The sequence below is a fragment of the Empidonax traillii genome, unplaced genomic scaffold (assembly GCF_003031625.1).
Source record: "Empidonax traillii isolate 1590-97213 ecotype Southwest subspecies unplaced genomic scaffold, ASM303162v1 scaffold496:size689020, whole genome shotgun sequence".
NCBI lineage: Eukaryota > Metazoa > Chordata > Aves > Passeriformes > Tyrannidae > Empidonax > Empidonax traillii.
The window spans coordinates 46,455-171,817 of NW_020955689.1; the positions used below are offsets into that span (position 1 = coordinate 46,455).

Genomic DNA, 125,363 nt, shown 5'->3' on the forward strand with positions numbered 1-125,363 from the left:
TCAAAGAGAAAAAAATTAAACTGGTGCTATACCTCACGAAGTAATCCCTCATGACTGAAGTCCTAAGATGCTATATTTAGGACCGAAGTCTTAAAGTCTTATTTTCTAGCTCATCTGGTCTAGCGCTGGCTATCACAAGCACTAGATCCCGTAGTTTATATCACAACCCTAGCTGGATCCATAACTCTTTCTCCTTTGGACTATTTATAGATTACTTGGCCTTCCCCTTCCTGTTCTGTGCGTCCCTCCTCTTGTTTATTTTTTTTACTGATTTACACTCAGATGTTTGTATTTCCTTCATCTTTTCCACTCTGACTTCCTGAAAGGGATGCCTAGAAATCCCCCCCTTCTTCCCACTGCTTACCCTTCTTTTCTGTCCGTAGTCCTTACTGGCTGCACCAGGGCAGCTCCATTTCAGGAAAAGCCCTGCATAATGGTTACCAATTCTGTGCATTTGAGGAACATCAGAGTTGCTTAAAAATGCCGCAGCAAACTGAAACCCTGGAAATCCCCAGCTACATAATTAATTCTTAAATGTGTATTTGTACTTGACAAATTATAAAATATCAGAAGAGTCGAACAGGTATACTACAAACATCTTCAACTCTTTCTGGTCTATTATACTTTTTGTTGCGTATTTTGAATGGTTATACAATGTGTGGTAACAAGTTGGCTGTTTCAGGCCATGGTGTAATTACATAATCGTGGTCTTGAAGCATCTCATTGACTTGCTAGGCCTGACCTGCAGTTCTCAAGAGCTGACTGTGAGCTGACTGTAAAACTCTATTTGTCATTAAATTTATTAAACTGTAGAATGAATTACTCCATGAGAGCATCACGCAATCTGACAAAATCATAGCTTTCCAAGTTTCAAACCAGACTAGCATTTGTAATTTTTTTTTTTAAATGATAAATGCTATTCCTCTTGGTTTCTCCCCCAGTAAAAAATACTGTGTGTGTGATTTGCCCAGGTGTGATAAACCTGCCAGGAAACGGGTCTAACAGTCCAAAAGCACTTGAAATTATTAGTATATAAAATGAAATTGTCAATACTAAAAATACTTCTCTTCATAAATGAAGATATTATTGTGTGCTATCCAAAAATCTTAAATAAGTTTGCACTTATAAAACAGGTGTAGATATTAGCACAAAACAGACAGTAAACCCCCAAAGAGTTTGGATGAAATGAAGCTTCATATTCTTACAATATCAAAATTCCTACAAAGTATCAAGGACGACAAATATTCTATATTGGACACAGTATGCTTGTCATTTTCCAAGGTTTGACATTTCAGCTGGTTGATCTTCAAAAACTGAGGCACTTGGAAACAATCCATAAAATTATTAGGATTATTCTATTTACAAAACACTATGGTTTTATTGAAGCAAGGCAGATACCAATAGTGTGTTAAATTTTGAAAGATGCTGAACTGAATGGCTGCACCTATTATTGTTTTCCAGTAATAGAGATGTGCACAGTCCTTTCCAGAGTTTGTCTTGGTATCTCTGACTAACAAATATACTGCTTTTTTTTTTTTTTTTTTAAATAAAAAAAAGTTCTGTAATTAGAAATAAGCTGCCCCTTTTAATACAAGATATGTATGCTTACAGAAAATGTTATTGACCTTAAGGATAGAAAACATGTATTATTTTTGGTTATTCCCAGTGATAACATTTCAGTCTAATCCATTTTAGATCTCTGGCTAATCTCAGACATTATTTCCTAAATTAGGACACTAGCAGCTTATGAGGTATGATCACATCTCACTGAGGCATGCAGTGCTAAATGAATATAATGTCTGACTGTGATTCCATGAGACCATAAACTTGAATTTAACACTTAAGCCAGCACTGGACAAAAACCACAATGGCCACTGTAATTTGAAACACTAACCCAATATAAACTCTCCCACATGTTTCAAATGCGTTTATGGCCTCAGGTGGAGAACTTTGCAGTGGCAGGCTGTAGGCCAGAGCAAGTAGTCTCTCTTTCTCTGAACTACTCTGACCTTGAGATGCCTTATGGAGCCTTCATTTTACCATGGCTGGTGCAAAGTCTGCATAGAAAACACACCCTCTGAATGAGTACACGTTCTCAGTAAGTCAACAGCAATATGAGCAGGGAAAACTATCCTGTAAAGACTTTTTCCTGCAGGCCTACAGTATCTTTATACAGCATGTCTAACTAATGTGGTAGATCGGTCATAAAGAAGTCACAACGGGGCCCTCTATAACTTTTCAATTACACCTAACTAACTACTTCTACACTCATATTTGATATTATATATATTATTCATTTTGTAGGGTACTGGGACTGAGTATTTTTCAAACCTAGTACCAAAGCAACCTCTACTGATGATGAGATCACTGTCCAAATTTTGGGTATTCAACAACTGGGACTAAATCCTCTTCTGATCCCTCCTTCTCCTACTCTACAGACAGCATGTGCATAGGCTCTGGGTTTCCTTTCTTTCCTTTCAGTAAATGTGAATTCTAGATGTTCTTCCTCAGGGAAGACAAGATTAAAAAAGGGTCAGATTTCTGAAATGGAGCAGAAGAAAATTAATTGTAGTTGGTAAACTGGTGTGCTCCATAGTCTACGTACATTATAAAAAAGAACTGACTCTTTTACACACACATCACGTTTTGAAACATATATATAAACATTTAGGAACTATGGTATGATACATAAATGAAAAATAAAGTGCTCTTGTACCAATTCTTACATTGCTAATCACATGGGAAATAGTCAGGGTTCGTAAAAACGTTTTTACTGCCATTGGTTATGGACAATGAATACTAAATTGCCAAATAACAGCTACTCAAGGTCTCCACTTGCTTCTACAAGCTGCATTTATTTTACTCAGCAGCCACTGCAGACTTACACAAAAAGCTGAGGAGTAGCTGTTAATTTGAAACATTCACATTTTCAAGGTGGGCTTATTTGCAAGTTAGGTTGCAAATCCAGCTCTAAACATATAAGTCTGTTTCTTCTAAACAGATCAAAATTATGTGTTTCTTGGCAGACTTGACTTCAGCTAGAAGACATGACTTTAAGTAGGTTTTGGGGGTAGCAGTGCAGTGTTTATCCTAATATAATTGGGGATTTTTTTGCACATGCTATTTTTACTGGTCCTTTCAGTCAAATGAAGTGCCTTCTATTAAATTCAAAATATAGTAAAAGTTCAGATGTTTCCTCCATTAAAAAAATTAAACAAAGCCCCTCCCCCCACCCCCTCCCCCTGCCAAAACAAACAAACAAACAAACAACCTTTTTATAAATATACACTGGACCACTTGAAGTCAAAAAGATTGCTAACCATTTAACTTAGGTCCCAAAAATTATTTATGTATTATTGAGTGTGAAAAATTGTTTAGATAATAAATTGCTAAATGTCACAAATTATTTAATGAAGAACGTGTCAATTAATACACATCTTTCAGCAGTTCTTTAAAGGATATATATTTTGAGGCTGCTTCAGCAGAGAGCTGCTGGCATTCCTCTCTGTTAGTAACTGTCTGGACGTTGTTCACTTTGGGTTAATGAGTAGAAGATAATTAAAAACCTCTAGGCTTACAGCATAGAACTGTTCTCTAACTCACTAATGCAGGATGTTAATGCAAATATCAAGCTTCTACAACAACATTAATGTGGTCACAATGTACATCTGGTTTATCTGACAGTACACTTTATACAGAAGAATTACTGCAATCAAAGTATTTGGTTATTTTCACTGGAGTTCTGTTTTGTTATTAAACAAAGGTCTAATTCTATTTTTCCAAACAACTGTGGGCAGTTTAGTTGGTTTGATCCAGATGTTAGTATCTGATTCTCAAAAATTGTCAGGTTTCTGCAGTTTGAGAGGGGTCACCATCCTGAAAAAAATGTAACTAAGAAAACAGTATAAGAAAGACTGTCTCCATTCAGTGTGGATTGCTGACATGAGAAAATTAATTTTGCATTTCCTGACTTCTGCCATTTTAACTGGGTATGAATGCAGGGCTTCATTTATTTATTTTTGCATCTAATTTCCTAAGTTTTTTTAAAAAGGAGGAGAGCAAATGAAAGCACAAAGCCTTCTGTTTATGCAGTCTAATGAAGCTGATTTGGTGCTTTTGATGTCGTATTCTCTGTGTGCTGGATAAGGCACACAGGGGTAAGTGTTTCTTAGCTGTGCAGTTTAGGAAAGTCCTCTGAACTGCCAGTGTCCTTTGGATACAGCTTGAATCCCGGGATTAATAAAGTTTCTCTTTACCTGCCTTCATACAGTTTCTCAGGAAAACACTGTACATACTATAAATAATTGAGCTACAGCTCTGGGAACATGCAAAATTTACTCAAAGCATGAATCTGAAGCTGTTCATGGTGGACATTCCTGCAACATTGCACAAACTGGTTTTAATGATGCAGCTTCTGCAGCAGTTCTTTAGTCCCTTGAGTCTATATGCAGAGAACGGCAGCAAAAGCCGGTGAAATAAATTTGGATACTCATAATGTGTGTCAATGAGCAGCTGTCAAATGACAGCAGTTCTTCATTACTGATCCTCTCTATCCTCACAGTAGTGTGAACTTCTCGACCTGAGAGAGGAACTTTGTGAAGGAGGCACTACGAAAGAGCACGTCATGCGCAAAGCCTATGCGTTTGACTTCCGCGCTCTGAGGGAGCACAGGGAGAATTCTGAATGGGTTACATGAGGTATGGGCTAAGAAGGCGGCAAAGTGCAGCACTTCCAGATGGGAGTCCATTATCTGTAATGACCCCGTGCAAAAAAAAGCATTCATGAGGTTCTGCTTTTGTGCACGCATCACTATAAGGCAGGCGACCAAATATGAAATTAATCACCCAGATTTTGATTTATTTTTGTCTATTAGCCTGGTTTAAGAAACGGAGTGCAATCTCATAGCTTGTCACCAGAAGAGGAAGTAACACGTACTGAAGAGGCACCACTTTATAATAAATTATCAGAAAGTGAGAAGCGAAATGCCCTGTTTACTGATGGATCCTGTCATATTGTAGGAAAGCATTGGAGATGGGAAGCGGCTGTATGGAGACCCCTATGACAAGTCACAGAAACTGCTGAAGGAGGTGGTGACTCTGGTCAGTTTGCAGAGGTGAAAGCCATACAGTTGGCCTTAGACATTGCTGAATGAGAGAAATGGCCAAGACTTTACCTCCATACTGACTCATGGATATTGGCAAATGCCCTGTGGGAGTGGTTGCAGTGATGGAAGCAGAATAACTGGCAGCACTGGCACTGTGGCATCAATACTGCTGTGGTGAGATGCTGCTGTCTGGGTGGATAACCTGATTTTGAAAGTGCATCACGTAGATGCTTATGTATCCAAGAGTCAGGCCACTGAAGGACATCAGAATAGTCAGCAGATAGAAGAGGCTGCTAAGGTTAAAGTGTCCCAGATAGATCTGGATCAGAAACATAACTGTGAATTATTTCTAGTTCAGTGGTCCCATGACACCTTGGGCCATCAAGGAAGAGATGCAAGTGATAGATGGGCTCATGACCGAGGGGTGGACTTGACCACGGACACTATCACAAAGGTTTTCCATGAATGTGAAACATGCTCTGCAATTAAGCAGGCCAAGTGGTTAAAGCGTCTCTGATACGGAGGATGATGTTTGCAATCTAAATATGGGGAAGCCTGGCAGATTGATTATAGCTAGCACACTCCTAAAAACCCGTCAAGGCCCATGCCATGTGCTTACAGCAGTGGAAGCAGGCACTGGGTGGCTGGACACATATCCTGCCACTGCCTGAAACTATTCTGGGCCTTGAGAAGCAAGGCTTATGGTGACATGATACTCCAGAAATAACTGAGTAAGACAACAGGACTCATTCCTAAAACAATTTCATAGATACCTGGGCTAAAGAACTTGGCATGGAGTGGGTGTATCACATCCCCTATCATGCACTAGTCTTCAGAAAAATCTAATGACACAATGGACTGTTAAAATGATGCGTGGTGGTGGGACTTTCAAATATTGGGATACACATTTAGCAAAAATTGGGTGCACTTGGTGGGTAATGGGGGTCAATGGGGAAGTCTGGTGTGTGCCTCAAGGGAATTTGATTTTGCATGAGAACAGCCAGTGAATTACATTGTATGATGTCAATTGCTACACAACACTGTATACCATCACTTCTGTGGTGAATATATGCCATATCATGAGTAATACAGTTAATGAAGGATAAAACTTTGATGAAACTGGACAAGCACACTGGTGACGGAACCAGAGCTGGCTTTAACCTGCAACAATCCAACACCACACACTATTTTTTCCTGCCCTGAAAGACTGTAACAACAGATCAAGTCTAAAGATTAGACTAAATTAACTAAGACTAAATTAACTCAATGGACTTTTATAGGGATGGTCCATAGACTAAGGGAATGATATTTCTGTCTGTCTGTCTATCTATCTATCTCTCTATATCTCAAAGGAAGGATGATGATGCTTTACTGGGACCTGGCATGACATAAATAGTATGGAGTAAGGCGTGGATACTGTTGTGGTTTTGGCTGGGATAAAGTTAATTTTCTTCCTAGTAGCTGCTACAGTGATGTGTTTTGGATTCAGTATGAGAATAATGTTGACAATACACTGATGTTTTATTGTTGCTGAGCAGTGCTTACCCTAAGTCAAACACTTTCCAGTGCCCCATGCTCTGCCAGAACTGAACTGGCCAAAGGGATATTCCATACCACAGAATGCCACCTTCAGTACATAAACTGGGGGAGTTGGTTGGGAGCCACTAATCGCTGCTCAGAGACAGGCTGGACATTAGTCAGCAGGGAGAGAGCAATTGTACAGTGCATCACTCGTTTCTCTTGGTCTTTATTACTCTCTCTCTCTCTCCTTTCCATCATTATTATTACTGTTACCATTAAATTTATTCCAATTAATTAACTGTTATTAACTCACAGGTTTTATCTTTTTTTTTCTGATTCTCTTCCCCATCCCCCTGGAAAGATGGGGGGACTAAGTGAGTGGCTTTGTGGTACTTAGGCTGAGGTTAAACCATGCCATAGCTTCACGAAGCAAATGCTCTTCAGTTAACCTCCATGATCCATGGTATGCGTCAGGCCACTGCCCGACTGTGACCTTCTGAAAATCTGCAAGAATTACATGCAGACAAGTATTTGCTTGCTCTATGGTGTAACACTGCCCTTTGTTATCTGAAAAGTTGATCCAGCCGTGGGCAAGGTTTCTCTCTCCTCATATTTGGCCACCTAAAACAAATATGACATGATTTAACTCCTACTTATCTTCCAATACTGATTTCAATATTGCATTCAAATCGTCCAATACAGAATGTTCTTTGAAAAGAACTTAAATATTTCACAAGTAAGTTTCCACTCTAACAATTACATCTCAAGACACTAAAGCTTCCTTTTCTCTTGGCATCAAAAGCACTTTACAAACATTCATTAATCCCATCCTCATTTTGAAAATGTGAGAATTAGCCTATGGAAGTGCAGTAGCAAAAACACATGAAGTAAATTAAAGAAAGAGTAAATCACATCTGTTCCCTTATCCTGGACCATCTAGTCCTCACACCTCAAGTTCTCAGCAACTAATCCTAAACTGAAGAACTAGAATGAAATAACTTGCAAACCCTATTCTTCAAAACACAGTCCATTTCATAGAAATGTTGTTCAGCCTTCTCTCCAGTCAGTAATAATGTTTGGAATTGGTAGTAGGAAACTCAGTAGAATATAGGTCAATTTTCAGTTCTTAATAGATAGCTGCTAACAGTAGCCTCAGATAGAAACATGTGTTTTGATTGAAGAGATTGGTTAGAAGATTTTTGCCCTTTACCAATCAGTTTAAAACATAAACTGATAATGCATAGTTTTCTGTAAAATAGTTTTGCCATTTAAAACTTTTTCAGTAATTTTAACCTTTATTTATTCCTGGGTTTTATCATTTTTGTCATGAATGAAATACCACCCTAGTTTTAGCACTGCCTGGATGACTAGAACATACCTATGTGACTTATATCAGAGCATAAGTCACAAATTTTTAATTTTGGTATTGGGCTTCAACATACATAGTGACTAACTTAGCTCATAAAGTCAGATAGCTCTTTTGGCTAGGTAAACCCACAGAAATCCTAAATGCTACTCCCTGTACAGCTAGCCACATAGTTTAAGACATCCAAATCAAGACTAAATACTCTTGGAAAACACGGCAACTTATACAGAACACCAGCACTTTGCTAAATCATTCTGTTTGCCAAATCATGTCCTTCTCTGGAGGACTGCCATCCCGTACCTGAAGGCTGCAAAAAGCAAAGGATTCCTGATTTTTAAAGAATGGCAAAATATTGCCAGATCACAAGATATATGAAAAAAATACTGCCAGCTGCTCAGTGTACTGAAACATTCTGAGAGAGCGCAGTGCAGATGAGAGGGCAGAAATTGGCTTAGAATCAGGAAATATCTTGGACTGGAACAATCAACCAACATGCAAGAAAAAGCCTGAAAAAACTGTAGGATTAATTATGTAACATACATATGTTTCCCATAAACTCAATTTTCGAATTCAGAATAAATTACAGTAATTAAAAGCATTCTCCAGCTCAGGTCAAGACATCAGAGTTGTTGAAATTCTGGTAACTACTAATGGGTGATATATTTTCTCTGACCTTTTCTACTACTGGAAGTTCAAACTTTTTTTTAAATCTTTTTAAAATTTTTTTTTCATAATTTTTGTTCATTTGTTTGAGAAAAAGGGCAAGGTAAGCAAGTCTTCAGGAAGAAAAAAAAATAAACATAGGGAGAAAACACCTCTATGGTTTTTAAAATTCTAGACTATTTCTTTATATCCCCTCACCACACCTATGATTTGATTGAATTTTAGCAGCATAGTGTTGACTCTTCTTACTTGCATGCAGCTTTTGAATGAAAAGTGACAACAGAATATGATTTATATATGACATAATAGAACAAGGTTTTGTTCTGCTTCTGTTTGTGCTATTTGAAGGAATAAGCTTTTAGGGTGCCAAAATTATTGCTAGCCTTGTTAACTACTTTGGAAGCAAAATAGTTGACATAAGGATAGCCAAATCTGTTCCTTTATGGAAGTGTAATAAGACAGAAAATCATTTCATTGTCAGATAATGCTTCAGTTTATATGACACAATTAGATTTGCAATAAACTACAAACAGATTTGATAATGTCACTTATAACAATAATCCTGGAAGAAGTAATAGTGTACCATTCAGCTCCCTGATGCCAATGAGCTGAAAGCAACCTGCCAGGGAGCAGCTGATTACCCAATCCAGAGTTACACATATGAAACCGAAAACAGACTTTGGCACGGTATAGTTCATATTTTTTTAATTTGTCTCCCAACTAGATAACAAGTTTATCTCCTGTCTACATGTATTAATATTCCAAACACTGGCCTCATTAGTCTAATCAAGCGATGGGAAGACCACACAAATGTATGGATTGTTCAGCAACCCTGACCCCACTCATTCACACACATGTAACAGCCCTGCCATTCACTCATGCATAGAAATGATCACAAAAGCAAACAATGCCATGCTCACTCATTCACTTAATTAGTTAGTCACTGTTTCACTCACTTGGTTGACTCAGTCCTTCGTACTTACAGCCTTAGAATCTCATCTCACTTTCCCAGTGAGTAATGCCAATTAAAATTCACTTAAGACCCACACAGTTCGAGAAAATCAGAATTACACCCTCAGTCTGACAGATACTAAACTTCGTGAAGCAATCCCTCAATGTGACTTGGAGTATTTTAAAATCTTAGGTAGAAATTTAGTTCTGCATAGGCCTTACCTAGCCTTCTCTTCTCCTATTTACCTCTCTTGTTTTGAAAGCAAAAGATGGGTTTCTGCCCTTGGTGTTATTTATTTAAGTAAGTATTATTAAAAGCAAAATGTGTTTTTGCACATAAATTATACACAAGGTTTCTACACATATGTAGTTTTCAGCAATCTATCTTTCATAAAACACTTCTCAGCATCAGTGTGCACACTCAGTTATTTCATAATTTTCTTGGCTAAAGTCCAGTTCTCTTAATTTCTCTTAATTTTATGTTTCATACCCAGAGTGAAGGCTTCAGAGAGGAAAGTGGTATGTAACATTTTAAAATTGTTAATCCAGTGACCTTTTTTATTCTATGATACAAGTTTGATACAAATTCAAATTGGTCATTCTTTCCATTACATATCTGACAGCATATTCAGCTGACACTTAAAATGTAATGTTGTCTGTCTCTCTCTTGATCAAGACTTGCATAATTGCATGATAGGCTTTAATGTACAGGCCTGTCTGTGTTTGTACACACACGTAAATCGCTGCAACGGTGATTCTTTCTGTCATAAAGCATAAACAGCTTATCATCCTCTGATTTTAGAAATAGAATATTGTTTTTCCAGTAACAGCTTTCTCAAAACAGCAGTTGAGTGATTTCTTTTTTTACCATTTTGATCTTCAGAGATGTTTATATAATAAAGAACTGCACATATGGTAAAAAAACCCCTGCCAAATAGCTAGGAAGTAAACTCACCGATACAATGTCTGAGTAGTGAAGGGATTCGTGTGATCCTTTTTTAAAATTTGTATTTATTTGTGAATGTTTTCATTGAGGGCTAAGACTGGAAAACAAAAAGCCCAGGGTGCAAATATGATACATATTATGTACTTTGTACATCTTCATAAACTTTGGTCAGCATCCTATTTTTATGACTTGTATTAGTTTGTTTAACAGGTGGATGAGTATAATTATCTTTTTACTTTCACTATAAAATCTCTACCATACATCTTCTTAAACATATAATTTACCAGTCATGGCAAGATTTAAGAGTTTATCAAATCCACTTTCAGAGTCCAGCTCCCATAGAGATGAGAAGACTGGGTACTTTCCATTTGGTTTAATCACATTTATATTGTTAAACAATATTTTCATTTTTACATTTATGAATTAACTAAGCTTGAGTATGTCTGATCACCCACAGATATATATATATAATATAATACGTATTATTACCTTTTAAAAAGTGTAGGTAGGACCAGCACAACTGCAAATACCTCTTAACTATTTTAGATGTAAGGATTAGGTAATTCTAGGACAGAACAGGACAAGACTGCACCTTTACAAAGGAAGAGGTGAAAGTAGACACAACATTAATATCACGGAGAGAATGAGGAGGGGTAAATGACGTTAAAAATGGAGGCTTTCACATAGCATGGGAGGGTGGCTACATTTGGAGGTAATATTTCTTTTGGAGGTGAAATGATGAACAGAGGAAGGAGATTTCACAAATGCATTTGCTTTTGCAAACAGTTTGACTTATCACTATGTGTGTATTGCGCTTTGCTGTCTGAAGAAGTACCATCTGCAGCCAAACATGAAGATTTGATTCTAGTCAGTGAACCCTGTCTGCTAGGGTAATATAGCCACTGCCACTGAAGAATCTTGATGCTTCAGGAACGCAATATTCAAATAGAGCTCAGGTTTTTAATCTTGGATTTGTCCCAATGGGAGAGTATCATCCATCAACACTCATTGAATACTCACTTGAACCTTTAAAATTGCAGCAAAATTCTCCCCTCTGAGTGGCACACAGCAGTATCATACAGCTACACTGCCAAAACCACCTGGAAATGGAGCCAGGGCACTGCAATTTAAGTTCTCAGGCATATGCTTTCATTGCAATTTTGCTACAAAATACCATTTAGACCTTTAAGTGGTTTGAATATAACAGCAAAAGCAGGTCAGATAAGGAATAATAAAAAAAAAGGAAAATACAAGCAGGCAAGGATAAGAGAGTACTTTTCTCACACAACTTAAGCAGCTACTGTGACCACAACATAATCAGAGGTAGACTACTTGAAGTGAAACCATTACCTATCGATAGCTTTTAAAATCAAATTTATTTCTAACTGAAGGCAGGGGAAGTCAATCAATCCCTTTCACAAATTGAGATGGATGATCACGTGCAATAAACTTTATCTCTGTATATTCAAAAAAGTTAACAGAAAATCACTTACATTGCTTCTGTTGTTGTATAAAAACAACATTGGAGCTTTCCTTTCAGCAACATTTCTCCCTAGTCAAGGGAATACAGTCCTGTATTTAATACAGAGCCATAGTTCGACTTAATTGTTTGCATCGCTCTTGCTTCCACCTTTGCTTGTCTTGCACCCCCAACAAAATCTCCTTGAACACAGTATGACAGAACTGAGGTGGCTCAGCATGTTGAAAACACTTATACTCAGCATAAAATACATTATGTACCTGTATCACAATACATGAGGCCAGCATTCGGTGAAAGGTCAGGTAGCTTTCCCTTACTTGGATGTGTGTGGGGCGTGCGTGTTTGTGCGTGTGATGATGCATTTACAGAGCTAAGAGCCAGCTTCGTGTGTTACCATTCACAGCATCAGGTTCAGGCAGCCCATAAATGGCACAGAAATACGTGCATTTTCCCGTAACAGCACTTCATCAAATCCTGGTCAGCGTAATTACTGTTACACCTCCTTTCCATGCATGCAAGTCTATTTGTTTTTCGTGGTGCTCCGGTGTTGGACAACATTCCTCCACTTGCCGCTGTACATGGTTTGCCCCATGGCTGCTTGCACCTCCTCTGGTTAGGTGAGTCCCCAGGTACTGGGTCTTGTGACAAATGCATCAAATCAAACGGCAACCACAGGTCTGCTTGCACAACAGGCACAGAGTCTATAGCAGGAAATAACTTCTGCTGGCTGATCATCTGATTATTAAATTCAGTTCTACAGAGGAGCATATAGTAAATAGGGAAAAAAGAGGTCAGAAGGGGTTTGTGAAACAGGTCAGAAAGCTGCATTTCTTTCAGAGAATTTGGTCCATAAGCACCATGAAGATATTAGTGGAAAAAACATTTTAAAACATAGTTTATCTTAAAATGGCTAGTTACAAAACAGAGTCATTAACTGTTTGTTAAAAGCTAAGTCAAACCCCTTGTTTTTTTACAATAATGTGACAAGAGACCAGCTCTTAAAGAAGTGTAGGGTTTGTGCTGATTTCTGTGTAATCATTGCTGTGCATAACAGTTGAATATTATTACAGATTTACTGTTTTAGGCTGTACTGAAATTTCCATGTATGTAAACACTTTGTAAAATCTTACAAATTCACATGAATCGAAATGCAGAATTTTAGGCACACAGCAAGCTGAGGTATCAGGAAAAGTACAGATCAGCATGAGGAATTGAATGAGCAAAGTATGGAAGGCGCTTTACAAATAAATAAAATACACTAAAAGAAAAAAAAATACAAAGAAACAAAGACCATGCTCCTAAACGTTCTGCTGGATGAAATATTATTTGCAGTGTTGCAGGCTTTGATTGTAGGGGTAGGGATAACCAGGACATCCTCCTTCCCTCCCCACCACGGAACAACGGAGCTCAAACACAAGCAGACTGAACCTCTCGAGGCTGTGTGACTAACACGTGGAGTCCACCAGTCCGCACCACAGAGGGGACCCACCCAAAAGCTGCACACAGCTTTGTTACACTGCGATTCCGAAGCACAAAGGAAAGCGACGCTGCGATCAGCAAGTCACCAGCTTATCTACAAGAATTCCAGATGCAGCTGCCGGCATTCCTACTCAGGGCTGCTGATGGTGGGGGAGGCCTAGCTGTGCTTCTCCTTAACAAAACCAGGCGGACAAGGGGAAAACTGGCCAGCATCTGTGGTTATTTCAGGCTAAGGTACTTCCCCGACTGGTCTTGCTTGGTTCCCCCAGCCAGACGGAAGAAAAATGATATGATTGTGACCATGAGGAAATCATTAAAATAATGCATAAAGAATAACCCGTGCTTTGGAAATACCACCTTATTCGAGATGTCAAAAATCTCTAAAAGAAACCACTCAATTTTAATTTTGCTTTGTAACCAAATTTTATTTGTACCTTTTTTGTTGTTGTTGTTTTGCTGGATTCAAATGCTTTTCTTTTAAAAGGTGAAAACAGGCACACAAGTACACCCCCACAGAAACAATCATGGTTAGGAACATCCTGTGATGCCATCAAACAATTATTTTTATGTCTGATTGATGTTGGTGATCTAGCACTGACAAATCCTTATTCTACTACTCTAGTCATACATACAGTATGAACATACATGTTACATTAACCTGCTGGGAACATGGAAAAGGCTCTTCTACGGAGTATTAACTACAACAAAAAAAGAAGGCAAAAGCTTTTAACAGTTCCAGAAGGGTCTAAAACTGATACATTTTCCTGAGCCTCACTTTATTTCATTGTCATTGTAACACGTACATATTTCTTCAACATTGGTTACTTTTCTCAAAAGCACGGTTACATGCTGCCATCAGAATTCACTCCTTTCAGAATGACTCCTCAAAATACCAGATTTGGTAATTCTTTCAAGAATTGTTGCACTATTTTTGCCTAAAGCACCGATCTGAATGTCTCTGCATGACACAGATCCTTCTTTTGTCTTACAAAGTAGTAGTTCTTTAATCAGAAAAATATAGCAGAAACAGAAAACCATTTGAGTGGTTTATTCCGTGAAAACAGAAAGTCTTGTACAGAGTTTATTGCAGAGTTAAACCACTGTGTAGAGAATCGAACCGCTGCGTGTTTGAGACAGCCTGAACTATGGATCAGAAAATCAGCGCCTAATGGAGTTCCTTGCCAAGAAGTTCATCACTCTGAGAGCCTCAAACAGAGCCTTGGTGGAAAGGTTGTTTTGCTACAGTGCAAAGCAGGAAGAGTAACTCCATTCAAAATGTGTTGTTTTCCAGTAAGCATCAGTTTCAGGTGTAACCAGTGAATAATCTTCTGCGCAAGAGAGAAAAACAACGTGATGTGTGCTGAGGTCTAGTTCACAGGGTAGGTTCTACAGCACAGGTTTTTCCACCTTGTGTCTGTACCTGTTACAGAAAGTTACTCCATGCTTATTTAGCAATGGTAATTTTTACTTGCTGACTAAGACCAGGTCCCATGAAGTGCAAACTGAAGGATCAAAATAAATCACAAAATTTAAGCTGTGAAGGGGCTGGGTAGCCATTTTGGTGGTGGCAGACATCTTGGGGCAGAATAGATTCAAAATAGCTGAATTTTCAGAAATTACTAATATTTTGCAAAAGTGATATTTTTAAGATAATCTTTCCAACTGTCAACCACTCCACTAGAATATAAGGAAGGGCACAGCTATCTACTACACTACAACATGTAACCATAACAGGAAACCATTTCTGCTGCACATTTTACTCATAGCTCACAAAACCCCAGAGATTTAAAAAATAAAATGAGCTATTAGTAGAACCCCCCTTTTCAAAGCTATGATGTAAATCAAGAACATACAGTGTAGGAATGCCCACTCTTGAGATCTCACTGAAAGTTTAATATCTGATGAAGTCTGAAAATTATAAGTACTTACATACAGAGAGACAGAGACTATAAAAGCACACAAGCACATCACCTTTAAGTAAAAGAATACTGAGCCTTATTTGACATGTAAACCAACTACTTGATTTGGGAATGTTGTGTTTGTGATTTATTTTCCACACAAGTGACTTTTACCACTCAGGACCTCATTGCACTGGCCACTGCTCATTTTTGGAGCTTTGACCCTGAAGACGTACTAAAGTATTTGCAAGGAAGGGGGGAGCTGATAACTTGGTAAGGAAGGATGACGGAAGTGGACCGTAGAAGGAAGGCTTCTAGTGCACCTCGGAAGCAGCACTCCATGTGGGATGCACAGGAAAGGGACCTGTTCGCAAAAGAAGGGTAAAGTACCCATTGGGAAACTTATTTTGGCAGTTTTACTTTCCACTGCTGGAGGTGAAGAAAGGCTGGAGCCACCAGAAAGTGGGATGACAGCAGAGCAAACGTGCACGAATCCTCAAGGTTTAAGCACAACCTCGAAACAAGATTGATGAGCACGGCTCACAGATTAGAAACGGGGGTAAACGATAGCAACCTTAGAGACTGGAGACAGCACGCAGCAAGCGACAGGATCCGAGTCTGATGCTGAGCGGGCACCTCGCTGCTGCTGCTGCTGCTGCTGGCACCGCGATTTATGACCACCCCCTACGACAGGGGGAAATCGCGCTGGGTGCGGAGCGGCGAGGGAGAGGAAGCGGCGGGGACAGGCTCCGCGATGCACCAGCGTGGGGCTGGTGCCGGTAAAGTTTGGGCAAGCAAAGGTCACAGACACGACACGAGGAAAGTGACTCAGCCGGCCGAGACATCCGCCGGGGCTTCCCGGCGGGGCGGTGTGAGGGGGCGCGGGCTGTCCCCAGCCTCGGAGGCTGCGGTCCTCTCCCCTCGTTCCTGATCCCTGAGCCGCACTCACGGGTTCGGCGCGTCAGCCAGCGGCATCCTTTGGGAATGCGGGTGCGCCTGTGATTTATTCCCACCAAGTAGAGACTTTTACCACTCGGGACCTCATCACCGCGGAGCTTTGCCCCTGAAGATGTAGTGAGGCACCCATAAGGAAGAGGGGAGCTGATACTCGGTAAGGAAGGGTGACGGGAATTGTGGAAGCAAGGATGCGGCGACTGCTCCAGTGCACCCCGGAAGCATCACTCTGTGTGGGACACGCAGGAAAGGGATCTGATCACAAGGGGAGGGCGAAGCACCCATGAGGAAAACTTATGTTGGCCATTTCATTTTTCTCCGCTGAAGACGGAGAGAGGCGGGAGTGACCTCCAGCGGCTGAGCTCCCGCGTCGGAGGGGAGCAACAGGCGGAGCGGCGGGGACGGACCGACGGCCGGCCCGGAGGCTCGGGGCGTTCCCGCCCCCCGGGACCGTTACGGCCGTTGCGCCTCTCCCGCTCTCGGGCCGATTCAAACTCGGCAGCGGCGCCGAGCGGGAGCGGGAGCGCGGCCCCTCCCGGTGCCCGCCAATCCTCTCGCCTCCCTCCTTGCCTTCTCCCCTCCCTCTCCCCCCTTCTCCACGTGAGGCGGACGGAGAGTTTCAAGCCTCCCCGGCGCGGCGCGGCCCCGGGCCCGGCCCCGCCGTGCGGAGCTGGGCGGTGGGGGGGAAGGGGGGGGGGGGAGCCGGGGCGTGAGGGGCGGGGAGGGGGGTTGGGGCGGGAGCGCGGGGGAGCGCGAGCCCCCCGTCCCCCCGCGCGGGCAGCGCGAGAACAAAGAGTTCTCCCCACCCCTCCCTGCCCCCCCCGCACGTGGGGAGCCGGGCCCCGCCCCTCGCCCCGCCTCCCGCCGCGCCCGATTGGCCCGCCGGGGTCCCGGCCGCGTCCTCCCGTCCAATGGGGGCGGCGCTCGGCGCTCGCCAATGAGCGCGATGGCGATTGGGCCGGCGCGTTTGGCGCTCGGTCCGGGAGGGTGAATCCGGCGGGCGGCGGGAGGGGAGGGCGCGGGAGAGCGGGAGCGCCGGGCGGAGCTGGCGGCGCCACCGGCACCGGCGGCAGCGGCACCGGCGGCGCGGAGCCCGGGCGGCGGGGGGGCGGGTGAGTGAGAGAGCGACACCTCGCGGGCTCGAGGCGGCGGCGGCGCCGGGAGCGGCTATTTATACCCGGGTCCTTTGTCATGGGGGAGGGGAGCAGGGGAGGGGGCGGCAGCGAAGGAGAAGAGGAGGGAGGGATGGGGGCGACGGCGGCTCCTGAGGAGCAGCCTCCCCCCGTCCCCTTCCCTCGGGGCGCCGGCGGGAAGACACGCGCGCTCCCGGCCGGTGACAGCTGGAGGGGGGGAGACATGGAGTCTGGAGTGCCCTTTGTCTAAGTTGGCTCCGTCCAGCCCGGCCGGCGGCTCCCATCCCCGCCCGGCGGGGCGCAGCCCCGGGCCGGGGGCGAGGTCGCCGCCGCTCCTCCGAAGGACGGGGGTCGGCTGGCGGGAGGGAGAGCGGGGAGAGGGGGTAGACCCGTCGCTTCCCTTCCCCTCCTCCCCGCTCCTGCCGGCGGCACGCGGCGGCTCCGGCGGCGGCTCCGGCGGCGGCTCGGCGCGGGCAGGCGGGAGGCGTGTGTGTGAGCGGGGGAAACCCGTGTTCCTGCGGCGGGGAGCGCGGCGCCGAGCTTGCCCCGCTCCTCCCGAGAGGCTGGGACAGGTCCGCCCGGGTCCCGGAAGCCGGGGCGATCCGGGAGGGCAGGCTGGGAGCGCCCCGGGCCGCCCGCCCGCACCTCGGGACACGGGGGCTGGGCTGGGGGCTCCCGGCCCTGGCTTTGGAGAGCTCCGGGTTCAGGGAACGACTTCAGGAGGGGCGAGGGGATAAGACAGTCTGGCGGCGGCTCCGGCCAACTTCCCAGTCGGGAAGGGCGCCGTGCGATCCCGATCTTCTAGACCGCCGCAAAAAAGTTCATAAGGAGCTGGAAAGTCTGGTGTTTCGGATCTAATGCGGTGCGGAGCACCCTCTAAAAGTGGAGTGTCTGGGGAGGTGCGAAGGAGGGCACTGACTCGGCAAAGCCGTGCCTGAGCAGCAAATGTGAGGTTGGATAAAGAAATAGGTGTGTTGTGGCATCACGCACGTGTATTTGACATCAGGTATTCATGGTGATTCGCGAATTGTTAGTTACACAAAAGAAAAGGAGTGCGTGTGTACATGTGGCAGGAAGGGGATAATAAACTTGTACATTATTCAAGATACTTATTTCTAACTTACAAAAGCATTACACTGATTTTATTGGAACAAGAGAAAAGTTTGTGGTTTTTTTTTTTTTTTTAAAAGCTAGAAGTAAAGAGTCTCTGACAAGAAACATTTAACAATTTGAAGAACGTAATTTAATTATTGCAGGATAAGAGTGTCTTTGCTGAAGTCTAGCAACTGTAGTTTCAGCTATTGTGAGTTTGGTTATTACTAATATAGATTTCAGTGAAGAGTTTTTACCAGCAGATTTAGTGTAATCTTCACTTCTAAATTGGGATTTTTCTCATAGATGTATTAATCTTTTTGTAGGGATTGGCACATTCAGATTCTTTATGCGACTTATAAAAATTTAAAGTCGTTCTTTGTTTGTCCCCAGTGTCTATATCAAATTGAGAGTCCGGGGAATGTTTATTTGTGGTAACAATAAAGCATCTTCAGAAGGGTGAGTATTACTTGTACATAGTGTACTATAAGTAGTCTCACTATAGACTATTAACATGTGAATATTTAAGAGCTACAAAGTCTTTCAGAAAATGTGTTTCCACTGCTTTAGGACTCAAAAGTTTTGTGTGACGTGTGAGTGTTTTTGAGAGCTAGTACTTTATCAAGTACTGGCTATTACATAAAAAACATTACATTTCATGTTGTGTAGTTTCCTTTACAAAAGACAAAAAAAAAATAGCAAAAATATTTTTTCCTTCCTCTGTCTCCATGAGAAATGAAAGTAACAATTAAAGTTAAACAACCTGTGGAGAAATCTGTGTCAGTAAAATGTTCCGTGAGATGCCAACTGCTATTTTTGTCTGGAACTTTGGAAAGATTCAAGATTTTAACTTCAGAGGAAATATGTAAAAATTAATATGTAATAATTTAATATGTAATAATTTAATATGTAATAATTTAATATGTAATAATTTAATATGTAATAATTTAATATGTAATTTCACCTTGAAAAGTGTCAGACACTGAAAATCCACACCATCAAAAAGTCATGAAGTGTTTCTGCTCACCTTAAAATGAGCTAAAGCAGTGGTGTGTAAACTCAGGCCAGAGACTTGAAATTCAAGCTCAATTTCCTCCCTCCCCCCCCGCTGTGTTTTTTTCCTTTCTTGCTAGAATTGCCAACAGGCTGAAATACGGTGATTTCTTTGAATATATGCATTTAAATTGTTTTTTTGTTAGTTCCACAGCACTGCAACATTCAGAGGTGAAATGTACGTATTCCCACACTACTTCTTACCTACAAAGAAACTTTGGCTTAGGGAGAAGGGAGTTTTTGTAGTGCATTATTGAATGCATGAGCTGCATTTTATATAGAGGGAGTGCAAGCTAATGGCCACTTTCTGTAAAGCAGCTTATGTCAGAATAAGCCACGTCTAGAATCTAGTGCAGTCCAACAGTGTTCCCAGGAAAGTTTGGTGCACTTTAAAATTCCTCTCACAATTAGTCAAAAAGTGTTCTGTCACCATTCACAAGATAATTCAGCTTCTTTAGCTGTATAGATCCTGCATGCATTTTAATAAATTCACGGCTGTAATGTTAAAACTGCAAACTAATTTTAGATAACAGTACTATATTCATGTGATTGAAGAGTGAGAGTTATTTCTAAAAATGGCTGCAATACTGATAGAAGGCACACTTAATAAATGTCCGATTTACATTGTGTTCGAGCAAAAGTGCTGTGGAAAACTTTAGTGTTGGCTGTAATCTGAAAGTTCTGTAATTCTACAGTTAGTGCTCCATAGATGCATCTTTACTGACTCGTAGAGAAGTATCTTTGAAGCTTAAGAGGGAATAACATTTTTCCCAGCAGGGATGCTGAAAATCTCATGAACAGAATCTGGCTTTTGCTAAGCAAGGAAGTTCACTGAGTTGAGTTGGTAATTTTTGCAGTATTACTTATCCACTCAAAATTCAACTTACCAGATTTTTTAAAAAGTGGAGGAAATGGACTGCATACTGTAAATACAACTCTTAATGATTTGATGTTTGAATAATACATACATTAGGAAACAAGACCACTGATAACAGAAACTGTAGGACGGTAACAGGAGATTTATTTTAATGTTAAAGCTGCTACCAACCTTCTGTTCATGCTGTCAGCGAGGTCCATGGAGAGCAATGCTGGGCTCATTGAAATGGTATCTGATTTAAGAGAGCATCTGTAAATGTATCTATCTATAAATGTGTCTATACATTTAACATCTCAGTATGACCTGTACAACTTTTCTGGAGTGGATAAGTCAGTCTTTAAATGGACGAGTTGCTCTAGCACTGGCATAATTTAAGTAGTAATTTCAGAAAAGCAGCTACATCTGCGAGGAGGAAGGGTGAGGCAGACTAAAATCTTGTATAAAGTGTATCCAAACCGGTAAAATCTTGTATAAAATGTATGCAAAACATAGAGGGGGTGCTTCACAGGGGAGTGATGAAAACACCGATTACAAGTTGTTAGAGTGCCTGGATTTTCTTTTTAACTCAAAGTAAATGTGCAAGAGTTTTGTTGAGCTAAAGATTAAAAGAAAAACAATGAACAGAATTATTAAGTAGGTATTGTATCCATTTTCACAGAGATCAGTTAAAGACTTTGGAATGATGCTATGCAAGTCTAATTGTGGATGAGGCGAAACTAAGAAAGAAATCTGTTGGAGGATGGAATAGGTTCTGTGGAGCTCCAAGCAAGAAACAATGAAATTTTCTAAAACATAAATTTCTGTAACTGATAATAGTAGGCAGTTTAATTGTCAGTCTTTTTCTAGTTGTATGCCTTGATATCCACTAAGATGGGTTAGACTGTGGACTTGAGGTCTGGAACCTCAGTGAAAGTGATAAAACTACATCCAGTGTAATTGTCAGAATACGTATTCTGAATTAAAAAGATAAAATAATACTAGTAAACTTGGGTAGAGGCAACTCTTAAGGAGAAGAGTCAAAAGTATAATTTGCATTTAATATTGGAAAATTAATCTTCTTTTAAAAAATAGTAAAAAAAGAAATGAATTCTTAAATATTTAACGAATTAATTTATTTAATGAATTCTTGAGTATTTAGCTACAGGCTTGTAAATTGATTGTAATTTAAAAAACACTGAGAGAGAAGAGAATGTGTGTTAGTGTTTCTGCTGTGTCCAGAAAAAATTGTAAACAAACAACACCCACCCCCAAATTAATATGGGTCACACTTATTTTAGGAATCTTTTGGCTACCTGGCTGAAGTCTGGATTATGGGATTTTTCATTTATTTTGCCTCTACTCTGTTTGTGAAAATATACTGTTGTCTTGGAATGATTTAAAATGCATACTCTGCTTCCTATCTAGTGATAAAATCAGTAGTACTTTTAAGGTGAGAAGGCCATTTGGAAATTTAGATTGATACTGCACGTGATCTGAATGCTGTGGATAAAAATAACAGTGTAACGATGTGAGTGGATCAGCACTGTTGTCATTTGCTTGAAAATGTGATGTACTTCCAAAGCTTCTAATTGGGATATATACGATTTCATTAAAAAATGAGGTAAAACTGACGCCTCACTGTGTGCAAATAAAGAATTCCTTGATACACAATTACAGAATACTCCAGAATTTGCTATTAGTTTTCTTTTTTTGTATGTGCATATGGTGCCTGCTTAAATAACGTTGTGTGTGTAATTATGCAAGCAAAGTAGTACAAATTGCAATTCCACATCCTAGGCTTTCTAAGATATGAGGTGAAAATAAATCTTTACAGGAGGGTATGATTTCTTTATACTTTGAAATTGTCTCTTAATCTAGAACCAGGCCTATTTCCCTTGTCAGTTTTTTATTGTATCTGGCTCCTTTCCATTCTGCCTTTTACATGGTTAGTTCAGTTTTTCCTGCCGTGCATTCTCCTTTCACAGCCTGCATGTTCAGTTTAAATCCCAAAGCCATCAGATGTAATTTAAAGAAACAAAGTATTTGAAAGGAAGGAAACTCAAACCTTACGGTTCACTTATAATTTTAATTTTTTTTTTAATGTGAGCTGGTTTCCTTTGCATGCTTCTTGGTGTGAGTGGATCTGGCAAGCTTTATGTTTTTGGTGTGTAGTTGTCTGATTTCGTTTCTTACTAATAAGATAAAAAATTCTAGAGTTGGAACTCGTTTTGCTGCTTCAGTCAGATATCGTGGGGATATGTGTTATAGATTCTTAATTTACCCATGACATTGTACCATGGCAAATGGATTAAAGTCATTATTCTAATATCTTTTTCAATGATACAGTTAATAATCAGGACATCATAAATTTTGTCCTTTGTGATAACTTCTTCCTGTTGTGTGTCCACTATTTGTGCCATGCTTCTAGTGAGTATTTATTGCTAATGTGTTTAGTGCAAGTTAAATCGACTAATTATTGGGAGAAGAGACTGACAGATGTTGTTTCATTCTTAAAGCGGTTTTATCCATTACTGGTGTTCAGTACCTGTTTGCTTTGAAACTGGGAGATGTAATCAATCCCAAGACCTAACTATTTGCAGTTCTCTTCCACAGCCAAGGGAAATGTTTTCTTTTTCACTGGAAGGTGGTAGTTTTTTGTTTGTATGTTGGGTGCTTTGTTTTGTTTTGTCTTTTTTGTTTGTTTGTTTTTAAGATAAACTGTTAATTGTTAGTTTTCTCCATTGAATCAAGCTTCTGGAGAAGTAGTATCTATGTTTTTTCCCTTTATAAGCAACATTAATGTACTGGTGGATTAATCCCCATATACCTTAAAGAATAGGGATGCTGTACATTAAAGCCCAGTTTAATGTAAAAATCTTTAAAATGAGAGTTTTGTAAATAACTCTTACGGTTGCTTTCATCATTTTAAGCTCAGTTTGGAGTTATTTTGAGGCAACTGGCAGTTCAGCTTCAAAGTTTGCCAAACTGTTCTACAGTAAATTCTGCATACGTGGAAGGGTAATGTCTGAATTTCAAAGTTTAACCTATTTGCCTCTGCAGGGGAAGAGTATGGAATAACTATTTAACTGCTGACATGTTGTGTGTCAAGGTTTTTTCTGTATGGAGTGTGTGTTGCTTTTACATGCATGGTTTGAACTGAAGAACCTATGGCTATTTTAGTTTTTAGAGCATAAAAGGTGTGTCCACAAAACAAGTTCAAGAGGAATAGTCAGTGCACTTCAAATTCACATCCTAAATTATTTTGCCTGTGGAGACATGTCTTAAGTGTTCCCAGCAAGTGTTACTTTTTCTGCCAGATTTATCCAGGATATCAAAAAGCTAAATTTTTAAGAGATGGAGGTGTTAGGCAACAGAGGTTGATTGGAATTTGCGTGGGAGTCATCTAACTTCTCTGGGTGTCTGTGAATGAGTGTGAAGAGAGAGATTTGGAGGTACACATTCGAGCAATTCAAAGATGAAGTTCAAGTTTTGTGCATAAAACTTTACTTTCTCTAGACAAATAGCCAGGCTTGGTCTGATGTGAGAAATGTGGAATGGTTTTAATGGTGAATTGTAAAAACTATAGTAAAAATTGGACTTGAAACTTCTTGTTGTTGTTCTGCTGTTTAGGGTTTTAAAGTGTATTATTTGTTTTTTGAGCCGAATAGTCTTACTCATGCATGCAAATATAGTTTAAAGTATTTATACATGCAGATGTCCAAGTGAAAAGTAAATAGTTGCGTTACCTGCTGCACGTTGATCTGCTGATGTTGCCCAAACTGAAGTGAAATGACAAGTCGATTTCAGTTACTGCCAGTTTTGGTGTAGTCTTAATAACAAAATACTTGGTTATGATCTCCCTGTTCTCTATTCCCCCTCCCCCACCCAAGTGGACGAGTACTTAAACTTCTTATTTTTATTTCCAAACCGGTATTTTTCTAAAAGTATCAAATGTTGAAACGCGCTGGAAGAAAGTGGTAATATTGGCAATTTAGTAACTTTTTTCTGTGAAGTGGATCACTCTTACTCCTTACATGGTATTCAGTAATGATTTCATGTCTGTTTTTGTTTCTCTAAATCCTGAAGTAGGGTTACAGAGAAAGATTTTTTTTTTTTTTTTTTTTGAAGGAAAGAGTAGCTTTGAAAGTTGCAGGCTTGCATATACAGACCAATGGAACACTCCAGTAAGGATTTATCTCTTTGTTTTCAAGACTGAAAACAAATGATACTGTGTTACTTTTTTTATTCTACTGTTGTATTTGTTTAAGGAAATATATTAGAAATCTAATTATTAGTATTGAAATCTTATTTTCTTAATAACAGGCATAACTTTTTTATTTTTCTGTACTGAAGAGAATGAAACTGAGAAGCACCCATAGCACTATTTCTTGATAAGTATATGTTCTAAATGAAGGACTCCCACAGAATGAGATAATGTGAAAATAAATCCAAGGGCAGTGTACAATTAGTAGAAAAGAAGTCATCAAACTGATGACTTCCTTTTTTATGTCTCATAGAAAATCAGAAATAAGATTGATTGCTGGAACAGTTCTGTTGTTGGATCTTGCTCAGGTACTTCATGTTTAATCAACTTATAGTTACTGCCAAAAACTTTTAAAATGATGAGGGGGAGTTGTCAGGACCAATTTTTTTATTATTTAAATTTCCTGACGCAGGTTGATTGAAATTATTTTAGATATTAAGAAACACATACAATTTTGACTGTATTGTTTGAAGTACTTCTGGAAGATCAAGAGTTACTTATAAACTCTGAGTTGCAAAGTTTTTAATATGCTGGCAGATAGGGCAAGGGATATGGAATACTGGCAGTTGCTTTGCTTTTTTAGTCTTCTAACCCAGAAAAATAAAAGATTCTCGTTTAAAACCAGCAAGGAGATAAATTAAGATTTCTTATGTTTTTCCAGGAGGAAAAAGGGAGTGAAGCACCATTTCTTTTTTCTTTAATATCCAAGAGCCGCTTGACTCCTCATTCTTCCCTTTCTTTCCTCCTTGTCCTTGGGAGTTTTGAATATCTGCCTGGTCAGTATATAATGGTGGTAGAAACTCCTGAGAAGAATTTTAAAGCAACATAGTGTTAAACTACCTATGTGAATTAACTCTTAGGGGAGAAGGCAAGAAATAAAATACCACGGGAGGCAAACTAATATTTATATTTAAAAACATCAAATGGAGAACATGGTTGAAGAGAATGTGAATTCTGTGAGCCTGAGAGCTGACATGTTTCCTTCCTGTCTTGTGTGTCAGTAACTGAACTGCTCTGACTTACTGTGTGAGGTGAGCATTTCAAATCATAAGTGGTATGAACCGAGCACATCCAGAAATTGATCTGCCGACGCAGGCATTTAGTACTGTCACAAGGAGCTGAAAATTGAATGCCTAAGGCCATAGTTCACTGTGTCCTTAGGTGGGGCCAAAGTGGCTGGATGCTCATTTTATTTCAGTCAAAAGCAGCAAGATACTTTCAGCCAGAGGACTTCCTTGCTTCTGTCAATGTCTGGCTGCAGAAATGCTCATGCTCTCAGGAGGGAAATGATAGCACAGGTGCAGGGACAAGTGGCAAGTAAAAGTGCTTCTTTTTGTAGTAATGCCAGCATAAAGCAGGGGTGAGGCTTGAAAGTCAGAGCCATCTGGTCCTCCATGCAGTTTTTGTCTGGTATATATGGGCGGTAATGAGAAGCTGTGTTTGAAGAGATTAATTTAACTGTTAAAAACAGACTGGAAACAATAATGGATGAAGGAAAGTGCATGTTGTGATCAACGTAAGCCAAAGTCAGGGTTAATATGGGGAGGGGAAACAGGTGCTCCTAACAAATCTGGACCAAGGGTTAGAATTCCTAATACCTAAGATAGGAGCATTTCCTAGCAACATCTAGGCATACAGTGCAGGATTGTAGCTGCTTTAAAGAACTGTATGTAATTATGTTACGTGCTGGAGCAGAGAACAGTGACAATGAGTCTACCTAACTGTGGTTAGCTGCAATGGCATTGCTTGAGTAGGGACTGCTGTCTGTTGACACATCAGCGTCTGCAGCCCTAAATGGTGTTTCTCCCTAGTAATTTTTTTCTTTTTAATGGCTTCCCTGATTTTTAATTATTTTTGTTCTTTATAAAATATGTGCTCACGCTGAGGCTTTTCATGATGCCAGGGCACTTGTAGTCCTTCACAAAACTTAACTTCACGTAACTTAGTGACCTGTAAGCCATTGAGGGAATTCTGTTACATTGCTTAGCTCAGATCCAAGGTATTGCCTCTGTTATAATATTTTAACGACCACTCTAGTGGTAACTAGTTTTAGTTTAAGGAATAATACTGCAAATAAAAATATAGTCTTTGCAGTTAATAAGTTACTTTCATAGTAGCACTACTACAAATAAGTGGTTTCATTGGATTAAGTGTGCCATGAACCTGTACTTGTAGTTAACTGATAGCCACTCATACATAATGTAAGAAAAAAGGGTGTGCATGGTCATTTTATTTATGATAGATCAAGGTAGCACATGATGATTAGGTGTGAGCTTGCCACAAAACGGGGATTTCTTTTTTCTCTTAAACCTGTTTTGAAATAAGCTGAAATTCTTACTCAGAAGAGACAGAAGAGCATCTCAGTAATCTTGAATATTTTGAAGTATCAGCTGGGAGCTATTAGCTTAAGGAGTTGTTGGGCTAGTAACAAGGTCCAAAAAACATCATATTTGGGAAGAAATAATTGAGAAGGCACATCTTTCAAGTTTCAGGGAGGAAAGTCATAGAGTAGTTGCATATTGCGAACATGTGTACCATTTGACATGCTTAATGATTTCTTCTAGAATATGTTTAGGAATGGGAAAAACAACAAGAAAGGGGAAAAACACCCCAAACCCAAAACACAACTAACAATTTAATATTCCAGGGTAGAGATCAGGCTCCTAGTCTCAAGTATGCCAAGTACAAGGTAAGGCTGTAGTCACTTAAATGGCAGAAAGTGAAAGGTCTGAAAAGAGTGGCACTTCAGAGGCATGAAGTAGTGTTGGGCTACAAGAGAAGCAGAACCCCACCAGGATAAGAAGACACCTAATTTGAAAAAAACCAGCCCTTTACTTTTTTTTTTTTTAATTTATTTTAAACATAATGTTAAGTCTAAGCACTCTAGTTAGACTACTTTCTTAACTAGTGAAGAGCTTTCAGATCTGTCTTTTTTTAATTACAGTTTCTAAGACATAAAACTGAAGGTTCTAACTCTACTGTTAACCAGACAAGGTGTCTTTCAAATGAACAAACACATGGAACAGTAGCAGGAAGGAGTGAGTGACCTACCTAGTTGATGGCGTTTGTAAAGGAGACTAACGTAACTAATGTTTCTACTGATTATAACAGTCAATGATTGCACACAAAACTGAAGAGTTCAGTCTGATTAAGCTCTTAATCATTTTAATTCACAAATTATTGTTCCTTTATTAGTAGTGTTGTTTTTCACAGTGTGCCTGTAGCTGTTTTGAAATCCTGAGTGTTAGGATGCAGTAGTGATTGTTTTCACCTTTTGAAATATTAAACTGGAATTTAAAAGGCAAGCAAATTCCATAGCGTGAGCTTTAAGAATACTGTGGTCCTTGGTTTTGGTACAGTGGGCCAAGCTGAGAGTTGTATTGACTTGTAAAATAGTTTAGGTTGGTGGGTACATCTAGAAATCATGTGATCCAGTCTCCCACTTGGGTAAGGCTGACACTGAAATTGTGTTTTCCATATCACTTTTAAAATGTTTTCAAGAAGGGAGATTCTAATGCCTCTCTGCTTAATACATGCCTATAAGGGACCACACTCGTTGTGAAGAATTTTCTTTCTATATGGAAGTGAAATTCCTTACTGAATCTTCTCTGTTGCCTCTTATATGTTCCTTTTAGCGTAGATTAGCGTGTCTCAGTAGAAGGGCTAGAACAGTGCTCAAATTCTGTGATTGTCCGGGTTTAGCTCAGATTTGTATTGAGAAGCATGCTGTTGAGGTAATTAATTCTTTTGCGCAGTGGTACATAAAGTGACTTGTCCCATTTTGGTAAGACCCAGGAACAGACAAAAGCATGACATGTTCTTAAGAGTGTGTTCAGGAGGTTGGAAGCCTACCTGCAGTATTCTAAAAGAATATTGATAAGAATAAATAGAACCTGCCTGAAGCCTTAGATTTGTGCTAATACTCGTTGACGATTGATTTGAATATACCCAGTTGTTGTGAATGGCTGTAGTGGGATGTGGGAGGAAGAACTGAATTAAACGAACCTCCACTACCTTAGCTTTTCATTTGTCTTGTCTGGCAATTACAGTAGACAAGTTACAAATGGTTGCTGCTATTGTTTGCCACTCACTACATCTTTCCAGAGCAATGTTTAGTTGATCAAGAGATAGCAGGAAACAGCTTCTTGAAAGCTACTCTGCAGAAGTAGTTAACACATTAACTGCTTTGATTGTGCAAAGTCTTGTAAAGAACAAAAAAACCGACAAGGTGCGAATAGTGTGTTTTACATGGTATGGAAGATAAGTGTTCTAGTCTAAGGCAAGTGGATGATACATTGTAATGGTTTGCTAACATCGAAGGGGAGATGGTTTTGTTGCTTTCTCATTACACTGGTTTCATTGTTTCTCTTCTTCATTGCCATCTTAGGTGTTCATCTTGTCAGCATGAACAATTGTGGTCCAGTTAGGACACTGCTTCATTTGAGTGCAGAAAAGATATGAGTTGATGTAACTGATCAACTCAATTAAATTTATCATATTTGCCATGTAAAATCTGTCTGAGATGCTGTAGTGTAGACAGACAATGAAGAGAGGAAATTAATGCTATTTTGAGATCCCACTTCTTTTCCCAGTCCTAGCTGAGAAGTCCACTAGGGTGTATTTGTTATCAGCTTCCAAGAGCAAACAGGTAAGTGAATGTGCTGCTTAGTTTTTGTGAAGCTGAAATGTTCTTCAAAGCTGAATTCTGCTAGGTAAGTGCTAACGCTGGTAACCACTGATTACATCAGGCAGGAGAAAGCACACTAGCCTTGGATTTGACAGCTGTCCCAGTGAAGGCAAAATCTTTGAGTTGTTGGTACATAAGCAACCCCAGAATATTGTAGTGACTAGGCTGCTTTTAAAAGGGATGCTACTAACTAAAATGTGTATTAGTGTTGCAAATAGAAGCTGCAGGTAACTAGCTGTCACAATAATCGGAGCTTAATTGTGATGAGATTGCTCATAGCATGCCTATTTATAGCTGCAGACCTTCTGCCTTTGGCGCTGCCATATTGCCTGGAAAGCCTATTATAGCTACTGTCAGTCTGTTTGGTGGTGGGGTTAAAGTAAAATATCTTGAATATATGTGGTTGTTACTGCAAAACAGACACTTCTACTCGCAAGCCAGAGGTTTTCTGCTTACTTGAAGGGGAGGAAGAGGAAATATTCTGAAATTGGAACGTTTGATTTCACACAGTCATTGTTCCTTAGTTTTGGGTTGGCATTGGTACATCTGAGGCTGTTGGTGGTTCTCATCCTTACATCAAATTTGTTAAAGTTAATAGTTTTGTCTTTGACAATAGCTTGTATAACAGTTTCCATCTCTTGTCTAATCAAGAACATTCTAGCAGAACATGTAATCGTGTTAGAGTTGATCATGAGCATTTTGTTAACCTACATCATCCGCAGCCATGGAAGCCTGTCAGGGTGAGGAAGCACAGGTGAGTCATATGGAGTTACCTTCTTAGGTCAGTTCATGAACCAATTGTTTTCTTTTAGATACTGCCAAACAGAGCCCAGTAGAGGTTAAACCCCTGTCCCTTGTGTGTGTTCAAGAATTCATGGCTTGAACAAATTTGTGGCTGCTGAACAAACCAGCATGTGGAGCTGATTTTGTTGAAAAATTGTGTTTTAAAACCAAGTATATTCATTTTCTGGGCTGTTCAGACAGATTTTTTTTTCCCCTGACCTAGTTTGATTACAGAACCATAAGCACTTAAGCTCTTACAGTAGAGAAAGATGTGTAGAAGTGGAAATGAGTGATCACTTACGCAGTGGACAGATGATGTCTTTTCCAGGTAAAACTGACACCAAATAGCATTTGAGGAAGATAGTGTAACTGATGGCAGCATTTGATGTAAGTTCTCTCTCAAAATTTAGACTACTTTTAATGATATATTACCTCAGCTTATGGAATATCAACATGAGATACATTTTTAAACATATATAAGTATTTTTATGTATTTCTTGTTTTAAAATGGGTTGAACTGCACTACTGAGTTAAAATACCACATTTCTATAATATACAATAATAAAAAACACGCCACAGTTTACTCCCATCTATTTTTCTGTGACTATTACTCTAAAAGATTTAATGTACTATAGTTGTTTTTGTAGTGAAATATTATTGATAAACTATGTTAATCTTTCCTATGTGGTATTTCAGAGATAGAGATTTTTGTTAGTTCGTTTGGTTTGGTATCTGAAATACCCAAGCTGACACTGGCCTTGGGAATATTTTTCTTCCCATGGAAATGAGAATGTGGTATTTTACATAGATAAGTTTAAAAGAAAACCATGCTTTGTTTTGCTTTAGAAAATCCTGAAAGCAGAGTAGCAACTACAAAGCTTCTAGGCATATTTTTGTGTGTGTCTGCTAATAGCACAGGTAAAAAGTCCTTTGAAGTTCTGTGAGTGTCATTCTTCTTCCCACACCTACATAACTTAATGTGGAAAAAGTTAGCAGCTCTGAAGTCACAAGAGTGAAGAATTTTTCTTGCTTAGCCATAGAGAATAGTACTGTTTCTTGACCATATTTTTTCTCCAGGAATCTCTCTGTACTGTTAACACAAGTTTGATATAAATGAAGGAGACAGATCTGGCACATTACAGCATTAAGTTATAATTAACTTTCAGGTTAGTTTTTTTGAAGTCTAGCAATATGTGTGTGTTTTATTGATAGCTCATTTGCAGATGCTTGGTAGTTGTAATCAGACTCTCCTGGAAACTGCTTACTCTGGAAAGGTTTAGGACAGGTTCATAGAGAGTATTTATTGTTTTGCATTTAGGGTGCAGGAAGTAAAATACTCAAAGGAAATTGCCAAGAGTTTCTAAACAGTAAAGTTTAGTTTAATATGCATGAAAAATAATTAGCTGCAGTTGAACAATCATTTCATTGTATTGTGCTGTGTAATATCCTATAACAAAAATGATTTTTTGAAGTACTTTAGGAAAGTTAACAACTTTATACCTGAACTTGATGCGTGGTTTTGATACTTTAAATACCTTGTGTTTGTCTGTTTGTTTGTTGTGTTTGTTTGTTTTGTTTTCTAGCAAGTATTAATTTTTTTTTTGCAGGCTTATGAATAAAACCTTGTTCATCCCTTTTGTTGCTAAAATTCTAGTTTTTGTGTTGAACATGAAAATTGTCCTTAATTCTGCTGCCCAAGCAAAATTTTTTTAATTTGTGAAAAAACACAGAAGGGTGTGGTGGGTTGGTTGTGTGCGGTTGGTTTTAGTTTTTGATTGTTTGTTTGTTTTCTTTGGTTTGTTTATTTTCTGTAAGTTTTGTAGATGCTTGAAGAAGTTCTGTGTTGACTTCAGATAGAGTTTATTGTATAATGATTTGTCCATTAGTAAGATTGCATAAGCTCAGGCTGAAAGACCTGTATGCTGTCTGGATCTGATAACAGCTTACAGCTCACAGCTCAAGAGCACGCCTGCCCCTCCAGAGCAAACTGATGTATAAAACCAGTGTCTGTGGTTTTATTGACTGCAGTAGTTTTTCTCTAGTGTTTGCCAGATTTTCTATCAAATTCCTTCTGCTTTATAACTGCTCACAGGAAGCCACAACTGTGGATGGGATCATCAAACTCCTCTGTGTTTCAGAAAAAGTGACAAAAAGTGAGGTTTTATTTATCCTTGGTCAGTTTAATCCAAATTTTGGACAGTACCGGGGTGAGAATAAAGAGTTGGGAAGGTTGGGATGACTGTGAGGTGCCATTGCTGCTGAGGAAGTTACTTTGGTGAGCACCTTTATTTTGTAGCATTGAGTCTAAATTAGTAAGTTTATAGTATTTGACATGAGAGTTCGTGAAGCCGGCTCAGATGCTTGCTTTGGGCTTCCCAGTTAGTGAAAGTAAGTCACTGCTGCCAGGGCTGTGGGCACGCCAAGGGTGAGGTAGAAGAGATCAAGGAGCAGTGTGATTCAGTTCATTGAGCAAGGTGTTGCAGTAAATACATTCCTTTCAAGCTCGAGGTACTGAGAAGCAAATGTGAAAGCATTTTGCTAATGGAAGGTAGAAGTAGTACTTCCCCCTACCTGCCCATACCTCATGTGGATGGTTGTATTCCTTCCTTACTGTAGGCAACAAAAAGCATGATTACTTATTTTATTGTTCTGTTTGCATCAGATTGCATATGCAGCTTCTCTGTTGGGTTTTATATTCCCCTCCATCCTCCGCATTGAGACTGTTAGAGCAATATTGTAGCAGTTTATGCATGTATTTAAAATATGTGAATGACCTTATGAGTGTAATTAATTCACAAAAAAAGAACTGATAAATTATACTGTGCAAAATATGTTTTAATTCATAAATATCTCCAAACAGGAATTCTGAGTAGAGGGAAGATAATGTAGTATTTTTACAGCTTACAATATTGTATAATATTAAGCACAATTACAAACTAATAGCGTTCTTTCAAAAGGGCAGACCCACTCATTTGTTCTTCCATGCTTTTCAGTTGAAAATTTTCATTAATTGATTTTTTTCCTGAAATTTGGCACAGTAGCCAGAGGAGCTTAAATATAGTTTTTGACAGCCATATGACTGTTTGAATAGACTGCCTAATTTAGAGAATTATCTGTGTACTTGTCTGTCACTGATGGATATTGCCAAAATGATCAAAGAAAAATAGGACGTTGTCTTTAAATAAGGCTATTTCTGTGTTCCGTAGGCAAAACAGGAGCAATTTGAGCTGAAATTGTTCTACACTTCTTTGTCTCTTTTGTGAATCCTAGATGTTTTGAACACAGTTTGTCTGCTGAAAGTAAATGTTGGCTGATTTAAGCTTATAGACATGAATTTTCAGAAAAAATTACTATAAAGAATGTGGATCTTGTACGGAATTATGAAGTGCATAGCTGGGTTTATTTAAAACACGAATGTATATGCTTTAGGAGTCTGCCATTTTTTTTCACTTCCAGATATGCAAGTATGAGTAGAAACTGAAAAGAGTATCTATGTCTTTGTTTCTATTTTCTTGTAGGTTTTTTTTTTTTTCCCCCTCCTAAATCAGTGTCTAGATGGCTTCAGTATGTCTCATCCCTCACAGCATAGTTCAGTCCCCTTACTGTTTAAAAAGAGGGGTTAGTTTTGTTGTTTTGTTGTGTTTGGTGTTGGTCTGTTTGAAATTACATTGGTTCTTTCATTAGCATAGTTACCTAATGTTCAGTGCTACCTGTGCACTTAGGTACACCAGGCATGGGTATATTCTATAGCTCAGGAAATTAGATATAATAGGACAAGTAATGGAAAAGTGTGGATGCCACGAGAGCTGGGGAGCAGAGTGCAGCAACACCGAGCTGTGTGTGTGGGGTAGGCAGTGTGGAGTCCCTTCAGCTCTGCAGTGCTGTGCTCCGGGAGGGCTGGCTGGGTTCAGAGCAGCTTTGGACCCAAGATGTTAAGCTTTCACATTTAAGTGTGGCTCACGCATCTCATTGTTCGCTGTGGAATCAGGATGATTGCCCAGTGTGGAATGAGACAGGCTGTCAGTCTGTGAGTGTTGACGCTAGAATCACTTGGGATGTCTCACCACATCTTCTGCAAAGCAGGTGCAGGGAGTTAATGGCAAGGTTTCCCTCTTCAGTGTGATGCCAGGTGAGATCTGTTGAGGTCAGTTCAGGTTCTGTATGGAAGTCATTCTGCCCTTTGGGAGATGAGCCTTTTCTAGAAACAGTGTAACTGCTTCAGAGTTGTGCTTGCTTTCTTTGTATCTTTGGTGGAGATGCCCTCATCTGCCCATAAATAACTGAGTTGGCTGCTACATAGTTTCATTCTTTTGGATAAAACTTTTCAGGACTGGGATCTTTGGCAGTTAGGTGGTTTCTGTGGAGCCTTTTTATCAAAAGGATAAAAAATGGGAAAGAATAAGATTTGAAAACAATAGAAACAACTAGCAGAATTCAGAAGGGGAAATGAGGACAGAGAAGAGGGACAAGGCCTGGGGGCTCTCAGAATCAGACTGTTGCAGTGAGACAATCCAGTATCATGTTTTCTTTATTAAATGGAGACTGTTTAACACTGGGCAGTCTTAAGACTGGCTTAACGCTTCTTGGGCAGATGGGTTTTAGCTTGTGACACTTTGGTTGTTGTAGGGGATATTCTGAAACTTTATATGAAAAGTTGGCTAGTTCTGACAAATTGATCTTAACATTTGCTGTTTTCTCTGCTCCACAATCCTAGCTGATTCCCATATAACATAATTCAAGGAAAATATACAGGGTTCTTGTCTTGTCTTACAAAGTGAAAACTGTGTAGTTTTTTTCAGCTCAAAGTACTTTCATAATTTCTACTGTTCATATTTGTAAGAAAATGATTTGGAAAGGGTTTTTCTAACACACAGGCACTAATGCAAGTAGACCAATAGTAGGCTTGAGATAACATGTACAATCCTGAATTTGCCTCAGAGACTGAGTTTATGTTGATGTTTCCCTGATGTCTTTTAATTCTCTGAATTACTTTTGCTTGCAGGGATGGAGGTAAAGTCCAGCACCCCTCTTTAAGACTTCATAGTTCTGTCTCATTTTTTGCTCCCCCAAGATTCCCTGTCCTTACCTGTGAAACTTCTTATCCTGATTTCTCAGGTTTAGCATCTTAAATGTGTAGTTTTGGGGACAACCTTTGAACTGACATTGGAAATTGCCAGTAGCATTTGTCTGTAGTTCTAATGTGAAGAATTGCACTGTGAGTATTAACTCTGTCCATTATGAATATGTTCTTCTTGCCCTACCCCCTGCCTTGTGTTTTTGTTGTTGTTGTTGTTGTTGTTTTTGTTCTGTACTTTCTTCTGAGATTTGGGACAGAATTTGAGACTCCTGTCATAGTACATATGTTAACACTGCAATTCTACTATGGTGATGTTTAATTGCCCAGAAACATAAAAGCGCAGTTCACTTGGTTTGAAAAACTGCTGCTGAGAGTTCATTAATATATTAATTTTCAAAATGGCTGAAAATTTTTTACAAACATACCTCCAGGACAGTTTTTATTTTTTCCTCAGCTATGTTTTTTCTATAACCTATCTATGCATATCTTTCCTTTCCAGTCAATGCTTTTTCTCATAATATGGACTTGCCATTTAAGAGGGAGTTTTTAATTTGTTTGTACTTATTTGGCTTAATATATGACGTGTATCCCACCGACTATTGCACAATAATGTTGTTGCCTTATCTAGAGGAACTTTTTCTTGCTATAACTTGACATAAGCAACAGTGCAATTTTTTTTTTTTCACTTTCTGTGATTTGCTTTTTGATGCATTGAACATTAAGTTGTTTTCTGTATTGTGTCCCACATAGCAGCTTGAAACTAGTAGAAGAGGAGTGTTCTTTTAAGTCACATTTGTTTTCAGATGAATGACCTGAGTGTAGGTTATGCTGTTTTAAAGGGAAATATGAATCTTCTTGTGAAGTGTTATTTTTTTAACATTTTAGTACAACAGGTAACAATGATATTTGTTGATGGAAAATTGAATAGACTGGATTTTTTATTTGATGGAGATACATTTCTTTCACATCTTAAAGCCTTGTTTGTGGAGCCTTCTTGGGGCTGTATTTAAGTTGTATGAAAGAAAGATGGAAATTCAGTTGGGTTTTGTCAGTTTGTTTTGTTGTTGTTTTTAATCCAATTATATATGATTTCCATATAGATCTGCTTTTGATGAGCAGGGCTTATCTGGCAAATTAATTTCAGTTAAGAAAGCTTTTTTAAGCCTGAGTCATTTGTTATTCTCCAGGAAACTAGAATAAGAAGGGCTGTGGTTGATGCAGTATTAGCATAAGTAAATGTAATCTGTGTTTTTGTTTTATGAGCTCTGTTACTTCAGTATTGTCAGCTGAGCTTTCGTTGGTCTTTGGAGTTCACTGGTTCTTTTTCCATGTCTTTTGGCTGAATTGTAACTGAAGCAATTTTGACATTCTGAATTGTTTACAAATTGAGATTCTGTTATTTAATGGCACTTACTCTATATCTAATTTATTTCCAGTTAATGAGATGTTTTTCCATATTTTTGCTTTGCTTAGTTTCACATATAATAGAATGTATTTTCTGTACTTCGTGGTGTTTTTGTGCTGTTCTCTAATCAATATCCTAGTGCACTTTGAGTCAGTGGTTGTCTTGACTGTGTTCTAACATGAATGGTCCAGGATTATTTTTTTAAAATATTATTTTATTTTTTTATGTCTTGTAACTGATGGTCTTGTGACAAGTTAGTTACAGGTGGATTCTACTTGCTGCCTTGTGCATGGAAGCAGTATAACTATGTTTGATGCTTTACTCTAGATTTACCTTCCCGTGCTGGTTCTCCATTCTCCCCCTCTGTGTAGTCAGGTGCATTATGTGGTACTTATTTGTATTCAGGGTCTTTTTTAATCAAAGGATATTTCCCATGATTTGGGCTGGCAATTCTGCCATTTGTTTGTAGATTAATTTTCATTCTAAATCTAAAACCTAACAATTTTTCTTACAAAATATGATTATTAAATCTTGCATGAAGATGTATGTCAGGCTCTTATGGATTTGTTACCTTTTCTTTGGTGTAAATGAAGGCGTAATCTTGAGAATAAGAAGATTCTGTGTTAGTTCCCCCCTCCCCATCATAAAGTCTGATAGAATTTAAATCTGACCTGTACAGAGCTACTGAAAATAGAGCAGCAAGCTTCCAATGACTTGGATGAAGCTGTACTTATGATTGTCAGGAGAGCTGTGGTGTGGGGCACTGAAGAGAGCACTGGGCCTTTGACTCAAATCTGAAGATGACACCTCTGTTCACGTTGACCTGCCTTGATAATTAGAAGGACTGTAATTGTTACTGCTCAAATTAGTTTTGCTTGTTTGAGAATATGTTAACCTTAGACGACTGGACATTTCAGCCTTGCATCCATGATGGCTATTGTGAATGATATTTTGAGCTATTTAGTGAAATATTGTAGGTTGTTACAATGCAGCTTTTGTGAGGAAGCCAGTCTTTGATGTAGTGGTTTGGTTTCAGGATGCTGTCAAAATAGTCTTTGCCAGCATAGCCGCAGCATACGGTCCTTGATTTTGAAAAATACTGAGCAGATTGGCACATTCCAGCAATGTGCTTGGATTGTAATGTAAAAATACAACTTCATTGCCAACAGTCCTGTAACATAAAAGTGAAGCAGTTGGCACTAGGAGGGTGATCAGCAAAAGTGGAATCAGTGGACAGTCTGAGTTTTTATAGAATGCTTGAAAAAAGAGCAAATTCTCTTATTCTGTCTATTTCAGAATTATTTGTCTATATTTCTAGAATTTCTTCATGCTTGAGTCTGGGTAGGAGGACTGTACTTGGGAGTACCTCTTTGCACTCGAGGTCAACTCTAGAAGCCCATTGTAGGAGTTGGTGTCTTAGTGAAGTGGACCACTCCTGCAAGGAGGAAAAACTTTGTCTGCCATGAACATAGATCTCCAGAAGATAATTTACAAGGCTGATTGTAAGGATTCCAGTGTTTATCTTTGCAGTGAGAATCTTGATTTGTTCCTCTTTCACCCCTTTCAATCCATCAGGTACCTTTTTAGAGAGGCATTAGAAGTGGTTAAAGCAAGTGTGAAGGGTCCCACTGATCTGTAATTAAAATCACTGTTTTCCAGTGTCTCTCAGGTAACTGCATTTTCTTTTTTTTTCTCTGTTGGATTAGGATGGTATCATAAGTGTCTGATTGAAAGGAATTAAAGGAATTAGAATATGAAAGGTATTAAAGGAATGTCTCTGTCCTACCTAACTTCACTCTCACTTCTTCTGTAAGCAGTGGCATCAGATTTGGCAATAATAACATGATGTTGTCTCTTGTAGGATAATCATGGGTCAAACCGGAAAAAAATCTGAGAAGGGACCAATTTGTTGGAGGAAACGTGTAAAATCAGAATATATGAGACTGAGGCAGCTTAAGAGGTTCCGACGTGCCGATGAAGTAAAGGTGCTTTATTTTTTGTTTTATTGCTTATGAAATTATACAAATATTGATTTCCCTCTGAAGTATGAGGTGTCTTGCAGTTAACATCTGCTATAACAATTTCACTGAATACTTCATTAACCTGCTGAAAACTTGTCTTAACTCTATGGTCTTATAAACAGGTGTGATACGTTTATATGAGAATGTTAAGTATCAAAAGATACTGTGGAGAGCAAGTATGGCAACTTCTTCAGCTGCATACCCTTTAGAATTTAGTTTCATGCTAAACCTTTTGAGTATCTAAATGTGTGAATGCGGTTTGAATTGAGGAAAGGGGTAATGAACTGTATTGAGTCTCACAGACATTTAAACAAAATCTCTTTGGTTGAGTTTTGAGCACTTTTTTTTTTTTTAACCTGTCTGGTTTTGTTTATTTTTTTAGTAAATGTTATAATGCTTTAGGATGCTACTAAATGAATTTAGAGTCTTTGATTTATCTGTAATGTTGTGATTAAATTTTAGAGTATGTTTAATTCTAATCGTCAGAAGATACTGGAAAGAACTGAAATCTTAAATCAAGAATGGAAACAACGTAGGATACAGCCTGTTCACATCATGACTTCTGTGAGCTCATTGCGCGGGACCAGGGAGGTTGGTTAACATGTGTTGTGGTAATTCCACTTACAAGGTTGTTAGCACATTTTCGTTTTATTACTGGAAAATTGCCTGTTCTTTTCCTTTTTTTTTTTTTCCCCAGCATGATATGACTTGGTAGCTTAATATGTTTTGTATGAATCTCTTAAAGAATTTATTTATGATTTACTTTGATCTTACGACTTCTGGAAAACAATAAATATGTATAGCAGGCTACCTAGCTTTAAATGAAACACAAAAGTGAAACTTCTTTATTTCTGGTAATACTTGTATCATATCTCAGCATCCTTTAATCAAACTGTTTTGTCTCTGTGTTATTGGGAGTTTACTCTTGCACCTATTGGAATTTTCCTCAAGTTGTACAAATCTATGGTTACTTTGGTTCTTACTGAGTTAAAGCACATGAAATCTGTGAACACACCCACTGACAAAGTCTTCTTTATATTAATTAAAGTCGTTTAGCCACAGAGATCCTAAAAGGAGTTAGTTAGGTTGATGAACCCTTGTGTTGCACAAGCAGACTGGAAGCTAAATTTGTGAAAAACATTTCCATAATTGTGGTGCAACTTGAGCTGACTGGCTTTCACAGAATCACCGAATGGGTAAGGTTAGAAGGGACTGCCTCTCTGCTGAAGCAGAGTCATCCTAGAGCATGTTACTCAGGATTGTGTCCTGTGTTGAGTTGGTAGCTTGAACAGTGGTTTAAGCCCATTCCAACTTTCTGTATTCAGCCCAGGTTAATTTGTTTTCTTTCTCAGTTGCCCTTTAGGCACTTCTTCAAACTAAGCCAGTTTGAAGACGTTTTATCTGTAATCTGAAAAGCTAGGATGAGAATGATAAGACCTTGCTGTGAATAGGTTAAAAAAACCAAAGCACTTTATGTGCAGATTTTCCTTTTCCTCAAATTTTAGTGGAGAACTGGGGGACAGAGGTGTATCACAGAGGTGCATTTATGTGCTTGTGTGTTCAAATGCAAGCAGACCAGGACCTTTAAGTGTTCTCTTTTAAATGTTCTTGAATATGCAATTACAAGTACTGCTCTCTCGCTATTAAATGGCACTATGGAATCAGAACTTCTGATAATAATTGACACAGGTACACATCCAATTTTCACCTTTTTTTTGTTAGTAAAAGATCATTCCTCACAATTCCTCTTTCTTTTTTCTTTCCTTTTTTTTTTTTTTTAAGCTTGGTGTTCACTATTCCTTATGTCAATTTCCTGCCTATATTGATAGAGCACACTAATTACTGCATTCAAATCCAGTCTCTGTCTCATGAGTCAGGACCCTAATGCTTGATTTAAGATTGCCATGACTTAAAGTGAGAGAAGTGAGACAAAGAAATGGTGGAGACTTTAAAAGATTACTTTAGAATCTCCTTTTCTTAATATGCTGAATTTCTTCAGAGTTGCTTAAGACACTGGCTAGAAATGTAGTGACTTGATGGAAAGGTTCTGTGAGTGCCTTCAACCAGTGATAATAACATGTCCTGTGCTGGCCTACTAAACATCGAGCTGGGTTCCATACCAAAACAGCAGGGCAACATAACTGGGATTTAGTACCAAACATTTTGAGTCATTTTGACATAGCTTTTTTTCAGCCTGAGACTTCTAGTTCCAAAGATAAAAGTAATTAGTTTTTTTACTTTTGTATTTTTCTTTAAAAATACATGAAAAATATGCTAGATGGCTGCTAGCTAGAGAATTAAACATTAACCTGAAATGGAAATAAAGCAGTAGCATAGCATAGATAGCGTCTTGAATATTCATATACAGAGCAGAAATCTAATTTCATTTGCTGCAAATTAAAAAGAAAAGAAATAAATCTGGCTTGTGTCATTCTACCGGGGTACTGTCTCTGTATACTGTTTGTTACATTACTTTGTGTATTTCTTTAGAAATGTGAAGCTCTGTTCATCTTTCCCTTCTGGAAAGGAGAAAGATCTTTTGTCTCCACTTTTTTCCTTTCAGGTAGCTATGATAGCTGTTCTAAGCTTTGTTTTACCTATCTCCAAATCCTCTTTGTTGTACTTCTCCTAGCTCTGTATGTTTTTGTCTGCTTTTGTTTCTAACTTGTTTTTCAGAGTTCTTCATACTGCTGCCCGAGTATTTGAGAGAAGTTGACCTGTGTCAGCTAACTACTGATTAGATGAAAAATAACTTAATTTTGTCTATATTTCTATGGATTGTTTATCTTTTGTAGGCTACATAAATCTTTGAATCTCTAGAACAATAGTCCTGTAGCTGAAAAACTCATTGGCTTAATACACAGAGATGTGTATTAAGAATTAATTTTCCTTTTTCCTTTGTAAGCAGTGAGCATAATTAAAGGCTTGAGGATAGGATGAAGGTAAACTGACAATAATGGGAAAACAAGGCAGGAGTTAAAAGGACATGGAGGTTTTATTTATATAAGGTGTCTTGCTGGTATTAAAGTAAAATTTTATTTATTTTCATAACATAAATAATACATGATATCTGTAGTGTATTGATCTGAACCCAGGGGAATTCAGTTGGCGCTCAGATGGCTTGAGTAAATGCACTAACAGCAGTGTAGCAGCAACAGGTACTAAATCTGTTTTGAGATAACAAACTTAATTTCTATCGTAGGTTGAATAGTCTGAATAAAATACTATCACAGCCACTTAATAGCAAGTGGAAAAAACCTATCATGATCTGTTAGCAAAGGTATTGACATAGAAATAATTCTTGAAGTTTTTCCCTGCTGAAATTATTTGTAGTATTATGCCCTAAAAAAATGATGTGTTTTTTGAAGATCGATGTGGCTAATTTTGAGAAACTCTTCGAATTTTGTACATTGAGAACTGTTCTGTGTTTTATTTTTGTTTGTTTTTTTTTCTGATGTTACTATGTAAGTGTAATTTCAACCTCTTATTTCAGTGCTCTGTCACCAGTGACATAGATTTTCCAAAACAAGTCATCCCTTTGAAGACTCTCAATGCTGTTGCTTCTGTGCCTATAATGTATTCTTGGTCTCCCCTTCAACAGAATTTTATGGTAAGTTTAAACAAGTGCTGGGAGGAGAAATGTACGGAGAAAAGGGAAGTGTTCACTTTAGAAGTAAACCAGCAAAAATCCATTGCCAACTCTCCTCTCTGTCTTCAGTATTGGTAATAAGGCAGTTATAATCAGAAATAAGCCCTCCTCCTCAATAAAATAAGCCCCCCCTCAATAAACTAAAGAAAAAGTTAACTTTGATTTCAAACTAAACCTCTATCCTCAATGAACCTTAGTATCTCTAAAATCTTGGTGTAAAGTTTATTTAATGCAGGTGACCTATTGTCTTGTGTGACCTTTACCAAATCTTGATTTATTTGAAAGTACATAATTAGCTTAATCAGTAGTGTTTTCTGAGGAGTATGAATACTTTTATGTAAGACAATCAACCAACATACCTGTAGCAGAATAGGAATTCTTATGGCATAAAGGGAACTTAATCCTCCAATAGTCTTCCCCCATAATGGTCATTTTAATTTACCACCCGAGTCTGGCTTTTTTTTTTGATTAGCTTCACTGTATGCAGAGTTATTTGAAACTCTATTTGAGTTATTTGAAAAGCTTAGCTTATTGCAAATCTTTGTCATGTCATTTTGTGTATGATCACCTTTGTTGGCTGGTTATTATGATAATAATAGTAACATAGTGATTTAAATAACCATTTTTATCAGTATATGTACGGAGTTCATCCACACATTTTTGTACTTGCTTTCAATTCATCAGTGTTTGGTATTTTGGACTGCAGAATCATGATGAGCAGGAAAGTTTACATTTATTTTCTTATTAATAGAAGGTTCTTTTGTAGTATTGGAAGATGCAGCTGAGTATCAGGGTCCATAAATTCTACTGATAAAACATGGGAGTATTAATGCATTTAGTCTGTATGCAGACAAAAAAAGACAGTGGAGTTCAGATTAAATTGTCAGGCGTGTTTCTGCTTGCTCTTTAGACAACTTGAATTTAGAGCCTTTTTGTGGCATATTTTCTTATCTCTGGCAAACAATGAAGGGGTGGTTTCCATTGTGATTTCCAGCATTACTGTAGAAGAGATCCACAGGGGGGCAAATGAACTTATCAAATGCAAGCTTGCCAAAGCCAGGTAACTTAGTGGGTTTCCATAGTAGAAGCTTTGTGGAAACACTGCTAACCCTTGAGGTCAGGAGCTAGTGTTAGTATTTTGAGCCAGTCACCATGAGTGCATCATCAGTGAACCATCAGTGATGGTTCTGTTTCATTTCTTTAATTAATGGTAAATGTGCTAAAGCAGTGGAGCCAGTTAGTTGTGAGAGCTAGACTCTTGTACACTGTGGAAAATAGCAATGCAGAAATGGTCACTTGAAAATGCACTTTAAAATTGTTTGATTATAACTGTTGTTCGTAGGTAGAGGATGAAACTGTTTTACATAACATTCCATATATGGGAGATGAGGTGCTTGACCAGGATGGTACCTTTATTGAAGAACTCATCAAGAACTATGATGGGAAAGTGCATGGAGACAGAGGTGAGCCCAGACACTCAGGTATACTAATCACTTCTTCCTACATAAATAATTGTTGTAGTATTGCTTGTTAAGGCTTGATGCTTGATTGTTACAGTAGTGTCTCTAGAATCTCTACATTGTGTAAATATTGGGTATAACTGGATTCCTTATTTAAATATATTGCTTTGCATTTTCATAAGGCTAAATGTTTTAAAGTAGTAGTATGGAGAAATTAAGCACATTATCTTTTTCCCTATACTATACAATGACTCTTGACATTCAGTTTTGTGCCCAGAGCTTTGGAATAAAATATTGTTATGTCTCTGTGTGTCCTGCCTAGCAGAAAGTGGCAGGAAAAGTATGCAAAACTCTGATAATGACAACAATTGCAAATGCAATTCAATAGAATAACCTCTTATGGCTTTGTGGGGTTTGGTATATATTTATTCTCAGATATAGTTTACCTCTTCTCCTGTGTGGGAGCTGGACTACATGCAACGTAATCTGTCTCTTAGTTTGCTGAAGTCTCAGTGAAGTGGTGACCTTTCACTTGCTCTGTGTGCTCACTCAGAACTGGTTTATACAAGTTTTGTAGACTGAGTATACAAGTTTGTGTACTGAGCTTTACAGCTGTAAAGGTTTCTCTTGACTACTTCCCTTCGCAGAAACATTACCCACCCACTCTACCCTTTCACTAAAACAGGGAATAAATAGTTTCTTAAAATCGATTATATTCCTGTTAATGCTGAAGTGATTGAAGAAGAGAACTACGTTTTTTGAGTTCATTATGTGCTTCTCATGAAGCTTAAGCCTGTGACTCAATAATAAATGCTACTTGATCTTACATTAGACTTAATAATGTCCTCAGGATAGCTAGTGCCTTTGTATTTCATAAGGAACATAAAATGTTTCGTGGGGTTTGGGCTTTGTATATTTTTACAGATTTACTGATTGCTGATATCCCTGTCAGAGAACTGGTTATGGCAAAATGATGACATTAGTAGTAAATGTCTTCTATGATTTAATTTATTATTAAATGAGTCTATCTTTAAAATTAGTCCTGTTTGAGCATCTTGAGACCTAAGTTCATGATGGCAATTGTTATTGTTATGGGATCTTCAAACCTGTATATGGAAAGTAGAAAGACTTTTGTTAGTTTCCCAATAACTCGTATTCTTGACTGACTGTAATTAAATGCTGTGGGAATCTGTAATCCAGAGGCATTCCTGTGTAGGAGTCAGAGTTCTAAACTAGCTTTAAAATTGCATGTTTGGGAGATTAGTTTGTACTAATCTGTGTGTGTATATTAAGAGTTCTGTTTAAAACATTCAAATGGTGTTTTCAGTGTTTACACAGTAATAAAACTATTAGTTTCTGTTAAGTTATTTTGACATCCAACACCAGTCCAGGTTCAAAAGGACGGTGATAAGCATGGAAGTTCCTGTACGGTTCATGGTTATTTTTTGAAAAATAGCATTTTCTGTCAACACTGATTTTTCCTTTGTGCAGAAATGCCTTATTGTTAAATCTCTTCTGCCCTCTGAATGTCACAACAGAAAATAAACTAATAAGTAGATATAGGCAGCATTGTATCCTTCAGTTTTCTCTTGAATTTTTTGTATATAATGGCATTCTTTTTTTATCACCCTGCTAGTGGGGTCTGTAGGGAAGTGGATGCTAAGGGACTACCAACCAAAAATCTCTCATGAGATTCCCCAGCTGACTGAGAATTTATAGACTGTTAACGTGCATTTCCATACTGGCTTAATTTATCGTGTTGGAACTGGGATTCTGGCATAAAATCTCCTAAATAGTCTAGCTAGTATTATTTTTTTTATCTTCCAAGGAGGAGAGATTTATATACATGTACTAGTATGAAGCATAGGAAGTCGGGAAAAGAAAAATGTCCACCAGTTTCCTTCTTGCATTCCCAATTGTCGGTCTAAGAAATGAATAATGAGTATTTTTAACTCATCTCTTGTTCATACACTGAAACTAAGAGGGGAAAAATACAAAATTGTTTTTTATAAACAACAGCATTTGCCGTAATTTAATTGAAGTGTAGGGAGGATTAAAAATACTTCATATACACCTTGTGCTTTTGTGTTCACTCACAATTTTGCTGAATTTCAGAATGTGGATTTATCAACGATGAAATATTTGTTGAACTGGTCAATGCCCTTGGTCAATATAGTGATGATGAAGATGATGATGATGGAGATGACAATCCTGAGGAAAGAGATGACAAGCAAAAAGATCGGGAAGGTAACAGGATGGGTATGTCTGTCTGCGGGGGTTAAAAATCAAAACCAAACCTTTTTTTATTTAACCACCAAATAAACTTGTTCAAACTCTTCTTTATACAATACAGTTTTCAGGTGTAAAGTAGCATGATTTTCATAATATCCTTTGTGATTCAGTTCAAGAGTTGTACAGAGAATACTACAAAGGGCACTTATGCCAGTTTTGATTTATCTGCATACTGAGGCAGTGAGATGCAACAAAAACTAGTCAGATATCTGTCTAATAAATGCTTTAGTGCTCTTCAAAAAATGAGATATTATTCTAAAGTAGGCAGAGTTCTGAATTGCCGTCTCCATCTGCTGGTGAAATAATTGTTTCTCCATTTTTACTAATAGAGTTTTCTCGGCAGGAAAGATCACTTAACACAGTTTGTCGGTCATTTTTTTACAGATTAGAATTCTGGTGAAGTCCCCCTTTGTCTGAGCACCTTCTTGAGGTAGCAAAGGAACAGAAATACAGTTTTCTTGTTTTCCAAATGTTTTGCTTCCTTGACAGAGAAAGAAAGCCACCCACCTCGGAGATTTCCTTCTGACAAGATATTTGAAGCCATTTCCTCCATGTTTCCAGACAAGGGTACAGCAGAAGAACTGAAAGAGAAGTAAGAAAGCATTTCTTAGGGCATATTGCTGTGTTGCTCTATGAAACAAAGATTCCTCAACTTCATTAAATATTTGTTGATTAGGAATGGTCCTCCTTGCAGCTAGTTCTGTGGCAGTTGTGTAACTACTGCCAGTGATACTTGGAGGGAATTGGCTATTCCCACAGAGTCAAACAATACAGAAGTGTTTATTAGCCTTCCTTTTAAACTGTTGAAAAGGGTGTGCTTGTGTGTCTTTAATAATCTATGTAATTTTTTGAGGTGTTAGAGCAAAAGCTTCTGTTTAAAAAAAGAAATAAATCTCCTTTTCAGAGTTAGTGAGTAATATGTATGAAGAGATGATGGTCTGGAAAACAAATGCCTTCTTTCCTAGTCAATTTTATATTTGTATTAATGAGTATGAAATTAAAAACTTGTCGTATCACTAAGAGACTGACTTTTCAGCTGGCTCATATTTCTTAGGTTTTTTTTTTGTCTGTTTGTTTGTTAATTTGTCATTGAAAATGCAAAGCGATACCGGAATAATAAGTAACTTCCATTACTTTCTTTTAAAGATATAAAGAACTCACTGAGCAGCAACTTCCTGGAGCTCTTCCCCCTGAATGCACACCGAACATAGATGGACCAAATGCTAAATCCGTTCAGAGGGAGCAAAGCCTGCACTCTTTTCACACACTCTTCTGTAGACGCTGTTTTAAATATGATTGCTTCTTACATCGTAAGTATGATTATAGTGTGCTTGTATATATCTTGCTTTTGCAAGTCAGGATGCAGTGCAGTAGGAAGGAAAGAGAAGAAAAAATAAGAACATCAGTATCTCTGAAGTTTATGAAAACAACCTGTCCATGTTGACATTATTTTGCAGTGAAAACTATCCCTCAAAAAACCATATGCACCTTTGTGGGGTGGTTTGTTATCCTTTTTGCATTTAGGACTATGTATAGAATTCCTGACTTGGACCAACCTGTAACGTCACTTCTCTTTGTATAGTCTGTAAGAAAACTATATTATTTTCTACTATCGGTTCTGTGTTACACTTTCTCAGTTTATGCATGGAGAATGGAATGTATTTTTCCATAAAAATTCTTGGTTATTCATCAAACTTGTTTCATTTTCCAATAGGGAGAATAAACGCTCATGAACAGTTTTATCTTTTATTCTCTGAAGTTAATAACGTAGTTGAGTTTAAAAATTTTGATATCCTTTCCACTGAATTGCTTTCATGTTGCCCCATTCTTTTGGGGGAAGGATTTAACAAGAGCTTAGCAATGATATTGGTTTTCACTTGCAAAGTGTGTGAAGAGTAAGAGAGATTCTGAAGTGCTACTTGAGACAGTTCTTGCTCAGAGAACAGAGTCAAATGTGAGGGGGAAACTAACAGTCAATTATGAACTGGTTTTGACTTGTAGTGGAACACTGTGATGCCCTCAAATTAATTTTCTCTTTTGACTTAACTGTTCATTTGCATGTTCCACTGTGAGTGCCCATGCATGTTCATTTGGAAATCTTCGTGCTTTGTCAGCAGCTCCTCATCCAGCAGACATGCAATCTGCCTGTGTTTGTACTTCACACTGAAGGCTTTGCACAGTGCTGCTGCTTTTTAGTATCCCTTAGTTGCCTTTCAGTTTGAGGAGGAATTGGAGTTGTTCTCAGGTGGTGGGGAGGAGGGAAGCTTTTCACATTCCGAGTTCCAACAGTATTTGTGCCTTTTGGAGCTAGGTCTGTTAGTTTCACTTTCTGCTTATATTCTGTTGACAGCCCTTGCTTGAAAATAGGAGGAAAAAGATAAAAGGAAGCTCTTACTTCTGAATAACGTTAAAGAACAGTAAGTTTCTGGAGGTATAGCTGCTGCCTTGTCCAGCCAGATTCAACATGATGTGTTCTGTGAAGCTGTAGGTTTTGTAGTAGCTTCGTTGCCTGGATGACTCATTCCAAGAAGTGCTGTGTGCAGCCTTAGTCTGCAACCAGGGAAGTGAAGCTGTATGCTGCCTCTTGGCAATCCATTTGTGTGGCAGGGGTTATGAGTTCTTGACACTCTCAGTAGTTTAGCAGAGAGACTAAGTGCCATTTTAAAAGGATTTTGACTTTTTAAGTCAACAAAAAAGCATTATCTGGACATAGTAAGAACAAACTCTTCCTAGGGGCACCTTTGAAGACTTTAGGTATTTCTGCAGCAGTGCTTTTGGGTCATTTTCTCACTGATTTTATAAACTTGTAGGAGTTTTCCAGCGAAGATGTGGGTTCCTCTAAAATATGCATATATTTCATTACTCTATGTGGGTTTGCCTTTCACAGTCATTTTTGCAGATTGAGAGAAGTAGAGCTGAAAGGTTCCACTGACCTGCTACTCTGGGGAGCCTGGTATTGCCAGTTCACAGTTCTGAGGCACAAGCTCTGTGAGACTTCTGTTCTCTTAGTGCTGTGAAGGATGAGTTCATAGTGTTGTACATTTTGACATGTTTTTGAGTGCCCATTTCAGCCAATGGGAAAGTCCAGAGTCTCTGGTTGAAACACTGACGGGCTGAAGGACCTCAGTTCTCACACTAGCAGTGTCCTTTAAGCCAAAAGTGCTGTGCCTCCATTCTCTGTGTTCATAACCTTGAGGTGGAAGACAAAGTGTTTATGCTGAAAGATTGCCTAAGTTCTTGTTGCTGATGAGTTTTGATACGTCCCTTATTTAAGTCAGTGTACTTTCCAACCTGGTGTATGTCCAAGGCTTCATTTAAACTGTGCCTCGTAATTAAAAATGCCCAAACTTTAAATCATCCCCTCAGAATTTCAGGGCCATAGCAGCAAGAGGGATGAATAGCACTTTCACAGTGAAGGCATTCAAGAGGTACCTTTGTGTCAGGATGGAGTGTGAAATTACTGCTTATGATAATGCTCCTCATGACAGCCTACGCAGCACATGCATTGTCACTGATAAGGATGTATCTGATACTTAATTATTGCAAAGAGATCTCTTGAAGCTTGATTTACACATTCACTATGTAGCCTCTGCACTGCACACTGAATGTAGTAAACTGATGCTTCAGTCACCATTCCCTGAAAACATACCCAAATTCCACCTCAACAATGACTGCTCACTGCTTTGGATGCATTGCTTCCTTTTGCTTTTGTCCATAGCAACACCAAGGGAAGAGGATTGTTTTCTGTCTGTGTCTGTCTGTCTGCGTGTCTGTCTAGAGCTAGGAATTTATCTCTTGAAAACTGAGAGAGTCAGTTGTATGACCTCTTTGCTTCCTGTGAAATTTTAAGACTGTTGGTCAAAACTCACCAGGCTCATTGCTGGGAATAAGTAACTCATCAAAAAAAAAAAAAAAAAAAAAAAAAAAAGAAAAGTCCGCTCTGGTTATTGGAAGGCTGCACTAAGCAATTTTCAGTGTCTCTGCAACAATTTAACAATTTAACTTTTAAAAAAAAAGCTGAGAACCTTTCTACGGTTGCCTCTGTTCTGCTTCATGCACTTCCCAAGTGCTGCAGGATGATGTCCTGGCTTCTGCAGATGACATTTTTGATGAATTACTTTGGTGATGTGGTGGGTCACAGTGATCAGATTTGTACTCTGAAAGGTGCAAATCTCTGGAGAAGGCAGAGAGAATTAAAACAAAAAAAAAAAAAGAGGAATTCTGTTGGATCTGGTTTTGCTTCTTGTAATTCCCCCTCTTAGATTCTATTTTTGTTAAGATCGGCCTTATTTTATGGAGTTTCCAATCTTTGTTCTAGAACATTTGAGTTAAATATAGGAAAAGTTATCATTAGATTTTTAACATGTCAAGTCCCCTTGACGACCTGGCAATCCCTTTATGTGCAGGTGATGACATTACTGAAAAAACTTGTGTACCGACTTCATTTGCTGACAGCAAGGAATTATGCCTAAATGTCTGGACTAACAAAGAATTTAGAAGAAGGAAAAGTATCAGGTAGGGGGAATTTCCCAAATAGCTTGACTGTGAAGCAAATGTACATTTCAGGCTAAACCGTTGCCTGTGTACTTTCACATTATGAAAAATATGAGAGTTGAGCCCATTGGGGATGAGATAGATAATAAATCTCAAAGAGAAAAAATATGCTTAGTGAAGCAGCTTTAGAATTATTTTCTTGAGGAAATTATTTAAGAAATATGGATTTTAGTTATTTAGGAAACCCTACAAACTCTTCTGTGATTTTTTGAAAAACATTATTACTGATATCTGAAAAATAATTAATACAGCTATACAAATAGTTTTATACTTGCCCTGGGTCCTTTCTTTGTAACAAACCTTCCCCCTCAAAAAAATTTCTCGCAACAGTGGTGGTAGATTTTGACTACAGTTATCGTTACCATTCTATGTTGGGTGTCTTTTAAATAATTTAATGCAAGATATAATTCTAATATTAAGTATCAGAGCCTACTTTTGAAGTCTCTCTGGTTTAAAAATATCAAAGGTTGATTTATTTCACTATCTTGCAAACTAAGCAGGTCTTCATTGTCTAAAGGAAAACAATTTTTGAAAAAAATTTCATTCTAGGACCTCGCACAATGAACTCGTGAGAGAAGTGTTTGCATCTGCAAGTGACACGTAAAAAGAATAGTTTTGATTTCTGCACAATGCAGCGCTCTGATATGGATCATGGCTTGCAAATGTTTTACTGTTCTTTTGCATTGATGTAAAATTATTTTTCTTGTGCTATGAAGAGAAAGTAAAACATTATGCGGAAAAAAGCCCCTGAATGAAATGATGTACTGTGCAAATTTAAAGATGCAGTGTTACAAAATGTGGAGGGTTTCTCTTCTGTTTTTTGGAGGGGGGACTCCCATCATTTCATTGTTCCTTAAAAGCTGGAAAAGAGTGGAATAACTTGGCATTAAATTGCTAGGTTTCTTTGTTATTTAGCATATTTTACCTAGAGAATGTATGAACACTTCAAGGTTACTTGAAACATATGAGAAGTGACATACTACATAAAAGCTTTTAACTGAAACCTGGGGGAAGAAAGTGCTAATAGCAACAATATGCATAAATTACATTCCTATGCTTGCCTGTAAGTAATTTTTATGAGCTACGTGCCCATATGTAGAAAATTAAAGCTTTTTTGTGTTTCCAGATTTATAAAATGTAATTTTTTTTTTAATAAAGGGATGCAATATTAAATTAGTGATAGTTTTATATTGTTTATATAATTTTAAGAAAACCTTGGTGAATATGTTGCTTCTCTGGGGTTCCACGTGCTGTTGTCATTAATACAGGCACAACATTATAGAATTTATGATTTGATTTTCAACCTGCCCTCCTTTATGGGAGGGGGGCATGAAGGGTTAGTTCCAAGACAGTGGTTTCATCAGAGAAGCTTTCTTAAGAAGTGCTCAGCAGCACTGGTCACCCTCCTCACTGATGCTTGCAGAGCTACACTACAAACCAGACCGCTGAAATGAAATTTGCTTTTAAAAACTTTATCTGTGAAGACATATTTGGGCTCTGCCCACGTTCTTTGAAAGGCAAGGAGCTGCATTTAAAAAGCTCAGTCTTGAAAGCATAGGGGATATATAGAGAGAAGCCTTGTGTGTGATCTAGAAATAGGATAAGTAGGAAAGCCTATGGTGGTGGTTAAAGAAGGAGAGGGATGTCTGTCATGTTGGTATGGAACTGCCCTTTTAGATTATTATGTGTAAGAGGGGAGGGATTTCATCTTTCAGTTTGAACGTTAGCACTTATAATTCACTGAATGTTTAAAAACTTCACTGTAAGTTACAGTTGCCCAACTGCAGCTGTGGTAAAACTGCAGCAGAAGTGCTTTTACGGAGCCTGGAAATTCCACATTTTCAGATGAGCATCTTTTCTAGGCCTTTATGGAGCATTAACAAACAGATAGCTAGCACTGAGTAGTCTCTTTTTTTTTCTTTTCTTTTCTTTTGAACTTCAGTGGATTCCCCATTTTTATTCCTTGCAGTTCTGTATGCCACTGTTAACACCTTTAGAGGGACAAAGTCTTTATTGATATGTATCTGTGTATATATACGTATGTATATATATATAAAAAAAACCCCAGAATAATGTTTTCTTGCACCAAGATGAATTTTTTTTAAAAAAGAATGTTGCAGAAAACTAAGGATAGTATTTCCAAAGGCTCCTAAGATAATTTGGGAGTATGAGTATATGAGTTTTGATGAGAGTCTAGTGGCAGGTTTTCCAGGCTTTGGTTAAGTGTTACAGAGAAGTTCCCAAGACTTCCAGCAAAACCCTGTAGGTCAGTCTCTCTGAAAGCACCCTGCTGGCAGGGATTTCATGGGAGGACAACAGGCCCTGGCAAAGAGAATGGGTAGGAAATTCTGCTATCCTGTGTTATAAAGATGCTCATGTTGCATGTGTAACATACCCAGTTCTGCTCTTTTCCGAGTTACTGCTCTGCAGCTTATACAGAGCCATGCAGAGTCCGTCAGATAAGGAGCAGACACTTCTCTGCAAGTTGCAGACTTAACTGTGGTTGTTCTGATCCATAGTGACTGTGCAATGCTAACTTATTTTTACCCTGCAGCTGGGATACAGGAACTGAAGTCTTATATCCCATCAGCTTAGTTGGAGTGCTGATAAACTAATAGAGCAAAAATGCTTACGTGTCTCCTCCTTGATGAAAGTGTAAAGTTGGATCCATTACCTTTCCAAAGAGGGCTTGGATTTTTTGACAAGATAGGAATTGAACAACTGAATCTTAACAGATTGAAGGAATGATCATGCATTAATAGGAGAAGCCCTGAATAATTCTTGTTTAACATGACAACAAATTAAAGTCTGTTCTTTTGTTAGGAAGGGAGATAGAGCAAATCTTCCTTGATATATGAAGTAAATGTGATGATTGTCTTTGCTGATGTAAATGGGCATAATGGCTTTAAACTGAAGGGAAATAGATTTACATTTGATATAAGGAAGACGTTCTTGACTGTGAGGGTGGTGAGATACTAGAACGGATTGCCTGGAGAAGCTGTGGATGCCCCATCCCTGGAAATGTTCAAGACCAGGTTGGATGGGGTTTTGAGCAAGCTGGTCCACTAGTGGAAGGTGTCCCTGTCCAAACTAGTGGGTTTGGAACTAGATGATCTTTAAAGTCCTTTCCAAACCATTCCATGATATGTGAAACTTAACCTATGTGTCGTCTCTGTGTATTTAAGTGGTAAGTCAGATGTCACTACGTGGGGTTTATTTTGTGGGGGTTTTTTCCATTTGTTAATATTTTTATTCCGGTTTTAGTAAAGTCTCGGTAAACCTTGTGTTTTGAATACTGTTTCAGGTTAGATATTCAATAAATTTTTGTCTGAAAACTTAAAAATGTGATGTTTTGATTCAACAGCATTCCATGCAACTCCTAATACTTATAAACGAAAGAATACAGAAACAGCATTAGATAATAAGCCTTGTGGACCGCACTGTTACCAACATTTGGTAAGATAATTTTATGTTACAATTCACTGAGTGCTAGTGCTAGCTGCAGTATAGCAGGATACACTTTATATAAGGACACACTGGATCTAGGATAGTGCATGTACTTGTGGGCCACTTACAGTCAAGTAGGTTATCTTCAGTTGGTGTGAAAGAAAAGATTTAACTTCCAATCATCTTCAGTAGGAATACATTTTAGACCTGTTAGATGTAGCCTGAGATATTGTAGGGAAGAAGTGCTATTACCTCCTAATGATGGTGGTGCTGCTATTGTGTCCAATCTAGTCAAGGAACTGCAGACTAAGATCTCTTGTAGATTATATCACAACTAAACATTATAGGGGTTTTTTAGCTTGCCAAAGGCAGATTCCATGGAAATTAATGAGGTGAGATGTAATATAATTTAAAATCTCTCTCATAATTCTCCTAAATTTTTTAGTATGAAAAACTATGCAATTTGCCAATCTAAAAACTTGCTACACATTGTCATACTCCTTTCCACTAAAAAACAAATTACCGCCCTTGCATTTTAAAAAATGCAGAACACATTGTTGAAGTGCTATGTGCAAAAAGAGTTCCTGTGTTTTGACAGGTATTCTCTGTAGGAAATTCTCATTTTTTCTGTCATCTGGGAAAATAGAAACTTACTACTGAATTATTTTTCACTTGGCAGCCAAAATAAAAGGAGAACTGGAATACTGACATGAGTACTTTGTAAACGTGGATTTTTTTTCATGGTAGCATCTAAAGTATTTTATGTTCACGGTTAGAGTACATTTAACTGGAATTTCTGTGTATACGATTATTTTGTAGAATAATGCAGAATTATGCAGTATACAAGCAGAATGTGCCTTTTCCCAAGCCCTGATCACGGGAGAAAACACTTTTTAATTATTTGACTAAAAATTGTGATGTTTTATGTTTAGGAAGGTGCAAAGGAGTTTGCAGCTGCCTTGACTGCTGAGCGTATAAAGACACCACCAAAGCGCCCGGGTGGCCGCCGGAGGGGGAGACTTCCAAACAACACCAGCAGGCCCAGCACGCCAACAATAAATGTCTTGGAATCAAAGGACACGGACAGCGACCGAGAAGCTGGAACGGAAACTGGAGGAGAAAACAATGATAAAGAAGAAGAAGAAAAGAAAGATGAAACATCCAGTTCCTCTGGTGCGGCTGCTCAATGTTTTTTGTTTTTTTTTTTTCAGTTTAGCTGCAGTGCTTGGGAAGACAAAATAGAACCAAACCCAACAAAAAAAAAAGCCTAACAACAACAAAACCCACCAAAACAGGTTGAGTCACAGGAAACACGTATTTGGAATGTATGGGACTGAATGAAAAGACAGAGTAATAATATGAGTTTAATCAAACAAAACCCTGGAAGGAATTCCCAGATTGTCTCAATTTATGTAGAGATCATGTAATTGAATAGCTACTCTTAGCTTCTGCAAGAGATATATGGAAAGTGCTGGGTTTTTGTGGCTCTTGGGAAACAACAACAACAAAACCTTGGGATATTTTTAGCTGCAGTTAATAATTTGACATTTTTAAGGGCTGTGTAAAATTTTTGAAATTACCTTACTCTCAATTATTTATTACAGAAGCAAATTCTAGGTGTCAAACACCGATAAAGATGAAGCCAAATATTGAGCCTCCGGAGAATGTGGAATGGAGTGGTGCAGAAGCCTCAATGTTTAGAGTTCTTATTGGCACCTACTATGACAACTTCTGTGCAATTGCCAGACTGATTGGGACCAAAACGTGCAGACAGGTAAGAAAGGAAGCTACTTGCCAGGGGTGATAGCTTTTTACTTTTAAAACTGAAGTATAGAAATACCAGTATTGATTACTAAAAAAGAAAATTAATTAATTTTCTTGGTTTTCCCAAGAATGCTGTGATCCAGAATTTATACCACAAATACATAAAAGTCAGTTTTAAAACTGTTTTTAAATTAAATTTAGAGGAGGTTTAAATTAGCCTATCAGTTCTTAAATGGCAAAAATAATCAGCTTTAAATGTATTGAAAAGAGACTATGACTGGATATAATCTAAGTTGTTGGATGAAGGAAATCATACTAACTTAGAAAATGAGCAACTTGCTACTAGTGAGAGATTTATCGTGGATGTATTATGGTATCTCTTGTTAGGTGTATGAGTTTAGAGTAAAGGAATCTAGTATTATTGCACCAGTCCCTGCTGAAGATGTTGATACTCCTCCCAGAAAGAAGAAAAGGAAACACAGGTAAATCTGTTACTAAATAACCTTAGCATAACAATAAATTGGAAGTACAGGGGATCAGAACAGAAAGTATTTTGGAGGAAAAGTCGTGCAACATTTCTTTTGCTTCCAAAACCAAAATTTGCAGCAGTAAAACAAAACGGTGTTTTGGTTTCCGACAAAAGTCTTACCACCTTGGCAAATATAATCTTCCACTTCTCTTTCCCTCTCCCTTCTTTTTAAGCTCTTTAACAGACAGAGTCTTGTTAGCAGATTCTTGTAGGTGTATTGCTGCAAGTAATCACAACTCAGATTAGAAATACCCTACACAGCTTGTTGCAACATTCAAGATAGCGTGGTGTGATTTTGTTTGCAGCAATAAACATTACATTTAGAAGCATTACAATGGGATTCAGTAACGATTATATATTTTATTTTGTAAATTAAAGCTATATTTTTTATGGCAAAGTGTATTCCATTAAGATTCAGATGGCTAGTATGCAAAAATGTTGTAGCAAACTAGTAGGATTGCCTTTTTTTTCTTTAGGAGACACTATTCCTTTGTAGCATCCTAGTTTCATTAGCAACTAGCAAGAACCAGGCTAACAAGCTATTATCTGGAGTGGAGCTGCAATGAAGAACAAAATCAAGCATTTTGCTGGAGCCACGAAGACCATCTGAAACCATTTCTGTTGAAATTTTAAACTTGATGGCTACTGTCTGTCAGTAAAATGCAGTTTTCTTTGAGAATGCTGAGGTTTGGAATATGCAACTCTGCATGGAATTTTTTTTTTTGTTTGTTTATTGCCAGGTATAAGAACATAGGAGATAAAAAACTGACTGAAAATTAGCAAGCGCATTTCTTTCAGCAAGCAATAAGTGCACTTTTTTTTCCATGTAGTTTCCTTTGTCTCCCTTTAACGTTCCCTGTATTCCCTGAAGTTTGTTATTCCATTTCTTCTCCCATCAGTTTTCCTTGCTTCTGTCTTAGCTTGTGTAAGCATATTTATTATTTCCAGGCTTAGTGAAATTCCTGATACTGGCTCAGAGATACTGTTGACGTGGAATGGAAGAATGTTTCTGCTTTGTAGCATACAGGCTGGCGATGTGAGCTAGGAAAAGATTCAGTGAGCATCTGGAAGAGATTCTGCTCTCAGCAGAAGCTATTGATTTTAATGCTCTTGGCATAGTTTTCAAGTGTTTGGGCATTTGGTGGGCTTGGCGGTTTAAATTTAGGTTATTAGCCATGGTGCAAGCTTGGAATATGCAGCTGGGAATTAGCTTGCTTTCAGATTCACACAAGTTGCTATAAAAATGGTGCCACTACATCTATTTAAAAAGAGCAACTAAAAGGCTCAAATGCATTTTGAAGCTGAAAGGGATTTTATGGTTACCAGGATGACATTGTTTTGGAGGAGTTTCGAGACTTTTTTTTAGTTTAGTTTTTTTTTTTTCCCAAGTAAATAAAAGCACACACCATTGCCTGAGGTTTCTTGGCGTTATTTTGTTTTTATTAGTTGGCAATATAAAATCTTTGATGGTAGCAATTTAGTTTTGAAATGCCATTAAATTCTTCTAACTCTCCTTGAAGGAGATAATTTTTTTTATTTCCCAGAATATGTGGCAGTCAAGCCATCTCCATTCTCCTATGTGCAGTAGTCTTTCAAAAAAGGAAAACAGTTTACCCCACCTACATACTGCTGTAATCTGAGCACTCTAAAGATGTCGCACAACCAGCAACTGGGACGAACATCTGAAAGTCTTTCTCTGTTTTTCACCTTCCTTTTAGCTGAGTTTACTTGCTCTTAGAGTAAATCCAGTCCTAGAGCTGGGAAGGCCCTTCTTTTCCTTTTGCGCTTTTCCACTGAAAGGGTCTTACTGATCCGCAGGTTTTCCACGTGTGGCAGACAGCCTTTGAGCAAAAGCAGTATTGACCAAAGAGAACAGCATCAGCAGAGCGCTGCTTTTAATGGCCTCTTGGAACTGATTTGATAGCAGATTTTCTTACCTGTTTTCTTACCAAGAAATTTCTTACCAGATTTTCTTGCCTGTTTCCCATGTCATCGTGGTGCCCATATAGGCATGCTGAGCAACAAGCTGGCAAGACCACGCCCCTCTGGGATAGTGAAATATATTGTCTCCTTCTTGCCCATGTCATTTTTGTTAGATGGCCATAATAAGGCTGATTAATGAGAGAAGTTGCTTTTTGGAGAACTGGTAAGTGTCAGAGCCTCTCCTATGTATCAGAGATTAACCTGACAGTTTAGGAAAACTTTGCCTTCCTGAGGAGGAATTACTTTGCTTAGAAGCCAGTAAAAAATCTGAACCAAGAAAGAATTCCAAAAAGCATGTATGTTTGCTGGAGGGAGAGTACTTCAGTACTGTTCATTCTTTTATGCATATGTTTTTCTTCCCATTGCTGGGAGCTGAACTGTATTTACTTTAACTAATCAGCACTGCTTCCTCTATTTTGGTAAAGGTTTGTTACTGATTGTAAGGCCATGTTCAGCTGCTTCTTGATTATTTTGGTTTTCCTCTTTTCCCTCATCACGTGTTCAAATGCCACTTAGTAAATTTTATTTGAAAATATTTTCTTTTTTCCCCCGCTTTCTCATTTTCCTCCTCCTGTCCCTGCCTTATGCTGGACTGCTGTTCACTGCATGTGTTTGAATAGCTGATGTAGTTCTGCCAAGAGTTCAGGATGCCTTTTTGTATGTATTTAAAGCCTCACTGTTATCAGGTAGAAGGTGCAGCTGAGGCATTGGCACAGATTCTTATGTGCCACCTGGTTGGAAGGTTGAATCTTGGAGTGACAGGGAGGCTGTGGATAAGATGATTTAGGAGACTGAAGTCTGAATGATGCCAGAAAATCAAACACTGTAAAGACTCAACTACATATTTGACATAATTGGCATGTATTTTGAATTTACAGTGCTCTTTCTGATAGCAGAGTATCCCTGTGCAGAGCAAGAAATGCTAGAGTAGCTTCTTCCAAAGAATGTGTTTTTAGTGCCTGATTAGCTGATACTGCTGCCTCCTAAAACCACTGGCAAAGTCTAGTAGGTTGTTAGGAGAGAAGAACAGTATTTTTGACAGCTTCTGTTATGATGCTTCTGGAAACACGTGTTTTCTAAGCTGGCTATCCTGCAGATGTCAGCACCAGATGTACAAATCCACTGGCTTGCTTGGGGACCTGCCACTGAGCTTCCAGTTTGCTTTTTTTCAATTGAACTTCGAGTCATGAGTGCTTTCTCAACTTTGCCTTTTGCTTGCCTTTGCTTCCTGGTGCACGGGACCAGATCTCGCCTTTTGTTTCTGTTTGAGATGGCAGATTATAGGGCAGATAGAAAAATGACTCCACCTTTAGTATGGTACCAGGCTCCAGCTCTGTGCACTAACCAGAGGAACTCGCAATGCTTCCTGGCAGTTTCGGAAAGTTACAAGCCAATGAACGTACTATTTTCTTGTGCAAATCAAAGCTCCTTGTCGAGCTGGTCAGTGCTGGCAGCTTACTTCATGTTGTCTTCTGTCATTCTGCACAATTCATGCTGACACTGTGTGTCTCCAGCTCCTTTCTCGCTGGGCTCTCCTCCTCCCGTGACACCAGTCTCCTGCACAAGGGTGGCTTAGCGGGTGCCTCTCCCATCGTGATTGCCATCTGTAGTTTTCTTTCTGCTTTAAGCTGTTAGCACCAGTGCTTTGTTGGTGGTGGCATTTTACATTTAAAATATTAGGATAAATATTAGGATTTTACCTTAGGGAAAAAAAACCCCTACTAATTGCTAATGAAACGGTATTTTAAGAAGTCTAGCCACCCATCTAGAATGGCTTGGTGTGCTAGTAGGTCCCTATTACCTTGGAGTGGCAGACAAGTTTCTCTGAAAGACTTTTTCAAAAATATGGTATGTTACGTTTTCCAAATACCAGACAGACAAAAAGAAAGTAGTTTGATGTGCATTAGAGTAATTTAAGTTAAAATTGCACTCCTTCTTTCAATTATATGGGAACTGTCTTCTTACAAAGAGGCAATGTCTTGTAATATTTGTTGGTAGCCTTTTTTTCTACAGTGAGTCACTCTTAATAGGAATGTTATCTGTTTATTAGAGTGCTCTGTAATGCTGATAGTCCTAGGGTTTTTTCCTTCCCCTCAACCTCAGTTACCTGGGCAAGTCTGCCTCTGTGTGTTTCTAACATGTATGGGCTCTTTCAAATGCTTGAAAGAAAGTTGGTTGTTGAGTTAAATCTAACAGTAAAACTTTGAGAGGGCAATTCTGTAGAGAATCTTATTTACCTGAAGCTATGTAGGGGTGCAGCTCACCATTTGGCTGAAGTAGGAACTGATATGCTTTTATGAAAGAAGGAGCAGCTAAAAAGTCCTATTTAAGTAGTGACAGCAGGAGATGTTTTTCAGAGTGCAAACTTCTGAGTGTTGCATTCAGTGAAAGGCAGAATAGCTTTCTAGATGTTCTGTGCTGGGGATTTTGAGTACTTGTGTTCGTGAGTGTCCTGAGCTGCTTGGTAAATCTGCAGAGAGGGTGAGGTAGCTTGATGCAGCTGGCAGTGCATCATTTGGCCAGGGAATGAGGCTTCTCCCGTATTGTCTTGATGTTGCTGTGTGACATACTGAGAAACTCCAAGATGTATAAACTTTGAAAATCCTTAATCTAATTTTTTTTATTATGTGTGTTCACTGAAGTACAAGCGCTAACTATAAAATGCATAGAAGTGAAGAAATAAATAAAACCATTGATTTCTCCTTTAATTTTAAGGCTACTGAAATCAAAAGTCTCGTTTTCCTTTTAGGTACCTAAGGTCCAGACAGTTGTTTATGCTTGATTGTGTCTGACATGCTGTTTATGGAATAGTTAACATTCCCTACCAAAGAGCTTGCAATCTGAAATGGATACAAAATAAAGGGGTAATTGTAACTTCTGAGACTGTTAAAGTGTAGTGAGTCATGTTATTGTAACCAAAAGCATGTTATTCTTAAAAAAAAAAAAAAAACAAAAACAACTCTAACCCAACAAAACAACAAATCCGAAAAGAAAACCCATCACACAACAAAAGGTGTGCTTAGCTAAGCTGACTGAGAAAGGGGACACTGAAGGAAAACTGTAAGGACATAAGAGAAAGGCATAGAGAGTTTGAAGTAGAAGGGAAAAGGCTTAGTGCAGTACCACCAGCCAGAACAAATGGGGAAAAGTCTGTCCGGCCAGAAATAGAATAATACTGAGGCCACATCACCCTGGCTGTGCCAGACAGACATCATCACCTGTTGTCCACATACTTGGAGCTCACCAGGTGAAGGGTAGGACTTGGCTGTGATCTGTAGACAACAACCAGTGCTGTGCTGGGGCCGAGTCCTGTGAGGGAAACAGCCGTCAGACTTTCACTCCCCTATTTAGACATCACCCTCCATATCTGCAATTCCGTGTCCTTCCTTCTGCTGCTGCTTCTGCCTGCTAGAAGCAGCTCCAGCAGCCTGCTCTTGGCAGGTTTTCCTTCAAGGCCATCAGAATTTCAGCATTTCTCAAGCCTGGGCTGGGTGGGGACTGCTCATGTCTACAATTCTGGAACTAGAGGAATGGTGTGGGGAGGTGGGGAGCAGCCTGCAGAGCTTTGGTCCTGTCAGCTCCAAGAGACTGGGACAGGGTATTTCTGCATAAGCCACCTCTGACTTGTGTGCAGTTGGCAGATGTTCATATTACCAGAAACTTTCCCATCTTAACTTAAATGTGGGTGCAAGATGCAGCTCCCTTTCCCAGCCCACTGCAGGAGGAGTTCCTGTCAACCTTCTTGTTTTGTTTTGTGTTTTTGCAGGTTGTGGGCTGCTCATTGCAGAAAGATACAGCTGAAAAAGGGTTAGCATCTTTCCATTCAATTTATGTCCTGAACTTTTAAGATTCTACTATTGCTTTTTTGGTTTTGTTTTTTGGGGGTTTTGTGTTTGTGGCTTTTTTTTTTTTTTTTTTTTTTTTTTTTTTTTTTTTTTTTTTTTTTTTTTTTTTCTTCTTTTAATCTTAGGCAATTATATACATTCTGTGGGGAGCTAGAGATCATTGGGGAATAAAAAGATTAAAAAAAAGCAAGCTCTCATTACAGATATTGTAGGGACAAAAGGTAGTCTTTGGTTTACATAATTGGAAGAGCTCTGTATAATTCAATTAAAAGGGAAGGAGGCTGAGCTTACAATCTTTTCAGTATGGCCTCATTGAAATACAGATAAAAATGGTATTAACAATTGGAACTATGGTAAAAAGTGCTTTTGTGGGTTTTTCTAAAAAACCAGCTTATTTTAGAAATAGTTCTCTGAAAATTTGTTAGAATAGTTGGGACTTCTAGCAACATAAATAATTGATCAGTTTGTCTCTCTCCTTTTTTGTTGCTGATTGCTAACTTGAGCACTTTTACAAATTCATGCAAACCCAACACAAGCTCAGGAGTATTAATAGCAAATATAATTTATATGGCACCAAATTTTCCTAGCTGCTCTGTAGGTAAAGCTCTAGACTTGTCCTTGATATTTCCTTTCTCATCTAGAAGACTTCAGCATTGTCTGTACTGGAAAATTGACTTGGGAAAGCACAGTGGTATAATAACCAGGTATTATGTTGCCAGTGTTAACCTGCTTGAAAGGTGACTGTTGTTCCACATTAAAAATTACTTTAAGTATTTGATCAAATTTATTTGCTGAATAATATCTGTGCTGTTCTAGAACATGTTCACACAGGAAATTATACCATTGTAGTTTCATTTTTCAGTTTTCCACAGTAAAGAGCTTTCAGCTCTGAATATCAAAGCAGATGATTAATGGGTAGAATAAAGTGCACTAGAAAGCAGCAGCTAATGGTGTAAAACACCTCACTAATGCTACAGTTCTGGTTAGGTGTCTCTCAGGTTTTTAACCCCACTCATTTGTAGGTTTGAGTTTTTTATTCATGTTTGGGACTTTCTTAAATGACTAAAAGGGAATTTTTACCTTGAAGAGTGAGGGGAATTGTGTATTGTTTGTTTGCAACTTACAGCTTTACAAAATGTTGCTGTTTTTATTCAGATGGGTCATCGAATCATGTTTACAACTATCAGCCATGTGATCACCCACGTCAGCCTTGTGATAGCTCATGCCCATGTGTAATTGCTCAAAACTTCTGTGAGAAGTTTTGTCAGTGCAGCTCAGAATGTAAGTAAAACATTTAAAAGTAACCTATAAACTTCTTTCCTTGTCCCACCCTCTAGCTCCGTACTAGCAGTCACTGGGTACTGCAGACAGTGTTGCAGGAGCAGCAAATTGTATCAGATACTGTGAGCATGTGTTCAGTTTAATTTGGCCCTCGTAATTAGCCATTGCATGAAGTCAGAAAGAGTCTTCAGACTTGAAATTGAGGAAGACTAAAATCAGGAAAGGAATGAATTTACAGCACTTCTGAATGTTCTATACAGATATCAGTGGCTGTGTTACTATTAATGTACTAATATTCTGGTATGCCATAATCTGCACGGTCTTAATTTTACACTGTACTTTTCTCACACCTGCTCTTTTCCGTCTATTCCATTGTAGGCCAAAACCGGTTTCCTGGATGCCGCTGTAAAGCGCAGTGCAACACCAAGCAGTGCCCGTGTTACCTGGCTGTGCGTGAGTGTGATCCTGACCTCTGTCTCACCTGCGGAGCAGCTGACCACTGGGACAGCAAAAATGTCTCCTGCAAGAACTGCAGCATTCAGAGAGGATCCAAAAAAGTATGCCCATAGTTTCACAACTACGTGCCTATTACCTGGCTTCTGAGGTGGTTCTGTATTTTTGAGCCAGCAAATGGAATTTCTTTGCCTCAGTGCTGTCAAACATGAAAACAAAACCAAAACCCCAAACCAAACAAAACGACAAGGGTGGTAGCTGTCACTTGTTAGCTTGCTTATGTGCTCTTGTTAAACTCTGTCTACGTTCTGTCATGTACCAATTAGTGTTTTCTGTGTGGCACTGCAGTGGAGTATCTCCTTTCCCCCCAGTCAGGCTTCACTTGTAATGTGCAAATAGGCTGCTGTTCTAAAGAGATACCTCAGCAGCCCTTCCCTAGATCAGTGTAAGGGAGTTTGTCTCAGAACGGCTGTTTCTCTATCCAGTTGTTGATTCTAATACACAAACTTGTATATAGTCTACTGAAGATACCTCAAAAGCCCATTCAGCTCTGGTAAATCAATCAATCGATAAACCAAAGTTTATCTCTACTCTGGAACACCACCTCTCGCAGATCTTTCTAGGTTGAAGTCTTTAGTAAATGTGTTTTTATGTAACACCCTCTTTTCCGGGTTAAACTAAAATTTTTAATGGTTTTGAAGTACTTGAGGTCGTTTTTCTGTTACATACATCTTCTGATCCACAAGATGTAATTTTAGTGTGCATTTGATAACTAGAAGAATCTGTGTTTGTCTACTCTCCTGGAGTCCCAACATATGCATTTCATAAAGTGATACAAAACAAAATGGAAAAATCCCCTGAACTCAAACTAAGCCAGGCATGTCTACATTTTTGGTTTTCTCTGCCCCACAGCACTTACTATTGGCACCTTCAGATGTGGCAGGCTGGGGAATTTTTATTAAAGATCCTGTACAGAAGAATGAATTCATCTCTGAATACTGTGGTGAGGTAAGGATGAAGAATGCTCGTTATGTATGAGATTAGTTGGTGAAGTTCTCTGTTGACAGGGACCAACAGATTGTCTGTAACCTGGTAATCATGTTTAGACAGAGTGATGTGATTGACTAAGTGGACAGACACTGGTGTCAGAGGCTCAAAACCCAGGAGCTGCACAGTTGAAATGTCACAAAAAATCTGAAGTAGGTTCTTGTGAGAATGAGATGCTTATATGTCATTTTTATCTTAGATGTAATTTCAGTTCAGACATGCTTGGAATTTTGTGCCAAATCATTAAGTACAGTACTAAAAGTCAGTAGGTGCTTCCACTAAGTTATATTCTGTAGCAATAGAACCCTGAATTAGGTATGCAGTCTTGATTGTGAGATGAGAAGCAATTCCTGCTTTTCTTCTGCTCTGAAAGGATTTATTTATGCTGAGAGCAAACGGTGAACGTTTTGTAAGTGCAGAATGCTTGCCAAAACCAACACTTTATGTTTGGGAATACTTTCAATCCCAGAGAATAAAAATTCCTCCACCTGTCTCTCAGAATGTCTGGGGTTTTTGACCTTAAGCTGCTATGGTTGCAAAAGGGAAGAGTTCATCTCTCTCATAAAAGTGCTAATTTCTTTCAGATTATTTCTCAGGATGAGGCAGACAGAAGAGGAAAAGTGTACGACAAATACATGTGCAGCTTTCTGTTTAACTTGAATAATGGTATGTATGCATTAGTTTGCAACCCTTTCAGCATAGATGAAGTATGTATGCTCACCATTTTGTTCAGCCCTGTTCTTTTGCAGACAGCAGGTAACACTGAGATATTTTTTCTGCATCTTTCCCGATCAGTTTGGATAGCTAATGTTTTATTTTTTTTTTTCCTAAATGCTAGTCAACTAGATGTAGTGATGGAGCCTATTACACAAGTAACTACACAAGATGAGTAGAAGCTGAATTTCATGGAGCAGAATTATGTGCAGGCATAATTTAAAAAGGCTTGCCAGGTATTGCCTGCAATAATTTTATTATGACTTAAATCAGCCAGTAAGTGGTGATGGTAACGATGTTGGGGGGGAAGGAAAGACACACAGATATGTGCTATGTGGCTACTGCCCCTAGCAGATAAAAATACAGAGTGCAGTGTCAAGAATAAAATACCAGAAAATAGTTGAAAGGAGGAGAAATCTGCTGCTTCATGCCAGTATTTGCTTAGCATATTTATGGAGCTTGTCCTTGTGGAATAAAGGTATAGAAGCTTCAAATGAGAAACTAAGGTAGTGCCTCTGTGGCAAGAAGGGAGAGCACAGTGTGGAGCAGCAGGAATACTTTGTCTTGCAGAATGGTACATCTATTTTAGGATGATGGGCCAGTTCTTCCATGTAGGAAGCTGTTAAAATCCAAGCACACTAGGCATTAAACACAAAAACTTGTTTGTAGGTGACTCTCCATCATTTGTGGGTTTTGTTGTTTTTTCCGCCCCCCTAGATTTTGTGGTTGATGCAACACGCAAGGGCAACAAAATTAGATTTGCAAACCATTCAGTAAATCCCAACTGCTATGCAAAAGGTAAGTTTTAAATTTACTTGCTTTTCAGCAACGTATGAAATGTTGTGAGATACTTATGTAGCATGCACACTTTATCAGTATTTGTACTAACATAAGCTTAAATTTCTTTCAAACAGTTATGATGGTTAATGGTGATCACAGAATAGGAATATTTGCTAAAAGAGCCATTCAGACTGGTGAAGAACTGTTCTTTGACTACAGGTGGGTAGATGGATTTTGTCATTTCTTTGTGTCATAGACTGCAGTAGCTTTCAGTATCTCTGCTCAGCTCATAGTTAATTACTCCACCTGCCTGGTCCTTGCAACTTCAGGTCTCAGCAGCTGCGAAGCAGAACTGCCACCCTGTGTTGTTTTTTTAAGCCAGATATCAGAGTAATACTGACTTGAACAAACTTGAAACAGCAGCTTGTATAGAGCAAAGTTTACTGGAAAATGGGGACAGACCTGTACAACAGAGTGTAACTGGTAGGGCTCCCTCGTACTAGTACAGTGACTGACTGACTGACTCTCCCATCACTCAGAAATGGGCAAGAAGATGTTATTATAGAAAGTGCTTGCTGAGAGTGTGTTCACACTTTCTTCTAAAATCATCCCACTTGAAGAAAAACTAAGCTGTCCACTGCCAATACTGTGCAAGTCAACCTTCAGAAATGCAGTTGCTTTCCACTAGCTAAAATGAGCTTCAGCTTTGTGACATTCAAGGTGAAGAAGTGTGGAATTTTATTGGAATTTTGTTTCCTCTTAATCAAACTCCTCTAAAAGTAGTTTCTGGAGTGGTCAGCATTGTTGTGCACCTGCAAATTCACACGAGGAGGAAAGGCCTCAGCTTGGTGAGGAAACTGTGGGAAATCTGAGTATTCTTGGCTTCTGTCATGTCAGAACAATGAAGCTGAAATGTTCTGTGGTCCTGGTTTTTAGTTACCTTTTTTTTTTTTTTTTTTTTAATTTCAGATATAGCCAAGCTGATGCCCTTAAGTATGTGGGCATTGAAAGAGAAATGGAAATCCCTTGACACCAGCTACCTCTTCTTTTAAACAAACAGCTGCCTTATCTTCAGGAATTTCTAGTACTGTGGGCAATTTTAGAAAAATAAAAATGATGCAATTTGAAATTATGTATTTGCAAAGTACTGTAACAGTAATTTATAGTAACAAATTTAAGAAAAACAAACAACTTTTTATTGCCTTCTCACCAGCTGCGAAGTGTTTTGTACCTATGAACTTTTGCAATAATGTGGTGTGGTACATTTTTCAACCTTGAATAAAGGATACTTGAACTTCTTCGTTTTTACTGGAACTGAGTTGGAATTTTGTGTCAGCCAGTTGAGGAAGCAATGTGAATTTAACTTGTAACTTCCCAGCAAAGGCAGCTCCACCCTTGTCCTCTCTTGATACTGTTACTCTAGGCCACATATAAGGTTCATGTGAAGATTCAGACATTGTAGGAGACATCAGTCAGGTTAAGGGTGGTGCTGCAGCACCTCACAGTCAAGGTCTTCCAGTTTTTGTGCTCCCCTGGCATGGCAGCTACATTCATGTTCTCTATAGAGTAATCTACAGCTGAGAAACTCCTCCAATTCACCTCCTCCATCCTCTTAGCCCCTACATGTAACCTGTGGTCACAGAACAGCTGCACTGCATTCTTTTTAGTCTTTCTCCACTTCTGCTGAGTGGCATTGGACAAGCGGTCTCTCCATTACCAGAAGAAGAATTTAATGGAAGGGAACAAGAACCAGAATAGCTGTGAGTTCTGTGACAAATGCTACTTTCAAGGCAAAGCTGTGGTACAAGAGCAGTGGCATCTCTGAAGTATCAACTAAATAACAAGTGCAACAGTAATGACATACACACGTTTCTTCTGCATCTTTTAATTTTTTAATATATGTTTTCATCCAAAATGATTTAGTCTGTTTGGGTCTCACACAGGGCTACCACAGGCTTATTTCTTATTTGCCCATGGAGTGTGAACTCTGCAGCCTACTGCTGGATAGAACACAGTGCTCTAGTCAAAACAGCTGGAGGAGGGGGAGGGCAGGCACAGGGACACATTGCAAAACTGATTTCAAGAAATCCTGCCCCTGATGGCTGTGCACCTTCTTGCACCCAGGGCTCATATGAGTTCAGCACATGCTGCCACACTCACATACAGCAAGCTCTCCTGCTCTGCACTGCCCTAAGAACTGAGAATTCATGAGAGAAAAAAAAAAAAAAAGTCCAAACATTGAAAACTTACTTATTTTCTCCATGCTTGGGTAGAGCATGGCTCTTGGTTTCACGCTGCAGGGACAGCATACAGAGTACTGCTTTAACCAGCCAAGGCAGCTTGGAGCAGGTAATTTCTGGCCTTCCAACTGAGAACAACATTCAGGCTGTTTGTAGCAGGATTTAAGAGTGGTTATGATGACAGAAAAACAAAAATCTACTAGCCCTGAACTTTCTGCAAAAACTGTTTACAAAAGCAACGCAGTATATCCTACTACTACTGTTACTACTATTAAAAAAAAAAAAAAAAAGCCATCCCTGAAAGCATCTCAAGCTCCACTCTTCTAAATTTCCAAAAGCAATTTTAAAACTGAACAGCAAGGTGCTTGTAGTCCCCATGCTGGCAGGCTTTAGTACAATTAACATTAATTCAGAACATGAATTGCAAGCCTACAAAATCTCGAGTGCAGATGAACGTTCCCCTGGCTTTTCCAAATCACTTTGGATCACATCTAATATGGTTCCATTAGTTTTTTTTTTTTTTTTAAACCCAAAAATTTTTTTTAGGTCAGAGTTCAGCTGTAGCCATTAGTTTCCCTCCACAGAAAAACAGCAACACCAAACCTGGCTCCTTTATCTTCCTGTGAGAAGAAACACCGAACAAATCACAAATTCTGAAAGGAAAAAAGGGTTTGGCTGCAGAAGTAAAGTTCTCTTCACCATCATGATTAGAAAATACAAATTACCAAAAATGAGACTTGTGAGGATGGCAGCATTTTGCTTGTAACATGTGGAAAGCCAATACTCATTTCACAAAACACTGTGAGTAGAATGGAATGAAGCCTGGCCAACCCATGTATGTGTAGTAACACTCAAAAGTATTTTAATTCCCATCACAGGTTGCATTTAATGGGAATTAATCTTTAGGAACACACTCAATTATCTGTTCTAGCCAAAGAAACAGGCAGCCTAAACCTCATTTATTCCAGGCAGCACTTAAGCAAGTGTGATGCATTTTATAGCACACTGAGCAATATTAAAAACAGCTCCAATTTCAGATGACCAAGGATTGCCACGTCTATCGTAAGTATTTTCTATTCTGCAGGTCTTGTGAAATCATCACAACCTCCTTTTATTTTCAAAGTGCAGACCTTTCCTCTCAAAAAAGAAATAACATGCACAGATGATGATAGATGACAATTTCTTCAGAGAACAAAATGTGCTTAAATCACCAGAAAACAGGGAGGAAAAGCAAAACGAATTTCTAATAGAGCTTTCATAACCATTATACCTTTTATTTACATTTAGAAAGATAAGTCATGAAACTTAAAACAATAAAACCAAATGCAACTTGTACAGAAATCTTTTAATTTTTTTTTTTTATTATTTATCACACATTAAAAAATGAAACACACTATACAAATGGTTTTTCATAGCAGATTACACATGGGTCCATTCAGACTCGCTCTCCAAGTGCTGCCAACATGTATAAGTACTGCCTGTGACGGCAGTTGTTTATCATATAGCCAATGTATTGATTTAAATGCAGTAGCATGCAACCCTTAAAGGAGAAGGGTTTGATTCCTTTCTGTTCTTAAGTTAGGTTAAATGGCATTGGTGTCCATATTTACATACTTGAAATGTATCAATCCTGAGCAGTTCTGATGTAAATCTGAGACTGGCTGATGGGAGTCCTGGTCTCAGTTATTAAAAAGGGAGGTCCAAATGGCAGCAGGGTGGCTGCTATGAAGTTCTGTCACTTTCATCCTTTCCATCACATACCTATTTGCCGAGTGTCACACAGTCAAGTAATTGCTAATAAAAATGTTAAGCCAAGTAACTGTAGGTGTCCTTCTCACCATCTACACGTTCCAAGTACTCCTTCTCAATGAGAATGTCGATGCATTTCTGCGGGAGGAACAGAGGTCAGTGGTGGGACACTGGCAGAAAAGCCCTCGCTGTGGTTGCTACAAACTTTGAGGGGTTTTGGCCCCCGAGGGAGTTCCCTGCCAGGCCGAGGACGGGAGTCGGCAAAAGGCACAAACCACGGCAATTCGCTCTCCTGTTTCCGACCACGTCCAAGGAGAGGACTTTGCTAATCCACTTAACTGAATTATACCTACTTGATGCCATTCCAGGTAAGTAACTGCGAGATCAGCCCATCATCTGTATGCTGAGCAGCTTCACAGTAAGACAGCAAATGGAGAATCAAACCAAGGTGCAGAGTGCTCACTGTGGGGGCACCACACACAGCAGCTGCACTGAGGAGCTGCCTGGGGCACTGCCTGACCGGGCGGGAGCATCTCGGCACCGGTGCCAGTTTATGGAGCTGCTCTCCACTGCCTGTTCTTTGCCCCACCCACCCCCTTGGCTGCGTAGGTAAAAAACACCGGCGAGCCCACTTTAACAAACTGATGAAGAAATTAACGCACGTTAATTAGTAATTATATAGTCAATACAATTATTGGTAAATAATTACATACAGTGCCTCCCATCCCGACATTTTTATCCTGAAAGAGATCAGGAAGCTGTTTCATCAAGCCAACCCGAAGGCTGGCTGCACTCTCACCACTGGGAGAGCAGGAACAAACAGTAAGCCTGGAGCAAAGGCTACAGTAAGCTGGCACTGATGTGAGAAGATTTAATCAAGCTACTATTTTACCTCTGCCAACAATGTCAAACATGCATATTACCCTAAGAGACATGCAGTATTTCTGACTAAAACATTTCCTACTTACTTAAAACTCAAAAAAACCTGTCTTTACCCATCCCATCTCCTTAGCTTTCCTTTTTAATTCAGAAGCATGTGCTTTGTCTATATATATATATACTCCTCACCTCCTGGAACACAGGTACAGAGATAGGGTTCTCACATACCTTAATTACAGGAACTCGTGGCTTGAACCTTGAGGACAGCTGTGTTAGCACTTCTCCAAGCAGTTGCTGGTGTTTTAGAACCTTCCTCATTTTCATGATTCTCACAATAGCAGCCTGCACAGGCAAAGTGGGAAAGGTGTGCTTAGGAGCAAACTACTTGTCCTGGATAATGCCACTTAAGAGATAACTTCCCCAGCAGATCGCATCTGCTTGTGCAGAAGCACCATCACAACAAACCTGAGTCCCAGACAGGGAGAAGTGTGCCCACAGATGTCAGCTACTCAGGCAGACTGTAAGAACCCAGGTTCTACACAGCACACAGGCATTAGGAATGGCTTTGACAGATGAATTTTAAGATCTGTAATTATGGTCGGTCTTACCAATAGCACCATTTGGTACCAAGAGCAATAAGTAGTTACTCATGTAACAAAAAGCCGCCTTTGTATATTTAACTTTACTGTAATGCTCTCTTAGTAGCACATGTGTATTTCCTTCCCCCTGCCTCTTTGCTTCTCAGGTGGATTCTGAATGAAATGATATAAAAACACAGTAGATTTCATACTACTTGAGTATTATTAGTTTTCACCCAGGACAAGGTCTGGTGAGCGTGTGCATCCATGGAACCCCAACGCTATCGACATCAGGTTAGAACAAGTGTGAAGAACACGTTCTATCTGCAGAAATGCCTTCCCCCACTTTGTTACAGACTCCAATCACCTTTAAGAGCATTTTAAACACATTTTTAACTCTTAACACAGTGCACTGCAATCGCATGTTATCTTCTAATAAAAGTTAAGAGAACCATACAGGGAGCTTCATTAAAGGATTACAAAGCTGTAATTCTGAGATCATGGCAACATTCTGCAATACAACTCACCTGAATCAGTAGTTTCCTATCTTCCTCTATATTTTTGTGTGTAGTTTCTTGTTCCTGCTTCTGTTCAGTCTTCATTGGCACATTGATGTTTACCCTTAATTTTTTGCTGTAAAGACAAGCAGAAGTTAAGAAAACAATTACATTGTTTAAAAACCAATCCAATAAACAAAGAACCCCCCCAACAAAATCCAACTCAAAAATAGAAGCCACATCACCACAATTACTTTACAACAAGAGAGGACTGTGGCTCTTCTGAAAATTTTAGATGCTCTTACTCAAGTTTAAAAAAAAATTCAAAAAACCCCCCAACCAATCAAAAAACCAAAATAATTTTCTGATGGGTATTCATGTATTTCATGTCTTACTGAATCCAGCTAGTGACCTGCTATGTCTAGCTAGAACTGGATAATACAATTGTACTAGACTGTACAATTACACTGTATTTGAAACATTTCTATGTTTAGTGAGAAGCTTTGAGTCAGTGAACAGGACGAAGAAAAGTCAGTGGAAACAGAGTGACCTTTCTGATTTACAGATTGGATTCTGACCACAGTGGCAAGAAATCCGTCTGTTCTGTAAAAGGAATTCTGCCTTTCTTCCACACGCTCCCTGTGCTGATGGTTGTGCTGAAGTGAGCCCACTACCACACGTGACCACTCTCAGGACAAGGTGCTGTGTCGCAAGTGGGTAACAAACCTCAGCATCAGAAAACCAAGGTGCACAGGGCTCTGCTCAGCCTGCTGTCTGCACAGGAGGGGGAATCAGTTATTTATTTAACACAGTGCTGTGCATCATATACTGGGAATCAGTGAGCTGCACAGTGCACAGTGCACTGATCTGCAGTGTTCCCGTCACTGTATTAAGGGAAATGACCATGAATGCTCAAAGTTTTAATGATGGGTAAAGGGGAAGAGGAAACAGGTAAAGAGTGAGGCACAAGGAAAGGTTTCAAAATGGTTCTTGGCATCTTCAGGAAGTACCAAACTCACTGAATTGATGTGTGTTTACATCTGTGCTCTGGTAAGCATGACAAAAAGTCACCGCAAGTATTTTAAACAGCTTCAAATGCAGGACTGTTTAAAGCAGGCAATAAAACCCACTAAAAATCATGTTTATTAAATCTTCAAATCACTGTGCGCTCTGTGGTTCTAAAAAGAGCCTGATCTTCTCATGTTAGCTCTAGTGGATGAGCATTCATGACTCTGACCTTTGCTGGTCACTGCGCACAACTGTAACCTTATAAAATACCAGGCGTTTTGCTGAGTGCATGCGAGTCACGCACCTCAGTAAAACAACAGCACTACGTCTTACCAGAAATAAATAATTCAAGAATTAGGCAAGAATCAAGGAAGAAAAAAGGACATATGAAAATACGTCCAGGCCTCACCCATCTTACCCATTCCCCCCCACTTGCCAGCCCTCTCCCTTAGTGCTGGTACACATTGGATCTCTATTTCAACTGGCACTTGAACCCTGAAGCTTTCATCTCAGGTATTTTAGGTTTTACACAGACTTTGAAGGCAGAGGAGGATGCTACCCATTATAAACGAGTGATGCATGCTGCTCAAATTTTTCCTTACTTTTTGTAACCAAGATAGAGTTTTATTAAAGTATCTGGTTTTAACTCCACCTCATCAACATTTGCATTTTCATCTTCCAAAACCTGTAAGAAATAAACAAACAAATAAATAAATAAATAGTCATTAACAAATTTTGCTCTTTGTTAAGCAGGTCATAAAAAAGCAGGAGTACTTACAAGCAATTTTGATTTCAAAAGTATCTGTAGAACTTGTGCCAAGATATCCTACAAAATTAAAGAAAATATCATCAGTACAGATAAACAGCACTTTCTCTAACCTAAAAACTTGAACAAGAATACACACATTTAGACTAAGAACTAGTAAGTGCAGAACACTGCAAAATGAGGGGGGGGAAAAAGCAGTAAAAACAGAGTTCACAGAAATAAAATATAATAATGCCCTTTTTGGATGTTATGACATTATCCCCCTTGTGGCTGGCCAAGTAACATAAAATTCTTAAGGAAAACTAATTCCAAACAGTAGATCCTTCTAGTTGCTGGTTTAGGAAATATTTTTCAAGCAGATTTATAAGCCTAAGAAATAACTTTTCCCAAACCATGCAAATATATATAGCATGGCAAACTTAAACTTCAGAAAGAAAACACACACTTTGCTTTCTGATGAACATCTTTTTCTTTTCTTTGCTATACCAGGGATCTGTTCTGTTGATGCTGCTGGTCGGTTACCCAGATGGCTACTAGGGTCAACATTCCATGCAGGCTTGCAAAACTGCTATTTTACCACAGTGGGAATCTTCTGGGATCCAATCAGTTGGTTTTCAGCTGTATAAAGAGCTTTATTCTGATCCAATCATAATTTGGGATAAATATCTGTTTTACAGAAATCTCTCTCTCTCTCTCTCTCTCTCTCTCTGCAAAAAAGTATCTATAATAAGGGGCAACCCCCTAAGACTTCTGGGTTTGCTGTAAATCATCATTAGCAGTAACTTCCTAGATATGAATTTCTAGAAGTAAAGATCTCACTGACTAAGAATTGCCTAACTTGCCAGAAATTGAAGCAGACTCGATTCAAACCTACTACTAAAGGCCACAGATGCTAAATAAACTGTGGGCTATAAAGTCTACTTGGAAAGAAAAGGAGGGAACCTCTTCCACAGGAGAGAGTTAGCCAATCAAAACTTCATATTTTGCTATGCTCACGTATAAAAAGCCTTGAGATGCAAAAGAATGACAGATACGCAGATCAATCATTTAGGGCCAATGCTTTTTTTTGCTACAGTGTTGTCTTTTAACGTTAAAATGTATGTAGAGAAAACTGCCTACCAGAGGTCAGCAGGGAGCTCGGCAATTCACTAGACAATTCAGTCATGAACAGGAGTATACACACACTAAGATCCATCAGCAGACCAGGCAGTTATGATTACAGGAAAGTAAACCAGGGAAGTAAGCTGACCAAGAACAGAGCACATCTGTCACCTTCAGGACAGAAACCGACTCTGGCTTCAAGCACATGCAATCTCAGTTTCTTACGATAGCAGAAAGAGCCCTGAACACCAAGAGAATTGTTCACAAGAGTGTGGTAAAATGTGCAAAGTCACTACCATTTTTATTTGAGTACTGTCTGTCAGCTGCTGCACGGTATAGGCATCTTCCGTGTTGTACTGCAGTAAAATCGCCATCTGGAATGTGGATGCCTAACAGATCCAAAAACAGAGAAAGAAGAGGAGAGGGGGGAAATCAGAAAATGAGAATGAACAAACACATTTTCTGAATTTGAACAGCCTGAAATTTGCCAGTTAAACACATATACTGGAATATTTGGACCATAGAGGACACCCAACTAGTGCTAATCATTACATAATACAGAAAAATCCGATTTTGCTTACCCAACCAGAACTCCACCTTGCAGCACTATCTAAACATAAATCCCAGGATTACAATAATTTAGGCTAGCTGCAGACACTTCATCAAATCTTACAGTGTCAAAGCTTTATCCTTGTACTTGCTAATATAGTTTTAAATTATTTTCCTCTGTCCCTCCCTGGCTCTTACCCATTTAATCTTAGTTAAAACCTACATAGACTACTGAATAATTCCTCACAACTCCAGCAGAATAACGAAACCCAATTTATAAACAAGGCAGCTATCAGTGGCTATCACCACAGGGTTAACACACGTTGATGACAAGGTCAAGGTCTGAGATTATCTTGTTTCTTCTCACGGTTGTGAACTCCTCTCCTCTGTCGACTTTTTGACAGAAAGCAGACACGGAAGTATAACCAGCATCTGATCCTACACAAAGAGCTTGCAATTGTCTCTACACAGTGCAATTCAACACCTGTTTAGACCCCAGGCAATGTATTCCCTTTTAAGCATAGACTGTAAGTATCAGTACAGTAAATAAAACAAACACATTATAAAGGTTCTAGGAGCTGCATCCAGTCCTCTGAATGCAATTATCACCAATTGCTTTACTGGCGTGACATTGTCCTCACCTGTAATGTGTATCTGTTTTTGAAACAGTTGGTAACCAACTCCCCTTTGGACAGCTGATACAACCATGTTAATTTTCTTCCACTATGACGACTGGCATAAAATGCAGTAAATCTCTGATAGCTCCGTTCTAACTGTATAAAAATAATAATAAATAAATAAATAAATAAATGCTGTTGTTTACTGTCATTTACCATTACTAAAACGTGCTATGGAAGCAACAGATGAACATCATCGAATCTGATCACCCTCAACGACCATGTTGTCTGAATAACACAAACAGAAATCCAAAGAATTCTAATTCTGCCGACTGGATGAAAATTTCCCTCTGTTATGAGTTTCCCCTTAAAAATACCATTAACAACACAAATGTAAACCTGCATTAAAGTTTCATTCTTTTTTTCATGATACATTAAGCATAACTAGGAAAAACACGTGTTTCACACAGTTCCTTCCTACTACTTTACTCAATTATCTTGTTCCAAATACCCTCTGGCCAAATAGGCAAATATTAGAGACACTTCCAGTCTCCTCTCACACACAACAAAACAGAAGAAGACGCCAGCCTTGTCAAATCAAATTTCTCACATGATCATTCCATGTTCAGATGAACCAAGTGCCTCACCTCAGAGGGAAGAGCAAACGTGCAGGACTGCTGAAACGGCCACGATCCAGAACTCAGCACCTGGATGCTGAAATCCACTGGAAGAGAAGTAAAGAGGTTGAGCTGCATTACTCCCCTTGCTCCTTAACCCCGCTTCAAACAGTGTCCCAGTTCTAACACAATGCCTTGTGGTCAAACTAACATGGTAAAAAAAAATCATTAGGCAACAATTTTTTTTTTTCAGACCATAAACCAAAGACACTCTTGAAAGATGTCGATGCAGCTGCAGAGCCTTAGATTTACTGTGACAGGCACTCAATTTTCTCTAATTTGGAGAAGTTATCCTGTTTCTATCCTAACAATGAACTTCTTTTTTAACAAACAAGTGTGAAAACTGTGAGCATTCATCATCACTCCACAGGACACAACTGCAAGAACAGACCCTTCACTTTTATACTTGCAAGGCATTTTGGGCAAGTCAAGTAAGAATAATATAGAAACTAAGTAAAATTTAAGCCTGACAACACACAACTCTAATTGTAATCCAAGAAATAATTATCAATTCCTGACAGAATTTGGTTCAACATGCTTCAATTAAAAAAACAGCTATAAAAAAGCAATAGGGCCGTCTAACAACCTAGAACACACTATACTTTTTTCCTCAATACTTTCACACAAGTGTGAACTTAATACATTTTTGTGTTCAAAATCAATATAGTGTTTAAAGAAGAACATCCTTCCAGTCAAAAATTAAAGAAAAAGGAAAAGAAAAAGGAAAAAAAGAAAAGACAGGATTCAACTTTATTTAGTTACATACCTAAACACGAGCTGCAAAACCAGGACGAGGCTACCCACAAAAGACAAAGTGCTATCAGAATACAAACAACAGACCTATAGGACTCATTTAAAAATCCTAGCTATCTTTGGACAGAAGAACACTAACTGTAACACTGTGTCTAAGTCAAATACTTCCCTCACACAGTTAGCTCTACAGAAATGAGAGGAAGCTAAACTATGCAACAGTAACTTAGGCAAATGTGTTACTTACAATCTAATGGTTCTGAGTTGGTCAGGTGCTTTTTAAACTGTTCATTCAAATCCTTGCTTACACCAATATCTTGGAACATCCGCTGCAGCTTGGAGGTATACTCAAAACCACAAGCTTGCTGTATTTTAAAAGCACAGATACATCAGCAAGATACATTTCTGACATTGGATAATGAGAAGAACAAAGTATCAGAACAAAATGTACAAAATTCCCTATCTCCCTCACTCAAAGTACTGATCCCAACTAGAAGAGGTCTTTAACTGTCACTGAAAACTGAAGAAAATTTAGTTTGACAAAGAAGTAAAACACACAGTGAAACAGAATACTCAAAGAGTATTAGATCGTATTTTGCTTGACTCTGTATAAACAACAGTTAATGAAATTAAGATACTTTTCAGTAGTCATTCCCTTGAACAAATATATCTATGTAATTTATTTGGATAAGAATAATGAAGTTTAACTCCATTGGACAGACATCCATTACCAGCTCCCACGATTAAAAAAAAAAAAAAAAAAAGGGAAAAAAGGCAAAAAAAAAAAGACCTAGGTTGTGTATCTTTCTATTGTACATAAAATAAAGAAATGAAGGGACATACATTAATGCTTTCTAAAACAGTCAGAAGACGCGCAAGGCAGTAAATCATGGGACAGCCATGGAATACTCACTTTTAATTTAGAGATCATGCTTGCCTCAGCATCATCACTAGCACTGTTCTGATGTACAAGTCTCTTTGCCAGCATTTTAGCATAGAATTTTTGAAACACATCTTTATCCTCAATGTACTTGAAGACAACCATCTGGAAAAGCCAAGATAGTTTGCAAGGAAAAAAAAAATTTAAGTGTTTGTCTTGAAAAAGCTGTAGCAGTAGCTACTTCGTTTGCACCTAAATTTTCAAGGTGGGGGGTTTTGTTTGGCTTTTTATTGTTCTGATGGGAGGAAGGGGGTTAGAACAGAGTGGTGGTATGTGTTTGTTTTAAATGTGGATACAATTTGAACACGTGAATCTTAACATGTGCAGCCTTTTATATATATGTGCATATTTAATGATATAAAAAAATACCGTAGAAATTATATATATTATATATGTATATAAAGATGAACTAAAAGGATAAATTTAATATACCTACTGCTGTAAAGGGCTTTTTTTTAAAACAGAAAAGAAAATAATTTTTAAAAAGCCACACAGAGATTATTACTGAAAAGCTGAAATACTAAGTAATGAAATCAAATACGGAAAAATATTTTTTTTCTTATCTGCCTTTTGTGACAATCGAATATTCCTAACTTGTCAAAGCTAACACAGAAGAGAACTGTATTTATAGACAACTTACCACTTGATTGAGTGTATCTTCCAATTCTGCTTCTTCTGGATTCTTTGAGCTGCAATTAAAGAAATGCATTTTTAATGAATCCCAAACCAGCAGAATTAAGCCAACACATGGATGTATGCGGAAACTTCATAAATAAATGAACACAGATTTGAGTAGTTCTGGGATCAGGGACTCTTTGAAGAGGAAACCATGTAATGAAATGAACACTTCATTACTCCACCTGTGAGCAATTCTGAAGCACACAATTGAAGTCCAAGTTGAAGTCCTGGACAATGACTTGCTTGGGACTTCTTGATACTTGATTCTTTTCAGGATTTATGGGCTTAAACATAGATCTCTCTTTTCCTGATGCTAAATGCTATCTTCATTTCTTATCTCAGATAGTACAGTGAGAAGAAAACAGCTCACAGAGCTGGGACTTGACTGAGTGAAAGCTCAAGTGGCACCAAACTTTTCTGCTATGATATGACTGTCCATCAGGCATATCCCAAACCTACCCTGCAGAAAGCTAGTAGTTATAAAGGAGAAAATAAAACCTTTGCTCAAGGAAGGAGGGGATGGGTTCTTCCACAAGTTCTTCCATTTTTGGGCTGCTTGGTGGTGTTTTTTTTCCTCCCTCAAAACAATTAGAAATGTTGCCAGTGACAAAACTGACACCAATCCAGTATGAATTGAACTAACAGACCTGCTGAACCATCTGAAGCCAAATACCTTGAATTAAAACATGAACCATCAGAAGTTAGAAAGTAGTTTTTGTCCTTGATTTCTGCTCAAATGGAAGAAGGTATAGAGAAAACAACAGGAGGAAAGTAAGAGTTTTAATGGAAAAGGGAATGTGCCTCTCTTCTTAACAACATACAACCCAACTCAACTTTTTGAGGAAAAAAACCACCTAAAACCTCCTGCTGCTTTATTAGAACCCCAGAACTTATATTCCTATAAGGAAATAAAGGTTTTCTTATTTCCCCTCCTCTTCCTTAAAAAAGTCAAGTCAACATAATCTTTAGGAATGATCCTACTGAAATTTTTGTATCCAGAATTTGGTAGAATTAATTTCTTGAATCATTAAGCTCTGTTTCTGAAGACACAGTATAAAACAAAAGCCAACATGAAATAATAATTTGTCTTTGAAGACGTACCTTTTCTTTAGTAAAGAGTCACAGTATCGTGCCAGTAGCTCTGGGGATTTACTGGATGATTGAGCCATTTTTGTCACTGCATTATTATTTATAAATCGACCACAAGCCTATAAATCACAAAAGACAGTGAAATTTTGGGAGACAGAACGCTAAATGGAAATAAAAAAAAAAAGAAGCTCACCATACGCCACTCCATACACTTACTTTGTCTAGTGCAGCCACAAAGCCAGCATCATTGTTGAATGCAGACATGACTAAAGCATTGTATTTCTTATGGACATCCAGCACTGTCTGTACGTACATTTTTGGATCCTGCAATAAAGAGAGACTAGATTTTGCAACATGTTGACTTCCTGCTTTCTGCTTCCTCCAAAAAGGAAGTCTACAAAGTACTAGAAATATTTTAAAGGTAAAACAGTACCTAGACTAGTTCAGGTCCTATGTTCAGGACTGACTTATATCAGTGCAAGTTTTCCTTTACAGCAACCAGAGTGTACAGTATTACACAGTACAAAAGACAACAAAACCATTTTGTCAACCACTGCAACCACTTTCAAAGACTTATGCTTAATTCAAATTAGTTTATGGCACAGACTGAGTCCCATGTGCAATTACTGACCTTGCTTCATGCTTACTTGATGATTCATAAAGGATAAGCACTGCTAAAAAGCTATGTACTTAAAACTACAGAAATGAACCTACGCACATCACTAGAGATTACGGTTTTAAAGATTACTAGTATGAAGTTATTTCAAGAATTTCTCAGGACAGCAACAGTTTAAAATGAACTCTGCCAAAAATCAAAGTTAATCATAGAATATCCTGAGTTGGAAGAGACCCACAAGGATCATTGAAGACCAACTCCTGACCCTGCACAGGACCACCCCAAGAACCACACCGATATGATCATCAGTGACAATGCCTGAGAACATTCTCAACGTGCTTCTTGAACTCCACTTTTAATAAAATTTACCACGATCTATATTCTATATCCTGATTTTGCCTGTGCAGTGTTTAATTATTTTTTTTCCCTATCATATTGTCTATGATAGACAAAAAGGTCAGCAAAGGGTTTAAAGAACTTCATGTTTCCAAGATGCAACCCTAATGAATACAAATTATTATCAGACATAAGTCTGAAATTACAATTATGGGATAAAAATCAAAAAGCCAATTATGTGGCTAAACGACCATAGTGTTTCAGAAGACCTGACTTGCTCCTTATATAGTGACCTTTCCAATCATTTTAGTTCTTTCTCCCCTTGTATTTCTCATTCTTTTTCAAAAAATATAAAGCTATGTACCAAAAGACTCAAACCAACAGATACTTTCTCTAGATAGTCCTACCCAAGTCAGAAATCTGTAAGATGATGAAATAAAATACAGCCCACTGGAGATACTGCTTCTTGAAACAGTGGACTGTCAGGTGTATTTGTATTGTAAGTGTTGGGTGGTGTGTTGTAAGTGTATTGTATTGGGTGTTGTATTTGCAGAGCCAGCTTTCCAAGCAGCACGATGGCATCCTGACAGAGAGCAAAAACTCAGACAGAAACTCACCTTCCTCCCTAAAACCAAACCAAACCAAACAAAAAAACCCACACCGCACAAAAACCCCTCCCACCTAAACAAAACCAAAAATCACCCCCAAAACCCGCTCAAAACTCAAAGAGTGGTAACAAAGCGATGGAACTGTTGTTCCAAGCCTACTATCAACATTTGAGAATTGCCTAGTCCCTATAAATTAAATTACTCAGAGGGAAAAACATAAGCAAGCTGGAAATTTTATCAGAAGTTATTCACCATCCTCTAATGTAAAACTGGCAGCAACCACACACAGACTTATTTTGATGTGATACTTGCATTTAGAGCAGCTTCTCCACATTTCTCAATTGCAGCTAGACCCTGATTATGAATGTGGGTTTCCAAAAGTTTTTTCAGCTCTCCAAGGCCATCCTGGATTCGAGACACAAGGTTATACATGCGACCCAAGTCTGGAAAAGGCAAAAAAAAAAAAAAGAGGAAATCTAACAACTCCCATTTGCACTGGCTATGATTCCAATTTCTTATTAACAAGCTGCCAATAGGAGTTAAAAATCCACTGTCAACAAACACGCACATTCAATTGCTCCTGTAAAAAGCCAGAAAAAAATACAGTAAAAAATTATAAATCTTTGCAGTCACCGGGAAAGCTAACAGCTAAAGAAAAAAGTATCTTTTAATATTAATATGTTTTACCTTCACCATGTGACATGAATCTCAAGACTAAAAAAACCCCAGCTGAATGATAGAAAATTTACTTCTGATTTCTAGTTTTTCATAGATTAAAAGCAATGATTTTAAAATGGTGTTAAAACACTCCTATTTACATAACATTTTGAAGTGTTACCATGAATTAGACACTGTTACTGCTGGCTACACTACAACATTCTCCAGCTGGCCACTGGCCTTTAAATCTTAATCTGAATAGGACAGTTCTCAGAGATCTAACACTACCTGCAGCCCTCTGTGTATTAACACTTTTACTTTGGGTAGCATCAATGGTAATGGCTGGAAATGCAAGGCAAAATGTTATGTCTTGATATGACCTTAGCAGATAAACTGGAACATCATAAATCAAATTTCTTTCAATAAAAGCACTGCTAATAAAAGACATTTCTTAAAAAGAAACCAAACTGATTACCAGCAGAAATAATTGTACCTGAAAGAAAAAAGAGGTTATGAAAAGTATTACCAGAGAACAAAACTAATAAAGGTAAAAATAAATTGGATGCCATTTCACGTACGTTAAAACTTCACATTAAATCTCACCAGTTTTCAGCTAAGACTTTCCAAATCAATTGGTAATTCTGGAAAGTCTAATACTGAAGAGGGTTTTGGTTTTATTATTCAGTTTCAACAGGGTAGATGCTTTGTACTTTCTGAGTGCAGAACTCTTTAAAATAAAAAGCAAACTTCAATATGACTATAAACCAGGTACACAAACCCACTAGTTATCCTCTTGCAATCCTGCCCTCACTGAACAGGCACTCAAGTGAAACAGTAAACAATCAGATCATTTACTGTATGCTAACGAGGATATTTTACCCTGTCGATTCCATCTTAAGGTTGTCAGCTGCATCAAGCTCTTCTAAAGTGTAAGGACTTCTCTGCAGGGTTTATGAGCAATTTGTTACCACACGAGGATTATCAGATTAAACAAAACAGAACAATAAAGAAGCTGGAGCTCCAACTAACTTTGAAATACAACACACAGAGTTTGATGCCTTCTAATACTGAAGCGATGACATCTCAATTCAGATCAGTTTCAGTGTAACATTTTCCATTCCTTACAAGTCTGTCGAACTTTTGGATTAGAAAAGGAAGCATTTTTTTTCTATGAAAACCATGATTGCAACCTGTTGTTAACTTCTATAAGAACACAAAAATACTGTATAGAATTTTAGAAAAAAGATAGGAAAATAATGCTGTGCATAGATATAATAAGCTGCTGCTAGATCTATCCACAAGCAAGGTTCCCGGGTTGGTCTATCAGGATGTTTGTGTAAGTGGAAATTAAGGAAGAGATGCTATAAACCCTTGAGGAAGATTTGCACAGTAACTCCAGCTACATCATTACAGTCTGCTCCCAATAAACATGATTATTTCCTATAGGGACCATACTGATGTGAACAGGTGACACGCTATTAATGTGTCCCGCAACCTTTATAACCACTTTATATATCAGTTGCACAATGAGAATAAAAAGTTACAGAACACCAACAGGAGTGGCCTGTAATACGATATGCTTAAGCATAGTTCACACGGGAGGTTTTATTATAAGTTTAGGACAGTCTATAGAAGGCTACGTTAGTGTATCACAAATTTGAGAATGAACTGATTTGAGTGATTCAAGAATGAACTATCAGACAATCTTTCAAAATAAATGTTTCTAATCTTGAGACTTCATGAAACTTAGAAAAGGGCCAGGGAACTACTGTAATTTGCACGAGTGAAGCCTGATAAGAGAAAAAAAATATTTTGAAAAAGAAGAAAAAAAAAAAAAAAGAGTGTTTTAAAAGACCTAATTAATCTTAGAAATAACCTAAACAAAAGACGTGCAACTAGACAGTGCCCAAGACATACGATACTTATTTTCTTTTTCACCCTGACAAACTTACAGAATTGCACCAATGTGGTAAGTGACTGTATTAAAGGCTCACATAACCCATGAGCTCCATAAAAGGTAAAAAAAACAAGCGTGGGAAGCCTCCTGAGTCCAAAAAAACCCTGTTCTTGCTTGTTCTACTACTATTTTGATTGTCAGAAGTCATTTATAAAGTAATTTATTCCAATTAGAAAGTAAGTATTTACAAACATCTGACTCAAATACTAGTACAGATTACTTATATTTGAATCAGTTATTTTCCGACCTACTAATCATGCTGAATTGCCCTTTTCAGTTTTGAATCATCTCTTAGTTATCAACATGACTATTACAGTAATAATTCAGAGTTGCTATTTTGAGACTGGTATATAATGAGACAGTCACAGTTGCAATCCAAAGCTTTAAGATGAACAGTATCATCATTAGTAACTTAATCATAGTATCTCTTAAATCCTTAAAAGCAGTATTTCAGCTATAGAGTCTTTCTCTTGACTTCAAATATAGATTTACTTAATTCCCCAACTGGAAAATTAAGAACATCATTCACCCTTATCATCTGCATGATCCACAGGAATTACCTGCCTCTAGTTCTGACTTATTTTGTGCTATGTATTAACTCCTGAAGAAATTAATAAAAACCAACACAACTGACAATTCCTTAAAGATACCTAAACTCTGACAATCTTCACTTTTGCTAGACGAGCTGCTGAAGAAGTCTTTATACTGTGTATTCTCAACGATGGTGTATAACACGACTCATTTTCACAGCTAAAATTAACTCATCAATTAGTAATTTCCACCCTTTCCTTGTGCTGATATGGGGTTTTATGTATTTTATACAGTCTGTTTTAAGAGCTACTTATTTGGTTCTATTCCTCTTTTCACATTTCCTATGCATAATTCTAAATACTTTGGATTTTAAAATTCCCATTGATGACTCAGAAAGATCCATGGATTAAACTGAAACAGCTGGTAAGAGCACTGGTCTGTTTTTCATCTCCCATCTCTCTCACACAAGCTTCAGCTCCTGCTGGAAGGATGGCTCCAGTGCTCTTGAAGCTCTTCCAGCCATGTTAACAGAAATCAAACTAGTGATGTTCTGCCTTAATATCTGGGATTGGAATAGGTTTCCTTGAAGCAATATCATCAGACATCCCAATTTAATCAAAACCTGACTGTCAATCAGTTTAGTGACTATCTTCTCTCTTAATCTAATTCCTGAACAAATAATATTTAGGCAGCACCGGATTTTACATTATTCACAAATCATCAGGGAGGAGAGCTCTAAGCCTAAAACCAACGTTTGAATCTCCTTACCTTCATTTTTGTCAGCATCCAACAAATTCTGAAACTCTGTATGAAATATCTCCAGGTGTTTTTCAATGAGTACTTGCTCACATTTTCGTGCTAACTCATCTTGTGTGCTCTCATGGAGATATACCTGAACTCTACGCTGCTCCTCAAGAAGGCGAGCTTCAGCCTACGGAACACAGAGGGAAACATGAAACCTGCGGGGAAGGCACAACACGAATCCCACAGCAGAAAACAGATGACTGTTCAGCAAAATCAACTAGAAAAACAACAATAAAAATCAAACCTCTCACTAATGTGGTGTTATGGACCACCTACTCAAGCAGTTGTTTTTCTGGAAATCACAACATATGTTTGGAATCGACGCTTATGTTGACGATAATATTATGTACTGTTTAAATGGTGGGGGAGAATCACAGCAACACTGTTTTCCCATTGCTTCTGAATAAAAAGTTTACAGATGGAAATCTGCTGTCAGAAAAAGAGAAGGCTGCTGACATGAGATGCTGGCAGTTTTAGAATCAGAAAGCTCACCAGCTACAGGGGTAGTTTTGTTTAAGACAAACATGGATGTATTTCAGGCCTCCACAAAACTAAAAGGCAGAAAAACTACAATTTACAGTATGCCCATGACAAATTTATTTGAATGATCTCATCTACATTCTTACACAGAAAAGCCTCCCGATAAACAACAATCATTTAAATTATACTAGCATTTAATTCGGCATATGAAATGCTACATATGCGTATCTTCCTGGCAAACTAGAATTTTAAATGTCACTCGAGGAATAGTGCCTACACCAAAATGTAAAACTGAAATTGTTTATATAACAATTATCTCTATTTTGTTTGCAAAAGTGTTAAAGATTCGCTTTACAAGCCATCTGTAATTTCAGCACATTATTAGGGATAAAGTGTGTATGTCCTCTTATCAGTCCAAATTATTTAAATTAGCAGTGTCACCAAGAAAATGACGTTAGGTTAATTCATTTTCCTAATATGTCAAAATATCGACTAAGCATGAAAGATCATAATATGGACAATAAAAAAGGAACAATTCCACTGCAAGTACACTGCACCATACGTAGACAGCTTTAAACAATCTCAGCCACCATTAGCTTCACTTCTTGTTGTAATGATTTTGCACTTAAGTTCTTGTGAAATGGTCCTGGATTACTGTCTCTTACAGGTAAATCGGTACTGATTAAAATATAGGAAATGAAATCAACAGTTTGGGAAGGAATATAAGCTCCTGCTTCAGAGTACTTGCCAGTTTCTTACCAGTATGGAATAACAATCCTTACTGACAGCAAATAGCAGCAAATCTTTCTGATGAACACTGGGGAATGCAATCAGACTAGCAGTTCTACTGATCTTACATTTAAGCAATTCTGTATTTCTGTAGTTCAGGAAATTCTGCTGCTTCTAATGCTGCTTCCTAAAATGTCCTTAGACCATCACTTTTAACATTAACAGTAAACTCTCACTTTAAGCTCCTTTATGAAAAGAAATAATTACTCTGACTTCATGTTTGCCTATGCTCTCATTTTTTTGTGTTCTTATAAGTCCATTTTCCTTTTAAAGTCACATTTCAGAAACAAGGGAAAAATAATTAGTTCACACAAAATATTTTCACCTGTTTTAACTGTAATGATGAAAAGTTCCATTTCAGACTATATTTCAAGGGACAGTCTTAAGAAATACTGACCTTTTTCCCTACAGCACATCAGGCTATGCCAGCTTTACTCATGAGTTCTGGCCTGAGAAGAAAAATTCACATTCCTTCTAAACTCAGTAAGTCTGCCTGTGTAACTATATTCTAATTAAGATTTCATTGAGTATTCTACAAGAAACAACCACAATTCTGCTATAACGTGGTAACACTGATGTTATGCCGGTGTGCACTAAAGGTACTCCAACAGGTTTATTTTTATTTTCCAGTGCTATTTATCCTCAGTCAGAACTTAATGTACAGTGCTTCAGTGAGAATGTCAAGTAAGGGTACTAACAGCAGATTACTCTGTCTGCACTTCATGCTTCCAACAGATTAATTTTAAGATCTTATAACCACTAGTCTAAAAGGAGAAGCCAAGTCCGCCCAAATAGCTTGTACACATCACTACCATATTAATTTGAGCAGAGACTTTAGGCTACACGTTTTCTTGCTGAAGATCTGCCCTGTCTTCTGCCAAGTCTGTAAGTGCTTTCAGCTTCAACATCAGCTTCAAGCAGTGATTTGCTCTTTTCCGGATTTCTGAAGCCTTGAGGATTGTTTGGGGTACTAATAAGTTATTTCTACTTGCCACTAATCTCTAGTTCTTGAAATAGCAGTGACCTTCAGACAGCTTTTTACTGTCCTGTAAAAGACTTCCTTCCAAGGAAGCCTGGATGAGCCAGTCATTCAGGTTATGAATGACTGAAATTCCCTTACTCCCTTTTTACACATATATTAGGATGAAAGTTAAGACATGAGATTAAAATGGAAGTAGCAAAAAATAATTCAACAACAGAAAAGTAAATATAAGTAGGCTGGGTAATTATTGGGCAACTATCCCAACAGACTAAAGGCATGATTCGTTTTACTGTGTTATTTCAAGGACTCCCCTGCTTTTTTTTCTTGGGTAATTCACCGACTTTAATGTCAAGAGTCAAGAGGGAAGGCGTTCTGTGGTAAAAAGCATTACACAAAGGATACTGTAGGGAGGGATGTGTATCTGCATATCACATACTCAAAAAACTCTTGTTTTCTAACTAAGCTGAAAGGGAAAAAACAAGTAGCAATTCAGGAAGTAAAAAAATGTGCTGAGAAAAATATATAAAGCAGCACTTGTCCGAGATGGAAGATGACCTTCAGTAAGACTGACCCAATAACCAGGCTAGAAATAGTTGATGTTTATCCTGTTTGCACTTAGTTGCTCTGTCTGGGATCCTCAAAAGCTGAGACTAGTTAAGACTTTAAATCTGGCCTCTGTTGATCAGAAGTACCTGCATAAGGCTCATTACAATGAAATATTCTTAAACTTCATTAATGATCTATTTCCTCGGCCAGCTTGGTCAGGAAGACACTGCAATAAATGTGCCGGCACACAGTTCCCTGTACAGGAACAGTAAACTTGTAGGTTTAAAGCAGAATTATTGTTTTAGTGTCTTGAAGTCTAACAAAACCTCAGTTTATTTTAACGTTCTCTTCTGTTTTGCCCATTAAGAATGTTTCAGACTTTCACCCTGCTTCCTGAAATGCAGCAAGGAGACAAACTTCAGAGCAGATAAACACTGAAGCCAATCACTACAGGGAATAAAGGGCTAACTCTTTCTGTCAAAGAACCAGCATTTTAAAAAACTGATAGTAAAAGCCTAGAATTTATATTATTTACCTCTAAAAAATATCTGTATCCAGAAAAAAAAAAATCACAAAGCTGATTAAGTAACTTACCTTCTTCATGTACTCTGTGACTGGGTTCTGTTGCAAGAATTCAGTACTTTCTCGTGTATAAAATCTCTCTGTGTCAGCAAGAAACTGAGATTCAAAGGATTCTTTATAGACAGTTAGTGTAGGTCCTTTTGCAAATGCATCATCTTCATTCAGCCCCAGCTCCACTACAGGAAAGAAAACAAAAACCAAAAAAGACCAAGTAATGACAAAACTGTTTTTTATGAAGTGGTCTCTTGTAAATAAACAAGTACACTCCTTCTAACTTAGATGAAGGTAATTGATTGGGACTGTATCAACACCACTTTTAAAAACTTTTAAAATTATACACTGATTTTACATTCACACGATAACCAGTATAAGGCATTACTCATGTAAACTGCATTTTTTCATAAATTTCTTAAATGGACTATAGGATTTGGAAAACTTTACAATCTCAAAAGCTAGTTCAAATTTTTCCCCCCCTCTTAGAGTTCCAGATTATATGCTTTTGTTTTTATTAATGAAACCTATAACCTGGATTGCAAAACTCTCAATATCACGCAAATGGAAAAAAATAACCCCACTCTGCTTTGTAAACTACTATACTTCCCCCCTTCCAGATTTAGGTTCTAAATAACAGATTTGTAAACGATGAACACTCTTGTCCATTGGCTGCACTTTCAAGTTTTACAAATATGGCATAATCAACTGCAGTTGTATCAGGTGTCAGTACAAATATGAAGTGAAAAAATATATAACTGTACTCAAGTTACTGTAAAAATAAAATCTTTATTGGACATCCGAGGAGGTGGGATGTTACTTCCAGGCTCTGACAGGGTACATATATTTACTTATTCTTAAGAAATAACAGAACTTTAAAGAAATCTCATTTACCATAGGATTGTACAACTCCACTGATCAGTCTTGTATTGATAGTTTCACCATTTCTTTCCTTTTCAATCAGTTTCAACACCGCATTTGTTACCTTAGAAAACAGGAATTAAAAGGAAGTCAAGCACAGAAAAAGCAGCTGGCAGATCAAGCACAATATTTAATCAGGAGTGTATTCCTATACTCAAGACAAGTCAAGCCCCTTGAAAACAACAATTAAGGAGACCTGAACATAGGAAATTCCTAAAGATATGTTACACCTTTAAGTTATATAATTACAATCCGATTAATGGTGCGGTATATATGGGTATTAAAGTGCTTAGTTTTTGTTTGTTTGGTTGGTTGGGTTTTTTTAAATTTCAAAAAAGCACTTTTCCAGCCAAACTTCTTTTGTTTTATACCTGAAATACAAGACAACTCTGTGGCAAGAGCTGAACTCACCATCAGTTCTTTACACAAATGATCTGCTGCAACTACTCCATCATGAAGTACAGGTAAGTAAGTGAAATCAACATACACACGTACCTGAAAACTGTGGTGGAATGTCTTGTTTTATATTGTGTTGATTTAAATAATTTAAAATATTTGGTTGACCTGAATCTCCCAGGCATCAGTGTAGATTCAACAATTCACAGTAATACCAGAAGAGACCAAAATTTCTGCCTGTCACTATCTGTTCTCATAAAATCTCGACTCTCAAACCTTAAGACGTGACCGTCATCAGCCTGGATTCCTGCCTGGCTTAGAAATAGCTGAAGTTGCTACTTCATTTCAGATGAGTCCCCTTAGCTTTTTTTTTTTTAAAAAAGCCAAGGGTCCTCTCAGCAAAGAGATTAACAGAACAGTCTTGGTTATCAAGGTTCAATCACACACAGAGAGAAAGGTCTATTCCCTCAAATATTTATCTTTTTTAACATTACAAAAGAGAAGCAGAAGGCTCCCTTTAATTGGCAGGGTTCGTGCGCCTCCCATTCTCCGAATTCTCTCCGAAGCAGTTACTAACAATATATAAAATGAACTTAATAAAATAACACTATGGTAATAATATATTTATATATATACCTGCTTATTTAATGGTCTGAATAAGCAGTCTCTCCAGGTCACCAAGGCAAGCTAGAAGGAAAGGAGGCAAAAAATGGAATAAAAATATTTACATATACACATATTCATGCAGGATAACTCCTAAAAGAAAGTTGATACAGTATGCTAAATAATCAGAACTTTTACAATTATTATATTTTGGCACACACATTTCTCAAGCAACAAGATTATTTCACAGTGAAATTACCACTTGCTTTATTATTAACTCTACCTAAGATATCCCCTTTTCTGACAGCGATCCACTGCCAACTGTGAAAACTAACAAAGCCAGGAAATTACTTCGACAACATACAGCTTTTTTTGTTGGCAATTTCCAGGCTGGCATGGTCCCTTAGCATTAGGCTACTAAAGTTAAGGGGAAAGGAACTAAGGATATCGTTTTTCTACCACATGCAGTTATTTTAGTGAAGCAGTAAAACAGTACATCACTTTCCTAATGCTTAACCAGCGAGGACAATAATTATCTTTTCTAAAAAACACAAACAATAAACTTTTAGTTATCTGAGATACAGAACTTCTGCTAAGTTCTTCTCTTATTTATATTACTTTACATTACAAAAAAATGTATCAAGATCACATATCAATCTCTCAGAACTGTACCAAAATAACTTACACTACAAACCAAATGTTGACTGAATCTTAGCAGCTTGGATGCAAAAAAAATTTGAAGAGAAGTATTGAAGTCATCAGAAAAAAACTGCAATTTACTTCTTCATTTGGTATTTGAAATGCTTGGCTGAATTCTAAGTGGAATGACAAGGCCACACTGATGCACACAGACAATGGTATAAGCAGCAAATATTCAGAAACAGACAACCCTCAACATTCTAATACTGGAAGTCCCAAGACATACAAGGCAGATTGAAAACCACACAGGCTGAGACCCTTGGAACTTTTACAAATATACTGGGGTGGGAGTATGGAAAGGGGGGAGATTTCCACTTTGCTCAACTTCTATGAACTTTCTACAAGATTCAAGCAGCGATTTTGCAGGATGATAACGCAAACACGACAGATGGAATGGATAAATCACTCCCTTCAAAAAGCTACTTACTGAATAAATTTCATATATTCCTTTACGACCCTCATCGCACTCACGACGAACCCAATGTCGATTGAGGTAGGCACATATCCCATTCAATACTTTGCTTGAAAACCTATAATCTTCCCACTGTTGAGTGTAGAATTTCAGCACACTCTCATCCATCAAATCTTCACCATCCTAAGATAACAACAGTTTACCAATACTGTTGGGTAATTTCAAGGTAAAACCAAGGTATGTAAAGGGTGTACAAAACCTACACAATGCAATATATTTATAGGAAACATTGTGCTAATACATCTAGCTCTACACTAATAAAGCACAAAGCCAGTATGAGATTTTGGAATTAAAATGCTGGGGGGAAAAAGGCACAGCATAGACAAAGCTCCAGAAGATACCCCCGTCCCTCCTGTGGGAGAGAGCATGAGGGCACTATTTTAGAATCAAACAACACACTGATGAGTGTGCCAGGTAAAACATGCCAGTGCAATGGTAATGCCTTCAACATGACAACCTCCATAAAATGTGCCACCCATTCCCACTGTTGCTCCTTGGGGAGCTGAAACCAGTGAGTGTGGATAGAGTCTTCCCTAGGAAGAGAAGTAGTAAGGGTAATAAATGAAGCCCCATATTCATGGAAACAGGCATGGCATAATATTTGTTCTACTAAAGAAAAAAAAAATAGGCAAAGAAGATAAAGTTTTAAAATTCAAGTGTTTTTGACAAAAGCAAATTTCAAGATAAGTCCCTTTTTTTTTTTTTTAATTTCTTCCAGTGGCTGCATACACCTCTCCAGGTTTGTTGATACAAGCTTTTCTCAACCCAGCCCCTATTATTTACTACAAGTGCAGATCAATCTCACGTCCCATCTTACCTTAAGGAGATTTGTCAAGTAGTTCTTCAGAAATTCTTTTAGCCGTTTGTACAACTCCAAGCCAACAAACTGAGCACCTCCAGGTGTCTGGCCCTTTTTCGATTTAGAAGGAGGTACTCCAGCTCCCCGTGCTTGATTAGACTGGTGTACACTGGTACAGTAGTTATAAACATGACTGACAGGAGTGTTAAGGAACACATATGCACCGGTGTAAGACATTAAAAATAAAATGAAAAACTAGGTTAATTTCAAGAAGCTAAATTACTTAAAGAACTTAAACATAATACATTACAAGATGCATTAGGGCCATGTCAAAACCAACCAAAGATAAGAAAATGAAGTAATTTTCAGCAGAATTATCTGCAGTAGAAATCTGTAAGACTGCTGAGAGCACTGCAAGTACTGACCCCAATATTAAATTTACTTAACACTTACTTAACAAGATCACCAAGAAAATATAGCAGTGGAATTTGCTGATAAGGTTATTTTCAAGGTTTAAATGGAATTTATTTGATATTGGCCTTCTACAAATATAAGCTTTCATTTGAACTGGAAGAAATTTCAACACTAACCCTCAAGCAACATTCAGTAGTTGAAAACACAGAGAATATTTTTGCATTCTTTCAAAAACAATCCTTTATAAAAGACTTGTCCACTTAACACTGGCAGACAGGGCACAAATCTGGAAAGCAGTAATGGTGAGACATAGATGAATAAATAAAGATTAATAAATAAATAATGGAACACAGTTTTAGGCTACAGGTATAATCCCAGCATTTAAGTGTAAAATCTCAGACTTACGGAATTGCTTAATTAGAAAGGACTTCTAAATTGAGTCAAATCGTTAACTTAGCACCACCACCAAGTCCACCACTAAACCACCTCCCTAATCACTATGTTTATGGGTCTTTTAAATACCTCCAGAGACAGTGATTCCACCAGCTGCTCCTCACAGGACTTGTGCTCTAGACCTGTCACCAGCTCTGTAGCCCTTCTCTGGACACGCGCCAGCACCTTAAAAGTCTTTTGTGTAGCGAGGGGATCAAAAGGGAACACATGATTCAAGCTGCAGCTTCACCAGTGCCAAGCAGAGCGGGACAACCACAGCCCTGCTCCTGCTGGCTCCACTACTGCTGATACAGGCCAGGATGCCTCTGGCCTCCTTGGCCAGTTGGCACACTGCTGGCTCATGTTCAGCCAGAAACCCCAGGTACCTTCCTGCTGGGCAGCTTTTCCAGCCACTCTTCCCTCAGCCTGTAGCGCTGCCTGGGGTTGCTGTGACTGAAGTGCAGGACCCTGCACTTCTCCTAGTTGAACCTCATCCCACTGGCCTTGGCCCAGCCTGTCCATATTCCTCTGCAGAGCCTGCCTACCCTCCAGCAGATCAACACTCTCACTCAACTTGGTGTTCAGTGCAAACTGACTGAGGGTGCACTTGATTCCCTTATCTCAGTCATCAGTGAAGATATTACACAGAACTGGTGCTGGTACTGAGCCCTTGGGGAAGGACATTTGTGACTGGCTGCCTGTTTGTTGCCCGTGCTGCATGCATTGATACAGATGCACTTGAGTTGGCCAACTGAACCCAGGGTGATCCAGGGTGAGAAGCCCTAATTCCTATGCAACCAGGCGATTCTGTGGTTTCTAACACATCAATGACCCTTTTGTCATTGCTGTCACATGGATCTCTATCCCCTACCTCCACTGAAACGGCAGACTGAAGGACCTCACTAGCACACTATCCCTTAAACATTGACGCTGATCCCTGGTTTCATCCCTCTCTCCCTTCAAATCTAGTTTAAAGCTCTCTCAATGAGCCCTGCTATGCAAAGACACTTTCCCCCACTTTGAGACAGGTGTACCCTGTTTGTTGCCAACAGGCCTGGTGTCGTACAAACCAACTCATGATGAAAAAAAAAAAATAAGAAGAAAATCAAAATTCTGTCAATGACACCAGGCTTGGAGCCAAGGTATTGATCTGCCAGCTCTTCCTGTTTCTTCCCTTATCATTCCTTGCAACTGGAAGGAGAGAGGAGAAAAGTACTTGTACTCCTGATCTCCTAACCAGTCATCCCAAGGTCCTGAAGTGTCTCTTGATTACCCTTGAACTTCTTGCTGCAACTTCATCGCTGTCTACCTGAGGACCATACCAGGGTAGGAAGTTTTCTCCTTGCATCTCCTCACACCTTTAATCCAGGCAGCAGACTAAGCAGACTTAGCAGACTACTACTAAGAAGGGGTAGCAATAATTTTTCCTCTTACACTAATACAGCCTGGAACTGTTAATATAACATTTCAAGAAAACACTCACTCTTCTGACCTAAAACATTCAAATATGCAGAATTCTTTCAAAGTAGTAAGTGGAAGTCACGTTGCCCAAAACACTTCAAATAAGAAAGCATCCTGAAAGAAACCACTCCACGTACAAAGAAAAATAAATTAGCTGGGCAGCACCTAAAAGAACTTGATGAGGACTCAGATCTGACAACAAAAATCACCCTTATAACTCACATGGCAAACAATTATCCAACAGGAACAAAGCTACTGAGCGCTCATTCTTCTACAGACAGTCTGAAGGCAGCCTTTTGAACCACATCCCATGTTAGAAAACACTGAATTAACCAAACCAGAAGGTTTAACTTGGTTTTAACTTGTGCTTAACACAGGTGGACCCAGCTTTAACCACCAGACAGGTTTACTCCACAGTTCATCATATATTATGAAATTAATATGTTGCAGAGGGTTGGTTTTTATCTTTCAGAAACTCCAGCACAATGTTGTGGGAGACATCAGCACAACCAAATACCAAGGGAATTATAAACCCCAAATATATGATGCATTACAGTCATTGTGAACAGAGTTGCTTGTAGTAAATAATAAACTCAAGTAAAATAGATTTCTTGTAATTAATTTTAAAAAAGAGCTTCATAGACAAATCATACCCTTAAACTGGGTTTAATGATCAGAGTATCTTGCATGCCACCAGGATCAAGGCTCACAGTCTTCATATCAAACAAAGGAAAGCCTGCTCACAGTCTATATTCAAATATTTGTTCAGAAAGCCATTGCATTCTGTGCAAAGAAGCAATGCCCTTTGCCTAAGATTAACCCTTTCTGAAAATACACAGCATATTTTCATTTCCCATCTTATCTCATCCAGGTGCCAATAACTGAATTTCCCATGGTATCAACCAGTAACATAAAGACTTAATTTGTGTTGAATTGAAGCAACTGAACTTTTAATCAGCTCCTTATTTCTATCAGCCACTGATTTCCTGGACATTAATGACTTCTTCCACCTCCTCATCATTTGTTTGTTCAAATTCCCTGGTACTGTCGCTACTTTTACCATCTACCTTTGACTTTAGAATTCCCTGTTCAAGTGAGGAACACCACACAGCATAAGAATTTTTTTCTAGATACACAACTTTCTTTCCATAAACAAGAAAAGCGGGCTTATCTCACCTTTTGATTTTAAAGGAGTTACTATAAATTTATCTAAAAACTGTGTGTGGAAAACCACTCCATCATGATACAAGAAACTTATGGCTGATTCATAAATACCCAGTTGAGAGACTTGTCTCCTTCTTTCTCTAACTCTCCTATCCCAAGTGGCTTGGGGTAAGCCTAAAAATATGAAGACCATCCAGATGATGGGTAATTCTTGCAGCTTTGAGAGTACTACCTAACAAAAATATTCCTTCTGTTCATCTCTACAAACAATCACAACAATCTTCAGAAAAATGAAAGACCAAGGTTAGAAGGCATAAGCCTTTTTCTAACTCTATACATTTTACAATTAAACTCAGGATTCCTTGTAAAGTAAATACTGAGGGAGACTGAGACTTTTTGTCCATCCCTGACAGTAATCAACCCTGTGCTGAGCAAAAGTAACATCAGTAATGCCCATCTCTCTCTTTTATTCTGGCTTGAGACTTGCTAGCCAAAGGGTTCGAGACAGCACTTTTGAAATTCTCTAATTTAGTTTTTCCATACAAGTCACACTGACGTTAGTTTGCCTGTGCAGAAGGCTGTTTGCAAGTGTAAATAACTCTTTGACATGTTACACCTAAAAGAATGCTCTCTCACACTTTGTTTACAATCTGTGTCCCCATCTGCTAAAGCCAGCCACTGACAGAAAGACTGACATATTCAAAACAACATCAGATTCACGCTGTTACAACAAAGTATATGACAGCCCATCTCAGAATAACAAGGGGAATGCTATGAAAAGAATTCTTGGTTGTAGAAGGCAAAATTAATCCCCTCAATGCTTCGTATGCTGGAAGCCACATACAAACAGCTATTAGGAAACTTTTTTGGGGGGGTTTGCACAATTCTGCGATGCAATTTCCAACTACAGTAAGCAGGGAAGTTAATTCATCAGTAGAATAGTTGGCACCACAGCGAAGCTGTGCTGGTCCCCAAGGTTCTGGTTGCTGAACTTCAGGTTTGTCCCCAGCAGACAAACCATCTATAGGGGGAACAGATCAAGACTGATGTCCTCTAACCTCTATATCTTCCTTACAGTGAAGGAGAAATTACATTTACTTATCTAAATTAAAATTTAAGGTAGAAGACTGTAAGGAAGTTTATAAAATGATTCAGCATTGCGCTGTTCCAGATGAAAAATCTATTTCAGAATGTTATTCTCCTATAAAACTCTTCAAAAAGGGATACAAAAAATTGCCAAAGACAAATTAATTTTACCACCTCAGTCATCAACATAATTTATGCTACTTTTGACTTCCTTGGCTCAGTTTCTAAAGGTGGGCAGAGCAAAGGGGAAAAGAAAATCCCATGCTGCCAAACCATAATGAAATTAAGGGCTTGTATAAGATCATTTCTACAACCCACCCGGAGAGCTTCCTGGGCACCTGCTTTTTTAGTAGCACAAGAGCTCAGGCAAGCCATCAGTCATCTGGACTAGGGAAGTAACCACCACTGCAACTAACTGTTGTCCCTGTCCCCAGATCCTTTGTTGAGCAGATCTGAACTTCTGTGTCCACACAAGGGAAGTGAAACAGGCTCTCTCAGTAACAGTTCCATATATCTTTTGGGCAAGTATGCCATCAAAACACAAGCTTGAGCACGCCGTGCTCAGCTCTAATCCGCTCTCCTCCCCAGAAAAGTACCAAAGTAATCCACACCTTTTTTTTTTTTTTAAATTTCATCCAAGAGTAACTGCAAAAAGAAATTCTATGAGGAAAATTATCAGTTTTTAACTCAACACACAACAGGAAAGGAGTCAGAGTTTACACTGATGGGTGCAGATTATTCAGCTTTGCACGAGTCCTTAGTCTTAAATTTTTTAAAAAGAAAACAGTTCTGCTGAGGTAATAACTGATTCCTCTTTCAGCAGTACAGCTGGGTCCCCACAGTTTTTCCACTTTGCTATGAAAAATTAATATAACTGGAAGAAGTCTGCTTGAGGAACAGATATGTAAAATTAAAGGAACTGAAAGGGAAGCAGAATTAACACAACATAGCACAAAACTGCAGCGCAGAGAGAAACGGCAACAAAGCTTTTTAAAAGGAGGAAGCCCACAACAACAACAACAACAAAAGCTGAATGCTCTAGCAAAATTTCTCTGTCATCACTTCTGGTCTCTTTATTATAAAGATCAGTTTTAGACATAAATTTGCTATTTCACAGGTCTTAAGCAATAATTAACTCTGCGCTCTATGTTCAGTGGCTGGCCTAAGTTGAAATTCATTCCATTTCTGTGAAAAATTTGTATTTTCCTAGATTACACCAAAGGCATGCAAGAACATCATACAGAAAGTTACTGAAAATACTGACACATGACTGCTAAGAGTCATGAAATGTTAAAGTCACGTAGGTGTAAGTCAAACAGATGAAGGAATTTTGCAAAAGGTTTTGAAATGGTAAGATTGTCAAAAAGCAATCAATCTTCAGAACAAGTGTTTTAAACACTCACTTTAGATTTGGGAAGAGCAGCAGTAAAACAAAAAACCCAGAAACCTTCATTCTTTTCATGGAGGTATCAGCAAGAGATTTTATGTACGTTCAGTTCGTCATTCAGTAAGGAAAGGTTAACCCCACAAAACAGTTCAAAGAAAACAAACAAAAAAATTAAGATTCCTTCCCCAACCCTACACATTCACCACTTGTGTTACAAAGCAATTAAGTCTCTAGACTTAATTGATACATCTAAGTATTTAGATTTGATACAATTTCTGTTCAACCATCCCATTTCAGTGGAACCATTTTAATCAGGGAAGGACTGAGGCAGAGAGTGAAAGAGCTATTCCAGCATCAGCTGTGCAGCTACTATGGAAATCCAGGCATAACTCAGCTCAGACACATTTCTACAAGGCTGAGACCAGAGAAACTTCCAGCAAAAGCCATCTGAAGACTAACAGGCAACTTCTTATTTCCCTCTTCATGGTATAAACTCAAAAGAATCACAGAGAAGCACTGAGTCACAAGAAAACCACAAATTTTCAAAGGCAAATGCATAAACAAAGTGTACAGTTTTAATGCCAGGAAATGTAAGATCCACTGTAACTGAGGTTGCTTTTAAATTTAGCTTTCGTTGCATTGACAGAGGTTGGTTTTATACAGAATATTATTGGTTACTATAAAAAGCAAAGTAGAACAGCAAGCGATCGCTGCGGAAGAGGACATAAAAAAGGGAAATGATTGCACTAATAGAAACATATTCTGCCCTTCTTTCAAACTCAAGCTGCAATTTCTGTAAATACACACAAAACCATACAATGATATCTACTTTTCCATGCAAGAAACAGCGTGTTATGTACCCTTCAAACATGTAAACAAATACATTTACTTCTACTTTTGTGTTCCACGCAATCCCTAACTGGCACATGATAAACACTATGAAATAGGGTATTGGATGTAAGCAAGACTAATACTAGCAGACAGCAGAGGCTGCTTTGATGCACCCAAGTGACCTTAAACAATTTGACACTGAAGTGAAAAGATGCCTTAAAGAGAGAAGGTGGAAGTTTCCAAGACTAAAAAAACCCAAACAACAGCATTGCCTTAACACCTCAGTATCTTTTCTGTATAGAAAAAGCACAATAATTTGTTCAGACAAAGAAAACCCCACAAGAACATACCATGCTGCCTGGTAACAACAGATTCGTGTCATTAGAAAATAAAGATTTTCACAGTTTTAAAAGGCATGTGCTGAGTGAAAATCCTACTAAGATACAGGAATTCAAGTGAAAGCCACTAGGAAAAGGACTGCAACACAAGCAGCTACAAATGGATGCCAAAAGAGGGGTTTCATGGTTTTGATTGGGGAACACGTGCTACTGGTGCTGAATCTGTCCAGAGGCAAAAAAATTGCTAACTATATTTACACATTCTATTTTATGAACAGACAGATTATCCTGAGTCATCTGGTATTTTTAAAATGTAAGGATACTACACTTAATTAATGTTTAACACCACATTTTCCTTTACTACTTGCCAATATCTGAGAAAAAAAAAATCCCACTTTATAAAACGATTACAGTAACCTTTTGTGATGTACAATTAGTTACATCTGGTCCAATGGATAACCAGTAACTACCTCTTTGTTAAAGTAAGTAAATAGAGAAATAAAATTGAATCACAATAAGCAAATTTTAAAACAAGGAAAGGATTTCATAGAATAATGAAATATAAAAGAACAGCCTAACCTTAAAATACTTTAAATAATTATTTTTAAAATAATTACTAGTGATGGCTAATAACAGAATAATATAAGAAACACATTTCTAAAATCCAATTTACAGGTGTAAGACTTGAGTAAATTTTAAGTCATAGTAAATTCGTCATTTTACTTCAAATTTTCATGTAAGAGTTATATGATAATTATGCCAAACAAATACTCAAATGTATCACAGGTAATCTTTATGTACACATTAGAAAGACTTTGAAAGCCAATCCGGACACTGCATTTTACATCTTAGTAAAAAAACCACACCACAGTATAGTGGAAAAGATTTTAAGATATCTTCATGTAAATAAAAATCTTATTTGTTCTAAATTAATGGCATTTGGAATCTTTAAAGAGTCTTAGTTTTCTCAATTGAATTTTTTTTAAAATGAGTTTAGGTCAGAAAAGGTAATTTTGGCATTTCAAGTAAAAAGTATATAAAAGAGAAGCACAACACTAATCTTTCCATTCACCCCTCATATCTGAAAATTGGTAAGCTGGACAAAGAAAATAAGTATTTTAGGAAGTTACTAATTTTTTTTGTCTAAGTCACTGTGAAAAAGTATGCTACTTTCATAGTGCAGGAAAGTTTTCTGACAGTTTAGTACCTGGTCTGAGAATCTGCTTAAGATACATAAAACAAGAAAATTAACAAAATTCTTTCATTCTCTCCACTGCAGAGTTTAAATACAAATGTAAGTAAATCTCAATTCATCCTCTCATACCACAAGGCCTCAGGAAAATAAACTGCAGGTTCACCATAAGATTAGTCTGAAAAACAAGCAGCACCTTCTGGAAAAAAAAAAAAAAAGGTGAAAATAACACAAGATGTGTGATTTTATCATTGCCAGGTGAAGTTAAGAAGAGGTGGCCACAAAGACAAGTGACTTACAGCAATATAAATGAGTAAGTTGAGAAAGAATAATTCTAGTACACAAAGTAATAGGTCTCCAACTAACAATTCAAAAAAGAAACTGGCAACTTGCTACACACAAGCACAGTCCTCTCTTGGGTAGTCTAACTGAAGTTTCCTCCAAATAGACTAAATGCTGCTGAGAGATGTTCTGTCGACATATACTGCTCTAACACTGACTTTTATAAGCTAGTCCTGTGGCTCACAGCCTACAAACTAACTGTCACTAAACGAGAAATAGGGTAAACAGGTCCTTCCCTCACAACATTAGTAGTGCTGTTAGATCTCCTGTTCTGAGGAATCTAGTTAATTTTATTGACTACTTCTCTTTTCTGCACGAAGTCAATGTTTGGCATGTAATTCTACGCTAGCTTGTAATACAGGCTGTCAGATGATGTTAGTTACTGCTGTAGGAGCTACTCGACACTTCAGTAGCTCCTAAAAATTACTTGATACCTGGGTAAGGAGCAGAAAGGCAACCAGATTTAATTTTCAAGAATTTCATATATGGGGAAAAAAGCCCAAACACCAGAACAACAAAACACACAAGAAAGAAACAGATGATCATCTGATCTGACAAAAAAACTGACAAAAAAATCCCCCACGTCCTGTAATCAAAAGCACAAATAAATTTTTAATTAGAAAAAGGAGGGATTGTAACCACCATTGAGAGGAAAGATTTTTGGTTCATCTCGGTATTCTCAGATCTAGAAAAGCCCTGGAATAATCAACCTCTTTCTTGTCCCATTGAAATGAAGGGAGAAAAATCCCTAAGTACAAGTTCTGGCCTGTACTCATAGATTGACTCTAGTGTCTCACAAAAAGAGACACTGAATAAAGAAAATGAGTGCAGGTTTGATGGAGATATAAACATTTGGTATTGCATAACTATTCTAATTCTTCTCTAGATGTACTTGACCACAGCAAAATAAAACCTTCTACATCTCCAATCAAATTTGACTGAAAAATCAATAGCAGATGCAGGATTAAAGGCAGGTTTGCTTGTGCATGGTTCTCCTCCTCTTATAAATTAGAGGGATGAAATGGAATCCATTTCAGGAGCAATACCTTGACAAAAAAAAAAAAATGGCAAAAATGGGGGATGAGAAGGGAGGAAAAGGACAAAAGAGGATGAGGAAAGACTAAACTGCCCTCTGCACATGATCTAGCATCCTTTAAGTAGGGCTGATCTTCAGACCAATTACAGCAACAGCTGAAACTCATCTGCATCTGTTCTGCTTTCCAAACTAAGCTGTTTGATAGGCAGAGCTTCCTGAAATAAAAGTCCATCAATCCACTAGACTTGCTGTACACAAAGACTGAGCAAATATGTTACAGTTACTGCATTTGAAGGGAGGGTAATCTTTTAAGCACAACTTTTGAACATGTGCACATGGTATAGGATGCAAAATGCATTGTTACCTTCATAGTAGATGAAAACCTCAGCCTAACCAGTGTTAAATATTCTGAGTTATCAAACTATAATATTAATCCACAAATCAAACTTGAACAACAACAAAATTATCCACTAAATAAATTCACTTATGAAAGGAACAAAAACAGTCCTTAGTTTCAAACCAAATAACTCCTTGAAGAAGCAACAGGAAGAAAATGAGTGGTTGACAGTATCCCTTTTACAGCTTCATTCCAAGAATATTTGAGAACACTAGAAGAGGAAAAGGCCAGAGTTTTAACATTATAATTGAACCTAGTCTTCAGCTGCCCTGCTTAACAGACCTCACAAACAAGGATATAATAAAGGCACTCGGAAGAAAAATCTCTCTCAGAGGTTCTACCACATGACAAATTTCTATCAGACATTAAATTGGTTTCACTGAGTCAAGAACAATGTTGAACCTAGCGTTGAAAGAAATCATTAATTTTAAGTCTTATTAAAATGTCTGACCCGAAACAAATGTTATTACATCTTTCCATCACTATTAAAGAAGTATCCTAGAAACACACATCAGACTGCTCAGGGTTTTTCCCACCATCTCCGGGAGCATGGATTCTGCAGGCACAGATGGGTAAGCTTACACACTGATGCTGAGATTGCATGTACAGAAAAACCTTTCTACTTCCTTAGAAAGTCCAGGGAACTACCAAATTGATTGCCTTATAGCCTTCAAGCTCCTCCTTCTTTTATAAAAAGTTCTGTCCTTTCAAAAAATTAACACAAACTAAAATTTTATATGCTGCACTTCCAGATCAGTGCCAACAACAGCTTCAGACGTTAGTTTATGAATCAGAACAATAATCTTGTTAAAATAAAGCAACCCTAAGATAAGGAATAATAGCAGAATTACTTAAAGGAAGATAGGAAATGTATTCAGTCATCACTTCTTCTATCATATGTCTACACACTTTGCTGTACCACCACCTTCTTAAGCAGTACTTACTCTACAGAGCGATGCAAGGCTATGAGAGTCAATGCAGAATAACAGATGCAAAACAAAGGTGGTTTCTCACCAAATCCCTTTACATGCCACTGTAGAGGTGGAATATAAAAGAATTTCTCATTTCCTTAATAAAGTCCTTAAGCCAAACACTGAAGCTGTAATATAGCACACGACACATGTATTCTTCAAATTAGTTTTAAAATATCCTTATGCATGATCTGGAAAAAAAAAAAAAAAAATCCTCCTACAATCTTCCAGCACACTCATACAAGGATGCTAACCCCCCTCTTATCTTCTCTCTAAAGATAAATCCACTGGACACATTATAAAATCAACTCAAGAGTAAAGTATTACTTTGAGGATGACATTTGAAAAATTTTTCAGGTAACTGGACATTATTACCACTAAGATCTGAAGCATAATGCGAGAGACTAACATACAAAGGAAAAAGAATTTCTGTTTTCTTTGTGTGTATTGTGGACTCAAAATTACACCTATTCATAAAATCACTTTGAACATCTGCTCTATCAAAAATAATAGTAATCAAACTCGCAATACAGAGGTAGCCATAATAATTACGGAAGCCAGTTTTCCAAATAACAGAATGTTCCTGCTTATTTGCCAGTAATATTAAATAGAAAAGGCCAATCTTCAAAATAAAAATAAGTATTCTTAAAAGCCATTAAGTCCAGTGGTTATGAAGCAATTTTAAGTTTTGAAAAGTAAAAAGCTATCCCTAATCTACTAACAGGGAAAGTAATAACTGCCACAGGCATTAGGATACGTGTAGAGTTCCATGTATCTGGATTTCGCCATACTTTGTCTGGTGTAAACCTGTTGAATTCCAGCTCTAAGGTCATCCCATATCTGGTCAAGACCAATCTGTTTAAGTCCATGCGGGTTCTGACTCCTATTCGATGACATTTTGTATTTCCTGTAAAGTCTTCCAGTGCAGCAGCCTCAGATCTGGTTATTCCTCCATCAGAATCACAAGTCAAGTAACATTCTAAACTCAGTTGCAGCAACTCAGCGAGATACTCTTTACATGCAAAAAGCGATTTTTCCCAGGAAGATAACCTGCAAAAGGAAAAGAAAATATACACCTTATATGACATTCTGAATTCATTCACACAAAGGATACAAAAATCATTATTTCATTGAAACACTGTCTATTACATAGATGAGAAACCCATGATGAGATAGATCTGAAATACCAAAACCAAGGAACATAATCTTGCAATTCAGCAATCCACTACAAAATGGGACAGTTAGTGCCCAGAGCTGCCCAAAGGCACTTAGGTCAGTGCAGCTGACAAAAAAATCCTAACGCTAGTAACAAGACATAACAGCAAAAATCTTTCCAAGCTGCAGACACCACCTTTTCAAGAAGTGTCTCCTCCCCATACAACAGTAAAACTCCAGTATTTCCAGCTCCGGGTTCCGTGGTAGCTCACTGTTTAACAAACATCCTAATGGTTATCAAAGATTAACCAGAAGATAATACAAAGAACTTCTTACAAGAAAGAAAGAGTTATCAGCAACGCTTCCAGACTTGAGATTCTATTGCAGGTAACCTGAAAGTCCAAGTTATTTTGGAAACAGAGAATTTTTCTATTGGTAAACACATGCTTATATTGATTACTTTGCTAAGTAAGAGAACATCACTTCCTTCATGTAATTTTAACAGCAAGAGAACACGCAGTCAAAAGTGGTGGGAAGAAGGAACTACTAATGGAAGTACACAGAATAAATACTGTGTGAACTGTGAATGAAAGAATCAGAAACTAAGAAAATGCACTACTGCCATGAGTCTTAAGTGCCCACAGTTTGGGACATAGTGAAAAGACAATTATCAGTTCATCACCCTCATGAAATAACAAGGCATGAAATAACAAGGCAGAAAAAAAACCAAGGCTGGAGAGGATGACTGAAAACATCAAGTAGAGAAGATACATTTTTACGCAAGTTCCATAAAAATATTTTTCCAATAACATGGAATCATGTCTTTTCCACCAAAGCGACAAAATTAAGATACAAAAAAATAACAAGGATGGTAGTGCAATTAAAAAAATTAGCCCAAAAATAAGAGTTTTAATAAGTCAGGACCAACTTAACCTTACTGCAGCCTTTCCATTTATATATTAGTGCTTACAAAGAAGATGAAGACTTTTTACCAGCGACTGTAGTGACAGGACTAAGGTCCATGGTTCTAAATTAAAAGAGGGTAGATTTAGACTGGATAGAAGGAAAAAATTCTTGACTGTGAGGGTCATGGTGAGACTCTGAAACAGGTTGCCCAGAGAAGCTGTGGATGCCCCGCCCTACCAGTGTTCAAGGCTGAACTGGATGGGACTTTGAGTAACCTGATCTAATGGAATGTGTCCCCGCCCAAGGCAAGGAGACTGGACTAGATGATCTTTAGAAGTCCCTTCCAGCCCAAACCGTCCTGTTATTCTGTACCCTAGAGCCCACTGACTGAAATACTCAGAATACTACAAAAGTTGATGTTTTTCCGTTCTTCTACAGACAATATAGCTTTACGATAAACCTGTCATCAAAGGCTGACATGAACATTTCCATAATTTCAAAGATAGTATAGGTCAAGACTAGATAAATCCTATTATTTGTTTTTGGCTTCTGACAGCAGAATATAAAGATATTCCTTCAGGATCTACTGTAAGTCAGAGGTGCTTTCTCACATCCACTTCTAGGCTATTATATGTTCCACTCTAGGTTTCACAGAGTTCTGAAGATTAAGTATTATATTACACCCTCCCTGAACCCCACCCAATTATTTGTAATTCTCTTCTGCCTTTTCTCCTGGACCCTAAAAAGACCAGCTAAGATTTAGACATTTCTTCATGTTTTTCAGCCAATGACTGTGTTACTACAGTAACACAGAAATTATCACTCCTTATAGTCCTTTACTTTCCCATTACCTGTAAGCATTTAAATCTCTAGCTCTAAGTAGATACACCGAGAAATATTTTCATTATGTCAGTGTCAGCAACAAGTACTGTCTCATTTTAATCTGACATGCAACTGCTTATGTAGCTAATTTTGCTTTTTATATGGGTAACAATTACTCAGAGAATTAGGTGGAAAAACAAGAATTCAATCAATGTATATCTTAGAAAACACACACCTAAAAGTCAACCCTGCTGTTTTCCTTCTGTAATTACAGCAAACTCTTTATTAAAGAAGACGAGAATAATGCATGATAATGCTGAAGTGTAAACTAGATCATACCTTGTTTGTTTTTAACTTCTTTAATTTCTGGAAATCGAACCTGCTGTGGTAACTAACGATGAAGGACTTTCATGACTGAGAAATGAAAGCCAGGAAGAACAAAGGTCCAGGAGTGGCCACTCACCTCCACTACAGGAAATACTCTGTGCATATTACACACCCACAATCTTGGACTATGATCACAAGTCAGCATTGCAATGCAAAGCCAAGAAAATTAATTAAATGTCCACAATCCAGGAGAGCAGAAACTTTTGGATTCCTTAAAAATGGTACTATCTGAACTCTCCACAGTTACGAATCTGCAATTCTTCCGTGAATGTGTGCAAAAATTAACTCACCACTTCTCTCTCATCAATCTGCCAAAAGCAAGCAGCCTAGAGTTAGAGTGCATTTTCGTAAAAACATTTTGGCGTACCTAACACAAAACACTTCACTGCTGTGTAAAAGTTTGTAACAAAAGGCCAACCCCTTGCCAGCTAGCAGAAAGCATAGCCAGCAGAATGACAGCACCATCTCACTTCTTAGGCTCATATAATTTACCTCTTCCAGTTAATTATACTAGTTATTACAAATAGGAAATAGAGCAATAGATGAAGCTACTATTAATTTTTTTGCAGATTTTTTCATGTGCAGAAAAATAGTAAGGTAATTATTGATATATTAGCTTAACAGGAGTAAAGTTTCAAGACATAGGAACACTTTGACTACAAAAGCATATTTATGAACGCAACTATTTGTACTTAGTGGTTAAACTAAGTTATGATATTAAATGTATAGAAAGAGAAGGGGTAAAACAAGGTTATGTAACTCAGCATTTTTATTATTATTATACACAAACACCCCGTGAAAATCTGAAATTGTATTTAATGTGAAAAGTGCTAGTTTTGTGAATCACACACACAAAAAAACCCTTTCCTAGGCAAACAATTCTTGAAGGTCAAATCTGGTCCACAGCAGTAACACTGCAGCTCTTCACCCAACATCCCAAAGGCTAAATTTAAAAGGAGGGAGAAAGAATTCGTAAGTCCAATTTCTCAGTGCCCAGGCTGTGCACAACTGCCAAGAGCACGGCGAAATTGCTACAGGTGAACTCAAACCTCATCATTAGGTCGTAACTTTTACATCAGCGGGATCTCTTGCCTTGCCAAGTGCTGTTGGCAGGACTTCTGTACAAGTTGGTCTTGAACTGACCATCACCGTGCTTTCTTGCCCAAACAGATGAGACTTTTTGCTGACTTGCTTCAAGGATAAGACCACCTGCCCAAGTTGCAACATTCCCTCTGCAGCTTTGGAGCTGAGAACCCAGATTTCATTAGAGCTTCAGGTCAACTATATTTATATGAAAAAAATTACCCCAGAGTTTCCAGACAATATGTACACAGTGTGATGCAGCGTTCAACACCATTCAATCTTTCAATTCTGCATCCAAGTACTGCAATTAAAACAGTCAAACAAAACAAAAGGAGGCAACACTTCTGCCAAAACTTTAGAACAGCCTCGAAGGACTGAAGAAAATGTTATTCCCTCTTTTTCATTACTTGGGGATACACATCATGACAAGCGTCATATGCAAGGAAACACATTGTGGTTTTGTTTTCACTGATAATCTAGTAATAGAGGATTTTTTTAGGTATCCCCTCTGAGGAAAATGATGTGTATGCTAGAAGAGGTCTTTAGGAAAATGCCAAAGTTAACCCTTTTATCTACAAAACATAATAAACCCCACTAGATTTACAGCATCTCAGGCCATCTGCTGAAATGAGTATCTCATTTTTATGTCCTAACACAACACAACTTTCAGCTTCACTGCTCCAAGGCCTATCTATGCATTACCTGCTGTTCTCCCACAACGCCTTATTTCTAAACTACAGATTTCAAGATAGATTACTTCAATAATTACAGATAGAATTTGAACTTGTCAGCTTCTTGGCCCAGGAAGAACTTACAGGTCCAGAGCAAGGTTTCCCAGCTGACCCAAGAGCCCAGATATCATTTTTTTAAAGACACAGAGAGGAACAGATCCTAGACCTGGTAATTTCCAAGTATTTTATCTCCTGTCTAATTTCAGACGTGAGGAAAACATTCTTGTCATGTCTAATAGCATGAGCTAAGGTGACCAGATTTAATCATACTAAAAACAAACACATTAGAGAAGGGAAGCAAGTTTCACTAATAAGCTATGGTGGAATGAATGTCATTAAAAATAAGTTCAAAGACCTTTAGTGTTATGAAGTTTCCAAAGTTTACAGGCATGTGTAAAAAGTCAGAATTTAATCTCTCTACACTGCCTCAAATTTATTTTCTAAAACTGAATGCAAGTTTCTCAGTAACAAAAATAGAGAACTAGTTCACTTGAACAATGAGTGAAGGTTGGTATCTTTTGTAAAAACTGGGGCAGTGAACCATGTTCACTTTAATGGTTGCTAAAAGCAAAAATATCATCCTTCTGTGCTGAAAGAATAAAGCATAACGAACGTTTAATCTTTGGTTTCAAAAGACAAGAAAAAGGAGTAAGTTTAATACAGTCATACCCTTAAAAATGCAGCATGAAATTCCTCTTGCCAAACTCTTTCCTCCCCATTTTTCCAGCCTGACTCCTCTAACTTACTCTATCCTGCTCTCTTGTTGCTGTATTTCAGCAAGTCTGATCCAGAAATCCAAGAGATGCTCCCATGTTTAGGAAACGGCAACAATCAATAAAGTTCCCCACCAGCTTTACTCTCCTCAAAGTCTCTGCTACCACTACACTGGGCCAAGGCAAGTACTCAGGTGACCCAAGATATTCAACACTGATTGAATGCTGTATGACACAAGCATACAAGTATTTTCAAAAAACTAATACAGAAGCACATTGAACAAAACCTCTGGTCTAGCACAAACTGTTTGCTTATTCTTGTATTACTTTAAAAACAACTTAAGATACTGAGTGCTCATTTATACTCTAGCTCACACAAATTTCAAAATGGCTATAGCTGAAGTGACCCTTAAGTATTACCACATCAAAATATTTGGTACATTTTTGCCTTAAAATAAGCATCCAAAGGCAGATTTATTGTCTTCAGCTTTAGCCTTGAAACAAAACATACCAAAAAATAAACCAAACCCCTCTCCTCTTGGAAATTTTTTCCAGGTTAAAAAATTACCTCTTGATTCCTGAAGGACTCCTCCATTCCAGCACATATTTGTTTGATGGAGCAGAAAGAGACATGAGAAGTAATTCTATTTTGTCCCTGTAATCACTTGCACTCACAATTTAGGATTTCAAAGACACTTTTCATATCCATATACCTGCCAATTACTTTTGTGTTTACTTGACTCCAGCTGAGGTTACCATTATGAGCTCAAAATTGTAACAGTTTAGTTGGGCCCTGGTCCTGCATGCAACACTATTTAGCACTCACATTTCTGTCCAGAAGTGTTTTAGGTCACTAAATATAAATAAAATAATATAAACTAGACAGACAGTTTATGCATGTGACACAATCCTTAAAGCAAGACTAGGAGAAAGTGTAACATCCTTAGCACTTCACATGTTACAAATGTGTAATTAATCAACATTTGGAGAATCTGCCTGAAGCAGACATTTTCACTGTGCCCCAGCAAAATGACACAACTACTGTAAAAAAAAATGGTTATTCTAGAAATCACATCAGTTCCAGAAGAGAAATATTAGAATCTTTTCTCACTTTTCAATAAAGATATTTAAGAGACAAATTATGAAAATTACAATCTTCAGTTCCTCTGTATTATTACAAAATACTGATTCACATATAGTGTGAAAAGCTTTAGCTCATTTTATTTTCAAGAGAGTTAAATTCAATTCATTATGAGAAAAAGGCAGAGATGTATGCATGCATACACTTCTCCCTTCCAAAAGTTGTCTGCACATTCTGTGCAGCATTAAAAAAATAATAATTTAGAGTAGAAGCAAGTATATTTAATTTGCCAGTAATTTAAGACCACATCATGTAAATTTGTGTAAATTTTGAGCAGTTGCTACTGTCCCTTCCAAAAGACAACTTAATTTAGGGCTCCAGTGTTCTCCCCACACCCCCTCCTGTATTAGTTTTAGCTCTGATCAGTGGTATCTAAAGCACTCTAAGGAATACACTCCTATATTACTTCATGTGCCAATTACTTCACAGTTGCCAGTTGAAAAGATAAAACAAAAGCCTGGACATGTTTCTCACAGCTAGAAAGACACTTAAATTCACTTTTATTTTAAAATTTAAACACAATATACGGAAGTAACTTGGAGTTGAAGTTTTCACACTTGTATCATTTACTTAAACTACGCATGATTATGTTCACTAAAAGCCTTTTTAAATGACATGGTTTTAATCTGCATGCCTGACTACAAAGACTTTTCCAAAACATCAATTACTATTCCTCAGAAGAGCACCAAGAAACGTAGAGTTTTTCACTTCTCTTTGCATACTCCTTTATTATCTCTTTAACATTCTTCCTTAATTTCTTCCTTTACCCTTGTTTTCCTTGACCAAACAATTCCTGCAGCTTTTGACAGATATCTCACTACAGTAATGCAATAGCTAACAAAAAAAAAAGCCCAAAACCCACCAAAGCCCAATATGCACATGCTGCCTTATAAACAAAGGCTAGATCTAGACTAGACAAGGTTTGCTGTTGTATTCTGTAAAAGAAAACTCTCCCTTCTGCAGTTGGCGCCAAAGTAAATGTTGGTCAATATTAACAATCCCCTCAGCTTTAAAAGTTTCACAGTAGTCCTACCACATCAACTTCAAAAACGGGGTAAGGGACTACATACCTAACTATACAGACAAAACTTTTCAAGTTTTGCTTGGCCATCTTTAAGAGAGCTCACTTCGTCATTGATGAAGTAATCCTTACATACAAAGTTTTTAGAATACTCCTAAACTGAAATGTCCTTTCTAACCTAAGGGCTCCCATACTCCTCTGCTACAAACAGCATGCAGGCCCTGCAGTGCTTTTTAACTCAGCCTGCAGTAGTAATAAGCTTCGCACCTTCTTAAAACACTGATCATGCTCAGCTTTTGCATCTCAGAAAAAGGAAGGCTGCAGATTAGGAAAAGAGCAACACCATGCAAAGAGAATGAAGTCAAGACACGAGTGTACTGAAAAGAAGGAAGAAAGGTTTACCTAAGTTTACTGGGGTTATGTGGCCAGGTTTTGGTAGCAGGGGAACCACAGTGGGGGCTTTTGTGAGAAGCTGGGAGAAGATTCCTCCATATCTCACAGAGCCAATGCCAGCCAGCTCCAGGACTGACCCTCCACTGGCCAAAGCCAAGCCAATCAGAGATGGCAGTAACACCTCTGGGATAACATATTTTAGAAGTATATGCACTCAGAGAAAAAAAAGGAGTGAGAGTATGTGAGTGGAACAACTCTGCAGACACCAAGGTCAGTGGAGAAGGAGGGGAAGGAGGTGCTCCAGCTGCTGGAGCAGAGGTTCCCCTGCAGCCTGTGGGTGCAGACCATGGTGAGGCAGCTGTGCCCCTGAAGCCCATGGAGGAGTGCCGAGATCCACCAACAGCCCCTGGAGGAGCCCCACACAGGAGCAGGTGGGTGCCTGGAGGCTGTGACCCCATGGGAATTCCATGCTGGAGCAGGCTCCTGGCAGGGACCTGTGGACCCGTGTAGAGAGGAGCTCATGCTGGTTTCCCAGTGGGACTTGTGACCCTGTGGATGACACATGGGAGCAGGCTGTGCTTGAAGGACTGCACCCCATGGAAAGGGACCCATGCTGTTAGTGAAGCACTGTAGCCTGTGGCAAGGATTCACAATGGAGAAGTCTGTGGAGAACTGTCTGCTGTTGGAGGGATCCCACGCCTGAGCAGATGAAGGACTCCCCTCCCTGAGCAGTGGCAGAAACAGCCTGTGGTGAACTGACCATAACCCCCATTCTCCACCTCCTTTCGCTGCTCTGGGGGAGGAGGTAGAACCCGGGAAGGAGGGAGGAATGGGGGGAAAGCGTTTTCAGGATTTGTTTTACTTCTCAAACCTGCTCTGATTTTGATTAGTAATAAACTCAATTAATTTGCCCAAGTCTAGTCTGTTTTGCCAGTGACGGTAATCGATGACAGATCTGTCCCTGTCCTTGTTTCAACTCACCAGCTTTTCATTGTATTTTCCCTCCCCTGCTCACTTGTGAAGGGGAGTAATGGAGTGGCTTTGGTGGGTGCCTGGCACCCAGCCAGGGTTAAACCACCACAATAAAACAAAGGGCCTTGTGTATTCCCATTCTCTCTCTGGCTCAAATGATATATGTAATACAACCTGCATAAAACCCCAAATGAAACAAGCAAATAGAAAAGCAAACAACAAAACCCAAATAAGCATAAACCCTGAAGGACAATGCACATAAAGATACACTTCTTGAACCAGTCAGGAAGACGCAGAAAATGAAAATGAGGGAGGACAACCCACAAAAACTCAAAGCTAGATACCCAACATGCCAAGCAGAAGACAGAATAATACACCTTGTTTTCTCAGAAAGGGGGGGGAGGGGAAATAAAAATAAAAAAAAAAAAGAGCGGCAGGAAGCCAGTGTAGAACCCTTAATGATCCTGCAAGGACTACTCTTACACGTAATTGCTTTCCCAAAAGCTCTTACCAGACATCAAACCTTTAACTAAATCCAACTTAATAAGCTAAAACACCATGATCCTACTGATCCCCACCAAGAAAACCCTGGTATGTCTTACAGTTTGCTTCAGACATAACATGACCTTCACCAGAACCCACAGGACCTCTGAACTACAACACAAATCCCCCACCATTTCAACAGCACTCAATGCACCACAACATACACTTTCATACTGACCTGTTAAGACACAAACAGGAATTTTCACCTGCAAAAATATTCTCCCATGCTCTTGGTAGGTAGCAGTTCTTATCAATAATCTTAAACCCACATTAACATACTGCGAACAAGCATAAAACAATTCTGGCTGGAATCTCTTCCCAACAGCTTGCTAATTTTACCACATCTTCCATCTTATTACTTTCGCAAGAGCTCAACTGATCAAGGCGTTGCAGTTTGCCACTTCAATTTATAAATAAAGATGATGGTCACACCAATTCATCTTGCAACCAGTCTGATATTTTCAGACACTCAAATATACCACAATAGCACAGCTTAAATACTGAAGAGCTTCCTCCTATATTCACCTTCATACTCACGTTTCACTAGACTGCAACTAGCAAGGACTGCTGCAGTTACTCACATTCATTTCCAAAATAATTTTCTTATTTTTCTCTTAAATCAGGTCCACATTAAGTACACAGATATATGTGCACTTAGTGATTTTGAGTCCTACTATGGTGTAATGCTGCAACCACTGCTAGGAATGAACAGTACAGTTCTCACATATTCATTCCAGATGCCTAAATACTGACAAGGCACAAGTACTCACTTTCACAGCCAGAGCAAAAAAGAATGAGAACTTTCTCATTAAAGTCTCAAAAGGGATTCGTAGGTAATTTCTATGCTTCAACCACGCAATCTGAATTGTAACAGCCCTAACTTTCAGCAAAGACCTTATACTTCACAAAATGTTAGCTCTGCTTAAATTCAGTATCATTTTCACCAAACTTTTAATCAGTTTTGACCTCTAATGATTGCAACAGCCACCTCTGGTACAGAAGTGAAAAACTTTGACTTAATTTTGTAAAAGTTAAAATTGACACACATCCCTAGCAGCCACATTTAAATTCTCCTTCTTGTTGATTAAGCTTGCACCATTAAGTTTTAAAGCTAAGCCTGCATCAGAATCTAATAAAATCCATTTAATTACTTAAGGATACCCATTTTGATTTTATACTACCCCTATTAGCGACGGCACCCTAGCAAAGACCCACTTTCAGAGATAACAAAACTATTCCAAAGTTATCTCTGAAAAAAGGACAGTAAGAGAATAGTCTGTTTTCTTAAGAAAATGCAAGCATTCTAAAAAAGCATTTTGAATTGTACAGTGGAAAGTTTATCCCTTGGCTACCAAAAAGCAAGTAGAGCATTTCCCTGTGAAATAATTACCTTGAAAAGCAAGATGGAAACACTAAGAGCTAATAAAACAGTATATTTCCTATAACCCTCCTTTTTCCCCTAATTCAGTCCTCCAAACTTTAGACGAAACTTTCAGGTGACAATCTCCACTGCTGTGAGGCCAGAGGAGCTTGCAAATTTACATATGAAATTGAGTTTAAATTACAGAGCAAAACAGGGTGAACTAAGGTCACACCAGCAGCCTTAGTTCTGAACTCTAATCCACATTAAGATATTGTCCAAACTTAAACACACAGAGCAACAAAGAGCAAAGTTACATCGGATGCAAAATAAAAATACAAACAAGAAGTTTCTGAGCTCAGTTACAGTTGAAATTGCATTACTAATAACCCAAATTCTTGTAGATCCTTGCTGTAAGTTTAAAAAATAACTTTTGTCTACCTTGTACATTAATGAATCGAATACATCCGGGTCCCAGTATCTCAAAAAATGGGAAAAGAGATGCGTGTGTGCGTCGTCAAAAGATAAGTACACTACCAGAGCAGAGTGAGGAGCTGCCCACACTGCAAAGACTTTCCATCATCATGATCCTCACCATCATATGTGTAAATAAAATTTCCATTTCTCCTTCACAGTAACACCAAACTTGAGACATACAGCAGCATTAACCAGAGCAAACCTACTGAAATCCAAAGACAAGGAGCATTTTGTATCACCTAATTTTTCTAATTTTAAGAAAAACAGAAGTCAACGGTATCGAACCGATATTCAAATCTAGTGGTAACAAAGACATCAGAGAAAATGTATTTGACCCTTTATTCTTAGTACTGATGTCAAGCAATGCCTTGTCCCTCTTACAGCAGTGAACCTTTTGACTCCAAAACCAGAACAATCAAAAGGGTAAGAAAAGGAAACAATATACATTTTTTTCCCAGAGTTTCTGGAAGAACATCACATCAAAGTTACATAGTTTATTCAAGAACCATAAAATGGCTTGGGTTGGAAGAGACATTTAAACATCACTTAGCTCTCACCCTTTTGCTGAAGGCAGAAATATCTTGCACTAGATCAGGTTGCTCAAAGCCCCATCCAACCAGGCCTTGAACACTGCCAGGGATGGGGCATCCACAATCTCTCTGGGTAACCTGTTCCAGTGCCTCACCACCCTCACAATAAAGAATTTCTTTCTTCATTTTAAACTTTTGCCCCTTGTCCTGTCATGGCAGGCCTTGGTAAAAAGTTTCTCTCCATCTTTCTTATAATCCCCCTGTATATATTGAAAGGCCTCAATAAGGTCTCCCTGGAACCTTCTCTTCTGCAGGCTGAACAACCCCAACTCTCTTAACTTGTCTCCATAGGAAAGGTGTTCTAGCCCTCAGATCACTTTTGTGGCCCTCCTCTGGATCTGCTCTAATAGGTCCATGTCTTTCTTGTGCTGGGTGCCACCGAGCTGGATGTGGTGTTCCAGGTAGGGTCACAGGAGAGCAGAAGAGAGGGTGAGAATCACCTGCTTCTTTTTACAAGTTCAGGATACAACTGGCAAAGAAAGTAGTGCAATTTTGGAGAGATAAAGTATAAGAGACTCCAACTCTCGTAAGAAATTTACACACGACTCTATACCAGTTTCCTGAAGTGCAAAACAGAACTATTATTCTCCTATTTTCACAGTAGCTTTCACTTATTTTTCTAAGGTTCATAGATAAAGAGGGGTTTGAAAAACACTGCATTACATAAAGTGGATGCAGTCAAAGTTTGGTTCAGTTAAAAAAACTGATGTTGACCTGTTATCATTTATGAGAAGATGTAAGGAAGCAACATGAAGAGGTTCGCTCTTGTGGCATCAGCGGTTCTGTGGGTAAAAAGAAAAGTGACAGAAAACTACCCACTGGGACACACATTATGTCCTAAACCAGTGCTCCTCTCAGCAGCTAGGATAATGCAATGAGTGTTTAAGTCTGACAGTGTTCTATCTCTGTAGTTAAAGACTACAACTTACAGCATTACAGCAGGGCAGATCAGCTCAGAACAATTTTATTACCAAGTCATTTAGTCATGTCTGTAACAGGTCTGAACTGCAGCACTGCAGAAACATCAACAGTCAATCAGTAGTAGTTCTTCCACTGAAAAACTTAACAACTCTCACAATAAAATAGGAAGTCACTTATGTAGACAAGCTCAAAAGGTCTCTATAATTTTCCAATAATGATAAGTTCTTGCCTTTTTCTTATTGAAAATTCTCCTTTAACAAGGAAGGGAAACTCAATGGTCTCAATGACAAATTAAAGAAAATAGCAGTTTTAATTTGCATGCTGTACGGATTATAACTTTTACCCAGGCCTCTAAATGTTCATTCCAACAACCACCTCTTTGCATAGAGATTAACCTGAAAAACAGAGTAACTAGAAATTTTCTATTAGTTTACTCTTACCTAAAAAACACGCTAGCATCTGAGGATTTTGTTTAAAGCAAGTTCACGCATTGCTGAAGCATATGAAAAACATCCAACACCAAATTTTCCAAATCCTTTTTCCTTCCAGCTCTGTGCAGCAGGAAGACTGTATCAACCTGCAGGCTGCTAGGACTGCCTGTGCATGCCATCCTGGCATGCCCATCCAAGTGGGACACCTTCCCTGTTTTCCTCCCGATGCACACAGACAGACCCTGTTGGACAGCATGGGAAGCACAATAGCAGAGCCACGGTGATGACCCGCTGCACTGATTCAGCCACTTTACACTTTAACCTGATCCTGCCCTCGACAAGTTAGAAAACCCTGGCTGAAAAGCCCAAGGCACTGATATCCACCTGTAACACACTGACCACCTCTTACTAGGAAATCCCCTCACTTATGTTCGTAATACAAATTTTTGATGTTGAGAGTGGGGTAAGTGCAAGTGAAACATATTTAAAGCTTTCATCCGCTAGGGTTTTGTTGAGTTTTTTAATAATTAAAGAAACCCCAAACTTCAGTGCCAAGAGAGAAGATTCCACGTATTCCCAATTCACGCAACAACTGACACCCAGGACATGACTCATCATTAAGCTGGGCTCTACTGAAATAATTGTGGCTATGCTAACTTAGGCACTACCTAAGAAACGCTTAGGATGAAAAGAAGGACTCAGAGATTGCAACATGTAAGTTGTAAGATAAAACTTTTAAGCTGAATATCTGAGAAAACTTTCTCAAAGGACTCAGTATTGTTTCCATAACAATACAGCTAAAATCCAAGAACTTTCACCAAGACTAAGCTAAATTCAAAAAAAGTCACCCCAAAAGCAGTATCCAAATAAGGATGTGCATCCATTTTGTTGAAATGAATTTAAGGTATTTAAATTAAAGCAATGTGATTTTCTCAAGCTGACAGTCTCAGTAACAGGCCCGAGTTACAAGGCCAGTTCAAACCAGTGTACAAAGGAGTGAGGTGGAAGAAGAATCATTACCTAAACCAGCACAACTATTTTGTCATCCAAGGAGCAGGAAGCATATGCCTAATTTAGGTGTTCTCTACACGATCTCTAGATAGGCAATGGAAAGTTTCCTCCAGAGAGGTAATTCAGATCAGAAGCCTACTTCAGTTGTTCTGAGCTGCTGCCGAGTTTCTAGGACCTGTGTGTAGCCAGCTGAGAAAATATGAAGCTGTTAACGCTAAGTACCAAACCTGGATTTTAGAGTTAGGTGTACAAATTACTCCTGAAATCAAATGTGTTCACCCTGCCTCTACAGCTCAAGTAGGTCCAGTGTTTCAGCCACACCTCAGATATGTGGAAGTGACATGACTGCGAAATGTAACCAATCTTAAGACCCAAGGTGGCTAAGAAAGACATAAAATAAGAAGTTGGACAACAAATACTGAGACACAAGAGAAGGTACAAAGCAGAGGGAAAAGACTTCTTTCCAGTCGAGTCATCATCAAAGACACAAAGTGTTGATGCAGCAATATTACAGCAGTTCACTGTGAGTAAAAACTATGTACCTATACAGTACCTTACTACTTCCCCAAAGAGGATGCATCCCAGACACACTCCATATCAACTAAGTACCAATTCACAACATGGTATTACAAACATTATTTGGCCTAATTCAAGTTGCATGGCCACTACGTATTTCTGGCCCCCACGGACCATTCTTCCCAGTCCTGCCGAAAGGATTTCCAACACAGACTTTTCCCTCCCTGACAAGCATCAGGATATGTGTGTGTATTAGGGTGGAGGTATGTGATTACATGTGAACACATATATCAGGTTGCTGAGGAAGTCAGTAACAAAACAAATTAGAATAAGGTAAAACAAGTAAGTCATCTCTGCCCTCTTAATGTTGACAAGTACACAGATAACCTAGGGTTAAACTCCTTTCTCCTCAAAGGCACAGATGAAGGATTTAAATACAAAGTGGGGGAGAGAGCATATGAGTCTACAAAGGAAAGGAGCATGTGGAAAGGAGAGTATTAGGTAAGATCACAAGGAAGGTTTTAATGACAGGAAAGTAAGATCAGAAGGGCAAAAGAACATGGTGAAGGAAATGGTTACTGGGAGGAAGAAAACTGAAAGGGGAAAGGTAATGGAGGGATAATGACGGTGCTGGAATATAACTTGAAGAAGAAGTAAAAAGGATGGGGAAAGGATCCAAATAGCTTTCAGTGGCAAAGTTACGGGGAAACAAATGAAGTGATTATTTGCAAAGACAAAAAAATGAAGGAATAGTCATCTGAACAGAGGTGATAAATGCACAGACAGACAAAAGGTTACAGGGGGCACCTTCTCCGGTAAGGCCACAACAGTAGGTGGCAATAAGGCGAAGCCTGGTGCACAGTCCTTGAGAGCAAGAGAAACCTGGAGAAGGTAACTAGGATGAACTGTGGCAAATATCCCCCAGCAGCCAGGATGGTGCTGGGGGCACCAGGGGATCTCTCTAGGTACAACCAAACAGATCTGAGCGCCACTGGGGCTCTGGGGATGGGTGGGATACAACACGGTGAAAGGAAGCGGCACCAGGAAAGGACAGGGAGGACGGAAAGCAGGTGAACACCCGTAAACAACGTCCGGTGAGCTTATGGACAAAAGCTCACAGGGGGAAAATGAGGGCAGAGGCCTGGGACGAGCCTGGCACGGCTGGGGTGGGCAGTGGCGGGGCCAGGAGGGGAGCACAGTGAGGGCGCGGGGCTGCGGGAGGACGGGCCCGAGCTCCGAGAGCAGCCGGGGCGGCACGGAAAGACAGGGGCAGCCACCGGGGCCGCCCCGGCCATGCGGAGGCCGCGGCGACGGGGCAGGGCAGGGAGGGCCGGGGCAGGGCAGGAGGTAAGGGAAGGAGGGAGCGGGCACACAGAGCTCTCCGGCGGGGCCGGGGCAGCCGCTCCCGCGCCCCGACGGGGGCGATGCATTCCGAGTGCGCAGTTCGCGGCCTCCCCAGCCCGGCCCGGCTCGGCCCGGCCCGCGACTCCCGGGGCCGGATCCACGAGCGGGCCGGGCAGCGGCCCCCGCCGCCCCCGCGCCCCGGGGCCGGGAGCGCGCCCGGGAGAAGAAAGGCGGGCGGGCGGGCCGGGCCCGGCCGCCCCTGCCCCCGCTGCCCGCGGCGTGACTCAGTGCCGGGCCCCGCTCCGCCGGCTCCGCGGCGCCGCCGCCGCCGCCTCGCCCCGGGCCGGGCCCGGCCTCGCTGCGACACAACGCCGCGGCCTCCCCGCACTCACCAGCATCGCGCGTCCCGCAGAGTCAGGGCCGCGTCCGCCCGCCCCTTCCGCCTCCGCCGGGCCCGGATCCGCCGCCGCCTCCCCCCGGCGCGGCCTGGGGATCGCCGAGGCGCCGCCCCTCGCCGCCCGCCCCGCCCCGGCTCTCGGCGGGCGGAGGGGACCGGGCTGTGGCGGCCGGGGTACGGGGTTCGGCCTCCCGGCGGAGCCTGCCGGCTCGCAGGAGCTCCTGGCGCGGGGAGGCCGGCCGCCATCTCCTCGGCCCTGCTCCGACCCCTCCCCGGGTTAGCCCAGTGCCAGAAGAGCTGAAGGATGAGCTGAAAGACTTGAGAGTAATGGTTGACAAAAAGCTCAGCGTGAGGCGGCAGTGTGCGCTCGCAGCCCAGAAAAGCAAACAAATCCTGGGCTGTATCAAAAGGAGCGTGGCCAGGAGGTCGAAGGAGGTGATTCTGCCCCTCTACTCTGCTCTTGTGGGATCCCACCTGGAGTACTGAGTACAGTTCTGGTGTTCCCAACACAAAAAGGACATGGAACTGCTGGAGCAAGTCCGGAGGAGGGCCACGAAGTTGATAAGAGGACTTGAGCACCTCCCCTACGAAGCCAGGCTTAGAAAGTTGGGGCTGTTGAGTCTGGCGAAGAAAAGGTGGTGTGGAGACCTCATGACAACCTTCCAGTATCTGAAGGGGCCTACTGGAAAGCCGGAGAGGGACTCTTCATCAGGAGCTGTAGTGATAGGGAGTAATGGGTACAGATTGAAAGAGGGTAAATTTAAGTTCAGAGCCAGGTTGGATAAGCCCTTGAGCAGCCTGGTCTAGTGGGAGCTGTCTCTGCACGTGGCAGAGGGAGTTAGGACTAGGTCATCTTTAAGATCCATTCCTACCCCCTAAGATTCTGTGATTCTGTGTCTTTCAGGATGACATCATCAGGCGTGATAATTTTTGCCTCTATCCATAACTAAGCAGCTACTTTTGTATTTCTGAGAAAGGTGGGTTCCTAGAGTGTCCTGGATATACCTAGTGGCACCATACTGTGTCTGGGAGCCTGAGTGGATGGTACAGCTGTGGGATAACTGTGTATCCTTGTCAAGCAAATGTTAAACCAATCTCTGAGGCTCCTCTGAGTTATTCGCATCAGGAATCATTACCTCAAGGTGCATGAGCATTGCTTTGAAAACTATGATTAAAGTGTGACTGTTGTAAGAACATAGAAGTCTTTCTGTAATTGTGAGTTTCAGAACAGTAGCAAAACAACTTGGAAACAACATCACAGAGAGAAGAACAAGGTAGAAATTGAAAAAAAGGGAAATTTTATTGTTCAGCTGTGAGCTGATTGGAAGATGTCTGAAGGTATTTGGTCTGATTGATTGACGAATAAAAAGTTACATGGACCTGTTTGCAATCTGTGAATAAATTTAAGCAAAAATACCTACTATAGATAATTTAATATATGATGATAAAATGTAAATCTCCTAGCATGTTTATATCACTTATATGTGGATTGAAAGTGGGACAATTAATTTTCCTTTGTAATACTATGAAATCAATTATACAAAATCACACCAAAATTAGGGCAGGTTTTAGAAAAGTAGTAGTTTGGAGTCAGTCCTGTCTTATTTATTCTTGAAGACTGTGGAATTATATTGCTGAGGCAATGTTTGCAAAAGATGTTAAAAAAACTTCTCATCCTTTATATTAGTATCAGGAGTTCAACCCACAAAGTGCAGCAGCTTCATGCGAAAGAGAAGCGGGGAAGCAACAGGAAGAAATAGAAGATTTCTTTTCTCTGCAGAGTGCTTCACTTGCATTCTGGTTCTACCAGCCGTACACCTTTTCTGAAAATTGGCCTTCTCAATGCCAATGGTCTTTAGTCATGTAAGTGCTTGAAAAATTATTTCCCTGTATAATAATGCCTTGCTGCAGCACAGCCTACTGAAGTGGACACAAGCACAGTCAGTGACACAGCCCTTCCGATGAAACAGTGCTGACTAAGCTCCTGGGAAGCACCATCTGAGGAACTGGTTTAATCTGTAGCAGGGACACTGTCTCAGTCAGCTGGGTGGCATCACGATGCTTTTATTAATTATGCCTATGTAGATGTACTCTGCAAATACCGTTCCTAGGCATGACTGAACTTCTGGCTCGCTAACATACGTGAGTTATGCTAGAGGAGAGTTTGCATTAGTCAGCATCAGCATGGCCAATTCTGCATGGTGTATTAAAGACTGGGGAGATTGAGGGCAAACAAAATAGTCTGTGGGAGACAGGAACCGAATCCAAAGGAGGGTGGACTGATCATAAAAAAAAATAAGGACTGATTTTTGAGTCTTGTAAAGTTGACTTTTGGTGCTGCATTTTGCAGCAGTTGTATTTACAAGAGGTAAAGGAGTTGTTGTTTTAAAAACCTAAAACAAGGAGACAACAGAGCCATGGATAAACAAGGAAAGTGGAAGAGAAATGACAGGAAAGGAAGAAGATATAGCGAGAAGGAAGGTCTGAATTGGCACCATCTCGCACTAAACTGTGGTTTTTTAGCTTTTGTGACTGCAGTACAATCTTGAAATCTGACAGTTTGGAGTTTTGAAGGTTTGTTTCTTTTTTTCCCCTAGGACTGCATTATGCTTTGTGTTCGCTATAAAGAGGTAAGGCACAGTTCTCTGATTTTATTCATAATACTGGTAGCTCAGCTGGCACTCTGAAAAGGTAGGCCATGAGAAAAGCCTCCCTAGATGATTCAGACATGGTGTATAGCATGGCTCCTTCATACATTTGTTGAAAGTATTCCAGTGTCAGGGTAAGTGGTCACAGAGAGAAAAGGGAATTGAATGCCAAAATAAGTATTACCAACCTACTCGTGGCAGGATGGCTAATGCATTTTAAATCGTCCAATGGAATTTATGTACTTTGCATGAAAGGAGAGAAGCTTCCCCTAGAGACTGAGGCAGCCAAAATTTCAAGGACAGACTTCATGAGAGAAATCCACTCTTTTTTTCACTAAAATGAATTTGCAGTGCTGCTGAGAGGGGCCTGTTTTCAAAGGAACTTGCAGGTTTCACACTTGCTGCATCAGCAGTGAATCAGCACACATCAAGCAAGAAAATTATCATGACAATATTTGCTGTCAGTGCAAGTAGGTAGTTCCGTTGGCAAAGAAGGAAAGCCTGAGTCATTCAAAGACAGAGTTGCAGTGACTACTAGTTTATTACTACTGTGGGGAGTCTGGACTGATGAGGAGGGATACTTTCCCTGCTAGTTACATCTAGAGTGATCTTCTGAAAGCAGTAATTATATCACCCCCTCCATACACCCAGGAGCAAGGGCTTCATTTGGGCAGGGCAGACGATAACCAGATTTAGTAAAGATTGCATGGCTGTATTGAAAACATCTCTTGCTTTTTCTGGGAGATCCGTTTTCCTCAGTGTTTTGGTCCAGAATGTTTGGCTAAGCTCATAAGTGATGGTTCCCCATTTAAATGCTTTATTCCTTATTTCGAGTTGAGCACAGTTTGCTCCCTTGCTCTGAGAGCCTCTGTTGATTGAACTAGTGAGAGGCAGCAGGCCTGTTTTTCCACTTACTGTTCCTTCTTGGTGGGGGTTGCAAGCCAAGATATGGGAAATATAAAACAACACTTGGAAAAGGGATATATGGTTGTGTACAGTAAGTGAACATACTACAAATTTCTACAGCTTTTTTGCTGAGTAGAAAATCTGAGTTTCAGGATTCTCCATCATTGCTAGTAAATCAGTCTGTCATGCACATTTGTGTAAGCTGAGAAGAGGCATCACCTGTGCTTCAGGCAAAGGTGCCTGAAAAAAAATCCATCAGTGGCAGATGACGCTCCAGTGCTCTGCTGCTTCTTGTGCTGTGGGAAAGTAAAAAAACATTTTGCAGAGATCAAATTGTTCTTCACAAAGGCCAGTCTCTGCATGTGTAAGACAGGTAGTGCCAGGTTCGTATGTTGAATAGAAAAGCAGTCTGGGAATGCTGCACAG

General features: G+C 38.8%; 2 protein-coding genes across 8 annotated transcripts; one reads left to right on the forward strand and one right to left on the reverse strand.

Moving 5' to 3' along the window:
• Positions 1 to 16,233: 16,233 nt before the first annotated feature.
• Positions 16,234 to 67,845, forward strand: EZH2 (enhancer of zeste 2 polycomb repressive complex 2 subunit). Of its 7 annotated transcripts, XM_027896427.1 has the most exons (21): positions 16,234 to 16,519; positions 18,981 to 19,046; positions 38,574 to 38,697; positions 39,196 to 39,324; positions 42,227 to 42,343; positions 43,725 to 43,845; positions 45,958 to 46,101; positions 46,624 to 46,726; positions 47,281 to 47,444; positions 54,053 to 54,144; positions 55,068 to 55,308; positions 55,740 to 55,909; positions 56,287 to 56,381; positions 62,178 to 62,218; positions 63,412 to 63,537; positions 63,916 to 64,094; positions 64,903 to 64,998; positions 65,622 to 65,703; positions 66,469 to 66,549; positions 66,666 to 66,750; positions 67,501 to 67,845. In XM_027896427.1, exons 2-21 carry the CDS (start codon positions 19,009 to 19,011, stop codon positions 67,559 to 67,561), a joined length of 2,289 nt encoding a protein of 762 aa, XP_027752228.1. In that variant the 5' UTR covers positions 16,234 to 16,519; positions 18,981 to 19,008; the 3' UTR covers positions 67,562 to 67,845. The 7 variants fall into 7 exon arrangements, with proteins under 7 accessions (XP_027752228.1, XP_027752233.1, XP_027752230.1 ...); XM_027896432.1 differs by lacking the exon at positions 18,981 to 19,046; XM_027896429.1 differs by lacking the exon at positions 16,234 to 16,519 and having other exon boundaries at positions 18,321 to 19,046; positions 45,958 to 46,089.
• A 2,179-nt stretch (positions 67,846 to 70,024) lies between these two features.
• On the reverse strand, positions 70,025 to 121,464 carry CUL1 (cullin 1). The gene is made up of 22 exons (XM_027896435.1): positions 121,379 to 121,464; positions 105,227 to 105,519; positions 93,437 to 93,611; positions 92,575 to 92,742; positions 91,482 to 91,532; positions 90,423 to 90,513; positions 89,550 to 89,713; positions 86,123 to 86,285; positions 82,522 to 82,652; positions 80,866 to 80,973; positions 80,662 to 80,768; positions 79,523 to 79,571; positions 78,856 to 78,987; positions 78,190 to 78,307; positions 77,163 to 77,239; positions 76,540 to 76,671; positions 75,646 to 75,738; positions 74,261 to 74,308; positions 74,085 to 74,167; positions 72,505 to 72,610; positions 71,628 to 71,741; positions 70,025 to 70,658 (listed from the first exon to the last, which is right to left on the reverse strand). Exons 2-22 carry the CDS (start codon positions 105,364 to 105,366, stop codon positions 70,578 to 70,580), a joined length of 2,331 nt encoding a protein of 776 aa, XP_027752236.1. The 5' UTR covers positions 105,367 to 105,519; positions 121,379 to 121,464; the 3' UTR covers positions 70,025 to 70,577.
• Between the last annotated feature and the right edge of the window lie 3,899 nt (positions 121,465 to 125,363).

What these genes read in the sequence shown, in the direction of transcription:
- EZH2 (XM_027896427.1), top strand. Translation starts at nt 19,009, where the DNA reads ATGTTTATTTGTGGTAACAATAAAGCATCTTCAGAAGG. An exon ending in CCCTTCAACAGAATTTTATG is followed by an intron (nt 42,344 to 43,724) that starts GTAAGTTTAAAC and finishes TGTTGTTCGTAG; the next exon opens with GTAGAGGATGAAACTGTTTT. An exon ending in ATATGATTGCTTCTTACATC is followed by an intron (nt 47,445 to 54,052) that starts GTAAGTATGATT and finishes TTGATTCAACAG; the next exon opens with CATTCCATGCAACTCCTAAT.
- CUL1 (XM_027896435.1), bottom strand. Translation starts at nt 105,366, where the DNA reads ATGTCATCGAATAGGAGTCAGAACCCGCATGGACTTAAACAGATTGGT. An exon ending in GTGGAGAAGCTGCTCTAAAT is followed by an intron (nt 80,974 to 82,521) that starts GCAAGTATCACA and finishes TCTTTATTGCAG; the next exon opens with GATCCAAAAATGTACGTACA. An exon ending in CGTTTGCTCTTCCCTCTGAG is followed by an intron (nt 76,672 to 77,162) that starts GTGAGGCACTTG and finishes ATTTTTATACAG; the next exon opens with TTAGAACGGAGCTATCAGAG.